General features: G+C 43.9%; 2 protein-coding genes across 2 annotated transcripts; one reads left to right on the plus strand and one right to left on the minus strand.

Annotated features, from left to right (window-relative positions):
- Positions 1 to 24343: 24343 nt before the first annotated feature.
- On the plus strand, positions 24344 to 69124 carry LOC135526527 (palmitoyltransferase ZDHHC9-like). The gene is made up of 9 exons (XM_064954987.1): positions 24344 to 25202; positions 40614 to 40774; positions 56470 to 56628; positions 58041 to 58178; positions 58837 to 58883; positions 59452 to 59556; positions 64117 to 64220; positions 65722 to 65818; positions 66312 to 69124. The coding sequence occupies exons 1-9, from the start codon at positions 25039 to 25041 to the stop codon at positions 66534 to 66536; spliced, it is 1200 nt and encodes a 399-aa protein (XP_064811059.1). The 5' UTR covers positions 24344 to 25038; the 3' UTR covers positions 66537 to 69124.
- An 8660-nt stretch (positions 69125 to 77784) lies between these two features.
- Positions 77785 to 89946, minus strand: LOC135526528 (SAM and SH3 domain-containing protein 3-like). The gene is made up of 8 exons (XM_064954988.1): positions 89741 to 89946; positions 87041 to 87130; positions 85035 to 85169; positions 82784 to 82922; positions 82324 to 82481; positions 79872 to 80090; positions 79446 to 79590; positions 77785 to 78671 (listed from the first exon to the last, which is right to left on the minus strand). The coding sequence occupies exons 1-8, from the start codon at positions 89807 to 89809 to the stop codon at positions 78427 to 78429; spliced, it is 1200 nt and encodes a 399-aa protein (XP_064811060.1). The 5' UTR covers positions 89810 to 89946; the 3' UTR covers positions 77785 to 78426.
- Positions 89947 to 144179: the final 54233 nt, after the last annotated feature.

Consider the following 144179-nt stretch of genomic DNA (forward strand, 5'->3'; position numbering starts at 1 on the left):
AAAGTATTATTCACACATCTAGGGTGGAAGTAGGTGACTTACTGTAATTAGTCGGGTGTCCAGGGTGCCCACAATGGCTCCTTATGGGAGTAGAGGGTGTCCACCATGGCTCCTCTTGGGAGTAGAGGGTGTCTACCATGACTCTGCTGGGAGTAGAGGGTGTGCACCATGGCTCCTCTTGGGAGTACAGGGTGTCCACCATGACTCCTCTGGGAGTAGAGGGTGTCTACCATGACTCCTCTGGGAGTAGAGGGTGTCCACCATGACTCCTCTGGGAGTAGAGGGTGTCTACCATGACTCCGCTGGGAGTAGAGGGTGTCCATGGCTCTCCACCTCACCCTCTTCCATGAGAGGACTTTTGCCTCGAACCAGGAAATCCCCAAAGTTTTGTATTTTTGTATTTTTATTTCACCTATATTTAACCAGGTAAAGCCAGTTGAGAACAAGTTCTCATTTACAACTGCGACCTGGCCAAGATAAAGCAAAGCAGTGAGACATAAATACAACACATGGTTACACATGGAATAAACAAAAGTTCAGTCAATAACACAATAGAAAAAGTCTATATACAGTGTGTGCAAATGAGGTAAGATTAGGGAGGCAAGGCAATAAATAGGCCGTAGTGGCGAAGTAATTACAATTTAGCAATTAAACACTGGAGTGATAGATGTGCAGAAGATGAATGTGCAAGTAGAGATACTGTTGTGCAAAGGAGCAAAAAAATAACAATAACAATATGGGGATGAGGTAGTTGGATGGGCTTTTACAGGTGGGCTATGTACAGGTGCAATGATCTGTATGCTGCTCTGACAGCTGATGCTTGTGAGGGAGATATGAGTCTCCAACTTCAGTGATTTTTGCAAATCCTTCCAGTCATTGGCAGCAGAGAACTGGAAGGAAAGATGGCCAAAAGAGGAATTGACTTTGGGGGTGACCAGTGAAATATACCTGCTGGAGCTCGTGCTAGGAGTGGGTGCTGCTATGGTGACCAGTGAGCTGAGATAAAGTGGGGCTTTACCTAGCAAAGACTTATAGATGACCTGGAGCCAGTGGGTTTACAGTCTAACCAGACACCTAGGTATTTGTAGTTGTCCACACATTCTAAGTCAGAACCGTCCAGAGTAGTGATGCTAGACGGGCGGGCAGGTGCAGACAGCAATCGGTTGAAGAGCATGCATTTAGTTTTACTTGCATTTAAGAGCAGTCAGGCGAGGCAGTCATTTGAGAAACCAATGCTGTTGAGTCTGCCGATAAGCATGTGGTGATTGACAGAGTCGAAAGCCTTGGCCAGGTCGATGAATACGGCTGCACAGTATTGTCTTTTATCGATGATGGTTATGATATCCTTTAGGGCCTTGAGCGTGGTTGAAGTGCACCCATGACCAGCTTGGAAACCAGATTGCATAGCGGAGAAGGTACGGTGTGATTGGAAATGGTCGGTGATCTGTTTGTTAACTTGGCTGTCGAAGACCTTAGTAAGGCAGGGTAGGATGGATATAGGTTGGTAACAGATGGGGTCTAGAGTGTCTCCCCCTTTGAAGAGGGGGATGACCGCGGCAGCTTTCCAATCTTTGGGGATCTCAGACGATACAAAAGAGAGGTTGAACAGGCTAGTGATAATGGTTGCAACAATGGCGGCAGATAATTTTAGAAAGAGAGGTTCCAGATTGTCTAGCCCAACTGATTTGTCGGGTTTCCAGATTTTGCAGCTCTTTCAGAACATCAGCTATCTGGATTTGGGTGAAGGTGAAATGTGGGATGATTGGGCAAGTTGCTGTGGGGGGTGCAGAGCTGTTGACCAGGGTAGGGGTAGCCAGGTGGAAAGCACGGCCAGCCATAGAAAAATGCTTATTGAAATTCTCAATTATCGTGGATTTATCGGTGGTGACCGTGTTTCCTATCCTCAGTGCAGTGGACAGCTGGGAGGAGGTGCTCTTATTCTCCATGGACTTTACAATGTCCCAGAACTTTTTGGAGTTTGTGCTACAGGAAACAAATTTCTGTTTGAAAAAGCTAGCCTTTGCTTTCCTAACTGCCTGTGTATATTGGTTCCTAACTTCCCTGAAAAATGAACCAAGGGCTATATCTGTTCCTGGTTCTACATTTTTTGAATGGGGCATGCTTATTTAAGATTGTGAGGAAAGCACTTTTAAAGAATAACCACGCATCCTCTATTGACGGAATGAGATCAATGTCCTTCCAGGATACCCGGGCCAGATTGATTAGAAAGGCCTGCTCACTGAAGTATTTTAGGGGGCATTTGACAGTGATGAGGGTTGGTCGTTTGACCCATTACGGACGCAGGCAATGAGGTAGTGATTGCTGAGATCCTGGTTGAAGACAGCAGAGGTGTCTTTAGATGGCAGGTTGGTCAGGATGATATCTTTGAGGGTGCCTGTGTTTACGGATTTGGGGTGGTACCTGCTGGGTTCATTGATAATTTGTATTTGATTGAGGGCATCTAGCTTAGATTGTAGGACGGCCAGGGTGTTAAGCATGTCCCAGTTTAGGTCACCTAACAGTACGAGTCCTGGAGATAGATGGGCGGAAATAAATTCACATATGGTATCCAGGGCACAGCTGGGGACTGAAGGTGGTCTTTTACAAGCGGCAACAGTGAGAGACTTGTTTCTGGAAAAGTGGATTTGTAAAAGTAGAAGCTTGAATTGTTTGGGCACAGACCTGGATAGTATGACAGAACTCTGCAGGCTATCTCTGCAGTAAATTGCAACTCCGCCCCCTTTGGCAATTCTATCTTTTCGGAAAATGTTATATATAGGGATGGAAATTTCAGGATTTTTGGTGGCCTTCCTAAGCCAGGATTCAGACACAGCTAGGACATCCGGGGTGGCAGAGTGTGCTAAAGCAGTGAATAAAACAAACTTAGGGAGGAGGCTTCTAATGTTAACATGCATGAAACCAAGGCTTTTACAACAAATGAAAGCGCCTGGGGAATGGGAGTGGAGCTAGGTGCTACAGGGCCTGTATTAACCTCTACATCACCAGAGGAACAGGGGAGGAGTAGGATAAGGGCATGGCTAAAGGCTATAAGAACTGATCGTCTTGTGCATTCGGAACAGAGAGTATAAGGAGCAGCTTTCTGGGCGCGGGAGAATAGATTCAAGGCATAATGTACAAACAAGGGTATGGTAAGATGTGAATACAGTGGAGGTAAACCTAGGTATTGAGTGACGATGAGAGAGGTGTTGTCTCTAGAGACACCATTGAAACCAGGTGAGGTCACCGCATGTGTGGGAGGTGGAACAAAAGGGCTAGCTGAGGCATATTGCGCAGGGCTGGAGGCTCTACAGTGAAATAAGACAATAATCGCTAACCAAAACAGCCGTGGACAAGGCATATTGACAATAGGGAGAGGCATGCGTAGCCGAGTGATCATAGGGTCCAGTGAGTAGCCAGGCGAACTGGAAACACGCCGATTCAGACAGCTAGCGGGCCGGGGCTAACAGGCTAGCAAAAGGGCATTAGCATACGTCGCGGCGGAAGAGTCTGTTGAAGCCCCCTCGGACAGTTTCTTCGGCAGACCAGCCGTGATGGATCGGTAGGGCTCTGTGTAGGCAGTAAAAGGGGTCCAGGCCAATTGGCAAAATACGTATTGTATCCCAAGAAGTAGCTGATGGAACTCTTCAGCTAGCTGGGAGATGGGCCTAGCACGAGGCTAGCTCCAGGCTAACTGGTGCTTGCTTCGGGACAGAGACGTTAGCCAGGAGTAGCCACTCGGATAGCAGCTCGCTAGCTGCGATGATCCAGGTGAAAAGGTTCAGAGCTTGCGGTAGGAATCTGGAGTTGTGGTAGAGAAAAAGCAGTCCGATATGTTCTGGGTTGAATCGCGCTGTGCAAACTGGCAGGAGTTGTCCGGGCTGAGGTTAGCTGATGACTCCTAGCAGTGGCTAACTGACTACTAGCTAGTAGCTAGTTACCTGGCTAGCTTCTGTTGGGGGTTCCGGTTATAAAATATAGAAAATAGCAGATCCATACAACGTTGGGTGAGGCGGGTTGCAGGAGAGTATGTTGAAATTGAAGTTAAAAATAATAAAAATATATACAAAATATATACAAAGAAAAAATATAAATATACATGGGACACCACAAGACAAAGACAAAGACGCCTGACTGCTACGCCATCTTGGAAGTATAAGGAGTGAAAGAAAGTGGAGTCTGGTTGTTTTTTGGTCTTCCCTGCTTTATTTTCCCTTGTGGGTTTTAGTCCAGTGCTTGTCTTGTTTGATGTCTTTCCTGAGTGTGTCCCGTCCATTACGCTGCTGATGGCCTCCCATTGTATTTTCTTCCACAGGACATGATTTAGTTTTGTCACCATGTCCTCAGAATGTAATATGTGGAGTTGTTGATGAAGAGTTTATTGAGTTTATTGATGAGGGGTTGTGTGGATTTCCATGTTTTGCAGATACTGTATAAAGAACTGATTTTACATTTGTGTTGAAGTTGTGAAAGTGGCTAAATATATTCAGGAAATCTTTTAGAACATATTTATGTAAGAAGTGAGATAGGATTTCCCTTAAAAAACACAATTTAGAATGAAACAAGATAACATCATGTAGAAATATGACCTCGTAGAGAATGTCACTGTATGTTAGGACTTTACAAACGTCATTTGTTTTCCGTGTCATACCTCATAAGAATGTTTGGTTCATAGGTCTTTTGAAATTCTCAAATTAGTAGTGATAGTTCTAGACAATGATTAATCTGTGTGTGTGTGTGTGTGTGTGTGTGTGTGTGTGTGTGTGTGTGTGTGTGTGTGTGTGTGTGTGTGTGTGTGTGTGTCATCTTTCAGTATGGCACAGGCCAGGGGCTCTGAACACACGTCCCTTCTCTCTTTGCCTCACAGCCTTGTCAGCGATGTCATGGCTGCCAATCCAAATGCCTCTCTCCTGCATCAGAGCGGTGGGATATTACTCATCAGCGTCGACGTGTGTTGGCAGACAGACAGCTTGCAAGAGACCCGGGTCACAGCAGGAAAAAGGGAGGAGGAGTGGAGAGAGGCGATGGATTGGTGGAGCAGAAGAGAGCTAAATGGAGGGATGGAGTGGTGAAGAGGTGGAGGAGAGGGATGGAGGAGTGGAGAGATGGAGGTTAGAGGGACGAGGAGTGGAGAGGTGGAGTAGAGGGATGTAGAGGTGGAGGGGTGAAGGAAATGGAGAAGGGGTAGAGGAATAGAGGAGTGGAGAGGTGGAGTAGAGGGATGTAGAGGTGGAGGGGTGAAGGAAAGGGAGGAGGGGTAGAGGGATAGAAGAGTGGAGAGGTGGAATAGAGAGGTGGAGGAAAGGGATGGAGGGGTGGAGGGGTGGAGTGGTAGAGGGATGAGGAGTAGGGAGGTGTAGAGAGGTGGAGGAAAGGGATGGAGGGGTGGAGTGGTAGAGGGATGGAGGAGTGGAGAGATAGAGGACAGGGTGGGAAGGGTAGAGGGATTGAGGAGTGGAGAGGTGGAGTAGAGAGGTGGAGGAAAGGGATGGAGGGGTGGAGAGTTGTAGGAGAGGAGTGATGGAGGGGTAGAGAGGCTAATGGACTCCTGACAGGGCAGGATTATTGGAAAGCGGAGGTGGGTGACGACCTTCCACTCGGTGGGAGAGCTATAGCCACGTGACCTCTTCATCTCCAGCCTTTAATTAAGCATGATTTAATTTACAGTACATGTATGTGGTCCATCTTAGCTATATGCATGAATATACCAACTTAAAATAATTACGTAAAGCCTATTCAAAATACACACATTCGGTTCCACAATTAGAGTGAGCTACTCATAAAAGTAAACTTTTTTGACCACCTGTTTAGTAACAATGTTAATTGTATTTCCTAGAATGTCAACCCTTCTAGAGGAATGGTTATGGTTATCAGTTAGTAAAAGCCATGTCCCATACTACTCATTCACTGAGTATAAATATTCTACAACATGTAAAGTGTTGGTCCCATGTTTCATGAGCTGAAGTAAAAATCCCAGAAATGTTCCATTTGCATAAAAAGCTTATTTCTCCCCTTTAGTGAGCATTTCTCCTTTGCCAAGATAATCCATCCACTAGTTGGTCGGGCCAATATAGGTAGTATGTACATTAAAATGTTAAAATGACTATGCATACAGTGCCTTGCGAAAGTATTCGGCCCCCTTGAACTTTGCGACCTTTTGCAGCATTTCAGGCTTCAAACATAAAGATATAAAACTGTATTTTTTTGTGAAGAATCAACAACAATTGGGAGACAATGATGAAGTGGAACGACATTTATTGGATATTTCAAACTTTTTTAACAAATCAAAAACTGAAAAATTGGGCGTGCAACATTATTCAGCCCCTTTACTTTCAGTGCAGCAAACTCTCTCCAGAAGTTCAGTGAGGATCTCTGAATGATCCAATGTTGACCTAAATGACTAATGATGATAAATACAATCCACCTGTGTGTAATCAAGTCGCCGTATAAATGCAGCTGCACTGTGATAGTCTCAGAGGTCCGTTAAAAGTGCAGAGAGCATCATGAAGAACAAGGAACACACCAGGCAGGTCCGAGATACTGTTGTGAAGAAGTGTAAAGCCGGATTTGGATACAAAAAGATTTCCCAAGCTTTAAACATCCCAAGGAGCACTGTGCAAGCGATAATATTGAAATGGAAGGAGTATCAGACCACTGCAAATCTACCAAGACCTGGCCGTCCCTCTAAACTTTCAGCTCATACAAGGAGAAGACTGATCAGAGATGCAGCCAAGAGGCCCATGATCACTCTGGATGAACTGCAGAGATCTACAGCTGAGGTGGGAGACTCTGTCCATAGGACAACAATCAGTCATATATTGCACAAATCTGGCCTTTATGGAAGAGTGGCAAGAAGAAAGCCATTTCTTAAAGATATCTATAAAAAGTGTTGTTTAAAGTTTGCCACAAGCCACCTGGGAGACACACCAAACATGTGGAAGAAGGTGCTCTGGTCAGATGAAACCAAAATTGAACTTTTTGGCAACAATGCAAAATGTTATGTTTGGCGTAAAAGCAACACAGCTCATCACCCTGAACACACCATACCCACTGTCAAACATGGTGGTGGCAGCATCATGGTTTGGGCCTGCTTTTCTTCAGCAGGGACAGGGAAGATGGTTAAAATTGATGGGAAGATGGATGGAGCCAAATACAGGACCATTCTGGAAGAAAACCTGATGGAGTCTGCAAAAGACCTGAGACTGGGACGGAGATTTGTCTTCTAACAAGACAATGATCCAAAACATAAAGCAAAATCTACAATGGAATGGTTCAAAAATAAACATATCCAGGTATTAGAATGGCCAAGTCAAAGTCCAGACCTGAATCCAATCGAGAATCTGTGGAAAGAACTGAAAACTGCTGTTCACAAATGCTCTCCATCCAACCTCACTGAGCTCAAGCTGTTTTGCAAGGAGGAATGGGAAAAAATGTCAGTCTCTCGATGTGCAAAACTGATAGAGACATACCCCAAGCGACTTACAGTAATCGCAGCAAAAGGTGGCGCTACAAACTATTAACTTAAGGGGGCTGAATAATTTTGCACGCCCAATTTTTTAGTTTTTGATTTGTTAAAAAAGTTTGAAATATCCAATAAATGTCGTTCCACTTCATGATTGTGTCCCACTTGTTGTTGATTCTTCACAAACAAATACAGTTTTATATCTTGATGTTTGAAGCCTGAAATGTGGCAAAAGGTCGCAAAGTTCAAGGGGGCCGAATACTTTCTCAAGGCACTGTATAAGATCAACAAAGAGTAGCAGCAGCGTAAAAGAGGGGATGGGGGAGGCACAAAATGCAAATAGTCCGGGTAACCATTTGGTTACCTGTTCAGGATGGCTTGGGGGTAAAAACTGTTGAGAAGCCTTTTGGTCGTAGACTTGGCACTCCGGTACCGCTTGCCATGCGGTAGTAGAGAGAACAGTCCATGACTGGGGTGGCTGGGGTCTTTGACAATTTTTAAGGCCTTTCTCTGACACCGCCTGGTGTAGAGGTCCTGGATGGCAGGCAGCTTAGCCCCATTGATGTACTGGGCCATACGCACTACCTTCTGTAGTGCCTTGCGGTCGGAGGCCGAGCAATTGCCGTACAAGGCAGTGATGCAACCATTCAGGTTGCTCTCGATGTTGCAGCTGTATAAATCCCTTTGAGGATCTCAGGACCCATGCCAAATCTTTTTAGTTTCCTGAGGGGGAATAGGCTTTGTCGTGCCATCTTCATGACTGTCTTGGTGTGTTTGGACCAATCTAGTTTGTTGTTGATGTGGACACCAAGGAATTTGAAGCTCTCAACCTGCTCCACTACAGCCCAGTCGATGAGAATGGGGAAGGGCTCGGTGCTCCTTTTCCTGTAGTCCACAATGATCTCCTTCGTCTTGGTTACGTTGAGGGATAGGTTGTTATTCTGGCACCACCCGGCCAGGTCTCGGACCTCCTCCCTATAGGCTGTCTCGCTGTTGTCGGTGATCAGGCCGACCACTGTTGTGTCGTCAGCAAACTTAATGATGGTGTTGGAGTCGTGCCTGGCCATGCAGTCGTGGGTGAACAGGGAGTACAGGAGGGGACTGAGCACGCACCCCTGTGGAGCTACAGTGTTGAGGATCAGCAAGGCAGGTGTGTTGCTATCTACACTCACCACCTGGGGCCGGCCTGTCAGGAAGTCCAGGATCCAGTTGCAGAGGGAAATGTTTAGTCCCAGGATCGTTAGCTTGGTGATGAGCTTTGAGGGTACTATGGTAGTGAACGCTGAGCTGTACTCAATGAACAGCATTCTCACATAGGTATTCCTTTTGTCCAGGTGGGAAAGGGCAGTGTGGAGTGCAATAGAGATTGCATCATCTGTGGATCTGTTTGGGAGGTATGCAAATTGGAGTGTGTCTAGTGTTTCTGGGATAATGGTGTTGATGTGAGTCATTACCAGCCTTTCAAAGCCCTTCTTTGGACACTGTGTTAACAACCCTCCGGGCAAGCTTCAATGCCATACAACTCTCCTTCCGTGGCCTCCAATTGCTCTTAAATACAAGCAAAACTAAATGCATGCTCTTCAACCGATCGCTACCCGCACCTGCCCGCCTGTCCAACATCACTACGCTGGACGGCTCTGACTTAGAATACGTGGACAACTACAAATACTTAGGTGTCTGGTTAGACTGTAAACTCTCCTTCCAGACCCATATCAAATATCTCCAATCCAAAGTTAAATCTAGAATTGGCTTCCTATTTCGCAACAAAGCATCCTTCACTCATGCTGCCAAACATACCCCTGTAAAACTGACCATCCTACCAATCCTCGACTTTGGCGATGTCATTTACAAAATAGCCTCCAATACCCTACTCAACAAATTGGATGCAGTCTATCACAGTGCAATCCGTTTTGTCACCAAAGCCCCATATACTACTCACCATTGCGACCTGTACGCTCTCGTTGGCTGGCCCTCGCTTCATACTCGTCGCCAAACCCACTGGCTCCATGTCATCTACAAGACCCTGCTAGGTAAAGTCCCCCCGTATCTCAGCTCGCTGGTCACCATAGCATCTCCCACCTGTAGCACACGCTCCAGCAGGTATATCTCTCTAGTCACCCCCAAAACCAATTCTTTCTTTGGCCGCCTCTCCTTCCAGTTCTCTGCTGCCAATGACTGGAATGAACTACAAAAAGCACTGAAACTGGAAACACTTATCTCCCTCACTAGCTTTAAGCACCAACTCTCAGAGCAGCTCAGAGATTACTGCACCTGTACATAGCCCACCTATATTTTAGCCCAAACAACTACCTCTTTTCCTACTGTATTTAATTTATTTATTTATTTTGCTTGTAAGCAGGAATCAGGAGGATAGTTGTGGTCGGATTTACCAAATGGAGGGCGAGGGAGACATTTGTACGCATCTCTGTGTGTGGAGTACAGGTGATCTAGCATTTTTTTCCCTCTGGTTGCACATTTAACATGTTGATAGAGATTTGGTAGGACTGATTTAAGTTTCCCTGCATTAAAGTCTCCAGCCACTAGGAGCGCCGCCTCTGGGTGAGTGGTTTCCTGTTTTCTTATTTCCTTATACAGCTGACTGAGTGCGGTCTTAGTGCCAGCATCTGTCTGTGGTGGTAAATAAACAGCCACGAAAAGTATAGCTGAGAACTCTCTAGGCAAGTAGTGTGGCCTGCAGTTCATCACAATATACTCTACTTCAGGCGAGCAAAATCTAGAGACTTTCTTAGATTTTGTGCACCGTCTTACCGGAGTGTGCTGTTGTATCCTGCCGGTGCAGTGTGTATCCCGTTGATGTCCCGTTGGTAGGATATTCGTGATCGTACCTCGTCTAGTTTATTGTCCAATGATTGCACCTTGGCGAGTAATATTGATGGTAACGGCAGCTTCCTAGTTGTCTTCTGCGGGTCCGGACGAGGCATTCGCCTCTTCGTCCTCTGAGTCGCTTCCTGTTGCAAACAATTGGGATGTCTGCCCTGTGGGGTGTTTGGAGAATATTGTGTAAGTCCTGCTTGTTGTTGTTGTTGTTGAAGAAATCTTCATCTAATCCGAGGTGAGTGATTGCTGTCCTAATATCCAGAAGCTATTTTCTTCCGTAAGATACGGTTGCAAAACATTATGTACAAAATAATTTACAAATATCGCAGATAAAAAACACATAATAGCACAATTGGTTAGGAGACCGTAAAACGGCAGCCATCTCCTCCGGCGCCATTTGGTATGGGCAGGCTTAAGCTACGGAGAACAAACACAACTGCATTTAATCGATGGGAATTTGAATGAACAGATACCGTAACGGGATCCTGAAGCAGACTGTCGGGCTAGTCATCCACCGCTGTCACTTTGTGTTTCAGCACCATGTTGCAAGGATCTGTTGACAATTCCTGGAAGCTGAAAATATGCCTGTTCTTCCATGGCCTGCATACTCACCACACATGTTAACCATTGAGCATGTTTGGGATGCTCTGGATCAACATGTACAACAGCATGTTCCAGTTCCAGCCAATATCTAGCAATTTCGCACACCCCATCTACAGACCACAATCAACCAGCCCGATGCAAAGGAAATGTGTCACGCTGCACGAGTCAAATGGTGGTCACACTAGATACTGACTGGTTTTCTAATCCACTCCACTATCTTTTTTTGTTGAGGTATCTGTGACCAACAGTTGCATATCTGTATTCCCAGTCAAGTGAAATCCATAGATTAGGGCCTAATGAAAGTATTTAAATTGACTGATTTCCTTATGAGAACCATAACTAAGTAAAATCTTTGAAATTGTTGCATGTTGCATTTATATTTTTTGTTCAGTATATATATATATATACTGTCGCTGCAGTTTGTGTTCATCTGTGTCACACCATCTGTTCTTTCCTACCTTTATTGCAGGTCATTGAGGGATACCATTGAATTTGAACTCGATTTTTATCCACCGTGACCTAACTGCAATCTCGGCACAATGACTCAGTCATAATAAACATTCTAAAACATGGTTGTCAAACCTGGCTGTTTGTTGAACGCGGTTATTAGTGTGGACAGGACTAGGCTATACAACTTTGCTGCACTGATCCCACACTTACACAGGCTGCATCGCAAATGGCACCCTATTCCCTATGGCCCATGGTCAACCAAGGTATCATCATGCTGTATGGTTGTGTGCAAGGACACACTGGGTGATTTAAAATGCTTATAGCTGCGATCCAGAAACAGCGAACCATTCATCAGCTACATCAGCATTTCTCATGCTGTTTTTACATTGGGTAATTACACTATCGATCGCCTGATAACATCAAGCAGTACATTATTTCCATAAAACCTCATCAACTATAGATGGTCTTTAAATTAAATTCATTATGAGGTGATGGGAGAGACTATTTAGTGCTGGTAGTCTTTATGATTTTTAACTCGTTGTGCTCTTTTCTTAATGAAAGTTATTTTTCAAAGTTTGTGTTTGAGTTTGTGAGGCACCTTCTTGTGTGTGGAAGCACAGGCTTGCATTCATCAGGTGAGCAGTATCAGGGATGTTTCCATTAGCCACCAAACGGAAGAAAACTGACTGACAAAAATGGAGGGACTACCTGGACTTGTCCAATAAGAAACGTTCTCTTTCGTTTTCCGTTGCAAAATATTTTTGCTACAGTGTTCCCTAATGAACATGACCCAGATGTGCCTCTGCATACCATAAAGAGAGTGCAGAGGGAGTAGACACAAGCCTGTCATCTAAAATTGACAGGACAATCACACACGTTGACAAGACAATTGGAAAAATATGACTGAAGAACTAAAGCAATGGACAGGGTATGAGGCTATTAACTGCATAAGCCACAGAGATGATGCTTGTCTGTTGCTCTCACCTCTTTGCCATAAGGATACAAACGGAGTGTCGAGAGACATCTAGTGGCCAACATGAAGCGTGTTTCCAGAATCCATTGCACTATTGCCAAAGGTGTATTAGGATGAGGAAAGGCTCTTTGCATTGTCAATACATACAATCAAATATGACTTATGTTCTCCTACCACTACTTTGTGATCTTGAGCTGATGACTATCAACAGAGATGTTAAAAAACACTGTCTGAAGATAGTGAGTTCTGCAGACAGGGTTCAAGTTCACTTTTGCATGAATAGACTGTTCTCTCTGCTTCCGCACGGCAAGCGGTAACGGTGCTTCAAGTCTGACACCAACAGGCTCCTGAACAGCTTCTATTCCCAAGCCATAAGACTGCGAAATTGCTAACCGAATGGCTACACAGACAGTGTACCCTTGTATTTAATTTTTGCGCTGTCTATATGCACACTCACAGGACTCTACACAAACACGCACACCGACACTCCATCACACACAAACATTTATACTGACTCTACACACAAGTATACACTCACACTATCATAATTTATGCTGCTGCTACTGTGTTGTATATCCTAGTCACCTTACCCCTATACATATCTACTTCCGTCACTCCAGTGTCCCTGCCCATTTTAAATATGATACTGACCATGTATATAGCTTCTGACTTACCTGTGTTTAAAAAAATATGTTTTTTTGTTGTTCTAACTTGTATTATTGTTAGTACTACATCGATATAATGGCATTGTTGGGTCTGGAGCTGGAAATAAAGGCATTTCACTGTACTTGTGCACGTGACATTAAAACTTGAAACTTGAATTAATGATCGATTACTCATTCATGCATTAATCTTTCCATGGATCAATGATCCAAAGAGCCATGTGCCCATCAAATCAACACAATTATTTTTGTCCACTGTCAGTAAACAGACATGTACAGAAAAAGCATAGCCACGTTTGTTGCAAGATATGTTTCAGAGTGATCTGTTGTTTTCTTTCATTTGGTCATTAGTAGACTCAAGGGAGGACTGTAGCAGTAGACTCCAGGGAGGACTGTAGCAGTAGACTACAGGGAGGACTGTAGCAGTAGACTCCAGGGACAGCTGTAGAGGTAGACTCCAGGGAGGGCTGTAGGAGTAGACTCCAGGGAGGGCTGTATGTAGCATTAGACTCTAGGGACGGCTGTAGCAGTAGACTCCAGTGATGGCTGTAGCAGTAGACTCCAGGGACGGCTGTAGCAGTAGACTCCAGTGACGGCTGTAGCAGTAGACTCCAGGGAGGACTGTAGCAGTAGACTCCAGGGACGGCTGTAGCAGTAGACTCCAGGGAGGGCTGTAGCATTAACCTCCAGGGAGGGCTGTAGCAGTAGACTTCATGGATGGCTGTATTAGTAAACTCCAGGGAGGGCTATAGCATTAAACTCCAGGGAGGGCTGTAGCATTAGACTCCAGGGAGGGCTGTAGCAGTAGACTCCAGGGAGGGTTGTAGCATTAAACTCCAGGGAGGGCTGTAGCATTAGACTCCAGGGAGGGCTTTAGCAGTAGACTCCGGGGAGGGCTGTAACAGTAGACTACAGGGAGGGCTGTAGCATTTAACTCCAGGGAGGGCTGTAGGAGTAGACTCCAGGGACGGCTGTAGCAGTAGACTCCAGGGAGGGCTTTAGCAGTAGACTCCGGGGAGGGCTGTAACAGTAGACTACAGGGAGGGCTGTAGCATTTAACTCCAGGGAGGGCTGTAACAGTAGACTACAGGGAGGGCTGTAGCATTTAACTCCAGGGACGGCTGTAGCAGTAGACTCCAGGGAGGACTGTAGCATTAGACTCCAGGGAGGGCTTTCGCAGTAGACTCCGGGGAGGGCTGTAACAGTAGACTCCAGGGAGAGCTGTAGCATTTAACTCCAGGGAGGGCTGTAGGAGTAGACTCCAGGGACGGCTGTAGCAGTAGACTCCAGGGAGGGCTGTAGCATTAGACTCCAAGGAGGGCTTTAGCAGTAGACTCCGGGGAGGGCTGTAACAGTAGACTCCAGGGAGGGCTGTAGCATTTAACTCCAGGGAGGGCTGTAGGAGTAGACTCCAGGGAGGGCTTTAGCAGTAGACTCCGGGGAGGGCTGTAACAGTAGACTACAGGGAGGGCTGTAGCATTTAACTCCAGGGAGGGCTGTAGGAGTAGACTCCAGGGACGGCTGTAGCAGTAGACTCCAGGGAGGACTGTAGCAGTAGACTTCAGGGAGGGCTGTAGCATTAGACTCCAGGGAGGGCTGTAGCATTAAACTCCAGGGAGGGCTGTAGCATTAAACTCCAGGGAGGCCTGTAGCAGTAGACTTTTCTTATTTTTTTATTTCACCTTTATTTAACCAGGTAGGCCAGTTGAGAACAAGTTCTCATTTACAACTACGACCTCGCCAAGATAAAGCAAAGCAGTGAGACACAAACTACAACAAAGAGGTACACATTGAATAAACAAACGTACAGTCAATAACACAATAGAAAAAGTCTATATACAGTGTGTACAAATGAGGTAAGATTTGGGAGGTAAGGCAATAAATAGGCCGTAGTGGTGAAGTAATGACAATTTAGCAATTAAACACTGGAGTGATAGATGTGCAGAAGATGAATGTGCAAGTAAAGATACTGGGGTGTAAAGGAGCATAAAAATAATAATAACAAAATGGTGATGAGGTAGTTGGATGGGCTATTTACAGGTGGGCTATGTATTGGTGCAATGATCTGTAAGCTGCTTTGACAGCTGGTGCTTAATGCTAGTGAGCTGTGTATTCAATTTCGGTGATTTTTGCAGTTCATTCCAGACATTGGCAGCAGAGAACTGGAAGAAAAGACGGCCAAAGGGGAATTGTCTTTGGGGGTTTTTAATTTTTTCTTTATTTTACTAGGCAAGTCAGTTAAGAACAAATTCTTATTTTCAATGATGGCCTAGGAACAGTGGGTTAACTGCCTGTTCAGGGGCAGAATGACAGATTTGTATTTTGCCAGCTCGGGGATTCAAACTTGCAACCTTTTGATTACTAGTCCAACACTCTAACCACTAGGCTACTCTGCCGCCCCGGTGACCAGTGAGATATACCTGCTGGAGCTGGTGCTACGGGTGGGTGCTGCTATGGTGACCAGTGAGCTGAGATAAGGCGGGGCATTACCAAGCAAAGACTTGTAGATGACATGGAGCCAGTGGGTTTGGCGACAAGTATGAAACGAGGGCCAGCCAATGAGAGCATACAGGTCACAGTGGTAGGTAGTATATGGGGCTTTGGTGACAAAACGGATGGCACTGTGATAGACTGCATCCAATTTGTTGAGTAGAGTGTTGGAGGCTATTTTGTAAATGACATTGCCGAAGTCGAGGATCAGTAGGATGGTCAGTTTTACGAGGGTATGTTTGGCAGCATGAGTGAAGGAGGCTTTGTTGCGAAATAGGAAGTCGATTCTAGATTTAATTTTGCATTGGAGATGCTTAACGTGAGTCTGGAAGGAGAGTTTAGAGTCTAACCAGACACCTAGGTATTTGTAGTTGTCCACATATTCTAAGTCAGAAACGTCCAGAGTAGTGATGCTGGACGGGCGGGCGGGCAGGTGCGCACAGCAATCTTCTGATTAGCTAGGACAAACAGGTGTGAAACAGACAGGTGTGCACACAGGAAGAAAGGAGTGAAGTTGAAGAAGTAATGGCAGTAGGAGTAGAGACACAAGATGATGTTCCTTGTCAGAGGGATCCTGACGTGCTGCAGGTTAAGAAGGTGGACTGTCTAGCATCTATTACTTTGGTTAACTGCACAGAGAAAATAGGCACCGTTGTGAGTGCGGCTGAGCGTTTTTTGTGACTCAGGAACTTTTCTGCAGAAGTCTTACAAGGAATCCTGTCGATGAATGTTCCGTCCTCACAGGCACATGATCCTGTGTAGGGACGTGATTTGAACTGTGACTGAAGGAGTGGGATGTTTGATTTATTTTTGTATTTTGTATTTTCTCCCTTCCCACAATGAAATGTATTATTTTTGTTTCATTTCAAAAACGTTGGTCCGCTTACATGCTAAAAACAGACATTGAGGTTAGCCTACATACCAGTCAGGCAGCCCTCGGACCCACAGAGAGTGAGATTAGGTTCATCAGTAGGCTGGACAGTTAGATTTGTATTGAACTGTGATCAAATTGAACTCGATGTGCAGATTGATACTGTGACACAGAGATCAATCTCATTTTGGTTAGCATGCCTTCACAATTTGTCTTGCTGTTAGCAATACGTCAAAACAATTCTAACCTATCATTAGGTTATTTGAAGCAATTACAAAATTGCCTGAATACTCTCCGATCTACAGTAGTTGCCTATATGACGTAATATGAAGTTAATTAGAATTGATTGTCCTTATGTGTAGTGCGTATTGTCATGTGTACATACAGTTAATTCGGAAAGTATTCAGACCCCTTGACCTTAACCTCATTTTGATACATTAGCCTGAATTCTAAAATGGATTAAGAAAAAATTATCCTCATCTACACACAATACCCCATAATGACAAATCAAAAACAGGTTTTTCAATTTTTTTGCAAAACTATATATTTTTTTACAGAAATGTAACATTTACATATAGTACCAGTCAAAACATTGGACACAGATGATACAAAAGAGAGGATGAATAGGCCAGTAATAGGGGAGGCCCTCTGCAATCTTCCTCTGCTCTTCCGAAATACATTTAATCAAAATAAGACCATTCCGAGTCACTCTGACTCCACTTTTCCAAACGCATACTTCATCATTTTCAACACCTCAAGAGGGTGTCCCACATTTGCATCCTTACTCAACAAACGAATCCCAACAAGAAGCGATTCAGTATCATTCACACACTTATCCTCCACTTCAATTTTAGTGGAGGATACGTCCTCTGCCCTCTCTCTCTCTCCCCTGTCCTCCGTGACCCAGAAACCTGTAGGTGGTCGAGTGGTCGAGGAGAGTATGGCCTTTTCTCAACTGGATTTGCTCAACTCCTGTGTACTCTCCCCTCCGTTATCTCCTAACCAACTTTTTGAAAAAGGTCAAAAGTAATCGATGAGAGAAGATGAGGAGAGGGGAAGTGGATTAAAATGTGCTTGTCTGAAATGAGGCCTTTTTCTCATCTGGGCAAAAGAATGTCCTCCGTCCTCTCTCCTCTGTCCTCCATGACCCGGAAACTGATAAGTGGTAGAGTGGTCGAGGAGTGTGTCAATTCGTTAATAGGCAAATGAAAGACGGTCTTTCCCTCTGCCACACCCCTTTGAATCAGATGTTGTATTGTCAGTTGATAAAAGCACGCACACATTAAAAAACAATATGCTACTTATCCTTTTATCTATAAAATGTCCTGCACAACTAACTTAATTTTTAAAAATAATAATTTTACACACTATTTTGAGGAAGTGTACTTATCATGGCGCCGGAGAAGATGGCTGACGTTTTACGTGCTCCTAACCGAATGTGTTTTTGTTCGGTTTTTTGCGTTGTTTGTAACTTGTTTTTTTAACTTATTCTGTACATAATGTTGCTGCTACCGTCTCTAATGACCGAAAATTGCTTCTGGACAGCAGAACAGCGATTACTCACCACAAACTGGCAGAAGCTATTTTTTCCTTTAACAAATCTTACGAGCCGGACATGAAGGACATACTGCTTTCCCAGGAACAGGCCCAAATCCCCTTCATTTGTGTGAAGAGAAGACGGAGAAAAAGAGGACAGAGGTCGGACTGCATTCTGATAATTCGAAGGCGATCCCCACCCACTGCCTTCCGTTATACTATCTAACATGCAATCATTGGACAATAAAATCAACGACTAACGAGGAAGATTAAACTACCAACTGGACATTAAAAACTGCAATATCTTATGCTTCACAGAGTCGTGGCTGAACGACAACATTATCAACGTACAGCTGACTGGTTATATGCTGCATCGGCAGGATAGAACAGCGGCATCTGATAAGACAAGGTGGGCGGAATATGTATATTTGTAAACAACAGCTGGTGCACGATATCTAAGGAAGTCTCGAGATTTTGCTCCCCTGAGGTAGAATATCTCATGATAAGCTGTAGACCACACTAACTACCTAGAGAGTTTTCATCTGCATTTTTTTGTAGCTGTTTACATACCACCACAGACCGATGCTTGCACTAAGACCGCACTCAATGAGCTGTATTCCACCATAAGCAAACAGGAAAATGTTCATCCAGAGGCGGCACTCCTAGTGGCCGGGGACTTTAATGCAAGGAAACTTAAATCTGTTTTACTACATTTCTATCAGCATGTTAAATGTGCAACCGGAGGGAAAACTCTAGACCACCTTTACTCCACACACAGAGACGCCTACAATGCTCTCCTTCGCCGGAAGCACCAGTGACTCGGTCAATAAAAAAGTGCATCGATGATGTTGTCCCCACAGTGACCGTACATACCTCAACCATAGGCCATGGATTACAGGCAGCACAGGCAACCTGACTGAGCTATAGGTTAGAGCTGCCACTTTCAAGGAGCGGGACTCTAACCTGGAAGCTTATAAGAAATACCGATATGCCCTCCGATGAACCATCAAACAGGCAAAGCGTCAATACAGGACTAAGATCGAATCGTACTACACCAGCTCCGACACTCGTTGGATGTGGCAAGGCTTGCAAACCATTACAGACGACAAAGGGAAGCACAGCCGAGAGCTGCCCAGTGACACAAGCCTACCAGATGAGCTAAAGTACCTCTATGCTCGCTTTGAGGCAAATAACACTGAAACATGCATGAGAGCACCATCTGTTCCAGAAGACTGTGTGATCACGCTCTCCGCAGACTATGTGAGTAAGACCTTTAAATAGGTCAACATTCCCAAGGTCGCAGGGCCAGACGGATTACTAGGACGTGTACTGCAAGCATGCGATGACTAACTGGCTAGTGCCTTCACTGACATTTTCAACCTCTCCCTGTCCGAGTCTGTAACACTATCACATTTTAAGCAGACCACCATAGTCCCTGTGCCCAAGATCACTAAGGTAACCTGCCTAAATGACTACCGACCGTTACCACTCATGTCTGTAACCATGAAGTGCTTTGGAAGGCTGGTCATGGCTCACATCAACACCATTATCCCAGAAACCCTAGACCCACTCCAATTTGCATTCCGCCCAAACAGATCGACAGATGATGCAATCTCTATTGCACTCCACACGGCCCTTTCCCACTTGGACAAAAGGAACACCTACATGAGAATGCTATTCATTGACTACAGCTCAACATTCAACAGCATAGTGCCTTCAAAGCTCATCAATAAGCTAAGGACCCTGGGACTAAACACCTCCCTCTGCAACCGGATACTGGACTTCCTAATGCCCCGCCCCCAGGGGGTAAGGGTAGGCAACAACACATCAACCACACTGATCCTCAACACATGGACCCCTCAGGGGTGCGTGTTCCTTGTTCACTCATGACTGCACGGCCAGGCACGACTCCATCACCATCATTAAGTTTGCCACAACAGTAGTAGAACTGATCACCGACAATGACGAGACAGCCTATAGGGAGGAGGTCAGAGACCTGGTCGTGTGGTGCCAGGACAACAACCTCTCCCTCAAAGTGATCAAGACAAAGGAGATAATTGTGGACTACAGGAAAAGGAGGATCTAGCACACCCCCATTATCATCGACAGGGCTATAGTGGAGCAGGTTGAGAGCTTCAAGTTCCTTGGTGTCCACATCACCAACAAACTAACATGGTCCAAGCACACCAAGACAGTCGTGAAGAGGGCATAACATAACCTATTCCCCCGCAGGATACTAAAAATATTTGACATGGGTCCTCAGATCCTCAAAAGGTTCTACAGCTGCACCATCGAGAGCATCCTGGCTGGTTGCATCACTGCCTGGTACGCCAACTGCTCGGCCTCCGACCGCAAGGCACTGCAGGGGGTTGTGCGTACAGCCCAGTACATCACTGGGGCCAAGCTTCCTGCCATCCAGGACCTCTATTCCAGGAGGTGTCAGAGGAAGGCCCTAAAAATTGTCAAAGACTCCAGCCACCTAAGTCATAGAATGTTCTCTCTGCTACCGCACGGAAAGCGATACCGGGGCCCCAAGTCTAGGTCCAAGAGGCTTCTAAACAGCTTCTACCCCAAAGCCATAAGACTCTTGAACATCTAATCAAATGGCTACCCAGATTATTTGCATTGCCCCCCCCCCCTCTTTGACGCCGCTGCTACTAGCTGTTATTATCTATGCATAGTCACTTTAATAACTCTACCTACATGTGCATATTACCTCAATTACCTCAACTAACCGGTGCCCCCGCACATTAACTCTGTACCGTTACCCGCTGTATATAGTCTCGCTATTGTTATTTTACTGCTGCTCTTTAATTACTTGTTCCTTTTATTTCTTATTCTTAATCAGATTTTTTAAACTGCATTGTTGGTTAGGGGCTTGTAAATTAACATTTCACTGTAAGGTCTACACCAGTTGTATTTGGCGCATGTGACTAATACAATTTGATTAGATTTGATTTGTTGCTATGCCGTTTCAAGAGGCACAAACAGTTATATTGCTGTATTTTGGAGAAGAAGCTTCTCATTTCAATTGAGCTCTTTTTTGCCACAATCACTCTTCTCGCTGCCTCTCTTCGATTGCCTTTGACCCTTTTCAAAAGGAGGCAAGAGTGGATGGAGGAGAGGATGCAGTTGAGCAAAACTTATTGAGAAAATAACTGAGTTGTTTGTTTTCTGAAATGTCATGATTATATCTAACCACTAGGTGGAGGCACCTGACACGGCCACACAATACTCGACGCTTTTAGACAAATTACCACCACTCAGAGTTCAAAACGGGAAACCCACATCCTCAGATCCCAGTCTCACACCCACACACATAGTTAGAGACAGTACAATAGTACATCCAAGGGTGAAAGGTTCTACCTGGAACTTAAAAGGGCTCTCCTACAGGGACAGTCGAAGAACCTGTTGGTTCTAGGTAGTCTAAAGTGTAGCCTTTGATGACATCATTGTTGTTACAAGTCTCTACCCAATTAAGCATTATTACAGCCTGCTGTATCTGGTCTCAGCTATTAACTGATTAGAAACTCAGAAATTATGTAAGTCTATAAATGGTTATCAACCCCTGTTGCTGGGACTCTTTATTGACATGGAGATAACAGATGATCAAACAATGAGACAATTCTTACATTTCCAGTTAAATAAAAGAACACTGGAACATCAAAGATTGGCCGAGGATGTCAGGGACATGAATGCTATCAGTTGTTGACAGTCTTTATGAATTCACGAGCCTTGTTAATGGCTACATCCTGCTCTGCATCTCTTCTGTGTGTAGGCAATAACTTACGTAAGTGTCATTGATGTGGAAAAGTGAGCAAACAAGGGAACAAACATGGGCAATTGAATGTCTGTCTTTAGAACATCTGGTTTCATGATAGAGGTTTATATAACTGGAAGGATATCTTGGCATTCTATGTGATTCTGCATGTTCAATTACAGGTTAAGGGATTCGCCATGAAAATCATGTGCAACGCTATCAATAATCAACATTTATCATTGTTTTTGGTGCGAATTGTTATTCAGTTATCAGAAATACAATTATTTAACATACAAAGAACCTACATGGCATAACCTACAGTATTCCAGAGTATGTTTTATATAAATCAAATTGTTTTGTTTTTCAATTAATATTAATCCCTGATTTGACCTCACTGTTTAGAGAGGGTAAAACATTCTAAAAGCCTACATCCTGACATCCCAAGTGACATTATGATTCAGAAAACAACTGTGAATGATGATATCGAATTAAACAATAAACTCAAGTTTAAAACTACTCATCGATGGTAGCCTCTGACAAGTCATAAATTGTCTGACTGAAATAGACAGAATCCCTGGTGGTAATGATGTAGACAGAATCCCTGGTGGTGGTGATGTAGACAGAATCCCTGGTGGTGGTGATGTAGACAGAATCCCTGGTGGTGGTGATGTAGACAGAATCCCTGGTGGTGATGATGTAGACAGAATCCCTGGTGGTGGTGATGTAGACAGAATCCCTGGTGGTGATGATGTAGACAGAATCCCTGGTGGTGATGATGTAGACAGAATCCCTGGTGGTGGTGATGTAGACAGAATCCCTGGTGGTGATGATGTAGACAGAATCCCTGGTGGTGGTGATGTAGACAGAATCCCTGGTGGTGATGATGTAGACAGAATCCCTGGTGGTGGTGATGTAGACAGAATCCCTGGTGGTGATGATGTAGACAGAATCCCTGGTGGTGGTGATGTAGACAGAATCCCTGGTGGTGGTGATGTAGACAGAATCCCTGGTGGTGGTGATGTAGACAGAATCCCTGGTGGTGGTGATGTAGACAGAATCCCTGGTGGTGGTGATGTAGACAGAATCCCTGGTGGTGGTGATGTAGACAGAATCCCTGGTGGTGATGATGTAGACAGAATCCCTGGTGGTGGTGATGTAGACAGAATCCCTGGTGGTGATGATGTAGACAGAATCCCTGGTGGTGGTGATGTAGACAGAATCCCTGGTGGTGGTGATGTAGACAGAATCCCTGGTGGTGATGATGTAGACAGAATGGTTCCCGCTCTGCTTGTTTACTTCCTCTGGTCCAGCCCTTCCAGAGGATCTGCCAAACCCCCTCCCTTCTCTGACTCCTCTAGTTCCTTTACGACCCTCTCATCCTCACTGGAGTTCCTGCTGATGCTCTTTAAACATGGGTTATGCCCTGCACAGTGGATCTCCTTATGCTCTGATAGAATTAGCTCATTTGCCTAAATTGTGAAAATGGGTACTTTAAACCAATACTGGTCAATACTAATTTCCCCCTATTTGATGACATGTAATGTGATTTTTCCATAGACTAAATTTATTATGAAGGATATAGATTTTCAACCGATGCTTTTCCGTTCAGGAGTAGGCTAACATCTGTGTGCTTTGTTCTCTATGGAGAATGCATATTACAGACACAATTATGTTCTTTGTTGTTTTTTTTATTGACAATGATAATAGAGACTCTAGCCTAGAGTAGAACACAATAGAATAGAACACAGTAAAATAAAACACAGAATATAACACAATAGAATAGAACACAACAGAATGGAACACGGTCAACTAAAACACAATAGAATAGATCACAGTAGAATAGAACACAGTAGAACAGAACACACTCTAAAAGGCCACTCTAAAATGTGCAGTTTTGTCACACAACACAATGTTACAGATGTCTCAAGTTTTGAAGGAGCATGCAATTGGCATGCTGACTGCAGGAATGTCCACCATAGCTGTTGCCAGAGAATGTAATGTTAATTTCTCTATCATAAGTCAACTCCAACATTGTTTTAGAGAATTTGGCAGTATATCCAACTGGCCTTACAACCGCAGACCACGTGTACGGCATAGCGTCAGCGACGGTTTTGCTGATGCCAACGTTGTGAACAGAGTGCCCCATGGTGGCGGTGGGGTTATGGTATGGGCAAGCATAAGCTTGGCAATTTGATTGCACAGAGATACTGTGACGACATCCTGAGGCCCATTGTCTTGCCAATCATCCGCCGCCATCACCTCATGTTTCAGTATTATAATGCACGGCCCCATGTCGCAAGGATCGGTACACATTTCCTGGAAGCTAAAAATGTCCCAGTTCTTCCATGGCCTGCATCCTCTCCAGACATGTCACCCATTGAGCATGTATGGGATGGTCTGGATCGACACGTACAACCTTTTTTTAAGGTATCTGTGACCAACAGATGCATATCTGTATTCCCAGCCATGTGAAATCCATAGATCCATACAGACTAATTTATTTATTTAAATTGACTGATTTCCTTATATGAACTGTAACTCAGTAAAATCTTTGAAATTATTGTATATTTTTGATTGGTAGCGTAATATCCCAATGTTTCAAATAGAGAACTCAATCTCCTTTGTTCCTTGCTTTCTGTACTGCCCCTTTAAAATAAGACATTTTAATCTAGGCGTGTTTCCTGCACCCATTGATTAGAAACGAGACAAACTCGCATCGCGTCTTGCGGGAAATCAAAACCAACACACCTTATTTAGGCAACGATTATTTATGATATAGATCTATTGTTTTTTTTTTTAAATGTGTTATTATGTCTTACTGAATAGACTAATATCAACATAAACCAAGCGATGACTGTCATGTGCGCGCATGTATTATCAGTTTTATGGATGTCACTCGGTCAAGGTCCACGATCCTGATGCGAGTAGCAAGACTGGATTTCTTTCCTTTGGGCCAAAAATATCTCACTCAAACAAATTCCTTTATTAAAGGGGAGAATTTAAGATACTGATTACTGTTCTACTCTAGAATGGAAGCCCTCTGGCACTGGAAGAAGGTGGACGCACTGAAACGAGGAGAACTTTGATTGCCGAAAATATGGATAGATGCATGGATTTGTTCAAATGAATGACACGAACGACATGTGCTTCACAATCATGTCATTTCAGAACAACTAACGTGGAGTGTTCATAGGAATACGCATATTTGTGAGCTGAATCGCCCGTATAAACGGTGAAGGGAAGAAAAACATCTCACGGATATTTCCTGTCACAGGGAAATGTACTTTACCGTATAATTTCCGTTTTGAAAGTCAAGTAAATATTGTAATTTACATACAGTGGCCTATACACATTATATGTCACTATAGCTTACTGAGTTGATCGAAAACTGTCAGTATGTCGGCGGTAATGATGACACGGAAGGTACGAAAATGGGAAAAGCTCCCAGGGAAAAACACTTTCTGCTGTGATGGACGCGTAATGATGGCCCGGCAGAAAGGCGTCTTCTATCTAACCTTATTTCTCATCGTTGGCACCTGCTCCTTGTTCTTCGCATTCGAGTAAGTAGATCTGTTTATCCATTGTTTATTTGGGCGATGATCAAACAATCAAGCAAGCTGTCAAAATAATTCGGCCGTGTTTTCTCAATAAATTCTGAACAAATCAATGTCCCATGACGTTTCCTTAGGTGTGTAAAATGTTTTCTATGATGAGGTACTTTTAGGGCCGCAAGTCCGATGAAACTAATAACATGTAGTAGGCCTAAAAATAGCCTTTATTTACCCTGTACCAAGCTATGCATTAAGTGATGAGGCATTTAAAATATTGAAGAAAAATTCTCCCCACAAAAATCGTTGGCTGAGTGGAATCAGACAGAAACCATTATTGATTAATATCTAGTCTTGCATATTTAATTCCCTTACTGTCCAATGAAAGGGGCCCTTGCTAAACATTAAGCATTGCCTTTCAGAATATAATAATAAAACATCAACCTAGCTTTACAGCCTGGTCTCATAGACGACGTAACATAGTAAGTCTAAATCCGTAACACTCATATTAGTATTATATGTTTAGGAGGGCTACATATGACAGAAGTTGATTATGGTGGATGAAAATCGAGGTAACAAAGGTTGCGTGTTTGAATCTCATCATGGACAACTTTAGCATTTTAGCTAATTACCAATTGTTCAACTACTTGCTACTTTGCAACTACTAGCATATTAGCTAACCCTTCCCCTAACTGTAACCATTTAACCTAACCTGCACCTGTATTGGACTTGGCAGGTGGAGCTAGCTGGCCAGGTGTTTTACAACTGAGGTTTTAGAGTGAAACCGTAGCCCCCCAGAAACAGACTGGCCAAAGAGCAGTTCGGGCAATGCCTTGTCGGTGTGCCTGTCTAAATATTTTTTTTTGTTTGTTGCAGATTTATCATTAATTAATTTTAAAAATTGGGGGCCTCAAGGAAAAGTGTTCCAGTGTCCAGGCTGATGACTAGTTTTGTCCTATAAATACAAAATGTTTACCTCCATGAAATGTAATGCATGATATTCTAACAGCTGGAATCAAGTTTTACCAAGTACTTCTACTGGACAGGGACTGTCACTGCTAGGCTTCTTGGCCTAATGTAATCATCCAGTGGACTGCTGAGGAGCTACAGCAGTGGCTGCAGACTGTAGCTCCCTGGGGCCTCTGGCCTTACAGTAAATGTGCAGCCCTTTCCATCTCTGTGTGCGCTCAATGGGAGTCTGGGTTGTGTTCATTAGGCACCAAATGTAAGAAAACAGCCCTTCTCTGTTTCGGTCCATATCTGGACTCGTCCAATCATTTTGGCATAATGAACAGAACATGTTCTCTGAATCTCCACAGAGGGAACTGTTGTCTCGCCCCGGGGCCAGAGTGGAGACTGATATTGCTGATCCCACTAGTTTAGCGCCTGAGGTTGGACCAGGCCCAACAGTAACTAATGGCCAGATCGCCGTTAGCACACTACGTTCGTATTACAGTTGCCCCATAATTATCTCTCATGGGGAGGCCTGAATATTAACATAGAGATTGAGCTGGGGAACAGGGGCTGTAATTCAAAACTCTCCATTACGGAGCAATTTGAGCCATATCAGATCTAGCCCCTTGACAGGCTAATGACAATTTGCTGAAGAAAGAGGCACAGTGGTTTTCATGCTTTTCAGGAGGCATGTTTGAGAGAGTAGCTCACTACCACTAACCAACATCTAGTCACTCCTCTATCAGAAACTGAAGTGAGATCTGGGATCTTTCACTTCCACTATACTATATCTCAAAAAATATTAAATGACCTAACACAGTGGTTCCCAAACTTTTTATAGTCCCGTACCCCTACAAACATTTAACTTCCAGCTGCATACCCCCTCTAGCACCAGGGTCAGCACACTCTCAAATGTTGTTTTTTGCCATCATTGTTCGCCTGCCACACACACACTATACAATACATTTATTAAACTTAAGAACGAGTGTAAGTTTGTCACAACCCGGCTCGTGGGAAGTGAGAAGGAGCTTTTATACGTAGGACCAGAGCACAAATTTTAATAATCAATCATTTTACTCTTTATTTGACCATCTTACATAAGAAACCTTATTTGTTCATTGACAATTGTGAATAACTCACCACAGGGTAATGAAGGGAGTGCTGGAAAGGATACACATAACTCTGCAATGTTGGGTTGTATTGGAGAGAGTCTCAGTCTTAAATCATTTCCCCCACACAGTCTGTGCCTCTTTAGTTTTCATGATAGTGAGGGCCGAGAATCTACTCTCACATAGGTATGTGGTTGCAAAGGTCATCAGTGTCTTAACAGTGCAATTTGCCAAGGCAGGATGCTGAGCGCAGCCCAATCCAGAAATCTGGCAGTGGCTTCTGATTAAATAAAAATTTCACAGAACCGCTTGTTGCAATTTCGATGAGGCTCTCTTGTTCAGATATCGGTCAGTGGACTGGCATGAAAGGGATAATGAATCCAGTTGTTTGTCATGTTATATCACATTTGACATTGTCTGTAAGCTTGAGTTCATTTGCACACAAAATCATACAATGATGGAAACACCTGTGTGTTGTCCTTGTTGATGCGGACAGAGAAGAGCTCCAACTTCTTAATCATAGCCTCAATTTTGTCCTGCATATTGAATATAATTGCGAAGACTCCATGTAATCCTGGATGCAGATCATTCAGGTGAGAAAAAGCATCACCCAGATAGGCCAGTTGTGTGAGAAACATCATGCAAGCAGTCAGACAAGTGAAAATTATGGCCAGTAAAGAACTTTAAGCTCGTCTCTCAATTAAAAAAAAAAAAACGTGTCAATACTTTGCCCCTTGATAACCAGCACAATTCAGTATGTTGTAAAAGCATTACATGGTCGCTGTCCATATCATTGCAAAATGAAGAAAATACACGAGTTCAGGGGCCTTGCTTTAACAAAGTTAACCATGTTCACTGTAGTGTCCAAAACCTATTTCAAGTTGTCAGGCATTTCCTTGGCAGCAAGAGACTTAGTGGATGCTGCAGTTTACACAAGTGGCATCGGGAGCAACTGTTTGTACGCGCGTTTACCACTCCACTATGTCTCCCTGTCATGGCTTTTGCGCCATCAATACAGATACCAACACATCTTGACCACCAAAGTCCATTTAATGTCACAAAGTTGTCCTGTACTTTAAAAATATCCTCTCATGTTGTCCTGGTTTGCAGAAGAGGATGTCTTCCTTAATTGACCCCCCATAAAAGTAATGGACATATACCAGGAGCTGTGCCAGGCCCGTCACGTCTGTTGACTCATCCAGCTGTAATGCAAATAATTCACTGACTTGTATGCGAAGCAGTGATTGTTTCAAAACATCTTCTGCCATGTCACTGATGTGTCGTGAAACAGTGTTGTTTGGTGAAGACATTGTCTGTATAGTTTTTTGGGCCTTTTCTCCCGCGTTGTCCCAGCCATATCCGCAGCAGCAGGAACAATTAAGTCCTCCACAATAGTATGGGGCTTGCCTGGCCTAGCCACACGGTAGCTCACCATATAAGACACTTCTAGCCCCTTATTAATGGTATCTGTTGCTTTTATACATGTCTTTGCTACTCGAAAGTCATCTTAATTCTCGCTCAAACTCCCTCGGCTTATTTTTCAAATTGGCAATTTTTGGTTTCTAAATTTCTGTGCAAGAGTGAAGGTTTCATCGAGTTGAGAGCTAGTACTTTTGTACATAAATAATTCGTAAAAATTCAAATAACTTCACAGATCTTCATTGTAAAGGGTTTCAACACTGTTTCCCATGCTTGTTCAATGAAGCATAAACAATTAATGAACATACACCTGTGGAACGGTCGTTAAGACACTAACAGCTTACAGACGGAAGGCAGTTAAGGTTACAGTTATGAAAACCTAGGACACTAAAGAGGCATTTCTTCTGACTCTGAAAAACACCAAAAGAAAGATGCCCAGGGTCCCTGCTCATCTGCATAAATGTGCCTTAGGCATGCTGCAAGCAGGCATGAGGACTGCAGATGTGGCCAGGGCAATACATTGCAATGTCTGTACTGTGAGACACCTAAGACAGCGCTAGACCATGGCAGACCATGTGTAACAACACCTGCACAGGATCGGTACATCCGAACATCACACCTGCGGGACAGGTACAGGATGGCAACAACTGCCCGAGTTACACCAGGAACGTACAATCACTGCATCAGTGCTCAGACTGTCCGCAAACCACAAACCAACCGTCGCTGGACCAGACAGGACTGGCAAAAAGTGCACTTCACTGATGAGTCGCGGTTTTGTCTCACCATGGGTGATGGTTGGATTCGTGTTTATTGTCGAAGGAATGAGCATTATACCGAGGCCTGTACTCTGGAGCGGGATCGATTTGGAAGTGGAGGGTCTGTCATGGTCTGGGGTGGTGTCACAGCATCATCGGTCTGAGCTTGTTGTCATTGCAGGCAATATCAACACTGTGCGTAACAAGGAGACCTCCTCCTCCGTCATGTGGTACCCTTCCTGCAGGCTCATCCTGACATGGCCCTCCAGCATGACAATGCCACCAGACATACTGCGCGTTCTGTGAGTGATTCCCTGCAAGACAGGAATGTCAGCGGTCTGCCATGGCCAGCGAAGAGCCCGGCTCTCAGTCCCATTGTGCTCGTCTGGGACCTGTTGGATCGGCGGGTGAGGGCTAGGGCCATTCCCCCCAGAAATGTCTGGGAACTTGCAGGTGCCTTGGTGGAAGAGTGGGCGAACACCCACAGCAAGAATTGGCTAATCTGGTGCAGTCTATGAGGGGATACACTGCAGTACTTATATTTACATATCTAAATTTACACAGTTGACAGTGAGAGGATGTTTCTTTTTTTGCTGAGTTTATAACACACTGTGGCTGAGGAAAGGCTCTACTCCCAATATAAATGAACCCCAAATCAATGTATTTCTCATCATATTTGCCCCTCTTCGATGGTCCCTGTCTGTTCGGAGCTTTCTCAGGTAAGGGGGCAGTAGCTCTTTCGCTGCATCGGATTCACAACTGTGTGTCCATGCTAGCTGGGCTAACAGCAAATGTAGAATTACTGATGCTAGCATTGGATGTGATCGTTGACGCAGAACATCTTGTTTCGTCAACAGGTGCAGGTGTACTGTTGGTAGTAGCAGTACTACCAGCAGAGTTGGTATGTGTTTCTGTTGATGCGGGCAAAATTTTATTTAACCATTTATCAATTTTCGAGCAAATGGAATGAGCAGCAGCTACGGTTTGGCTACATACGGACCGTTAGTGGAATTCCCATACATATGGACCGTAAGTGGAATTCCCATACATACGGACCGTTAGTGGAATTCCCATACATGTGGCCTGTAAGTGGAATTCCCATACATACGGAACGTTAGTGGAATTCCCATACATATGGACCGTTAGTGGAATTCCCATACATATGGACCGTTAGTGGAATTCCCATACATGTGGACCGTTAGTGGAATTCCCATACATACGGACCGTTAGTGGAATTCCCATACATACGGACCGTTAGTGGAATTCCCATACATACGGACCGTTAGTGGAATTCCCATACATACGGACCGTTAGTGGAATTCCGATACATACGGACCGTTAGTGGAATTCCCATACATATGGACCGTTAGTGGAATTCCCATACATACGGACCGTTAGTGGAATTCCCATACATATGGACCGTTAGTGGAATTCCCATACATGTGGACCGTTAGTGGAATTCCCATACATATGGACCGTTAGTGGAATTCCCATACATACGGACCGTTAGTGGAATTCCCATACATACGGACCGTTAGTGGAATTCCCATACATACGGACCGTTAGTGGAATTCCCATACATACGGACCGTTAGTGGAATTCCCATACATACGGACCGTTAGTGGAATTCCCATACATACGGACCGTTAGTGGAATTCCCATACATACGGACCGTTAGTGGAATTCCCATACATACGGACCGTTAGTGGAATTCCCATACATACGGACCGTTAGTGGAATTCCCATACATATGGACCGTTAGTGGAATTCCCATACATACGGACCGTTAGTGGAATTCCCATACATATGGACCGTTAGTGGAATTCCCATACATACGGTGGAATTCCCATACATACGGACCGTTAGTGGAATTCCCATACATACGGACCGTTAGTGGAATTCTTCCCATACATACGGACCGTTAGTGGAATTATTTGACTAGGCTACCTGTATTTGACATTGTTATTTCGCTGAACACTAGATGGTTTAATTTTATTTTTGGCAGTGAAACGTGGCTACACATGTTGGAAAATATAAATGTATTGATTGAAAATGAGGTGAATCACATTTTTTACTTGGCGTACCCGCTGGGGGGGTACGCGCAATGGGAATACCTGTCCTAACGCATAGATGTCTAAATCTTAAAATGCCAGACAAGTCAAAGTCTGCACGTAAAAAGAGAGACATCTATATAGACAGGACTTCTCCAATTCCCATGGATCTGGCCTTATCCCATGAGCTCTTTGGACTTTATGTACAGTACCAGTCAAAAGTTTGGACACCTACTCATTCAAGGGTTTTTCTCTATTTAAAAAATATATATTTTTGACATTGTAGAATAGTGAAGACATAAACTGTGAAATAACACTTACGGAATCATGTAGTAACCAAAAAAGTGTTAAACTATATTTGTTTATATTTGAGATTCTTCAAAGTAGCCACCCTTTGCCTTGATTATGGCTTTGCACACTCTTGACATTCTATACCTTCCGGTTACTAGTCCAACGCTCTAACCATTTGGCTACCCTGCCGCCCCAACTATCATCTCGAAAACAAGACATTTATTCTTTCAATGAAATACGTTCCGTATTTTATCTAACGGGTGGCATCTGTAAGTCAAAATATTTCTGTTACATTGCACAACCTTCAATGTTATGTCATAATTACATAAAATTCTGGCAAATTAGGCAGCCCAAACTGTTGCATATACACTGACTGCGTGCAATGAACGCAAGAGAAGTGACACAATTTCACCAGGTTAATATTGCCTGCTAACCTGGATTTCTTTTGGATAAATATGCAGGTTTAAAAATATATACTTCTGTGTATTGATTTTAAGAAAAGCATTGATGTTTATGGTTAGGTACACATTGGAGCAACGTTACGCACCGCATCGATTATATGCAACGCAGGACACGCTAGATAACTACACATGGTTGATGATATTACTAGTTTAACTAGTGATTATGATTGATTGTTTTTTATAAGATAAGTTTAATGCTAGCTAGCAACTTACCTTGACTTACTGCATTTGTGTAACAGGCAGTCTCTTCGTGGAGTGCAATGAGAGGCAGGTGGTTAGAGCTTTGGACTAGTTAACTGTAAGGTTGCAAGATTGAATCCCCCGAGCTGACAAGGTGAAAATCTGTCGTTCTGCCCCTCAACGAAACAGTTAACCCACCGTTCCTAGGCCGTCATTGAAAATAAGAATGTGTTCTTAACTGACTTGCCTAGTTAAATAAAAGTGTTAAAAAATGTTTTTTTTAAATCGGCGAAATCGGTGTCCAAAAATACCGATTTATGAGAACTTGAAATCAGCCCTAATTAATCAGCCATTCCGATTAATCGGTCGACCTCTACTCTTTACACTGAATATATGTAGTTGTTTTCAGTGGGGAGACAGATCTAACCATGGGTTTGTTCTTTAGGCACCAAACTAAAGAAAACCGTCTGAATCTGAGTGCAACTGAGCGGTCCTATCTGAGCTTGGCCAAGAACAAAGGCTCGTGTTCATTTTCCATTCTCGTTTGCACACTGTTCTGCTTTATGTACCCTAACAAATCACAGCCCAGTTCTGACAGCTCAAGGTCAACAACTTTAGAGGAATCCTACGATTACATTACTCTAGGAGATCCAGCTTAGTTCTCCTCCCACTAATTATATTGATGTTTGTCCGTGAAGATCCAACACACACATCTTCCTTAGGAATCAATTCACTGCATTAGGGCCAGGTTCCTTTCATGTTAGTTTTTGGATTAAAAAGTAGCAACAGGGCATAGATTGGAGGACAGAGAGGCAGTGTCCTCCTGAGCAGGCTGGACCCAGTCCAAGAACAAGCAACCAACTGGGTAAACCTCTACTTATCACCAACCATCAGCAGTCTAGTGAGGGAGGCTCCCCCTGAAGAGTAGCTGCCCTACAAATGAGCAACACCTACACAAAACAGATGAGCCAAATTGGTAGAAACTTGTAGGATGAAGCTATCTCCATGCTTTTGTTCCTTGTTCCAGCATTGATTTGTACAATAGGATTGTGTGGTCTTTGTATGTTTTGCAACAAACAGAGATGAGCATTTCTTATTGGTCCAGGTCCCTAATTTTCTGTATTTTTTTTCTTCTGTTTGATGCTAAATGAACAGGCTCAGGCTTTGATAGTCATTTGGGTCTGAACTGAAGGCCTGGCTGCTGCTGTACAAGTCCTCATGGGGGTGGCTAGTCGAGCAAAGAGGCCCTTGGCTTCTCCCAGTCAGATCCCTCAAATATTGTGTGTGGCTCGGGAGGGGGAGAGATTGCACTGCCAAGTGCTGACCTTAGTGTGACTCTGTCCAGAGGATATCTAGTAACAGACCCGAAGTCCCCCCGGGTATCCATCTTCCCCTCTGTGTGTGTGTGTGTGTGTGTGTGTGTGTGTGTGTGTGTGTGTGTGTGTGTGTGTGTGTGTGTCTAAATCAGCAAATTAAATGAGTGTTTTATGATTGAACAGGTAAAGGTAGTCACTCCCTGGTTGTCTGTTTTCTTCTTAATTTTGGTGTCTAATGAACACAACCCAGTCAGTGCCCTGATTTCATATTCAGAACAACTGTATCTATTTCCAATTATCATAAAGCAGTCTTTCTTCCCTAAAATATTTAAGGTTTTGTTTATAGGGAGAGTGAATTTCAGTGAAATTATCCTGTTCATATCTGTACTTCAAGTCCAGGAGGTGAGCTAGGGAGAGAGACTTTACATGTTTTTCACCTCCATCCAAGTGCTTTGAAATGGAAGACACATGCCACCATTCTCCCAAGAGATGTCTGTTGTCATCTCTATAAAGGACTCAGGTGTGCGGTACTGCCTCATAGCCACTCTGGCAGCATTTTGGGTCTTATGGTTTCGGTCCCTTCTCAATTAGTAGATATTGATTTACTGGGCCCTGGTCAGAAGTAGTGCACTATAGGGGAAAGGGTGCCATTTGGAACACAGCCGTTGTATTGCAGTGGCTTGTTGGGTCCTTATTGATTCTCCACACTACTATGTTCCTTTTTCCTCTCTGTCAGAGGTCACTGGTGTGGTATTTCATGTAATCACATCTTTGTGATCTGATTTATTAATGAATCACTTTGTTCTGCTCCACCGTTACAACTTTTTGTTGCTGATGCAACTTGTTTCTGAACATTATCAGACAGTTTTCAATTCCAACTGGTTTATTTGATTGTCCTTAAGTTGAGTAACCAATTGTAGTGTAATTTTTTTTTAGAGTTCATTATTATATATTGATGTCACTAAACAGCACCCTTACTGTAGGTTGGGATTTCTTTCTTATTGTTCAAAGGGCAATGTCCAGACTGCACTTTTAGTCTTGTGGCCATTCTTGGTCTCAAGCCAATATGTCATAAAGACAACCGGGCACAAGCCTTGGTAAGTTCAGATTTATGTTTAGCACAAACATGACATGTAGAATAAGGAATCACATACTACCTGCAGAACATGCCCCAGTTGTTGCTGAGATGACTGTGGCTTAGAGATCACCAGGGACTCTGGTCAGAATATACAGCGGTGAATATTATGGAACTCTTTCCTGGGTCAGAGAACTGTTTACTGTGTGTGTGTGAGAGAGAAAGCTTACAAAAGAGCGAGGTTACACAGCAGGCCTACTGCAGATCTGCTAGCGCAGCAGTATAGTACATAATTCACTTCTGCTTTCCAACAGACAGCTAGCGCCGGTGTTATGTATTCATAAAGGCTTGGTATGAGATACTCAGTGAAGGCAAATGTCAGGAGTGGCAAAGCTAAGGCATGACATTCCTTGGTTCAACTTTTTTTTTTAAGGCTGCAATGTCTCCACCTTAGAGGCCTCTCCTCATCTCCACTCTTGAAATACATGATCGGCCGGTTTCCCAGACACAGATTAAGCCTAGTCCTGGGCTAAAAAGCAGGAAATTGGGCAGAAAAGTCTCAACTGAGAATTGCTCCCAATTTCATGGACACCTCAACTAAAGTTGAGGGGTACCAAAAAAATATTATTTCTTAGTTCTTGTTACTTAACAAGTCCTGTACCTATCCTCTTATCAGTGTTGAGTGTGAAGTTAAATGGTTTAAAGTCTAGATTAGAGAGCCCTCAATCAAATGTCCCTCCCCCTCCAGTGGTTAAAATTTAACAGTAAAGTGTTTACTCTGCATCTGTTACCTATTATAATTGATACCAGGTAGAGCCAGTGGTTGATATCTTAGCTCTGCTTTCAATGTATTCAAAGAACTGGCTGTTACAAGCCTCATGCGTTAGGAAAGTGTGTGACAGGTTCTATGGCATGCAGGTTGGGCTCAAGGCCCAATTGTAAAGGGATAGTTAAGAGAAATTACATATTTTAGATTTCTTAAAGTAATTTTGTTGCTCAATGACTTGGTTTGATATTTTGAGATGACTTGAGGGCATAAATATAGCCTACTTTGGGGAGCCTTTCTCACCGACGATAACGGGGGAGAAAAAAAACAAACAAGGGAATATATGACAACATTAAAGGCCCAGTGCAGTCAAAAATGAGATTTCCTGTTTTTTATATATATTTCCACACTGAGGTTGGAATAGAATTGCTAAATTGTGAAAATTAAGATAATGCTGATTATTAAGTGTAAGATCTGTTTGAGAAGACTGCCTGTTTTGGAGGGATGTAGTTGTGGCCTGCCTTGTGATATCACCAGGTGGTAAATTAGGTTGTGTCTACAGTTACATGTGACTTTGGCTATCAGAACACAAAGCTTGCAATGAAAAGACTGGTCTAGACCCACAAGTTGCTTTGTGGTCTGATTGTGTTCAGATCTGTCTGACCACTTCAAGAGGTGGTCAGGGATGCATTGTGTGGAGATTTCTCCTCAATCTGGATTCTACCAGAACTCCATTATCAGAATACTAAAGCTGCATGAACTGTCAGGTCCAGAGACATCCTTAGCTAATAGACCAATAAGAGTTCCAAATCCCTCGGCCAATAACAGCTAGTTTTCAGTTTTCACCTCCCCACCCAGACCACTCCCAGACAGTCCGAACAAAATTCTTGCTTGAGAAATGGCTATTTTTGTTTATTTTTCACCACGTTTTCAATTTAAAAAATCACAGTAAGGTGCTTAATTATAACCCAGCAAGGATTTGATGTTGAGACAAAAATGGCTGCATTGATCATATTGAGAGATTTTCAGAAGGCAAATAATACTGAACACAGAATCTGACAATGAGTGTTGAGTCTGAACGTGATTAATTACGCTGTTGATGAAAACTGAAACAGCAAAATGAAAAGAGCCATGCTTAAATTTGACTGGTTTATCGCATTGTTTATATATTTTTTAAATATAGCTCAGTCCATCTGCCTCAGGGCTTAATCTAGTGGAAATGTATATTGATTGGATTTCTGCTCCTTTTCATTTTTCCATTAGTGCTGAAAAGGTAGCCTGTTCCCAGATCTGTTTGTGCCATCTTTCCAACTCTTATGGTCATTGTCAAGCAAAGGAGTTGGACACAGCGCAAACAGATGTGGAACCAGACTATTAAATAGGTACCATGTGGAAACGTATGGCACCTGTATGCAGACTTACCTGTCTAATCTACATAGTGCCTTTTGCCCCACTAAGTTCAAAGTAATAAATCCTGAAGTCAAGTCAATCTCCATAATGTGAAAGGAACAGGTAGACTTTGTCACCCTGTGTTTTGTTGACTCACTCTTGTACACTGCAGCTACACCCCTCCCTCTTACCGAACATTTTCACTATGATGTATGAGTGTTTGAGTCAGCATAAAATGGCACACAAACAAAAAGAGGAAATTAGACATTTTTAAATGGGAACTGAATATGACAGAACCAGCCGCCTAACCAGTCAGTGTCAGGGGCTTCCATCATAAACGAGCCTTGTGCATGTGAACCAGACTGATTTGGGAGAACTTTGTTTTTCAACTAGAACGCATTTTCTTGGATTGATTATGTTTGGGATTTTGTAGGAAGATCCACCATCTTTATACATCAGGATCCACAAACAATCTGGTGTTTTTTGAATAATTTCCGTTTGCATAATCAAACCCATATCCTGTTACACCAGTTACACTGAAATACACTCAAGACTCATCAACCTGTCCAACATGGACATTGGCCTGTACTGTATGACCAGATGTGGTAATACTTTCCCATTTTGTCTTCATAAGGAATTATATGCGTCATGTATAGCTCATAAGGCATAATACATGTGCTTATGAATTATGAAGAGGGTGTTCATAGGACATGTTATCATAATACATCTCTCCACATGGGGAGCAGTACATTATAATGCATCATGCACAGCTTATATGGCATTACAAATGTGATTATTATGAAGAGGGAAGTGTTATATATTAGTACCAGTCAAGATTGGACACACCTACTCATTCACGGGTTTCTCTTTATTTTCACTACTTTCTACATTGTAGATTAATAGTGAAGACATCAAAAATATGAAATAACACATGGAATCATGTAGTAAATAAAAAATTGTTCAATCAAAATATATTTGAGATTATTCAAAGTAGCCACCCTTTGCCTTGACAGCTTTGCACACTCTTGGCATTCTCTCAACCAGCTTCACCTGGAATACTTTTCCAAAAGTCTTGAAGGAGTTCCCACATGCTGAGCACTTGTTGACCGCTTTTCCTTCACTCTGTGGTCCAACTCATCCTAAACCATCTCAATTTGGTTGAGTTCAGGTGACTATGGAGGCCAGGTCATCTGATGCAACACTCCATCATTCTCCTTCTTGATCAAATTGCCCTTACACAGCCTGGAGGGGTGTTGGGTCATTGTCTTGTTGAAAAACAAATGATGGGATGGTGTATCACTGCAGAATGCTGTGGTAGCCATGCTGGTTAAGTGTGCCTTGAGTTTTACATAACTGACAGTGTCACCAAGAAAGCACCATCGCAACACCACCTCCATGCTTCACTGTGGAAACCACACATACGGAGATCATCTTTTCACCTACTCTGCGTCTCACAAAGACATGGCGGTTGGAACCAAAAATCTAATTTGGACTCAGTCCAAGAGGACAGATTTCCACCGGGCTAATGTCCATTGCTTGTGTTTCTTGGCCCAAGCAATTCTCTCTTATTCTTATTGTTGTCCTCTAGTGATGTTTTCTTCGCAGCAATTTGACCATGAAGGCCTGATTCATGCAGTCTCCTCTGAACTGTTGATGTGTCTGTTACTTGAACTCTGAAGCATTTATTTCATCTGCAATTTCTGAGGCTATTATCCTCTACAGCAGAGGTAACTCTGGTAACTCTTCCTTTCCTATGGCGCTCCTCATGAGAGCCAGTTTTTTTTTATCATAGCACATGATGGTTTTTGCGACTGCACTTGAAGAAACTTAAAAAGTGCTTGATATCTTCAGAATTGACTGACATTCATGTCTTGAAGTAATGATGCTGCTGTTTCTCTTTGCTTATTTGAGATGTTCTTGCCATAATATGGAGTTGGTCTTTCACCAAATAGGGGTGGTATACAGAAGATAGGGCTATCTTGTCACAACACAACTGATGTAGAATATAGTAACAATAAAGACAAACCCTTAAATGAGTAGTTGTCAACTGGTACTATAAATATATATTCTTACATTGTGGATGTGTGATCTTTCCACACTGGGAAGAAGGAGAGCAGCTTCTCTATTAATAGCTCAATGCAGTGGCCTGTGGTGCTTGCCAATCTGCCGCAGCACTTTACAGAATGCCTTTGCCAACATGACAGGAAAAGGTTGTTTTTTTTGTGGGGCGTCCTGGCTGCAGAGTGGCGTCCTGAGTCTATTGGCAGTTTTACAGTTTAGGCGTGCCAATTGGACTCGTGTTAATACTGCTCCTCCCCCCTCCGGAGGGTGAGAGCGTTTAAAAGTGTAAACATGGTCTCCGGCTGTTGTTGATTCTTGGGCCATGGCTGCAGTGTGTGTGAAGCCCTAGGGAAGGGTTGCAGACCAAACTGTTTTAACTGCATGCTGCGTCAGTAAACAACTTCTGAACACCGTTCTACAAGGACGTGTAGAGGCTTGTTTCTCAGTGCCGACTGTTTGTGCAGCGCTTTCGTTGACAATTAGGTGCTTCTAATAGTCTCATGTGTAAGACGAGGGCTTCTTCAACCTCTGGTGTAGTTATCTTCTCAGCCGTATTATTGTGCCGGCACAGATCTGCTCCTGGGCCGTGTAAATACATATTTATTAAAATCCGATATTGAGATTGAGTGTGTTTTGATGTGAAATTGAAGACAAGAAATTCAAATGTTCCACTCACATTTCATGAGGATTTGCATCATCATAACTAAACAGAATAATCACATGGTACTGTAAGTAACTACCCTGCTATAGCTTAATGTTTCACGAGTCAATCACTTTATCAAATCAAATGTATTTATATAGCCCTTCTTACATCAGCTGATATCTCAAAGTGCTGTAGAGAAACCCAGCCTAAAACGCCAAACAGCAAGCAATGCGGGTGTAGAAGCACTGTGGCTAGGAAAAACTCCCTAGAAAGGCCAAAATCTAGGAAGAAACCTAGAGAGGAACCAGGCTATGAGTGGTGGCCAGTCCGCTTCTGGCTGTGCCGGGTGGAGATTATAACAGAACATGGCCAAGATGTTCATAAATGTCCAGCATGGTCAAATAATAATAATCACAGTAGTTGTCGAGGGTGCAGCAAGTCAGCACCTCAGGAGTAAATGTCAGTTGGCTTTTCATAGCTGATCATTAAGAGTACCTCTACCGCTCCTGCTGTCTCTAGAGAGTTGAAAACAGCAGGTCTGGGACAGGTAGCACGTCCGGTGAACAGGTCATGGTTCCATAGCCGCAGGCAGAACAGTTGAAACTGGAGCAGCAGCACGGCCAAGTGGACTGGGGACAGCAAGGAGTCATCAGGCCAGGTAGTCAGTCCTGAGGCATGGTCCTAGGGCTCAGGTCCTCCAAGAGAAAGAAAGAGAATTAGAGAGAGCATACTTAAATTCATACAGGACACCGGGTAAGACAGGATAAGTACTACAGATATAACAGACTGACCCTAGCCCCCTGACACACAAACTACTGCAGCATAAATACTGGAGGCTGAGACAGGAGGGGTCAGGAGACATTATCACTCACTATGGAGTATTCAGTCAACATTGAGAGAGTTGTGTGGTGCTGGAATATTATTCATCTATGGTCCTCTTGTCACATCTGCAGGTGCCCATACCTGGCAATCCACCTGTCCCCTGCCATCCCGGTCTTCGCTATCCTCCTCTTCTTTTTCGTCATGGCCATGCTGCTGAGGACCAGCTTTAGTGACCCGGGCGTGTTGCCGCGCGCACTCCCCGAGGAGGCCACCTTCATCGAGATGGAGATCGGTGAGAAAGTTTACCCTACCTGTGTTATCATCCTTCCATTGGCCCTGTATAGAAACAACCCCTAGGCCATATCCCATATATACACTGAACAAAAGTTTAAACGTGAAATGTTGATCCCATGTTTCATGAGCTGAAATAAACGATCCCAGAAGTGTTCCATACACACACACACACACACACACACACACACACACACAGCTTAATTATCAACAACAACAAAAAGTGTGTGGCATATCATGAAGCTAATAAAACAGCATAATAATTGAACAGGTGCACCTTGTGCTGGGGATAATAAAAGGCTATTCTAAATTGTGCAGTTTTGTCACACAACATAATGCTGCTGATGTCTCAAGTTTTGAGAAAGCATGACATTTGCATGCTGACTGCAGGAATGTCCTCCAGAGCTGTTGCCAGATAATTTAATTCCCATTTCTCTACCATAAGCTGCCGCCAACGTAATTTTCAAGAATTTAGCAGTACGTCCAACCGGCCTCACAACCGCAGACCATGTGTAACCACGCCAGCCCAGGAACACCACATCTGGCTTGTTCACCTGCGGGATGGTCTGAGACTAGCCACCGGAATGCTGATGAAACTGTGGGTTTGCACAACCGAAGAATTCCTGCACAAACTGCAAGAAACCGTCTCAGCGAAGCTTATCTTATGTGCTCGTCGTCCTCACCAGGGTCTTGACCTGACCACAGCAAATGCTCACCTTTGATGCCCACTGACACGCTGCTGTGAGTCCCGGTTTCAACTGTACCGTGCAGATGGCAGTATGTCGTCGTGTGGGTGAGCAGTGTCAATGTTGTGAACAGAGTGCACCATGGTGGGGTTATGGTATGGGCAAGCATAAGCTACAATTGCATTTTATCAATGGCAATTTGAATGACAATGATCCTGGGGCCCATTGCCATTATCTGCCACCATCACATCATGTTTCAGCATGATAATGCACATCCCCATCTCGCAAGGATCTGTACAGATTTACTGGAATCTGATTGGTTTTCTGATCAATGTCCCTACCTTTTAAAATAAAATGCATGCATACAGTACCAGTCAAAGTTTGGACACGTACAGATTCAATTCTGTATACATCTGGCCCTTTAGATACTGTGTTAACAAACCATTGTCGTGACGTTGTATTAGTTAATGTGACGACTGTTGCTCATCAAATGATTACATGTTTCTAATTACATGATTAACTGAATCAAGCAATTATTAACCTGGGGCACCATGGGAAAACTAGTTTTTATTGAGTTTCTATTTCCCAAATTAACTCATAGAATATCAGAATATCGATTTTTACAACAGCCGCTAATTAACCAGTTGCCTCTGAACAATCTCGTTCTGAACGTCTTATAGCCCGTGAATCTGCACGGACCCGGGTCCCACTAATGAATTCGTACCACACCAATCTCAATTGAATATTTATTTACTAAAAAGCTAAAATTATGATAAAAGATAACACGTAGACAAAACACATTATAGGCTATTGATTAGAACTTAGTATAACGGGCCAACACACTATGGCGCGTGTTACCCACAATGGGAATTTCAAAAGAGAGAGAAAAAGAAAGTACACAAGAATATACATTTGGGTGAATTTGTCAGCTATGCTATTCTAACCCTAGACTTGCCCAAACTGCCCCTCTTATGGGTCAGAATATAATGATGTAATTACGTGGGGACGATCTCCGGGGATTCTCTCATCCGTAGTTTGGGTAGAAAAGGATTTTCCTCAAACTTTCTGGGTTGGTTGACTTTTTCAGACCCTGTTGCAGCTGGGGTCACGTAGTCCTGTTGTAAATTCTATACTCAGGTTTTATACCCTTGGGTCAGAAGTGGGTGTAGCCGCCTTTTAGGGCAATTCTGGGTGTACCAAGTTAATGAGGCAAGGCCTAGGTTTTTCTCAAATCCAATTTTAGACAACTAACTTCACCTTTCATCTTCCCCAAAACATTCTCTTTGATTTTGATATTTTCCATACAACGTAGAATGTATAAACATCAAACATATACTAGGAAACCCCTTCACATTACAATATTTTTGTAATAACGTCATCTATTAACCTTTAATAACAGAACAAAAATGACATACATTTTCATAGTCCATCTATCGTCATGACCACCATTGTGGCTGACGGAAACCATTGTTCCAAAGTCCCTTTATTTCATGTTTAATGTTCTGTGGCTGGTTCTCCATAGTAACAGGACAAAGGAATTTGTCTGTGGCCTGAGATTTACCAGGGGTGTGAGGGGTCATAAAAACCCCACATCTTCAGACCCCTAGATCTCTCCTCCTCTGTTGGGGTTGAGAGATAATCTGTAGGGTTGTGGTCTCCTGTAACCTGACCTGATCAAGACAGTCATGACACCACCAAACGAGCTTCAATGCCATACAACACTCCCTCCTTGGCCTCCAACTGCTCTTAAATGCTAGTAAAACGAAATGCATGCTCTTCAACCGATCACTACCCGCCCGCCCGACTAGCATCACTACTCTGGGTGGTTCTGACTTATGTGAATAACTATAAATACCAAGCTGTCTGCGTTAGACTGTAAACTCTCCTTCCAGACACACATTAAGCATCTCCAAACCAAATATAAATCTATTTCGCAACAAAGCCTCCTTCACCCATGCTGCCAAACACCCATGTAAAACTGACTATCCTACCAATCCTTGACTTCGGTGATGTCATTTACAAAATAGCCTCCAACACTCTACTCAGCAAACTGGATGCAGTCTATCACAGTGCCATCTGTTTTGTCACCAATGCCCCATTAACTACCCACCGCTGAGACATGTCTGCTCTCGTTACATATTCGTTTCCAAACCCACTGGCTCCAGATCATCTATAAGTCTTTGCTAGGTAAAGCGCCACCTTATCTCAGCTTACTGGTCACCATAGCAACACCCACCCGTAGTACGTGCTCCAGCAGGTATATTTCGCTGGTCATTCCCAAACCCTACCTTGGCCGCCTTTCCTTCCAGTTCTCTGCTGCTAATGACTGAAACGAATTGCAAAAATCACTGAAGTTGGAGACTCATATCTCCCTCACAGAGCAGCTTACCGATCGCTGTAGCTGTACACAGCCCAACTGTAAATAGCTCATCCCCATATTTGTTTTTGTTTTTCTGCTCTTTTGCACACCAGTATTTCTACTTGCATATCCTCATCTGCACATGTGTCACTCCAGTGTAAATTGCTAAATTGTAATTACTTCACCACTATTGGCCTATTTCATTTGCTCACACTGAATACAGATTTTTCTATTGTGTTATGACTGTACATTTGTTTATCCCATCTGTTTTTGTCGCACTGCTTTGCTTTATCTTGTCGCAGTTGTAAACGAGAACCTGTTCTCAACTGGCCTACCTGGTTAAATAAAGGTGAAAAAGGGGTTCCTTTATTTGTACTATTTTCTACATTTTATAATAATAGTGAAGACATCAAAACTATGAAATAACACATGCAATCAAGTATTAAACAAATATTCTATATTTGAGTTTTCAAAGTAGCCACCCTTTGCCTTGATGCCAGCTTTGTACACTCTTGGCTTTCTCTCAACCAGCTTCATGAGTTAGTCACCTGGAAAGAGTTTAAATTAGCAGGTGTGCCTTTTTTAATTTGTGGAATTTCTTTCCTTAATGCATTTGAGCCAATCACTTGTGTTGTGACAAGGTCGGGCTAACGCCATATTATGGCAAGAACAGCTCAAATAAGCAAAGAGAAACAACAGTCCAATACTTCAAGAAAGGTTCAGTCAATCTGGAAAATTTCAAGAACTTTGAAAGTTTCTTCAAGTGCCGTCGCAAAAACCATCAAGCGCTATGATGAAACTGGCTCTGAGGACCGCCACAGGAAAGGAAGACCCAGAGTTACCACTGCTGCAGAGGATAAGTAAGTTAATTAGTTACTAGACTCAGAAATTGCAGATCAAATAAATGCTTCACAGAGTTCAAGTAACTGACGCATCTCAACATCAACTGTAAAGGCCTTCATGGTTGAATTGCTGCGAAGAAACCACTACTAAAGGACACCAATAAGAAGAAGAAACTTGTTTGGGCCAAGAAACACAAGCAATGGACATTAGAGTGGAAATCTTTCCTTTTGGTCTAATGAGTCCTAATTGACAAAGATTTTTTTTTGGTTCCAACCACTGACTTTGTGATGCAAAGTAGGTCAACTTATTATCTCTGCACGTGTGGTTCCCACCATGAAGCATGGAGGAGATGATGGTGTAGGGGTGCTTTGCTTGTGACACTGCTGGTGATTTATTTAGAATTCAAAGCACACTTAAGCAGCCATACCACAGCATTCTGCAGCGATATACCATCTCATCTGGTTTGCGCTTAGTGGGATCATTTTGTTTTTTAACAGGACAATGACCCAAAACACACCTCCAGACTGTGTAAAGACTATTTGACAAATGAGAGTGATTGTGCTGCATCAGATGACCTGGCCTCCACAATGACCAGACCTCAACCCCCATTTGCATAGTTTGGAATGAGTTGGACCACAGAGTGAAGGAAAAGCAGCCAATAAGATCTCAGCATATGTGGGAACTTTTTCAAGCCTGTTGGAATAGCATTCCTCATGATGCTGGTTGAAAGAATGCCAAACCAAGTGTGTGCAAAGGGTGGCTACTTTGAAGAATCTCAAAAATACATTTGGGTTACTACATGATTCCATATGTGTTACTTAATAGTTTTGATGTCTTCACTATTTTTACAATGTTGAAAAAATAAAGAAAAACCTTGAATGAGTTGGTGTCCCAACTTTTGACTAGTACTGTATATCTATGACCAACAGATGCATATCTGTATTCCCAGTCATGTGAAATGCATAGAATAGGGCCTAATGAATTGTTTTCAATTGACTGATTTCCTTATATGAACTAACTCAGTAAAATCTTAGAAATTGGTTGCATTTTTTTGTTCAGTGTATTTGTAGATTTGAACCCAAACTGAATCAATGTAATGTGACATTTTCTGTAACTCTGAAAGAATTTGAGTTTAAGGTAAGCAATATTGTGAGCGTTCCATCTAGCCTATCAGAGGGCAAGGTAGAGCTACTGTCATGCTGCTCAGGCCCATCTAATCCTCTCCGATGTACATGAAGTGCCTAAGGGGTAGGGGCAAGCGAAGTCTCTTCCGGATGTGGGGCCTAGGAGGACTGTGGCCCACCACCCGAGGCGATTTAAGAAGCAAGTGAAGTGTAAAGCATTTTAGAGTCATGAATACTGCAGCAGACGTGTGTGTCAAGCAGCAGTGTGGAGACCAGAGCCCCCTGCCTGTTGGTTAATTCATGTTTGTTATGCTTTATGCCACTAAAGGTTAGCTAAGCATCCATGTTGTTCAGAGCTTATCCCCTAGTCAAACCCCTGCATTGTTACCAACTTTTTCTGCAATTTGAGGTGTACTGTTTCGAGCCTTGATGACGTCTGAATTTATCAGTTTGGCCCTCCATGCCGTTCTCATTACCTAGACAACATTAGTATGCATTCATTATTATGACGGCACAACCAAATAAGAGGGTTTTGCAGATGTGTCCTTCCTATGTGCCCACGTATAAGCTTGCCAGAAGTGGCTCTTAATGAACATGTACATTGCTGCACTTATAATGGCCTTTGTTTTTGATAACCTGACCACTCCCTAGTGGACTATCCACTCTTTTAGCCAGACTCTCTTTCCTGTCCATCTCTTGAGGGAAAAGCCTGTCTGCTCTGCAGTAGCCCTGCCACAGCCCAACCCTTTCTCCCCCTCTCTCTAGCTGTTCAATGTGCAGGGAAGATTCACAGTGCCCTTCATGCATCCCCATATGGTCGAGAGACTTGGGTGGGGGGCTTGTCAGAGTTCCTCTACAGATGAGCGGTCTGGAAATGATTTGCCTATCCTGCAGGTGGTCCACTGAGAGTGCCTTTGCTGGCAGGGCTCCTTTTTTGTCACGGCTCTGACTCAAGCCTTCCAGTCAGAATGCATTGAGATGCTAACATGCTAATGGATATTGCTTGTTGGACTGATTTGCTTCCTTTGTGATGGCTCTGACTCAGGCCTTCCAGTGAGACAACAGTGAACCATGCTAAAGGCTATTGCCTATTAGGATAACATGTGAAATGTTATTGCCTGTTCGGCTAATGGCTATTTAGCTAACATGCTATTGGGCTAACATATTAATGGATGTAAGGATTTTGACGAACAATGGCCGTAATGGCATTACTTAGAACAGCAAGGCCGTTCAGTTTGTGTGACATGACCTTGTTTAGTATTTTGAGTCACAGATTGCGTTTGGTATTCTGCAGCAGGATCCTGCCCTCAACCTATTTTGCTCTCAAACTCGTCTTCCTCATTGTACACTAGTCTCAAAAAATCTGACCCTAGGCAACAGTGACTTGGGTTTGTGTTCAATTATATACTTTTTTGACATAGAGGAAATACGTCACAGCCTACAGTACGTCACTAGTTTATCCACTTGAATAAAATACAAAATAGTATCTAGCAAGTTGGAGATCAGAGGTTTTTAATGAGTGCATTTCGCAAGTGACTCATTTGCATCAACTACCTTAACTAAAACCACTGCAAAGGTTTTGCCTGCAAACTTTGATTTTGAATCGTGACGTTCTAGCATAACTGCCTCGTTTTATTGGTAGAGTCGCCAGAATAGTTTTCATCTTGCCTTTACATCCCCAAAATGTCTTGAATGTGCCGTCATTGGTCAGCGTGGCAATCGGTGGGGTCTGTGATGGTGTGTTAATGGGAGACAGGCAGGTGCAGATGTGTAGGCTCTAGAACCCAGGCTGCCCGGCATATTGATGAAGGCTCAGCTGTGGTGCTCTGTCTCTTAGACCCGTTAGAAGCTGGCTCCTGGAGGACAACTTATCGGATGAGAGCCTATCCTCCTGGACTATATAATGGGCCGACCAGGACTAGCTCTTCACAAAGGACCGCATGTATGGTCTCATTCACCACTGGAGTGCTACCTTAATTAATTAACAAAGCAATGGTTTTAAGTGGAAAGTGGTTTGGTGTATATATAACTTTGTGATTTGTTAAAAAGCCTGGTGTTTCTTTAAACATGTTTTGCAGCATTTGATGAAGCCATTTGACCACCGTCTTGTGTCCTGTACAGTACACTGTGTTGATTTTGTCCTGTACACGGTGTTGATTTGTCCTGTACACTGTGTTGATTTGTACATTTTTCATCAATGGTGGTAGCGAGATCCTTTTAAAAAATTTGTTCTGCTTTCTTGCAGAGCCTCTTGTTCAATCATACAAAGACTTTGGGGGTGGTATGGCCTCTGTGCTTTTAGAGCAAACTGTGTAAATGTTTGATTTGGTTCAAGTTGTGATGTCTCTCCACCTATCCTAGCATTCATTCCCCCTGGCAGTATTCAGTAATGTTATTTGAATAATTAAAATATAAGTGATTTACACTACATGCAGTTTAAGTCGGAAGTTTACATACACCTTAGCAAAGTACATTTAAACAATTTTTCACAATTCCTGACATTTAATCCTAGTAAAAATTCCCTGTCTTAGGTCAGTTAGGATCACCACTTTATTTTAAGAATGTGAAATGTCAGAATAACAGTAGTGGTTTTTCAGCTTTTATTTCTTTCATCACATTCCCAGTTTGTCAGAAGTTTACATACATACACTCAATTAGTATTTGGTAGCATTGCCTTTTAAATGGTTTAACTTGTGTCAAACGTTTCAGATAGCCTTCCACAAGCTTCCCACAATAAGTTATGTGAATGTTTGCCCATTCCTCCTGACAGAGCTGGTGTAACTAAGTCAGGTTTGTAGGCTGTCTTGCTCGCACACGCTTTTTCAGTTCTGCCCATGAATGTTCTATGGGATTGAGGTCAGGGCTTTGTGATGGCCACTCCATTATCTTTGTTGTCCTTAAACCATTTTGCCACAACAACTTTGGAAGTATGCTTGGAGTCATTGCAAACCGTAGTCTGTTTTTTTTATGGCTGTTTTGGAGCAGTGACTTCTTCCTTGCTGAGCGGCCTTTCAGGGTATGTCGATATAGGACTCGTTTTACTGTGGATATAGATACTTTTGTACCGGTTTCCTCCAGCATCTTCAAGGTTGTTGTTGTTCTGTGATTGATTTGCACTTTTCGCACCAAAGTACGTTCATCTCTAGGAGACAGAAGGCTTCTCCTTCCTGAGCGGTATGACGGCTGCGTGGTACCATGGTGTTTAATACTTGCGTACTATTCTTTGTACAGATGAACGTGGTACCTTCAGGCTTTTGGAAATTGCTCCCAAGAATGAACCAGACTTGTGTAGGTCTACAATTATTTGATGATTTATTTTGAATTTTCCATGTCAAGCAAAGAGGCACTGAGTTTGAAGGTAGGCCTTGAAATACATCCACAGGTGCACCTCCAATTGACTCAAATGATGTCAATAAGCCTATTAGCCCATCTATTTGACGAGTTTCAGAAGAAACTGACAGTCTATTCATGTTCTGGGAAATTAAGGCTATTACATGAGAGAAATTGGCAAGAAACTGAATATCTCGTACAACTCTGTATTTCTCCCTTCACAGAACAGTGCAAACTGGCTCTAACCAGAAAAGAAAGAGTGGGAGGCCCCGGTGCACAACTGAGCAAGAGGACAAGTAAATGAGTGTCTCGTTTGAGAAACAGAGGCCTCACAAGTCCTTAACTGGCAGCTTTTTAACCTTTTTTAAAATGATAAACTTGGATTAGCTAACACAACGTGCCATTGGAACATAGGAGTGATGGTTGCTGATAATGGGTCTCTGATAGCTTATGTAGATATTCCATAAAAAATCAACTACAATAGTCATTTACAACATTAATAATGTCTGCACTGTTTTTCTGATTAAGATGATATTGTTTTAATGGACAGAAAGTCAGTTAATAAAATGTCTGCCCTGCTAGAGCTGCCCCGGACAACTACAAGCGCTGTTATTGTGAAGAGGAAACGTCTAGGAACAACAACAGATAAGCTGCATAGTGGTAGGCCAAAAGCTCACAGGATGGGACCACTGAGTGCTGAAGCGCATATAGTGGCTTGCGAAAGTATTTAGATCTCCTTGACATTGGATGGTGTTCTTGCGGTGATGAGAGGTGTTGGGTTTGCACCAGACATTGCGTTTTCCTTGATGGCCAAAAAACTACATTTTTGTCTCATCTGACCAGAGTACCTTCTTTCATATGTTTGGGGAGTCTCCCACATGCCTTTTGACGAACACCAAATGTGTTTGCTTATTTATTTTAAAATTTGAGCAATGGCTTTTTTTCTGGCCACTCTTCTGTAAAACACAGCTCTGTGGAATGTGCGGCTTAGTGGTCCTACGGACAGATACTCCAATATCCACTGTGGAGCTTTGCAGCTCCTTCGGGGTTATCTTTGTTGTGCCTCTGATTAATGCCCACCTTGCCTGGTCTGTGAGTTTTGGTGAGCGGCCCTCTCTTGGCAGGTTTGTTGTGGTGCCATATTCTTTTAAAAAAATTATAAGGGATTTAACGGTGCTCTGTGGAATGTTCAAAGTTTTTGATATATTTTTATAACCCAACCCTGATATGTACTTCCCAACAACGACCGGTTTGAAGAGTGCCTTGGTCTTCATGGTGCTGCTTGCTTAGTGGTGCCCCTTGCTTAGTGGTATTGCAGACTCTGGGGCCTTTCAGAAGAGGTGTACGGTCGTGGCCAAAAGTTTTGAAAGACACATACATTTTTGTTTGTATGATGGCTATTTGCATATACTCCAGAATGTTATAAAGAGTAATCGGATGAATTGTAATTAATTTCAAAGTCCCTATTTGCCATGCAAATTAACTGAATCCCCCAAAAACATTTCCACTGCATTTCAACCCTGCCACAAAAGACCAGCTGACATGTCAGTGATTCTCTCGTTAACAAAAGTGAGTGTTGACAAAGACAAGGCTGGAGATCACTCTGTCATGCTGATTGAGTTTGAATAACAGACTGGAAGCTTCAGAAGGAGGGTGGTGCTTGGCATCATTATTCTTACTCTGTCAACCATGGTTACCTGCAAAGAAACATGTGCCGTCATCATTTCTTTGCAGAAAAAGGGCTTCACAGGCAAGGATATTGGCTTCAGGGCGCCCAAGAAAGTCCAGCAACCCCCAGGACCATCTCCTAAAGTTGATTCAGCTGCAGGATCAGGGCACCAACAGTACAGAGCTTGCTCAGGAATGGCAGCAGGCAGGTGTGGGTGCATCAGCATGCACAGTGAGGCGAAGACTTTTGGAGGATGGCCTGGTGTCAAGAAGGGCAGAAAAGAAGCCACTTCTCTCCAGGAAAAACATTAGGGACAGACTGATATTCTGCAAAAGGTACAGGGATTGGACTGCTGAGGACTGGGGTAAAGTCATTTTCTCTGAATCCCCTTTCCGATTGTTTGGGGCATATCGGAGAAGACGAGGTGCGTGCTACCATCAGTTCTGTGTCATGCCAACAGTAAAGCATCCTGAGACCATTCATGTATGGGGTTGCTTCTCAGCCAAGGGAGTGGACTCACTCACAATTCTTCCTAAGAACACAACCATGAATAAAGAATGGTACCAACACATCCTCCGAGAGCAACTTCTCCCAACCATCCAGGAACAGTTTGGTGATGAACAATGCCTTTTCCAGCATGACGGAGCATCTTGCCATAAGGCAAAAGTGATAACTAAGTGGCTCAGAGAACAAACATCGATATTTTGGGTCCATGGCCAGGAAACTCCCCAAACCCTAATCCCATTAAGAATGTGTGGTCAATCCTCAAGGGGCAGGTGGACAAACAAAAACCCACAAATTCTGACAAACTCCAAGCATTGAGTATGCAACAATGGGCTGCCATCAGTCAGGATGTGGCCCAGAAGTTAATTGACAGCATGCCAAGGCAGATGGTCTTGAAAAAGAAGGGTCAGCACTGCAAATGTTGACTCTCTGCACCAACTTCATGTAATTGTCAATTAAAGCCTTTGACACATGAAATGCTTGTAATTATACTTCAGTATTCCATAGTAACATCTGACAAAAGTATATAAAGACACTGAAGCAGCAAACTTTGTGGAAATTAATGTTTGTGTCATTCCCAAAACTTTTGGCCACGACTGTGTGTATATACTGAGATCATGTGACACTTAGATTGCACACAGGTGGACATTAACTAATTACGTGACTTCTGAAGGTAATTGGTTGCACCAGATCTTATTTAGGGACTTCATAGCAAAGGGGGTGAATACAGATGCACGCACCACTTTTCCATTAATTGTTTTAGAATATTTTGACAAGTTTTTAAAAATCACTTCACCAATGTGGACTGTTTTGTGTATGTCCATTACGTCATATCAAAATAAAAATCCATTTAAATTACAAGTTGTAATGCAACAAAATAGGAAAAACATCAAGGGGGGTGAATACTTTTGCAAGGCATTGTAGCACGTGAAAATCATCTATCATTGGTTTCAACACTCACTACCAAGATCCAAACTGCCTCTGGCAGCAATGTCAGCACCAGAACCGTTTGCCGGGAAACTCATGAAATGGGTTTCCGTGGCCGAGTAGCCACACACAAGCTTAAGATCGCCATGTGCAATTTGCTGGTGTGGTGTAATGCTCGCCGCCATTGGACTCTGGAGCAGTGGAAACGTGTTCTCTGGAATGATGAATCCCACTTCATCATCTTGCAGTCAGACGGACGAATCTGGGTTTGGCGGATGCCAGGATAATGCTACCTGCCCCAATGCGTAGTGCCAACTACAAAGTTTGGAGGAGGAATAATGGTCTGGGGCTGTTTTTTATGGTCCGGGATCGTCCCCTTAAGTTCCAGTGAAGGGTAATCTTAACGCTGACAATGACATTCTAGACAATTCTGTGTTTCCAACTTTGTGGCAACAGTTGGAAGGCCCTTTTTCCTGTTTCATTATGACAATGCCCCCGTGCATAATGCAAGGTCCATACAGAAATGCTTTGTTGATTGGTGTGGAAGAACTTGACTGGCCTGCACAGAGCCCTGACCTCACACACCAAACACCTTATGGATGAATTGGAACGCCGACTGCGAGCCAGGCCTAATCACCCAACATCAGTGCTCGACCTCACTAATGCTCTTGTGGCTGAATGGAAGCAAGGCCCCACAGCAATTTTTTCCAACATCTTGTGGAAAGCCTTCCCAGAAGAGTGGAGGCTGTTATAGCAGCAAAGGGAGGACCAACACAATATTAATGCCAATGATTTTGAAATGAGATGGTCGACGAGCAGGTGTCCACATACTTTTGTACATCTAGTGTTTGTAAAACAGGACTATATACTAGAGGTTGATCGATTTATTTTATTTTTTTTATTTTTATTTTTATTTTATTTTTATTTTTTAAATTGGAATGGCCGATTTTAATTAGGGCCGATTTTCAAGTTTTCATAACAATCGGTAAACAGCATATTTGGACACCGATTATGGTTGATTTACATTGCGCTCCACGAGGAGACTGCATGGCAGGCTGACTACCTTTTTACGCTAGTGCAGCAAGGAGCCAAGGTACGTTGCTAGCTAGCATTAATTTTATCTTGTAAAAAAAGTCAATCTTAACATAATCAGTAGTTAACTATACATGGTTGATATTAATAGTCTAACTTGTCCTGCGTTGCATATAATCGATGCGGTACCTGTTAATTTATCATCGGATCACAGCCTACTTCGCCAAAAGGGTGATGATTTAACAAGCGCATTCGCGAAAAAAGCACTGTCGTTGCACCAATGTACCTAACCATAAACATCAATGCCTTTCTTAATCAATACACATGTATATATTTTTAAACCTGCATATTTAGTTAATATTGCCTGCTAACATGAATTTATTTTAATGATGGAAATTGTCACTTTTATTGCGTTCTGTGCAAGAAGTGTCAGGGTATATGCAGCAGTTTGTGCTGCCTGGCTCGTTGCGAACTGTGTGAAGACCATTTCTTCCTAACAAAGACCGTAATTAATTTGTCGGAATTGTACATTGAAGGTTGTGCAATGTAACAGCAATATTTAGACTTGGATGCCACCCGTTAGATAAAATATGGAATGGTTCCGTATTTCACTGAAAGAATAAACGTTTTGTTTTCGAAATGATAGTTTCCGGATTTGACCATATTAATGACCGAAGGCTCGTATTTCTGTGTGTTTATAATTAAGTCTATGATTTGACAGAGTAGTCTGTCTGAGTGGTGGTAGGCAGCAGCAGGCTCGTAAGCATTCATTCAAACAGCACTTTCCTGCATTTGCCAGCAGCTCTTCGCTGTTTATGACTTCAAACCTATCAACTCTAGAGATTAGGCTGGCAATGCTAAAGTACCTATTAGAACATCCAATAGTCAAAGGTATATGAAATACAGAGAGAGGGAGAGAGAAAGAGAGAAATAGTCCTATAATAACTACAACCTAAAACTTCTTACCTGGGAATATTGAAGACTCATGTTAAAAGGAACCACCAGCTTACATATGTTCTCATGTTCTGAGCAAGGAACTTAAATGTTAGGTTTTTGCATGGCAAATATTGCACTTTTACTTTCTTCTCCAACACTTTGTTTTTGCATTATTTAAACCAAATTGGACATGTTTCATTATTTTTCTGAGACTAAATAGATTTTATTGATGTATTGCATTAAGTTAAAATAAGTGTTCATTCAAAAGTTGAAATTGTCATTATTACAAATATATAAAAATCGGGTGATTTATTTTTAAATCGGTATCAGCTTTTTTTGGTCCTCCAATAATTGGTATCAGTGTTGAAAAAAATCATAATCGGTCGACCTCTACTATATACCCTGACACAGCAAGACACATCGTCCCAGGTCCAGGCTAATAAATAACAATAACATCATGATTTTTTCAATATATTTTTTAAATAAATGTCATTCACTGACATTAAGGTTGAACTATTCTGGTGTGTGTACTTCCAAAGCCCTTCGTCTTTATCAGCCGGTGAGGCTCAACTCACAGCTTTACTGTGTAGATATTCAACACAACAGGAACCTTGATTTCCACCGGCTTTGAATACAATTATTTGAAGTGGAGCTGGCAACAGGCAGTGGAGCTGGCAACAGGCAGTGGAGCTGGCAACAGGCAGTGGAGCTGGCAACAGGCAGTGGAGCTGGCAACAGGCAGTGGAGCTGGCAACAGGCAGTGCAAGATTCTCATTACATACACTCTACTATATATTTGTCTAGTAGAGGCACTGTGGGTCAATTTAAAAGGAAAATGTATCCTTTGGTTTAGTCTGGTATATTTAGTCGACTGAAAATGTGTACTGTACAAAAATATAAACAGAACATGTAAAGTGTTGGTCCATGTTTTATGAGCTGAAATAAAATATCCCAGAAATGTTCTATACGCACAAAAGCTAATTTCGCTCTAATTTTGTGCACAAATCTGTTTACATCCCTGTTCGTGAGCATTTCTCCTTTGCCAGGATAATTAATCCACCTGACCGGTGTGGCATATCAAGAAGCTGATTAAACTGCATGATCATTACACAGGTGCAACTTGTGCTGGGGACAATAAAATGCCACTCTAAAATGTGCAGTATTGTCACACAACACAATGCCACAGATGTCTGTGTGTAATTGGTGTGCTGACTGCAGGAATGTCCACGAGCTTTTGCCAGAGAATTGAATTCTCCTTTCTCTACCATAAGCCGCCTCAAGATGTTTGGCAGTATCCTTAACCAGCCCCACTACCACAGACCACGTGTAACCATGTCAGCCCAGGACCTCCACATCTGGCTTCTTCACCTGCGGGATAGTCTGAGACCAGCCGATGAAACTGGTTTTGCATGACTTAAGAATTTCTGCACAAACTGTCAAACCGTCTCCGTGAAGCTCATCTGCATGCTCGTCATCCTCACCAGGGTCTTGACCTGACTGCAGTTCGGCGTCATAACCGACTTCTTCAGTGGGCAAATATTCCACTTCGATGGCCACTGGTATGCTGGAGAAGTGTGCTCTTCACGGATGAATCCTGGTTTCAACTCTACCTAACCTCCATGTTTCAGCATGATCATAATGCACAGCCCCATGTCTCAAGGATCTGTACACAATTCCTGGAAGCTGAAAATGTTCTAGTTCTTCTATGGCCTGCATTCTCAACAGACGTCACCTATTGAGCACGTTTGGGATGCTCTGGATCAACGTGTACGACAGCGTGTTCCAATATCCAGCAACTTCACATAGCCATTGAAGAGGAGTGGGACAATATTCCACAGGCCACAATCAACAGTCTGATCAACTTGATGCGAAGGAGATGTTGCGCTGCATGAGGAAATGTTGGTCACCAGATACTGACTGGTTTTCAAATCCATGGTGACCAAAATATGCATGTCTGTATTCCAAAATCCATAGGGTCTAATGAATTTATTTCAATTGACTGATTTCCTTTTGAACTGTAACTCAGTAAAATATTTTGAAATTGTTGCATTTATGTTTTTGTTCAGTGTAATTTCCCTGTGGTCTGTGACTCCTAAATGTGACCAACCTTGTTTAAAACATGACTGAATAAAAATGATCATTATTCCTGGTTAAAATACAATTTATACCAAGAGTAGCCTCAACCTGTATTTCATTACACAGTATGATAATGACTAGATTGTTAACTGAGTATAAACCAAAATGGGCACCTTTTGTTGATGTCTCCTTTCCCTCCGTTTTTCACAGAGGCGACCAATGGGAACGTCCCGGCTGGGCAGCGGCCTCCACCTCGGATCCGCAACGTCCAAATCAATGGGCAGATCGTCAAACTGAAGTACTGCTACACCTGCAAGATCTTCCGACCACCTCGTGCCTCACACTGCAGTATATGTGACAACTGCGTGGGTAAGGGAGAGCACTCTTCTCCTGCTCTCTTCAGTTTTTAATTCATTTTGTTATCATAGAATAATTCACTCTGACACTGGGTATTGTGTTGGGGACTAGCTTGTCTTTTATCAGTGGGTGAAGGACACATTCTACAGAAGTTTTTAAATGTTTGCTCAAGACTTGACCTTGCCTACATTGATTTGTCAATGTTGTTAACACCACACACAGGGCAGTTCCATGTAAAACACCTTCCTTCCAGATAATAACCACGCCCACTAGTTTTATTCAAAATGTGATTTGATTCTTTTTTTACAAAAATAATTCAGTGAAATACAACACAGACTTGATTGCATTGAGGAAGAAGTAGTGTATTTTTGTTTCGTCTTGCTCCTGGGCAAAGCTGTAGGTACATCAAACCCTCTCCCTTCCTTGATTGTATAGAGCCCTTAGTGCAGAGTATCCTGTAAGGAGACAGGCTGCTGTGTCATGATGGGGCTGTGTGACCCAGACAGACTGCAGCAGGTGCACTGGCCCCACACAGACGGCCCTGTGTTCTAACCATGACTGTGCATAGAGGCACACACTGATCCTCCACCGTCTTCTCTATCCTCACTCTGTACTTGTGGGCGCGGGCGTGTGTGCCATATATGATTTAGTAGTCTATTATCTACACGAGGCTCATATACCGTACATCAACAGATCATCTGATGGTTCTTCCTCATTGTTATTATGCTCCAATGCAGAAGTCTTCCCACCTGCATGCTGTCATAATTTTCATTTAAATAATGTTGTGAAACTATCCAGGGTGTGCTTGTTATCTGCCACAGGGAGAACCGTTTAAAGCAAGATGTTTTGCCTCGGAAGCTATCTGACCCGGCATTGACTCTGTTAATAATGAGATGGGGGTCACTATATTCAGACCAGAGGGAATTCTAAGGAAACAGTTCCTATTGCTTGTAATAACCGTGCGCTCGTCTTTAAGGGTTAGTGACCTTTTGTAGCAGAGGACATTTGGATAATGGCTGCTTTACCTTTGTTGAACAGGTTGTTGTCAGAATTAGTTGTCAATGTCTACCTAGCTAAACGTGAGGAAGGCAATGTGATGCCAATATGTTGGTCTGCCAAATTCATTACTGGTCTATGTGTGTGTGTGTGTCTCTCTCTTTGTTATAGCCTGCAGTTTACTCTTTGTTAGTCAAATGTCTTTTACTATCTTTGATACATTAAACCAGCAGAACTTTGGGGAAGGGTCTATCCTATGCACTCATTGGCATCTCCAAGTTAAATTGAACTAAGTTCGTTTTTTTGTGTCTATGATGGAGTGGCGTTTGATCCCATGGCCCCAGAACCTCTTCCCATCGGTCTTTAACCTCATTGGTCTTTAACCTCATCCACCTCGATCTTTAACCTCACCCCCCTCTTCTCTACAGATCGCTTTGACCATCACTGCCCCTGGGTGGGCAACTGTGTGGGCAAGAGGAACTACCGTTACTTCTACCTGTTCACCCTGTCCCTGTCTCTGCTCACCATCTACATCTTCACCTTCAATATCATACACGTGGTGATGCGTGAGTATTCTGGAGCTACAGGGAGTGTGTGTGTGTGTGTGTGTGTGTGGGGGGGGGGGGCTTGGCACGCCGGAATGTTACTGTTGTGTCATAGCCAAGACCAGAGCAGCTTTTGATATTATATTCTAAGGTAGGTCCAGGTCAGTTTCAGACCATGGTGTTTACAGATTGGTGGATAGGAAATGCACAGGTTTGCAGGAAGCTGTCACTATTGATAGTTGAGGGAATGTAACCAAACTGGATTTGGCTTGTCAAGTGAGTGATGTGGGCTAAATATGGTGATGAAACCGAGACCTAGTTCAGCTGAGGCTTGACTAAAGCGTGAAGTGACATGCAACGCTAACTGCCTGGATGACACACACTCTCCTTTGTGTTCCTATATGGGCCTTTACAGACAGCAGGAGGCAGGGAAAAGCATAGAGCATTTTAAAGTCAGAATAATTAGCTCCAGGCTTCTGAGCTTAATTCAAGCCTCAGTCAGCGTGCTGTCAATGTTGTCCCTAATTTGTATTAATCATTTCTTTTTTTAATGGTGTAGTGGAGTGAGTGAGAGGGGAATATTTAAGTGCATGTATTAGAGCGTATTAGATGTGTGTGGTGTGTTTGAGAGCTTGAGTGTATCACAGAAACCCTCTTAACTATGTACACGTCTCTACAGGCTCGGTGAACTCCGGGTTTGTGAAGACACTACAGGACACACCTGGGACATATCCTTTCAGTTCCACAAAGTTTGGGGTCACTTAGAAATGTCCTTGTTTTTGAAAGAAAAGCAAAAGAAATTGTCCATTTAAAATAACATCAAATTGATCAGAAATACAGTGTAGACATTGTTAATGTTGTAACTGAAAACGGCCTCAATACCATCTGTTTATTGACCTTTAGGGCCACCGTGGCTTCCCCCTTAGGGCCACCGTGGCTTCCCCCTTAGGGCCACCGTGGCTTCCCCCTTAGGGCCACCGTGGCTTCCCCCTTAGGGCCACCGTGGCTTCCCCCTTAGGGCCACCGTGGCTTCCCCCTTAGGGCCACCGTGGCTTCCCCCTTAGGGCCACCGTGGCTTCCCCCTTAGGGCCACTAAAAGAAATGAAGACACTATTAATAATACAGAATTTAGTTTGAGTCAAATTGAGTTATAAGCTGAATCGTCACTGGGACATGGAATGTCAAAATAAATCATTAGTGATTGCAGTAATGTCATGAAAGACCTATCCTTGACCTGTGGACTTTGAGAGCTTGTAGTGCAGTATCTGTGCTGTTGTTTCCTTAACCTGATCCCACTGTGCTGGAAGTGCTGGTGTGCTTCTTCACCTTGTGGTCAGTGGTGGGACTGACAGGCTTCCATACTTACCTGATCTCCCTCAACCAGACCACCAATGAGGACGTGAGTATCTATATTCTCTACCATTCTCTATATTATGTCTCAATAGTTTAAACTAGCGTCCTCGATCTATCACTGGTGATTTAAAGAATGGAGATATGGAAAGGAAAGACATTTTAGATTGACACAGCTGGTCGTCTTGAAAATATTAGACCTAGGGCAGCAGCACTCGGTCAGGGAATCATGATGGATTATCTTGGTCAATTAGATTTAACAATAATAATTATTCTGTGGAGTGTCCTTTTCAGACAGACAACTCTTCCAACAAATCACAAGTTTGGGTAGACAGGGCTTAAAATTGTGCTCATTAAAAACTCTTACCATAGCCAGTAGGCAGACCTGCCCAGAATGTTGCGATAAAAAACCAAAGTTTGCAGGCAAAACCTTTGCAGTGGTTTTAGTGAAGGTGATTGATACAAACTAGCCACTTGTGAAACTCACTCTCTTGCTAGTTACCATTTTGTGTCCGGGGGATGTTTACACTAGGGCAAAAAGTGGATAAGGCAATGTTGTAAGAAAGCCGGATGTCTCCACTCTGCCCTTTCCTCTCTGCCAAACCACGTTTAAGTACAGGCGGGTATGCTGGAACATTGGTGCATTGCGGGATGCAAGCCGTCTCTCTGGAGACACGACACAGCTGGACACTTGAGTAAAAAGTTTTTACATGACCACAGATCTGGGTTCAGATGAACCCTTCCCCTAGTACTTAACCATAAGGAGCTGCAATAAGATATAACCCTGTGTCAGTTGTTAGGATCTTCTTCACTCCAGGGTACTGTTAATGCTAAAAGGGGAGTGCTAACATGGCGGGGCTTCATGTGACTGGAAAGATACACACCTAGGGTGGGTAGTGTAAACATTAGTTATACCACCTGTCACCTAGGCAACCACACACCCTTTTTGTGCTTTGCAGTCTTAGTTGGCCACTAAAAGGCTGGAATCAATCAAATCCGTCATAGCAATGTTTACTTTATATGACCATTGCGTATGAACGGCAATGCAGGAATGATTGAAGTTTGATACATGGCACTCGTAGAGACTCAAATCCGTGGCTATTACATAAACAAAACCATTAAAAAAATAATAATAATTAAAAAACCTTTTGAATATTGAGGCGTTTGACAAGTTTGTCAGTGTCGCTACTGCCTCCCCTTGCCCTCACTCCCAGCTGACACAGTAGCCTATAATGACAAAGTAAAAACGGGTTATTAGACATTTTTGCTAATTTATATTTAAAAAAAAAAAACTGATCACATTTACATGAGTATTCAGACCCTCTCATCAAGTGTGCTTGGGTATGACACTACAAGCTTGGCACACCTGTATTTGAGTTTCTTCCAATCTTCTCTGCAGAACCTCTCAAGCTCTGTCAGGTTGGATGGGGAATGTTGCTGCAAAACAATTTTCAGGTCTTTCCAGAGATGTTCGATTGGGTTCAAGTCCGGGCTCTGGCTGGGCCATTCAAGGACATTCCGAGACTTTTCCCGAAGCACTCCTGCATTGTCTTGGATGTGTGCTTAGGGTTGTTGTCCTGTTGGAAGGTGAACCTTCGCCCCAGTCTGACGTCCTGAGCACTCTGGAGCAGGTTTTCATCAAGGATCTCTCTGTACTTCGCTTCATTAATCGTTGCCTCGATCCTGCCTCGTCTCCCAGTCCCTGCCGATGAAAAACATCCCCACAGCATGATGCTGCCACCACCATGCTTCACCTTAGGGATGGTGTCAGTTTTCCTCCAGATGTGACGCTTGGCATTCAAGCCAAAGAGCGCAATCTTGGTTTCATCACACCAGAGATTCTTGTTTCTCATGGTCTGAGAGTCTTTAGGTGCCTTTTTGGCAAACTCCAAGCGGGCTGTCGTGCCTTTTACTGAGGAGTGGCTTCTGTCTGGCCACTCTACCATAAAGGCCTGACTGGTGGAGTGTTGCAGAGATGGTTGTCCTTCTGGAAGGTTCTCCCATCTCCACAGAGCAACTCTCAAGCTCTGTCAGAGTGACCATCGGGTTCTTGCTCACCTCCCTGACCAAGGCCCTTCTCCCCCGATTGCTCAGTTTGGCCATGCGGTCAGCTCTTGGAATATTCTTGGTGGTTCCAAACTTCCATTTAAGAATGATGGAGGCCACTGTGTTCTTGGGGACCTTCAAAGTTGCAGACATTTTTTGGTACCCTTCCCCAGATCTGTGCCTCGACACAATCCTGTCTCGGAGCTCTACGGACAATCATGGCTTGGTTTTTGCTTTGACATGCACTGTCAACTGTGGGACCTTTTATATAGACAGGTGTGCCTTTCCAAATCATGTCCAATCAATTGCATTTACAGCAGGTGAACTCCAAGTTAGAAACATCTCAAGGATGATCAATGGAAACAGGGCACACCCGAGCTCAATTTTGGGTCTCATAGCAAAGGGTCTGAATACTTATGTAAATAAGATATTTCAGTTTTTATTTTTAGTACATTTGAAAACATCTGTCTAAAAACCTGTTTTTGCTTTGACATTATGGGCTATTGTGTGTATATTGCTGAGGATTAATACATTTTAGAATATGGCTGTAACAACAAAATGTGGAAAAGTCAAACGGTCTGAATATTTTCCCGAAGGCACTGTATGTCTGTATCCAAGTCTCTCCCAGATGTGCTGGAAAGGGGCAGAGATGGCAGCAGTAGTAGCTGTTGAGAGCTGCAGAGCTCTTTCTCTACTTTAATGTTTGTATTATTCCTCTTCTTTCTCCCCCTGCGCGCTGCCAGCCATATTTTTACTGGTATTGAGCAGTGTGAGCAAAATGAGCCACTGTCACTTTGGTAGCAACACAGCACCGTGGCTGTCAGCCCGCCTTGTCTGTCATCAGGCTAATAATAGACATATCAATACCTGCAGGACCTTGGCCCGCAAGTGTGTCGTAATGTGACAATCATTAATGCGATGACATGCTATTTATCGAATAATTAACTGTAATTATTATGTGATTAATTTAATCATGTAACAATAAACTCATTAGTAACCTGGGGTACCATGAAAGAAGTTTGAGTTACCATTTACTGAATGAAATCAAGAATAGATCAGAATATCTCTATCATAGCAGTCAATCATTTGCTCATATCAATCTTATTCTGAATGTCGCATAATCCATTAAATCTGCACGAACCCTAGTATACATGACTCAGCGATAGACAAATTGGCTTAGTTAGTAAGTAAATAATTAACTAAATAATCACACTTCAATACATAAACACAGCCACGATAGATTATACATTGATTACTAACAATGCGATAAAAAGTCCCTAGTGGACTAACCCGGTATGATCGCTGGTTACACAATGAAAGGGGTGGGGAGAGAAGAAGAGACAAAGGAATTCAACGATCATACAAACAGTTGAATAATACGCGCATCGAACATATGGATATTTAACACCCTAACAACCGCTCATTTGTATTTAGAAATGCAATGTACATATTTTTCACTTGTATGTCTTTGTCGTCTTTCTGAACTCACCCGATCCGTCTGTGACGAATACTTCGACGGTGTCTGTTTGTGAGTCTCTGGTTGTCCACCAGAGATCACCATGTCCTTAGTAGTAGCTTTCTTTGTTCTGGAAGTGTTCGGTAGACTGGATACATCAGACATTCCAATGGTCCTTTGATAGGGAAATGTGCTTCTTTTCTCGTCTTCGGTCGAGTTTCCTTGTCTACGTTACATGCTGAGCTGCAGATGATGCATATCTAGTCTTCTCTGAGTTTGAGGGTCTTACCATTTTCTGGTCTTGATGTTTTTTTTAAAACATTTTGTAAAGTGTGGATCAAACCCTCACGTTCTATGGCCTCAATGGTTGATTATTCAGGGTACAGCTAGAACCACTCTACACATCGGCAGCAACCCGGCATGTTTTGGTCCTTTATAGGCACTCTGGCAAATGGGGTGTATCATCCTTATGACATAATGCCTGTGCTCATGTGGGTGTGGTTACTGACTGGGTAATTTTTTTATATAACAACAATTATCTCATTTCGAAGGCAAAAATCACATTTCATCTTCACAAAAGTTTAGCAATTCTGACATACACATTGTGAAAGCTCTTAAAGTTACAATGTTTTTGTTAAATCGTCTTTAATGACATCACAAATGATACGACATAATCATTGTTTGCATCCCCACCGACAATTTCCCACTTTCTTTATGTTAGGAATAATGTTTCATTATCCACTTTTGGATGTTGAAGTTCTTTTGGCAAGAGTCTATACAACTCAGACATTCCATTATTTGAGAGGCAGAGGGAGAAAGTTAACCATTTACGACTGGTCGTTAAGTCATAAAACCAACCCAACTTCAGGCCTCTCTTGGTAAGAGTGTTTGCATCTGGCTGAAGCAGGGTTGGGCTAGATTCCATTCCAATTCAGTAGATTCCAGAATTGAAATTCCAATTTCCTCATTTAAAAAGAAAGATTTGGACTTCGATTGAAATGGAATTGACCCTAGATGGAATAGATGACACAATAAATGTGTACCTTGCTATATGTGTTTTTACTGTATTTTATTTTTAAATGGGGGACTGTATTTTGTGTTAAACAGATCAAAGGCTCGTGGTCTGGAAAGAACCGGGTGCAGAACCCCTACAGCCACAAGAACATCATCAATAACTGCTGTGAAGTGCTGTGTGGGCCTGCATACCCCAGGTACTGTACTGTAGGACCACTAGTGCAGTGTGGGCCTGCGTACCCCAGGCACTGTATTGTAGGACCACTAGTGCTGTGTGCGCCTGCCTACCCCAGGTACTGTACTGTAGGACCACTAGTGCACTGTGGGCCTGCATACCCCAGGTACTGTAGGACCACTAGTGCAGTGTGGGCCTGCATACCCCAGGTACTGTACTGTAGGACCACTAGTGCAGTGTGGGCCTGCCTACCCCAGGTACTGTACTGTAGGACCACTAGTGCAGTGTGGGCCTGCATACCCCAGGTACTGTACTGTAGGACCACTAGTGCTGTGTGCGCCTGCATACCCCAGGTACTGTACTGTAGGACCACTAGTGCTGTGTGCGCCTGCCTACCCCAGGTACTGTACTGTAGGACCACTAGTGCTGTGTGCGCCTGCCTACCCCAGGTACTGTACTGTAGGACCAGTAGTGCTGTGTGGGCCTGCGTACCCCAGGTACTGTACTGTAGGACCACTAGTGCAGTGTTGGCCCATGTACCCCAGGTACTGTACTGTAGGACCACTAGTGCTGTGTGCGCCTGCCTACCCCAGGTGCTGGGCTGTCGAACCACTAGTGCAGTGTGGGCCTGCGTACCCCAGGTACTGTATTGTAGGACCACTAGTGCTGTGTGCGCCTGCCTACCACTAGTGCTGTGTGGGCCTGCATATGTCAGTTACTGTACTGTTGGACCACTAGTGCTGTGTGGGCCTGCATATGTCAGTTACTGTGCTGCAGGACCACTAGTGCTGTGTGGGCCTGCATATGTCAGTTACTGTGCTGTAGGACCACTAGTGCTGTGTGGGCCTGCATATGTCAGTTACTGTGCTGCAGGACCACTAGTGCAGTGTGGGCCTGCATATGTCAGTTACTGTGCTGCAGGACCACTAGTGCTGTGTGGGCCTGCATATGTCAGTTACTGTGCTGCAGGACCACTAGTGCTGTGTGGGCCTGCATATGTCAGTTACTGTGCTGCAGGACCACTAGTGCTGTGTGGGCCTGCATATGTCAGTTACTGTGCTGCAGGACCACTAGTGCTGTGTGGGCCTGCATATGTCAGTTACTGTGCTGCAGGACCACTAGTGCTGTGTGGGCCTGCATATGTCAGTTACTGTGCTGCAGGACCACTAGTGCTGTGTGGGCCTGCATATAAGATGTCTAGCTGCCTTGTCTCTGCTCAGAGGATGAACTAGTGTGGAAAATACTCTGCTTCTGTGTTCTTCTCATGGTCTCTCTCTTTTTTTTCTCTCTTGTTAACTTGTCTCTGTAATATTCTTCTTCTCCGTAGCCACCCTCTGTCGTCCTCTTCCGACCCTCACCCATCCCTCCCTAGTTTCTCCTTTTATTCCCCTCATACCGTAGCCTCTCTTCATCCTCCTCCCTCCCTCCCTTGTCTCTATCTTGTTCTCTCTCCCCCTCTCCTCTCTGTTTCGGGAGTGAATAGGGTGGTGTTGATGACTGATTTGTTTGTCTTCCCTTGGCAGTGTCTTGGACAGAAGAGGTCTGATGCGGGATGATTTGCCTGTTCCCACATCCGCTGCCGAGCCTGCCACCAACAGCAATCCAGTGCCACAGACCACAGTAAGCACACACACACACACTAACTTACTGTGTCTGGCACTAAAATCGTTCCAGCTTGCCAGACACAAAGCATAGTACAGTGAGCGTGCATAAAATATAGCCTAAGTCAATAGAGCGAGAGGGAAGAGAGAAGGAAAGCAAAGGTGTACAGGGAGAACAATGTACTGTAGAGCAGAAACTGTTTTCCTTTTTTTCTAGAGATAGTATTAAAGTACTCAGCGGCTCATTGTTCTGTAGCCATTTTCTGCCTCTGTACAGATGCCATTTTGCACCTTGCAATGTCTGCAGTTGCCATTCCGTGCCTATGTATAGCTTATCTACTGTTGCACCTCACTATGTCTAGCTATTTTGTGCCTCGCTTTGTGTCTGTATATTTCTACTGGTGCAATGTTTTGCCTTTTCACTTGCCCTGAATTCTAATACAGGCCAGCTAATAGTTCCTGGTCTTCGGTTACTATTAGAATCTTCTTATGGTGCCATGTTCCCTCTGCAGAAAACTACAGCTCCACTCATCCCCAACGAGCACACCCCTGACGACGCCAAGCCCAGCATGGCAGACTCTGCCATCGCTTATGCAGAGAAAAGAAGCCCCTCCCCCAGGGAGGAGAAGCTGCCCAGTCTACCCAAATCCTCGCCGACTCCCACCAAAGTCCCGCCCTTGGCCTCACCTGAAACTGACGCGGAGGCCTCAATTATTGCCAAGGATAAGGCACTCTAGCTGCATGATGTTTTTTTTTTCCTTGCCCCTCCCACAGTCAGTCACAACCTTTCCCTAAAGCGCTCTGTCTGGACCTGTGAGGGAGACACTTTAATCAGCTGCTATATGAGTGAGAAGCATCTGCCTGTAATGAGTGGAGAATAACTGCAAGGCTCTGACTCCCTGCTCATTCCACCAGATATGCAGAGTTGGTGCCCCCACCAAACCTGCATCCCCCCTAAGTTAGTGACTGCAGGACTGCTTGATTGACATTTACACTCCAGAAGGATGGTAGCTCGGCACCTTTCTCCTCCCCCTGAACATTGCATGGAAAACACAGATAATGGGGAAACTAGGAACTGTGAACCCACTGGATGCAGATGACTGTATATCCTGGGGAGTGTTCGGCTGAAGGGGTCCTAAAATACCCAGGCGCCTCTGGATCGTGGCTACTGGTGGACTCTGATTGTTAATGCTACTATTTCTCTGTCTTTTGTTTTATAGCTGTGATGATTTTTTTAATGTGAAGAAGCCAGTTCTAAAATACTTAGCATTGCAAAATATCTGACATACACTTATTGTAAAGCCTCTAACACATTCACACTATTAGTCTGTTCTCAGAACCACACCGATCAGGCCCCTATGCAATCCATGGGAAGCTGGGCAGTTGGCACAACAGCTATTAGGATGATGAGGAAATAAGGACTGACAGCTAGTTTAGGGTGTGTTGAACAGTAAAACATGGCAGGGGGGATTTTCATTTCAATTCAGTCCATTCAGAAAGTATTCCGTTGACCCTCTGAATTGACTTTATTTATAATTACGGCCCCAACTTGTGTGTGTGAGAGAGACAGAAGGCCTGTTTGCTGTTGACACTAGTTACAGTGCCTTATCAAAAAGCTGCGCTGTCACATGCAACTATAACTAAGATGGTCTAGCTACAGAGACCCTAAGACTCCAGTTCATGACTCAGCACTCCAAGTCGTACATGCCAACTGTAAATAACGTCCCTTTTTATACAGTTACAAATGAGACTTAGAGACAGCAGAGAATGACGTAAAGCCATTGTTTAAATGTAAATAATATATGTAGGTGTTGAAAAAACTATTTGGTCTATTGCTGATGAAAAGGGAAGATTGAGAAAAGAGAACCAGGTCGTCTCTGTTTTTGAGTGTATGTGGCCAGTGTTAGATTTTTGCCTGTGAATGAACATCCACCCTGCTTCTTGCAAGTCATGCAACTTTTTAATTTTTCCTCTTAGCTTCCACTGTCAACTTGGTGCCCTTGCTCCTTATCATCCACCTATTGCTGAGGACAGCTTTCATTATCTCCATTTCTCTTCCTCTCTGTGTTTCCCAGGGAAGATATTCAGTACACCAGCCATCTGTGGCGGGCTCATTATCAAACTGTAAAAGTGAGACGGCAGCTGCTTTCTCTCTTCTCTTTCTCATCTGTACATTTCACACCAAACGGAGCAGAGGATTGAGGGTTTATGGGAGGCGGGCAAGGTGTGTGAGAATTTCAGCTGCTTTTCAACTAGGCTAGGATTCACAAATGACGGTCAGTGACAATTGGGGGATATGTTAAACTGCTATTGGTTGACAACGGAGAGAGTTTGTATTACTCATTGTGTTGTATGTAAGGCAGAGTAATTGTGCTGTATACTTATATAGAAACTCTAGTTAACAATGTTGAGTCCTTAAGCCATCTGATAGGCCCAAGATGATCATTTATACATCAATAGAATAATATTTTAGTAATCTGATTTAATTCATATAAAGGATTGCAGTACTACTGTATATGGCCAAGCAGTATGTTTAAACTTCTGTTAATTTGATTTAATTTCACAAATCTTATCCATTCCAGTGCATTTGAATTAGGAATGTAAGTAGGGGAGTTACTAGTTGTTAAAATGTACACTCAATAACATTACAACAGTAACCCAGACTCTATCCTGATTTGAACTATAAGTAAACACAACCATCTAGGCCCTTGCAGTGTTTTTATCACTATTTTAATTGTGCTCAGAAGGTGTAGGGTGAGGTTTCTCTAGATGCAGATCTTGATTCAGAATTTTACTTACTAATGGTTAAGGTTAGGATTGGGGGACGGTAAACTGATCCTAAATCTGTACCAAGGGGAGATTTCACCCCAGAGCTGCCGATAATGTAAGCTGCCTTTTTGAAACAGACAACAAAGGGATGTTTTAATCAAAAAGTGGTAAAGATTATTTTCTGAATTTCTATGTATGTAATTGTGAGAAGGTCTTTCGGTAAATGTATTCTATTGTAATCATTTTTTTCCCAATTTTTTTTTTCATCTTTCGGAGCAGTTCTTAGGCTTTACCCTCAAACCAATCTTCCTATCAATTGAAGTTGAAAGAGTTTTAGTCCCTGAATAGTTTTCGGTTCTGGACAGTTGTAAAGATTCTCTCTGGATAGATAATTCCCTGCTGTATTGCTTCAATGGAGAGTGTGACTACTTGTGATTAACAAATGACAAGTGGAATGTTCATGTTTAAGCTGGTTGAAGGCTAATTGAACGGATCGGACCCTTTTACTATATGCCATCTCTATTGTTATATAGTAACATTACATCAAATGACCTGAGACGTTTGGAATTGTTTATCTCAATGTTGAGTGAACGTTTGGATGTATGATTTGGATTTATGTTACATGTGCACTACGAGGGTCTCCGATCAGAAGGCTCTGATCTAGATATGACAGTACATGATGCATACAGTACAGATACAATACCACTGATGGAATTATATTTATGTTCACTTTGTTTAGTAATAGCACTGTGATTATTTATATTTCATGATATTTCCCTCACTTTTTACATAATTGATTGGCTTATCTGGTAATTAAATTATATTGTCTTATTAATAATGTTGTCTCTGAATAATTGCATGGAAAGGATTTTTGTCTGCTTGAAACAATCTGTCAAATAATTTGCATACAGGGAGGGGCCAGGAAATCTGTTCAAAATCCAGACTCAGTGGAAGGGACACATTTAAATACCATGTTTAGAAGCAGAAATCGTAGAATAGCTAGTAATTGTGTCATCTTGATCAGATCATGAAAACCACGTTAATGCAAAGTGTAAATGGGGCTATAAATTGACATTTTTTTGAGAAAGAGAATCTGCAACATTAGAACATGTGACCTTCTGATCCCTATCTCAGTGACTACTTTTTACACGTGTATTTGTGCATATCAACGCTCTTTTTCAGGACCCTGTCTTTCAAAGATACTTTGTAAGAATCCAAATAACTTCAGATCTTCATTGTAAAGGGTTTAAACACTGTTTTCCATGCTTGTTCAATGAACCATAAACAATAAATTAACATGCACTTGTGGAACGGTCGTTATGACACTAACAGCTGACAGACGGTAGGCAATTAAGGTCACAGTTATGAAAATTTAGGACACTAAATAGGCCTTTCTACTGACTCTGAAAAACACCAAAACAAAGATGCCCAGGGTCCCTGCTCATCTGCGTAAACGTGCCTTAGGCATGCTGCAAGGAGGCATGAGGACTGCAGATGTGGCCAGGGAAAAAAATTGCAATGTCTGTACTGTGAGGCGCCTAAGACAGCGTTACAGGGAGACGGGACGGACTGATGGTACTCGCAGTGGCAGACCACGTGTAACAACACCTACACAGGATTGGTACATCCGAACATCACACCTGTGGGACAGGTACAGGATGGCAACAACTGGGTTTAAAATGGCGCTGGAAGAAATGGCAGCAGTTTTACGGGCACACAACCAATTGTGCTATTATGTGGGTTTTTTGTACATAATGTTTATGCAACCGTATCTTAAGGCAAAAAAAGAGCTTCTGTATATCAGGACAGCAATCACTCACCTCTGATTTTTTTCTTCAAGCAGGACGCATAGGACATTACTCGAACACCCGACAAGGCCAACATCCCAGATATTTGCAAGAGGAAGAGACGCAGGTACAGAGGACACAGAGCGGGGTGCCTCGTAAACATCCACAGAAGGCGAGTGGGAAAGCAGCTGTTACCGTCAATATTACTCGCCAACATGCAATCATTGAACAATATATTAGACTAAGTACGATCACAAATATCCTACCAACGGGACATCAAAAACTGTAATATCTTGTGTTTCACGGAATCGTGGCTGAATGATGACATGGATATTCAGCTTGCGGGATATAAGATAGAACAGCACAATCCGGTAAGACGAGGGGATGGCGGTTTGAGCATATTTGTAAACAGCTGTTGCACAAAATCTAAGGAAGTCTCTAGATTTTGCTCGCCTGAAGTAGAGTATCTTGTGATAAAATGCAGAACACACTTTTGCCTAGAGTTTTCAGCTATACTTTCGTGACTCTTTATTTACCACCACAGACAGATGCTGGCACTAAGACTGCAGTCAGTTGGCTGTATCAGAAAAAAGGAAACCGCTCACCCAGAGGCGGTGCGCCTAGTGGCCAGAGACTTTAATGCAGGGAAACTTAAATCTGTTCTACCTAACTTCTATCAAGATGTTAAATGTGTAACCAGAGGGGAGAAAATTCTAGATCACCTGTACTCCACACACACAGATGCGTACAAAGCTCTCCCTCGCCCTCCATTTGGTAAATCCGACCACAATTCTATCATCCTGATTCCTGCTTATAAGCAAAAATTAAAGCAGGAAGCATCAGTGACTTGGTCTATAAAAAAGTGGTCAAATGAAGCAGATGCTAAACTACAGGACTGTTTTGCTATCACAGACTGGAACATGTTCCGGGATTCCCCTGATGACATTGAGGAGTACATCACATCAGTCACTGGCTTTATCAATAAGTGCATCGAGGACGTCGTCCCCACAGTGACTGCACGTACATACCCCAACCAGAAGCCATGGATTACAGGCAACAGTCGCACTGAGCTAAAGGGTAAATCTGCCGCTTTCAAGGTACGGGACTTTAACCCGGAAGCTTATAAGAAATCTTGCTATGCCCTCCGATGAACCATCAAACAGGCAAAGCGTCAATACAGGGCTAAGATTGATTCGTACAACACTGGCTCTGACGCTCTTCTTATGTGCCAGGGCTTGCAAACTATTATAGACTACAAAGGGAAGCACAGCCGTGAGCTGCCCAGTGACACAAGCCTACCAGACAAGCTAAATCACTTCTATGCTTGCTTCGAGGGAAGCAACACTGAGGCATGCATGAGCACATCAGATGTTCCAGACGACTGTGTGATCATGCTCTCCGATGTGAGTAAAACCTTTAAACAGGTCAGCATTCACAAGGCTGCGGGGCCAGACGGATTACCAGGACGTGTGCTCCGGGCATGTGCTGACCAACTGGCAGGTGTCTTCACTGACATTTTCAACATGTCCCTAATTGAGTCTGTCATACCAACATGTATCAAGCAGACCACCATAGTCCCTGTGCCCAAGAACACAAAGACAACCTGCCTACAGACCTGTAGCACTCCGTAGCCATGAAGTGCTTTGAAAGGCTGGTAATGGCTGACATCAACAACATTATCCTAGAAACCCTAGACCCACTCCAATTTGCATACCGCCCAAACAGATCCACAGATGATGCAATCTCTATTGCACTCCACACTGCCCTTTCCCACCTGGACGAAAGGAACACGGCAGGGTAGCCTAGTGGTTAGAGCATTGGACTAGTAACCGAAAGGTTGCAAGTTCAAATCCCCGAGCTGACAAGGTACAAATTCTGTCGTTCTGCCCCTGAACAGGCAGTTTACCCACGGTTCCTAGGCTGTCATTGAAAATAAGAATTTGTTCTTAACTGACTTGCATAGGAAAATAAAGGTAAAATAAAAATACCTATGTGAGGATGCTATTCATTGACTACTGCTCAGTGTTCAACACCATAGTACCCTCAAAGCTCATTACTAAGCTAAGGATCCTGGGACTAAACACCTCCCTCTGCAACTGGATCCTGGACTTCATGACGGGCCATGTGGTGAGGGTAGGTAGCAACACATCTGCCACGCTGATCCTCAACACTAGAGCCCATCAGGGGTGCATCCTCAGTCCCCTTCTGTACTCCCTTTTCACCCACGACTGCATGGCCAGGCACGACTCCAACACCATCAATAAGTTTGCAAATGTCACAACAGTGGTAGGCCTGATCACTGACAACAAAGAGACAGCCTATAGGGAGGAGGCCAGAGACCTGGCCAGGTAACAACCTATCCCTCAATGTAACCAATACTATGGAGATGATTGTGGACTACAGGAAAAGGAGGACCGAGCACGCCCCCATTCTCATCGACAGGGCTGTAGTGGAGCAGGTTGAGAGCTTCAAGTTCCTTGGTGTCCACATCAACAACAAACTAGAATGGTCACAAACACACCAAGACAGTCGTGGAGAGGGCACGACAAAGCCTATCCCCCCTCGGAAACTAAAAAGATTTGGCATGGATCTTCAAAAGGTTCTACAACTGCAACATCGAGAGCACTGGTTGCATCATGGCCTCTGACCGCAAAGCCCTATAAAGTGGTCTCCACTGACGAGTCGTGGTTTTGTCTCACCAGAGGTGATGGTCGGAGTCATGTTGCAAGTTCGAAGGAAGGAATGAGCGCTACACCGAGGCCTGTACTCTGGAGCAGGATCGATTTGGAGGTGGAGGGTCCGTCTGGGGCGGTGTGTCACAGCATCATCAGACTGAGCTTGTTGTCATTGCAGGAAATCTCAACGTTGTGCATTACAGGGAAGACATCCTCCTCCCTCATGTGGTACCCTTCTGCAGGGTCATCCTGACATGACCCTCCAGCATGACAATGCCACCAGCCATACTGCTCGATCTGTGACTGATTTCCGGCAAGACAGGAATGTCAGTGTTCTGCCATGGCCAGTGAAGAGCCTGGATTTCAATCCCATTGTGCACGTCTGGGATCTGTTGGATCGGAGGGTGAGGGCTAGGGCCATTCCCCAAGAAATGTCCAGGAACTTGCAGGTGCCTTGGTGGAAGAGTGGGGTAACATCTCACAGCAAGAACTGGCACATCTGGTGCAGTCTATGTGGAGGAGATGGACTGCAGTTCTTAACGCATACCATATACTGACTGTTACTTTTGATTTTGACCCCCCCTTTTGTTCAGGGACACATTATTCAATTTCTGTTCGTCACATGCCTGTGGAACTTGTTCAGTTTGTCTCAGTTGTTGAATCTTAGGTTCATACAAATATGTGTTAAGTTACACATGTTAAGTTTGCTGAAAATAAAACGCAGTTGACAGTGAGTACGTGTCTTTTTTTGCTGGGTATATATGTACAGTACCAGTCAAATGTTTGGACACCTTCTCAAGGGTTATTCTTTTCTACATTTTAGAATAATACTAAAGACATCAACTATGAAATAACACATGGAATCATGTAGTAACCAAAAAAAGTGTTAAATAAATCAAAATATATTTGAGATTCTTCAAATAGCCACCGTTTGTCCTGACAGCTTTGCGCACACTTGGCATTCTCTCAACCAGCTTCATGAGGTAGTCACCTGGAATGTATTTAAAATAACAGGTGTGCCTTAAGTTAATGTGTGGAATTTCTTTCCAACTTAATGCATTTGAGCCAATCAGTTGTGACAAGGTAGAGTTGGTTTGCAGAAGATAGGATAGGCGTCCCGTCAACGGGACAGCTGTAAATCATGCTGCGCCTTGTGTCATGATCACAGATTTTAGAGAAACGACAAATGTTACATATAGGTGTCTTATATCGTCTGGAAGCTTAAATTCTTGTTAATTTAACTGCATTGTCCAATTTACAGTAGCTATTACTGCAGAAAAATGCCATGCTATTGTTTGAGGAGAGCTCCTAACAACAAAACACTTTTCACCGCGATAGGTTTGATAAAATCACATCTGAAGGTGAAATGTGTACTTACATTATGAAATCTTCCTCTGATTTATCATCCAAAGGGTCCCAGAGATAACATGAAGTGTCGTTTTGTTAGATAAAATCATTTTTTCATATCCTAAAAAGGTCCATATAGGCTTGCACGGTCGACTTTGTATTTCCACTCGTTCAATTTGCAAAGAAAGGAATCTGTGAAAGTCTAACCCTAAATGTTTCAACCAGCCAAATCACGTTCGTATGTATTCCTCAGAGATCCTAGAATGTAACCAGACTTCTATATCATTAGGGGTGTAGTATATCCAACATATTTGGTCAGAGACCTACACCTTCAAGGCACGCCGACTTGTTTGGCCACCAATTGTGGCCAAACAAAGCTAGCTAGATATCCAATGAGGAATGAGGCAGCCCTGTATATGTTGTAAAATGTAGCTACTAACCTTGTACGACATAATGCATTTTCCTTTTGGACAAAACTTTTAGGGCTACTAATACTGGAAAAGCTAAATCAAAGTCTAGGTATAAAGATTTGACGATATTCTTGCATAAAAATGTAATATGAATGCAAATGTACCTTTCACGATTTGCCCATATGTACCTGGGTGACTTCACACTAAATGTCATGTATTTTGCTCATAATTCAAGTTATCCGTCTGAAACGTTGCACATACACTGCTGCCATCTTGTAGACAACATCGGAATTACAACCAGAGTGATGGCTGGAACTGGAACTTTCTCTTGCATTTCAAAGATGGTAGAAAAAAAGGGTTTGTGTTATATTCTCTTGCATCCAATTCACATTTCCACAACCTTCAAAGTGTTTCCTTTCAAATGGTACCAATAATATGAATATCCTTGCTTCAGGGCCTGAGCTACAGGCAGTTAGATTTGGGTATGTCATTTAGGCAAAAAAAAGGAAAAAAAAGGGGGCTATCCTTAAGAAGTTTTAACAAAACAGCAATGACCACTTCAATAGAATGTCACTGCAACAACTGTTGATAGATGTAGCTGGTAATTCACTCTGGCCATCTTCTCCAATTTCAGAGCACTCTCCTCTGTCTGCCAGAGTGCAGATTAGCTGACGAATTTACAAACACTCAACACATGTTGAATATGGCCAGTGTCAGTAAATGTTGGCAAAAAAAAGTGTCAATTGTTGCCAGCAGTACAGTTGCAGTCACCATCGATCTGCATAACATCAAAAACAGCCTAACCAGCTCTGCTAGGGCAAATAAAATGGTCAGTGAGCTGTTCTCTCATTTGTGTCTGGAAGTAGCTAGCAAGCTAGCTAAAGTTATCCAGTTAGCTTGGGTGCTTGATTGTTGTTAGGACAGAAGGCTCGGCTCCAACCTTAAAGAGATGGGTGGGGCTAAAGCTTAAGAGGTTGTGAATGATGCTTAATGGGTGGAGACAAAGAAGAGCTCTCCAGTAGGTACCAAAACATTCAAAGGCTATTTTCTCAAAAGTGAGGTTACAAGCTTATCAAAATTAGCAGATTTACATTTTACATTTAAGTCATTTAGCAGACGCTCTTATCCAGAGCGACTTACAAATTGGTGAATTCACCAATTGTTCCTCAAATGCAGTGTATGATATACATTTTGTAGCCCTGCGTCTCTACTTTTATCCAATGTAAAAAACACTTTCAATTTTTGCTACCTAAGACCAGATCAAGGCGGTCGGTCACAGATAGTCATATTTGGTAAAAGACCAAGTCTATCTTCTGTATACCAACCATACCTTGCCACAACACAACTGATTGGCTCAAACACATTAAGACATGTAACTAGGTAAACGATTAACCTTAATCCCAACTCCTGACGTTACCACCCTGCATGAATCTGAAGGTGGCTAACCCACCAGGTTCAATGTTAGCTAGCTAACATTAAGCTATAACTAGCAAAGCAAATGGCTCTGAGATATGAATAATAAGATTCGACCTGGTGACATATGCTGTGTTTAGACAGGCAGACTGATTCTGATATTTTACCACTAATTGGTATTTTGACCAATCAGATCATCTCTGAAAAAGATTTGTGATTGGTCAAAAATATAAAATTTAGTGCAAAAAAAAATGGTCTGGCTGTCAACGCAGCCCTTGTGTGTCACAAATGGCGTTTAACACCCTCAACCCTACCTCCAACCTTCTTCCCTGACCCCCCCACACAACCTCACTTACCCTCCAACCTTCCTCCCTGACCCTCCACACTACATCCCCCCCCAACCTTCCTCCCTGACCCTCCACACTACCTCCAACCTACATCCATGACCCTCTAACCAATCTTCCTCCACACTACTTCCATCCTACCTCCCTCCCTCCCCACTTTCTCCAACCTACATCCATGACCCTCTAACCAACCTTCCTCCACACTACCTCCAGCGTCAGGGTAGCCTAGTGGTTAGAGTTTTGGACTAGTAACCGGAAGGTTGCAAGTTCAAACCCCCGAGCTGACAAGGTACAAATCTGTCGTTCTGCCCCTGAACAGGCAGTTAACCCACTGTTCCTAGGCCGTCATTGAAAATAAGATTTTGTTCTTAACTGACTTGCCTGGTTAAATATAAAAAATAAAAAAACACCTCCAATCTACATCCATCACCCTCTTCCTCCCTGACCCTACATCGCTCCTTCCTCCCTGACCCTCCCTACTACATCGCTCCTTCCTCCCTGACCCTCCACACTACATCGCTCCTTCCTCCCTGACCCTCCACATTACCTCCAACCTTCCTCCCTGACCCTCCACACTACATCGCTCCTTCCTCCCTGACCCTCCACACTACATCGCTCCTTCCTCCCTGACCCTCCACACTACCTCCCAGTGAGCCTAGTCTTTACTGGACTCAACCCATTGACCTGACACTAAGCTCTGCCCACTATGCTTTTACCCAACCAGGAAATTCTCCGGACGACTTTCGAAGGTTGTCAAGAAGATCTGCTCACAATCAATTATTTGAATCAACTTCACTGGTCTAAAAATTTGAGCACAGTCAGAACGTGGATAAAATCAGGACACATGTTAGCACCAGGTATAAACGGCGCTATTAACAGTGCTCTCTGTGTGCAGTGGTAGGGTTCTATCCTATAGTGTCTCTTGTGTAATGCCCAGGTTAATTGACTATAAACTGTTTAATTTCAAATTGAATACAGAAAAGTCTACATAACAACTATGACAGACAATACAGATGTTAACACAAAATACAGAGGTAAAAAACTGATTTTTAACTAGGCAAGTCAATTAAGAACAAATTCTTATTTACAATGATGACCTACGCTGGGCCAGTTGTGCGCCGCCCTATGGGACTCCCAATCATGGCTGGATTCGAACTAGGGTGTCTGTAGTGTCTTAGACCACTGCGCCACTCAGTAGCCCTTTAGCTTTGGTGGTGTCAAATGTGTAAAAGTCCACATATTCATGGTTTTATTTCAGTTTATTTCCCAAATAACGGATGAAAAAACATGAATGCAAAAAAACATTACACATCAACACAATTAAAATGTTAAAAATTAACAGAGAACTTGACAGAATAAAGGATGTTTTTTTACGTTACAGAAAAATGGGAATATGAAATACGTGACCATATCAGGTCAGAAACACATTGAAGAATATTACAATTTGTATGTCCTCACTAAGGTCTTTAATATCCATGTCAGAACTAATAGGAGCCTGGAAAGATTACACGAAGGCTCAGAGTTTACACAAAATCCACTCAGGCCTGCTCAAATGACATGGTATCAGTGAAAAGGATGACACTTGCGCAATCAATTCATATTTACAGCTTGACCACACCAAGCTTTCAAAAGTCTTGTATTCTTCCAAAACACTTCCAATAGTTACTGGTGAAGTTCCGGCTGCTGCATTGTGACCTTTGTTTTAAAAGTGTGCAGGCCACAAATGAAGACACTCCCTCTCAATATATATGGCTTAATCCTGACTATCACTCTATCCTGATAGTTTGAATCAATCAACCAATTGTCGATGGCTTTTGATAAAATGTCCATCAGTACAGTCAACCAACCAAGGCTCATCAATTCCAGAGCCTCTCTTCCGTTTTCAGGTGACCACCACGTCCACTGTAAGCTCCTGCAGTTGCTCCTCAACAGAACTCAGCTGCCCCTCTTCAACCTGGTGCTGCTCTGGCTCCTGGTTAGACTTCTGCTCTGTACCTGGCTCTCCCTCTGGTTCATGGCGCCCGTTCTCCAGGTTTTCTGTGCTCTCGAAGCAGCCCGAGTCCCTGGGTACATCACCCTTCTCCTCAACGCCACTTACCTCCTCCTCTGGCTCAGACTCATCATCCGCTGAGAGGGACAAAGACAAGACAACCATCACCTCAAGTGTTGGTACAAATGCCATTATTTCAGTATGTGCCTCTAACGTTTTGACTTGACTTTTAAATTGCCTTTAAAAGTCAAGTGCAGAGCGGTCAGTGCAGTGTGGTTCGTTTGAATAGCGTATGTAATTAGAACAGGGAAGCATGTCGGAGCTGCTAGCCCCTCAGGCTAAGGGCCAACCAAGTGGTTATGTTCCAAGCAGAGGAAACAGCTAGAGAAAGGTGTTTAAATGAGGGCTAATGATCTGGCTGGAGGAAAGAGAGCTTCCATATCAAAAGTGTTTCTGAGGGCCAAATGGGGTTTCCTACAGGCCATTGAGCACAACGAGAAAATGTGAGCGGAATGTTGTACCATTACTGTACAGTGAGCCTCATAATATTAAGCTAATTAGCGAACAGTTTTCCCGGGAAAGGAGAGAAAGCTGGTGATAGCACTGTACAGAGAAAAGAGTACACTTCTAGGCCTTGCTGAAAATGTCCTGCATTACATTACATCTTGAAGTACCACATAAGAGGCTATGAGGGAGGCTCCCAAGTAGAAGGTAAATTGACTGTATATACAAATAAATATATACAATTTGCTGATTGATTTCAAGTACATTATTGCATCGAGTAGCTGCAGTAAATAATGGTATCTGTGTGTGGTGGGCCTCCTGTAGGTGTGTTTATGTGTGATCATAATGTGATCATGGGTCTCCTATAGTGCGAGTACGTTGTTATATGGAATGGATAGTGGACCTACATTCACGCAGCAGCTCAGTAGCAGTCAGGATCTTTGTACGTTGTTCAGCATCTGTGATGTTGAGCTCATTGAGGTGGGACTCCTTCAGTCCACTAAAGTCCTCCAGGCTCTGGAAGCCATGCATAGACAGCAAAGAGCCCAGCTCCTGAACAACAGGGATAAGCATCATATTAGCGTTAGCATTACACAAAATCCAAAAAGAAAGGTTAATTGACAGGGAATTATGAGTGCTTCGAATGAATTGCAATTATATGAGATGCGTGGTCAGGTATTTATCCAATTTCACTAAGGTCTTTATACAGCTCTCAGTGTTTAAACTCTTCCCAAATCATCTGATCCAAGTTAGTAATGATTGCTCTTCGATTGCGTTCTCTAAGCCACCTGTCTATTTGAATCTCTGAGATGAAGAGGATATGATTGTCTTACGATGAGACCGATCCTCTCCAGAACTTCCTCCAGGGTCTGGGGCTTGTCTTTGGCCATGGAGAGGCGGTTCTTGCCGGAGCACCTCTTCCTCATGGGCGGTGTGGTCTCGTCCGGTAGGATGTTGACGTAGATGAACTTAAAGGTGCCCACCTTGTTGTTGAGCTTCCCCGTCCATGTGCCCACCGGGTCTTTCTCAATTATCTGGATGATGTCACCTTTCTGCAGGAGAAACAGTGAATGATGACTACCTCCATCCAAACACGATCTGCAGTTACATAAACAGTGAATGATGACTACCTCCATCCAAACATGATCTGCAGTTACATAAACAGTGAATGATGACTACCTCCATCCAAACATGATCTGCATTGCAGTTACATAAACAGTGAATGATGACTACCTCCATCCAAACACGATCTGCAGTTACATAAACAGTGAATGATGACTACCTCCATCCAAACATGATCTGCAGTTACATAAACAGTGAATGATGACTACCTCCATCCAAACATGATCTGCATTGCAGTTACATAAACAGTGAATGATGACTACCTCCATCCAAACACGATCTGCAGTTACATAAACAGTGAATGATGACTACCTCCATCCAAACATGATCTGCATTGCAGTTGCATAAACAGTGAATGATGACTACCTCCATCCAAACACGATCTGCAGTTACATAAACAGTGAATGATGACTACCTCCATCCAAACATGATCTGGCACGACTCCAACACCATCATTAAGTTTGCAGGCGACACAACAGTGGTAGGCCTGATCACCGACAACGACGAGACAGCCTATAGGGAGGAGGTCAGAGACCTGGCTGGGTGGTGCCAGAATAACAACCTATCCCTCAACATAACCAAGACTAAGGAGATGATTGTGGACTACAGGAAAAGGAGGACCGAGCACGCCCCCATTCTCATCGACAGGGCTGTAGTGGAGCAGGTTGAGAGCTTCAAGTTCCTTGGTGTCCACATCAACAACAAACTAGAATGTTCCAGACACACCAAGACAGTCGTGAAGAGGGCACAACAAAGCCTATTCCCCCTCAGGAAACTAAAAAGATTTGGCATGGATCCTCAAAAGGTTCTACAGCTGCAACATCGAGAGCATCACTGACCGCAAAGCCCTACAGAGGGTAGTGCGTATGGGGCTCAGTACATCACAGGGGCTAAGCTGCCTGCCATCCAGGACCTCATCACCAGGTGGTGTCAGAAGAAGGCCCTAAAAATGATCAAATACCCCAACCACCCCAGTCATAGACTGTTTTCTCTACTACTGCATGGCTAGCAGTACCGGAGTGCCAAGTCTAGGACAAAAAGGCTTCTCAACAGTTTTTACCCCCAAGCCATAAGACTTCTGAACAGGTAATCAAATGGCTACCCGGACTATTTGCATTATGTGCCTCCCAACCACTCTTTTTATGCTGCTGCTACTCTCTGTTTTTCATATACAGTATGCACAGTCACTTTAACTATACATTCATGTACATCCAACCTCAATTGGGCCGACCAACCAGTGCTCCCGCACATTGGCTAACCAGGCTATCTGTATAGTGTCCCACCCACCAACACCCTCTTTTATGCTACTGCTACTCTGTTCATCATATATGCATAGTCACTTTAACCATATCTACATGTACATACTACCTCAATCAGCCCGACGAACCAGTGTCTGTATGTAGCCTCACTACTTTTATAGCCTGTATTTTTACTGTTGTTTTATTTCTTTACCTACCTATTGTTCACCTAATAACTTTTTTGCACTATTGGTTAGAGCCTGTAAGTAAGCATTTCACTGTAAGGTCTACACCTGTTGTATTCGGCACACGTGACAAATAAACTTTGATTTGATTTGAGTTACATGCTATAAGATCACATACATTTGTGGTATATGTCACTCTATACTTCACTGAGCTACTCTAATACTACTGTAATTGTACCCTACAAAGGGCAATGTCATTGGGATATTTTTTAGCCCAAAGGAAAGAGTGCCTCCTACTGACCCTCCAACACCACTTGCAGCTGCATCTGGTCTCCCATCTAGGGACTGACCAGGACCAACCCTGCTTAGCTTCAGAAGCAAGCCAGCAGTGGTATGCAGGGTGATATGCTGCTGGCAATACTACAGTAATTGTACACTTCATTGAGCTACTATAATACTACTGTAATTGTATTCTACACTGAGATTCTGCAATACTACTGTAATTATGTGATATGTCTAATCTGATCAGCGCTCTGTAAGATTGGTTCCTACAGAGAGTCAGCCATAGATAATGATTAAGGAACCATTATTTTATTTCACAATCAGTCAACAAGTTCCCTAGGGAGGGTCTTACTTGGTAGTCTGCCTGAACCAGTATAAATGCTGAGTGTACCTTCAGTCTGGTTAAACTAGTATAAATGCTGAGGCATACTTAAATCTGGTTAAACCAGTCTACTTACTTGGAGCTTGAGGGACTCAATGTCGTAGGGGCTGGGGATGAAGTCTGTGTGGACGCGGGCGCGACCACAGAAGGGGCCTGTGTAGGGAGGACTGGACTCCTCCAGCCTCATGCTGTCTCTCTGGCTGTAGCCACTGTCTAGGCTCTGGCGGTCCCCACCTGCAGCACACATAGACAGACAATCGCAGGCATTGTCAGCTTGTCTAACAGCCTTATAGTCCCATGAAGGGTTTCCCTGAAAATAAGAAGCTGAACTATACTCAAAACTTTTAGCCATACCATTCCAATATTCCCAAGCTTATGGCTGTGCCATGATTGGTAATGGGAGCGCCCAGCAACCCTGGACATGTCTATGATTAAAATTCAAAATTCATCTACTATGGGCTTCTGATTTGGTAGTGAGGGTTAGCTTTATGTACATGACTTGTTAGACAAGTTCAATAAAATATATTTTTGTTTACACCCAGAGAGCTGGCGAGAGAGGGGGCTGTAGATGGTGTCCTCTGAGCCTGTGGAGCACACGGAGGTCCTATTGCCTGCTGTCAAGTCTGGCATCCAGTCTGTGGTGGGGGACGGGGAGCCCTCCTCACCACTTTCCCCCTGTACATAGAGGATATTGATTAGTGTGCAACAACAGACAGTGCATTCAGGTCAACATTTGCCCTAACCACAGACATACTGTATATTCATTATACAATATACATATATATACACACACACACACACACACACACACACACATACATACATACATACATACATACATACATACATACATACATACATACATACACATATAGCCATAGAATTAGGCTGTAGTACATATACAGACAGCTTGACAACTGAGGGCCTTACATCAGAACAGTCTCCAAAGTAGACTGTGCTGTAGTGTGGCCTCATATGGTAGAACATCTTGAAGCTGTGAAAGTCTGAACCTTTTTGGGTGCTGTTTGAATGTGACCACGAGGGGGAGACATTGTCAACCCTTTGAAAATGTTCAGGAAAAGAGGTACTGATACATATACAGTGCGAATTCAGAAGTTTACATAGAGTTTAGCCAAGTACATTTAAACTCAGTTTCACAATTCCTGACATTTAATCCTAGTAAAAATGTCCTGTCTTAGGTCAGTTAGGATCACCACTTTATTTTAAGAATGTTAAATGTCAGATTAACAGTAGAGAATGGTTTTTCAGCAACTTTTTGCACCAAAGTATGTTCATCTCTAGGAGACAGAACGAGTCTCCTTCCTGAGCGGAATGATGGCTGTGTGGTCCCGTGGGGTTTATACTTGAGTACTATTGTTTGTACAGATGAACGTGGTACCTTCAGGCATTTAGAAATTGTTCCCAAGGATGCACCAGTCTTGTGGAGGTCTACAAAAAAAAATTCTGAGGTCTTGGCTGATTTCTTTTGATTTTCCCATGATGTCAAGCAAAGAGGCACGGAGTTTGAACGTAGGCATTGAATACATCCACAGATACACCTCCAATTGACTCAAATGATGTCAATTAGCCTATCAGAAGCTTCTAAAGCCATGACATCATTTTCTGGAATTTTCCAAGCTGTTTAAAGGCACAATCAACTTAGTGTATGTAAACTTCTGACCCACTGGAATTGTGATACAGTGAATTAGAAGTGAAATAATCTGTCTGTAAAAAAATTGTTGGAAAAATGACTTGTGTCATCCACAAAGTACATGTCCTAACCGACTTCCCAAAACTATAGTTTGTTAACAAGACATTTGTGGAGTGGTTGAAAAATGAGTTTTAATGACTCCAAACTAAGTGTATGTAAACTTCCGACTTCAACTGTGTGTGTGTGTGTGTGTGTATATATGTATGTGTGTATATATGTATGTGTGTATATATGTATGTGTGTATATATGTATGTGTATATATATATATATGTGTATATATATATATATATGTGTATATATATATATATATATATATATGTGTATATATATATATATGTGTATATATATATATATGTGTATATATATATATATGTGTATATATATATATATATGTGTATATATATATATATATGTGTATATATATATATATGTGTATATATATATATATGTATGTATACACACATACATACATACACACACACACACACACACAGTAAAACCCCAAACAGCATTGTTTGGGGTTTTCGGCTGGGTTTCTGTATAGCTCTTTGTGACATCGGCTGATGTTAAAAGGGCTTTATAAATCAATTTGATTGAAATTGGATTGATATGTAGATATATCCATGATCACTCAAATTAAGTGTCTGTCATTTTCAGGGTTAAACTGAATATCTATGCCTAAATTTGTGTTTTTTTATTTCACACATTTAAAACTATATTTGAATATAAGTTAATTGTGCAATCATACATTATGTTCATATTTACAATATAATTGTCATTTTTGTAGACAACAGGTCAGTTATGATGATATTTTTGTTAAGAAGACCTACCCACGATGTTAGGGTTGTGACTAGATTACTTTTCATAACAGGTGACCATTTTAGCTCACCCTAACCCTAACCCTTTTCCTAACCTAATCCTTGTAAAATACCACTTTAATTCTCCTAACCTGTTATGAAAAAGTTACTTCCGGTCATCGCTGTACTCCACCTACCTGATGTTAGCTTTGGAATATTCTTTGCTAAGACCAAACCAGATGTACTACATTACCCATAATACATCACCCTACACTTACCCCCTCTGCCAGAGCCTTCTGTACCCTCTTGGAGGTTTTACGGGTCATGGTGCGTGAGATGACGTTACGCCACGACTTCTTCCCCTGCTTACTGCCACTCTTCACTGCCTCCTCCTCAGACACATCCTCCGGCACCTAGAGGGTTACTTTTGGTTACCATTTCAACATCTACTTAAGTAAATTTTTGTAAGGTGGGGGTGATATGCACTGCTGTTATCTGTGTAGGATCACAAGAATTGTGAATTCTCAGACACAAATTAAGTGCACAGGGTCACCTAACTGTTTTTATTCACTAAAATTAAAGTTATCACAGTAACTTGGGTGGGGATGTGCTCTAGTGGTTCACACGCACGCATGCTGCGATTCACTCACTCACACACACACACACACACACACACACACACACACACAGATTGCAATGTGTGACGTGAATCGGTGATTGGGACACTGTCGGTGAAAGTGCTTCCAGTAAAGCTTGGCTGTGATGAAAGCTTGTGTGTGTCACTGGCAGCAGGCCAGAACATTTTGACCTGAAGGCACTGTCTTGGTGAGAGAACAGAACAGAGCAGAGTAGAACGGAGCAGAGTAGAACAGAGCAGAGTAGAACAGAGCAGAGTAGAACAGAGCAGAGTAGAACAGAGCAGAGTAGAACAGAGCAGAGTAGAACAGAGCAGAGTAGAACAGAGCAGAGTAGAACAGAGCAGAGTAGAACAGAGCAGAGTAGAACAGAGCAGAACAGAGCAGAGTAGAACAGAGTAGAGCAGAGCATAACAGAACAGAGGAGAGCGAAACAGAGTAGAACAGAGCAGAGCAGAGTAGAACAGAGCAAAACATAACAGAGCATGGTACAGTCAGCACCACAGAGAGTTATACTAATTCCTCCTCACAGGGCTACAATCAGACAGTACGGCTGTGTAGTTAACATGGAAGCCTTCAGCCCCAACTTCAGCATAACAGACCACATGTGCTGTAAAAAAATACTACAGATTTCTCACATACATAGAGCAAATAGAGACATACTCTCCCACGCTGGCATGCATTTGTACACACACACGAGCACATAAACACATACCGTACACACACTATACATGCTTGTGCACAGAAAGACAGGACTGGAACAAAATAATCCCTAAACAAAATCATAGGAGCAGCACGTGGGTCAATTGCTCATAATTAAACCATGTCCCTCACAGTTAATGGAACAGATAGGTTCTGGAGCTGTAGTGAATGGATCCCACTGTGAAGAACCAGACTGTCTCAAAGACAGCAGCCATAAATTCCCTGCTTGACTTCACAGAGAACATCCTGCTTGTTTATTTCAGTCCCGTCTCTCGACGTTTACACACAATTCTAAGCTTCATCCTCTGAACTTCCTCTCCTTGTCGAAAACTCCTTCTTAACTGCTGTCTCGGTCTTCTAACTTCCAGTCATACGGTTTGTAAAACTACAGTAGCAAAGTGACAGTGCTGTCTATTTCAGTTTGATGTTATTGTCATCAATGTGAAAGTGAGGAAGTACAGAACTTGGATATTGGTTGTTTGACAGGTCTTTGTTTTGGGCAATTTTGGGAAGCATAAACTGCAGACTTCCTTCATGGTTAATGATTCAAATACTTTCGTGAGTTTGCCCTTTGTGTTCATTAAATAGTGTGCAGTGAATGTGGGTATGGATGAAAGCAGTATGTCCCTCGTCGAGGAACAACCACTTTTAGAATTTCAGTAAACAGAGAGACTGAAACAAACTATGTATTTCCATAATCAATGGTTGGTATTAAACTGTTACATGATGGAACTGTGATTACGTTTGGCTGCTAAAGGAAGACAACAGAGGCTTTTGTTTGTAACAGAGGTAGTTTGGTGAACCATGCTCGTGTAATGAATAACCTTGTCTGAGCCCTGAAGAATTGCATTAGCTTCCCAAGGTAATGCCTATGCTTTAGCTCCGCGCGCTGACACAGCGTAGTGGAGACCCGAATTCAAAACCAGTCAGTCACACTGTAAACTTACTGTGTAGTCCAAATTGAACTCCTTGTCCAGCACTACAGGGGACTTGGGCTTCATGAAGTCCTTGAAGCTGCTGGACCTCTGCAGGGTGAGCTGTGGAGACAGAGAGAAATACACAGAGGACTCATGTAGAGGAGAGCCAGAGAAATACACAGAGGACTCATGTAGAGGAGAGCCAGAGAAATACACAGAGGACTCATGTAGAGGAGAGCCAGAGAAATACACAGAGGACTCATGTAGAGGTGAGCAGAAAAATACACAGAGGACTCATGTAGAGGAGACCAGAAAAATACACAGAGGACTCATGTAGAGGAGAGCCAGAGAAATACACAGAGGACTCATGTAGAGGAGAGCCAGAGAAATACACAGAGGACTCATGTAGAGGAGACCCAGAGAAATACACAGAGGACTCATGTAGAGGACCCCAGAGAAACACATTTGAGTCATAACAAAAGACCCTCTCAACATACAGGTCACGTCTTAAAGTCTTAAGCCTATAACATTTAATCAAAGATATTTAGGCACCCAGAGAGTTATTCTAGTAAACTTCACAGAGACAGTTGGGATAAGAGGCAATGAGCCAGGAGAAGATGGAACATCGGCATGATGTCTAAAATACAGAGCCAAAATGTCACTGTGACCTGGGTTACTGTCACCGCTCTCTGGGGATTTAGGCCTTGTTGCCGTTTAGGCCTGTGTTACAGTTTAGGCTTCTTTGGAGGTTTAGGCCTGGGTGACTGCTTAGGCCTACTGTCAACCACTTACAGTAGTGACAATATTTTAAATATTTTACATTTTTGCAGCAACAACACAAACTCTGTATCATCAGGTTTATTAAATGAGAACTTAACAAAAACCTTTCCTCTTATATTATGTAGAGCCTAGATCCAGCTAAATATATCTGACCATTAGTCCTCAAAACATTTGAAACAGTTGTGTGCAGAGAGAGAGAGAGAGAGAGAGACAGACAAAAGTCTAGTCTATTGTTTGTGTCCTGAGATAGCACCTATCACACTGATGTTTCACTGTACCTGGTATCATGTCCTTATCTGTAGAGATTCACAGAATACATCTCTACATCAGACAGCCTTAGTCATAATGCTAGCTCAGCTGGTCGTCATGTGATATGTAGTTATATATTACGGGATATGTAGAATGACCCACTGCTTACGCAGATATAAAGAGCCTAGACACAGATCGATAACATTATGGAATACTGTTCCCAAATGATCAAACAACCCTTATATGGCAAAGATAAAAGCTGAGGTCAGGTATATTGTGTTGAGGCCTAGTCTGTGTTGGAGCCTAGTCTGTGTTGGAGCCTAGTCTGCTTTTATTTGCTCTATGCCTCTAATCTCTACAATGCATTTCAACAAACCTCTTCTTTTGCCTTTACATCTCTGATTCTACACTTCAGTTATGAATTTTAAATATTCCCAACTGTATACTCCAACTTGGAGTAATTACACATATGATTTGGTCTCAATTTGATACTGTACTTGTTGCTGTCTAACATTTTTCATTGTTGCAGTTCCCTATAGAGATATGCAGCCATTACTTTCCACATGAGGCCATGGCCTATCTTCACCTCTCCTTCTTGCCCCTAGTTAAAACCCACAGGAAGTGGGTACATGTTGGCCAACTGTTGGCAGCTAATCGCTGTAGATGTCTAGACAGCCTTGGTGGCTGTGAGAAGACTACATACTAATCAAACCACTGAACCAAAGGAGGGGGAACAACCACTCAGAGAAGAGAGTTTTAAGTTTAAAATGATAGGCATTAGTATAATCTAATATCCATTAGGTGATCTTGCTGAGGAGCAAATCATTTGCCTTCTCAGGCCTCAAAACACACTGAAGCCCATGTTTCAGGTACATTGACTCTACAGTGTCTCTGCCCCTGAGTCTATACAGTTGACCTTTCTCATCCAGGACTGATTATAATCGCAAACTATCACATGTGGTGGTGAGGAGGAGCAATGGCATTAAGGTAATGAGGTGTGTTATAATGAAACCTGGATAGGAGCGTGGAACACGGGTTGCAGATGGAAAACAAGGGCACTGGTTAAGCGTAGGAGGTTAGCTGTTACCCAACCAAGCCAGTAGAGCTTTAGAGCATGAAGCCACGAAACTCTGACTCAAACTGAACTTAGCGTTTATGTCCAAGGCCAACAGCAATGAATCATACAGCAATATTAGAGAGGAACTAACGTATTGTGCCATGAGAAGCATTATTTCATGTTTTTAACCCTGACAACCAAGGCTTCAATCTATTTCAGTTCTACGTTTTAGAATGTTTTTTCAGGTCACCACAAAGGTTTCTTCCTCTATGCCTGTGTAGAACATCCTGTCAGTCTTTGCAGCCCATATAGGCAATAGGCTAAGAGGTGTATGTCAATGTTGGGGTTAGTCCAGTATAATGTGATGAACCAGAGAAAGTAGCACTCTTCTAAATTACTCTCCACACCGTGTTCATTCATCAGCAAGATGGACACTTTGCGTTGTTCTATCTTGTTCTATCACATATTTTCACACAATGTACTTATTTCACTTGTTCACTTCTCATTTGGACAAATAAATAGGCCAATGCATTTTCAATAGACATCTGAGTCCAAAGCCCTTTTTGCAGTGTGCACACAGCCCTTCTCCTCTTGTCATTGCACATCGTATCATCATCACTCACAGACAACCCAAACCTCCTCACCTTCTTCTTCTGCACCTTCTCCAGCACCTGCTCCTTCTCTGAGGCGTTGGAAGGTTTTCGCCGTAACATTGTTCCTCTATGGTTCCTCCTGCAATTATTTGTGGTCAAAAGTGGAGAGACGGGTACCAATGCAGACTTCAGCGGCTCCTATCACTCTGTTGTCCCTGCTAGAGGACAAAAAAGTAGAGACAAAAAGAGTGACTTCCTGTTTGACAGAGTGGAGCCAGAGACTGAGAGGAAGTCACATGACCACACAGGAAATGGAGAAGCAGACTTCTGTAGGCACTTTGGTTTGAGTTTGCCAGAGAAACTCAACTTTGCTTGTATTTTTATTTTCTTTCTTTTTCTTTTCTGAATAACTTTCTGTCCTAGGATTTTTGGTTCTACACCGCTGGTGAAAGAGATGATTCATCTCTAGGTTCACAAAGAGTAATGGTTGATCTAATCTAATTTCTCTAACACAGTGGATAATTAATATAAAACAGAGATTACAATTATTTCCAAAAACATTTTCTTGTAAAGATGCATGTCCCGTTGTGACAAAAATGCAGAACTAGTGATTGCCTTCCTCTCATGCTGGTCTATATTTGCCTATTACAAAACGAGAAAAAAATCCCATTTATCAGAGTGGGAGAAATGAATCATCTTCGCATGTTCTGCCAGTCACATTCTGTTAAAAGTCTCTAAAGAACACATCCCTGGGTCACTCCTCTATTCAGTTCGCAGCAGAAGGTCACTGGAACGGACTGCAAAAAACATTCAAACTGGACAGTTTTATCTCCATCAATACATTCGGAATAAATCACGGACACTCATATCACACGTGTATATACTGTAATTTATACCATCTAATGCACCTTGCCTCTGCCGCTCGGCCATCGCTCATCCATATATTTATATGTACATATTCTCATTCGGTAGTTGTTGGGCAATTGTTAGATTACTTGTTAGATATGTGTGTATTAGGTAGTTGTTGAGAATTGTTAGATTACTTGTCAGATATTACTGCACTGTTGGAACTAGAAGCACAAGCATTTTGCTACACTCCCATTAACATCTGCTAACCTTGTGTATGTGACCAATAAAATGGTATTTTATTTTATTTGATCATCAATTAAATTGTGAGTTTTAATACTTGGTTCCAAATAATTTGCAGTCAATGATTGCCTGAAGTCTGGAACCAATAGACATCACCAGATGCTGAGATTCTTCCCTGGTGATGCTCTGCCAGGCCATTACTGCAGCGGTCTTCAGTTCCTGCTTGTTCTTGAGGCGTTTTGCCTTCAGCAAGTTAAATGCACCCTCAATTGTATTCACGTCAGGTGATTGACTTGGCCATTGCAGAACATTCCACTTCTTTACCTTAAACAAGTATTGGGTTGCTTTCACAGTATGCATCCGGTCACTGTCCATCTGCACTGTGAAGGGCCGTCCAATGACTTTTGAAGCATTTGGCTGAATCTGAGCAGATAATATAGCCCTAAACACTTCAGAATTTATCCTGCTGCTTTGTCAGCAGTCACAGCATCAATGAATACCAGTTCCATTGGCAGCCATACATGCCCACAACATAACACTACCTCCACCATGCTTCACAGATGAGGTGATATGCTTTAGATCATGAGCAGTTCCTTCCCTTCTCCATACTCTTCTCTTCCCATCATTCTGGTACAAGTTGATCTTTGTCTCATCTGTCCATAGGATGTTGTTGCAGAACTGTAGACTTTTTTAGATGTTTTTTTGGCAAAGTATAATCTGTTCTTCCTGTTTTTGAGGCTTACATCTTGTGGTAAACCCTCTGTATTTACTCTGGGGAAGTCTTCTCTTGATTGTTGACTTTGACACAGATACACCTAAACTCACCTCTTTCAGGACCCTGTCTTTCAAAGATAATTTGTAAAAATCCAAATAACTTCACAGATCTTCATTGTGAAGGGTTTCAACACTGTTTCCCATGCTTGTTCAATGAACCATAAACAATTAATGAACATGCACCTGTGGAACGGTCATTAAGACACTAACAGCTTACAGACGGTAGGCAATTAAGGTCACAGTTATGAAAACTTAGGACACTAAATAGGCCTTTCTACTGACTCTGAAAAACACCAAAGGAAAGATGCCCAGGGTCCCTGCTCATCTGCGTAAACGTGCCTTAGGCATGCTGCGAGGAGGCATGAGGACTGCAGATGTGGCCAGGGCAATAAATTGCAATGTCTGTACTGTGAGACGTCTAAGACAGCACTACAGGGAGACAAGACGGGCAGCTGATCTCGCAGTGGCAGACCACGTGTAACAACACCTGCACAGGATCGGTACATCCGAACATCACTCCTGTGGGACAGGTACAACAACTGCCCCAGTTACACCAGGAACACACAATCCCTCCATCAATGCTCAGACTGTCCACAATAGGCTGAGAGAGGCTGGACTGAGGGCTTGTAGGCCTGTTGTAAGGCAGGTCCTCACCAGACATCACCGGCAACAACGTTGCCTATGGGCACAAACCCACCATCGATGGACCCGACAGGACTGGCAAAAAAATGCTCTTCACTGACGAGTTGCTTTTTTGTCTCACCAGGGGTGATGGTCGGATTTGCGTGTATCGTCGAAGGAATGAGCGTTACATAGAGGCCTGTACTCTTGTGTGGGATCCATTTGGAGGTGGAGCGTCCGTCATGGTCTGAGGCGATGTGTCACAGCATCATCGGGCTGAGCTTGTTGTCATTGCAGGCAACCTCAACGCTGTGCGTTACAGGGAAGACATCCTCCTCCCTCATGTGGTACCCTTCCTGCAGGCTCATCCTGACATTACCCTCCAGCATGACAATGCCACCAGCCATACTGCTCGTTCTGTGCGTGATTTCCTGCAAGACAGGAATGTCAGTGGTCTACCATGGTCAGCGGAGAGCCCGGATCTCAATCCCATTGTGCACGTCTGGTACCTGTTGGATCGGAGGGTGAGGGCTAGGGCCATTCCCACCAGAAATGTCCGGGAACTTGCAGGTGCCTTGGTGGAAGAGTGGGGTAACATCTCACAGCAAGAACTGGCTAATCTGGTGCAGCCCATGAGTAGAAGCACTGCAATACTTAATGCAGCTGGTGGCCACACCAGATACTGACTGTTACTTTTGATTTTGATCTCACCCCTTTGTTCAGGGACACATTATTCCATTTCTGTTAGTCACATGTCTGTGGAACTTGTTCAGTTTATGTCACAGTTGTTTAATTTTGTTATGTTCTTACAAATATTTACACATGTTAAGTTTGCTGAAAATAAACGCAGTTGACAGTGAGAGGACGTTTCTTTTATTGCTGAGTTTACTTGGACTTCATATTGAGGGTTAACAGCAACAGATTACAAATGAAAATGCCACACTTGAAATCAACTCTAGACCTTTTATCTGCTTACTTGTAAATTAATTTATTAAGTGATAATGCCGAGAAGCCGGTGTCTGTTGGATATATTGGGGTGTTGTTAAACCGTGTCAACATATCTATCAGACACCGACTTCGAGGACATTATCACTTTTATACAACAGGTTACCAACATAATCAAATAATGATCAACATATTTTCATATTTTTTTTTATTTTGGTTAATTTATTGGTACTATGTCATCATTACACAAGATATAGCCCCGACACAAATCTAGGGATGCTAGAGACGTTCTTTTTGTTCCGTATCCATGGATGCGACCCAGTCGTTCATTCTACATGTTCCATTGACATACTCACTGGCAATGTTCTTATCCCTTGCTTGCTAGCTTTCCAACTATGGCTAATTTACAGTCACATTCCAAAAGCCAGAATAACAGCAAAGTAGCTTCATCTACATAAACTGGTTTCTAGGTAAGATGTATTTGGATACATCCAACAACATACAATGTGCTCTCGTCAGGACACTGTTCAGACAAAACAAACACAATCAATGACGTTCATTTCAGCTGATTTTTATACATGAAACCACACATTTTCTTCGTTATCTACCACAGCTGACTTAAGTGATAATGCCCGAGAAGCCAGTGTTTGTTAGATATATTGGCACGGGTGTGTCCAGATGATTTTGTGTGGCCTCGTTATATGCGAGAGTGGCGTATCTGAGAGAGAATGCGTTGTTCGAATATTGTTTTCCAGTAGCCTAATTACGAGTGCAACTTCGAAATAACACAAACAGGCTGTGAACAATATACCTTAGGCCGTTCTCATCTGTTTTTATGAGGAATGAGTTGGGCTTTAGTTGTCTGTTCCACTCTTTTCCTCTTCGACCCAGATGTTACTGGAGGTAGAACCACACTTTCTGGACCAGAACCCCCTTGGTTTACCGGGATTCAGAGCCTAGTTTTGGAGCTGGGCCATGTCCTTATCGGGGATGGGAAGGTGGCTGTTAGTGATACTTTTTCCTTGCCGCCTTAGCTGTTTGATGTTGCCCAGAAATACATGATTTGAGGTGGTAAATTCAGTGTTCTTCATATGGCACCAGCTGCGACCGATGGGTGGGTCATATAGCAACCGGTTGAGCCCACTACGGAGTGCCAGGTAGCTTGTGCAGTATGTCTCCCCCTTCCCATTTGGCACATTTCCATAAAAATGTCAAGAAGGATGATAAACGTCCTTAGTGACAGTTATGAAGTTGACATGTTTTTATTCTCTGCTAGCCAGCCCAGTTTGTATTCTTAACTGGATTGTTTTCTTTCTTCGTGTTTTTGCTTCTTTAGGCCTTTCAACGCAGTATCATCCCAATCTGCATGCCTGGGTATTATTGCTCTCTCCTTTCCCCACTCATCCATAGTCATGCCGCCGAAAAGATCAAAAGAAATGTTCCACTCATCCATTTTAGTTTTCACCCTAACATACAGTACTGTCCAGGAGTAACACCCTACCCTAACATACAGTACTGTCCAGGAGTAAAACCCTACCCTAACATACAGTACTGTCCAGGAGTAACACCCTACCCTAACATACAGTACTGTCCAGGAGTAACACCCTACCCTAACATACAGTACTGTCCAGGAGTAACACCCTACCCTAACATACAGTACTGTCCAGGAGTAACACCCTACCCTAACATACAGTACTGTCCAGGAGTAACACCCTACCCTAACATACAGTACTGTCCAGGAGTAACACCCTACCCTAACATACAGTACTGTCCAGGAGTAACACCCTACCCTAACATACAGTACTGTCCAGGAGTAACACCCTACCCTAACATACAGTACTGTCCAGGAGTAACACCCTACCCTAACATACAGTACTGTCCAGGAGTAACACCCTACCCTAACATACAGTACTGTCCAGGAGTAACACCCTACCCTAACATACAGTACTGTCCAGGAGTAACACCCTACCCTAACATACAGTACTGTCCAGGAGTAACACCCTACCCTAACATACAATACTGTCCAGGAGTAAAATCCTACCCTAACATACAGTACTGTCCAGGAGTAACACCCTACCTTAACATACAGTACTGTCCAGGAGTAAAACCCTACCCTACAGTCCTGAAAACAGTACTGTCCAGGAGTAATACCCTACCCTAACATACAGTACTGTCCAGGAGTAACACCCTACCCTAACATACAGTACTGTCCAGGAGTAACACCCTACCCTAACATACAGTACTGTCCAGGAGTAACACCCTACCCTAACATACAGTACTGTCCAGAGTAAAACCCTACCCTAACATACAGTACTGTCCAGGAGTAACACCCTACCCTAACATACAGTACTGTCCAGGAGTAACACCCTACCCTAACATACAGTACTGTCCAGGAGTAAAACCCTACCCTAACATACAGTACTGTCCAGGAGTAAAACCCTACCCTAACATACAGTACTGTCCAGGAGTAACACCCTACCCTAACATACAGTACTGTCCAGGAGTAACACCCTACCCTAACATACAGTACTGTCCAGGAGTAAAACCCTACCCTAACATACAGTACTGTCCAGGAGTAACACCCTACCCTAACATACAGTACTGTCCAGGAGTAACACCCTACCCTAACATACAGTACTGTCCAGGAGTAACACCCTACCCTAACATACAGTACTGTCCAGGAGTAACACCCTACCCTAACATACAGTACTGTCCAGGAGTAACACCCTACCCTAACATACAGTACTGTCCAGGAGTAACACCCTACCCTAACATACAGTACTGTCCAGGAGTAACACCCTACCCTAACATACAGTACTGTCCAGGAGTAACACCCTACCCTAACATACAGTACTGTCCAGGAGTAACACCCTACCCTAACATGCAGTACTGTTTAGGAGTTAAACCCCATTCTGTCTTGAAAGCTGCCACCCATTTTAACTCCTATCTACCACCATCATTAGAGTGTTGAAAGTGATATCCACTTGTTGGACAACACTGTTACAATGACTACATCTACCGTACTTAATTGGACAGTTTTGTCATCCCAATCTCTGGCCAGAAGATGAGTAGTGTTGATATAGAGGTGCTGGTTGAGGTTGTGTTGATATATATATATATTTTTGTTTGTTGTCATGTTATCAGACATTCTAATCCAGAGCAACTTAGAGTAGTGAGTGCAGACATGTTTAAGTACTGGTCCCACGTGGGAATCAAACCCTGGCGTTGAATGCACCATGCTCTACCAACTGAGCCACACAGGAGAGGTGATGGTTAGGAGTTCAAGCACTGAGTCAGCTTTACAAAAACACCCACAGTATTTCTGTCAAAGCAGACCTGAACCCTGGATGTGAAAGCCTTCACGAGATGACACATTTAGAAACTGAAGCCGCTGGGCTGGTGCAAATCCCTGCAACAGCAGAATCACGCAGCCTGCTCGACCAGAAACACATCCATTTTGATCCTTGATGAGGTATACAATGTGACTGCTCTGTAAGGAGCGAGGTCTGTCAAATCATGGCCATCCATTTAAGTTGCAGGATCAGTTGTCCTTAACCACGGATACAGGGTTAGGTATTTATCCCATAATGGTTAAGGTTAGGATTGAAGGACAGGGTAATATGGTCCTAAATCAATGTTCAAGGACATCTTCCTTGAACCAATAACAACCCAATAAACAACCGATGGAGGATAAAGAAAATGTGTATACATTTGCGTGTGTACCTTGCATGTTGGACAAAACCACCATTAGGATGCCTACCAAGTGGAATTAGACAAAACAGGAAGTCGACGTGTGTTACATGTAGCCTGTTAATTTGGGGGGTTGGTAATGTATGCTGTTATTTTGGAGGGTTGGTGATGTAGCCTGTTATTTTGGAGGGTTGGTAAACCACATGACAAGAGAATGCCCCCGTTTCGTTCTCTTCATTCGAATGGAAGGTTGCCAAAATGTTTGTGTGTTTGTACAAAAGTTTGAGGAACAAAAGGATAAATAAACAATATTCAGCATAATATATACTGGTTTAATAGAAAGAACAAACAGTAGCTATTCAAGAGGATGCACAGTATAACTATACTCTTCATTTTGGGACATTGGCACTATGTGACAGTACATTCACTATAACTATATTCAGGCCCTTTGCTCACACAGATACAATTAGCTCATATTTTCAACATCAATTAGTCATTGCATTGTTCCTCTTTCTCCAGTGGCCTCTAGCAACAGACCCAACCACTTGAAACACACAGAGTGTTAATGGGACAGTGTCATCTAACAACAACAATGGAAGCCCCTGAACAACAGAGCAAAGCCATCTTTCTCTTCGTGTGAAAACATTTTTTATTTTTTTTGCACATCAAAGAAAAGCATGCAACAGGGCGTCTCAGAAAAACCCACAATCACAATTTCCTGCAGCTCTGACAGATCTGTTGTCATGCAATGGCCCCCGTCTTGCTGGCAGTAGTCCTTCACATGGCACAGCTCGACGAACCTCTCGAGCTTGGGGGTTACTCATATCAGACAGTGACAGTGGCTGCTTTTAGAGACACCGATTAACACTCAATGTGTGATGATGAACCCCATTATCTGTCCCTTACAAAGTGCTAACAGGCACAGATTACACTACAACATTCCCCTTGTCATCATGGCCATCTTGTGCTATATTGAGTTTGTTTGGTTCAACTTTTTCTTCAGGGACAAAGTATGTTTGATATGCAATCAAAGCAAACACAGAGAGTAAGTAGTGGACAACATGCTGTTTAACAAATGGTAATCATAAGTATTAAAATTGTTCTTAATTAATAAACTACAAATCCATTTACACTGACTACAGGCAAGGAGACCTGCCATGGAAGCAGCCATCTCCACCTGCTTCCATGGCAGGGTCTTGTCCCCTGCCATTACCTCCCAGGTCCAGGATGTCCTCCACTCCTCTTTCTCCCAGGTCCAAGATGTCCACTGCTTTTTAGCACGCTGCTTGGTCCTTTCTTGGTGGGTTGTTTTGTCATGGTCGTCATAATGAGGAGACCAAGGCGCAGCGTGGTAAGCGAACATAACGCTTTAATAAAAGAGAGAATACTGAACAGAACTAAACAAAACTAACCATGAAGCAATATGGCCAGTGCAGAACAGGCAACTAAACATAGAATAACAACCCACAAAAGACCAAGGAATATGGCTACTTAAATATGATCCCCAATCAGAGACAACGATAAACAGCTGTCTCTAATTGGGAACATATTCAGTCCACTACATTTACCTAGACAATCCCAAAACCTCATAGATATACAAAAAACACACATACCACCCTCGTCACACCCTGACCTAACCAAAATAATAAAGAAAACAAGGATAACTAAGGTCAGGGCGTGACAGTACCTGTACACAGTCAATCTGTAAATAGCACACCCGACCCGAATAGCATACCTCATCCCCATATTATTACTTTGCGTCTTGCTCTTTTGCGCCCCAGTGTCTCTACTTGCATATCATCATCTGCACATCTATCACTCCAGTATTAATGCTAAATTGTCATTATTTTTGCCTCTAGGGCCTATTTATTTGCCTCCTCCCTACCCTTCTACATTTGCACACACTGTACATAGATTGTTAAAATTTTATTTCCTTTTGTGTTATTGACTGTACGTTTGTTTATATGTAACTCTGTGTTGTTGCTTTGTCACAGTTTAAAAAATAAAAATAAAATAATAATAATAATAATACTACATTCCACGTCACATGTAACATACACAGAAGCAGTATTTCTGTAGGTCATATGTTTTTTACAGTAGACATATGGTTTTTACAGTAGACATATGGTTTTTACAGTAGACATGGTTTTTACAGTAGACGCATTACAAAGGGAAGCACGGCTGAACATGCAGTAAACATTAGTAGATTACAGATTCGATTACAGGTACAAAATGAAATTGCTAGCTTTGTTTTCTCTGAAACAAATGGAAAGTAATATCACTGCTGATGAAGTTAAAACATGGTTTCTCAGGAAAACTTGAAAGCTGCCTGTAAACTCTGAGGGGGATTTTCTGAGGAAATAATCTCAACCTGTAAATCTGAAATACTTATGTGTATTTACCCCATGCTCTCATAGCTACTAGCTAGATGTCGCAGACAACTAAACCCTTCAATGTTTATTAACCTTCAGTCATTAGAGCTACATGCTATAATACAGTCCTAATAATGACCCAATGTGCATCACAGAGATTCTATCAAATTACACACACACACAGTAATTCCACTGACCCAGTTTCCATGGACTCCTTTCTGACATTTTGCAATTGGGATTCTACACCATAAATGTACTGTAATAAAGGAAATTAATTTAAATGAAATATGTACATCTGTAATGGGCATCATGTCAGTGTTATTGCAGATGTTCATTAAGCTGACACGAGCTGTGATGACAGGTGCAGATGTTTTATCATGATTGATGATGATGTCTCGATGATATCTGCTGTCATTAGAGTAAGAAGACATCATGACAGAGGGTACAAGTGAAGTGTCACCACACCATGTGCTTCTTACCAGTTGCGGCTCATGAGGGAGGTGTCAATCCCCTCCCTGTCATACGAGACTAATGACACGGTGTCAAAGGTGAGGTAATTATGGCCATATTGCAGGAGACAAATACAAAGGGCAGAAAGTCAAATCAAATGTATTTATATAGCCCTTCGTACATCACCTGATATCTCAAAGTGCTGTACAGAAACCCAGCCTAAAACCCCAAACAGCAAGCAATGCAGGTGTAGAAGCACGGTGGCTAGGAAAAACTCCCTAGAAAGGCCAAAACCTAGGAAGAAACCTAGAGAGGAACCAGGCTATGTGGGGTGGCCAGTCCTCTTCTGGCTGTGCCGGGTGGAGATTATAACAGAACATGGCCAAGATGTTCAAATGTTCATAAATGACCAGCATGGTCGAATAATAATAAGGCAGAACAGTTGAATCTGGAGCAGCAGCACGGTCAGGTGGCCTGGCGACAGCAAGGAGTCATCATGTCAGGTAGTCCTGGGGCATGGTCCTAGGGTTCAGGTCCTCCGAGAGAGAGAAAGAAAGAGAGAAGGAGAGAATTAGAGAACGCACACTTAGATTCACACAGGACAACGAATAGGACAGAAGTTCTCCAGATATAACAAACTGACCCTAGCCCCCCGACACATAAACTACTGCAGCATAAATACTGGAGGCTGAGACAGGAGGGGTCAGGAGACACTGTGGCCCCATCCGAGGACACCCCCAGACAGGGCCAAACAGGAAGGATATAACCCCACCCACTTTACCAAAGCACAGCCCCCACACCACTAGAGGGATATCTTCAACCACCAACTTACCATCCTGAGACAAGGCTGAGTATAGGCCACAAAGATCTCCGCCATGGCACAACCCAAGGGGGGGGGCGCAAACCCAGACAGGATGACCACATCAGTGAATCAACCCACTCAGGTGACGCACCCCTTCCAGGGACGGCATGAGAGAGCCCCGATAAGCCAGTGACTCAGCCGCTGTAATAGGGTTAGAAGCAGAGAATCCCAGTGGAAAGAGGGGAACCGGCCAGGCAGAGACAGCAAGGGCGGTTCGTTGCTCCAGAGCCTTTCCGTTCACCTTCCCACTCCTGGGCCAGACTACACTCAAACATATGACCCACTGAAGAGATGAGTCTTCAGTAAAGACTTAAAGGTTGAGACCGAGTTTGCGTCTCTGACATGGGTAGGCAGACCGTTCCATAAAAATGGAGCTCTATAGGAGAAAGCCCTGCCTCCAGCTGTTTGCTTAGAAATTCTAGGGACAATTAGGAGGCCTGCGTCTTGTGACCGTAGCGTACGTGTAGGTATGTACGGCAGGACTAAATCAGAGAGATAGGTAGGAGCAAGCCCATTTAATGCTTTGTAGGTTAGCAGTAAAACCTTGAAATCAGCCCTTGCTTTGACAGGAAGCCAGTGTAGAGAGGCTAGCACTGGATTAATATGATCAAATTTTTGGTTCTAGTCAGGATTCTAGCAGCCGTATTTAGCACTAACTGAAGTTTATTTAGTGCTTTATCCGGGTAGCCGGAAAGTAGAGAATTGCAGTAGTCTAACCTAGATGTGACAAAAGCATGGATTAATTTTTCAGCATAATTTTTGTACAGAAAGTTTCTGATTTTTGCACTGTTACGTAGATGGAAAAAAGCCGTCCATGAAATGGTCTTGATATGTTTTTCAAAAGAGAGATCAGGGTCCAGAGTAACGCCGAGGTCCTTCACAGTTTTATTTGAGACGACTTTACAACCATTAAGATTAATTGTCATATTCAACAGAAGATCTCTTTGTTTCTTGGGACCTAGAACAAGCATCTCTGTTTTGTCCGAGTTTAAAAGTAGAAAGTTTGCAGCCATCCACTTCCTTATGTCTGAAACACATGCTTCTAGCAAGGGAAATTTTGGGGCTTCACCATGTTTCATTGAAATGTACAGCTGTGTGTCATCCGTATAGCAGTGAAAGTTAACATTATCTTTCCGAATGACATCACCAAGAGGTAAAATATATAGTGAAAACAATAGTGGTCCTAAAACGGAACCTTGAGGAACACCGAAATTTACAGTTGATTTGTCAGAGGACAAACCATTCACAGAGACAAACTAATATCTTTCCGACAGATAAGATCTAAACTGTCAGGATTTGGCCAGGGTTGTTCCGGGTTTTGGTCACTAGATGCCCCCATTGTGCTTTTTGACCTTATGTTTTTTCCCTTGTTCCCCATTATTATTTGCACCTGTGCCTCGTTTCCCCCTGATTGTATTTAAACCCTTAGTTTCCCTCAGTTCTGTGCTCTGTGTTTGTATGTTAGCACCCAGCCCTAGTGTTCTGTGTATTCTTGTCGATTCCGGTGGATGCTCTTGTGGAATTCTGTTTTTGAGTATCTCTTAAGGCTTTTTTGTGCTATTCCTACCACCTTTTGGATTTACCATTTTTGTATTGAAGGACTTCTCCTTTTTACTTTATTAAATACACCGTCTTAAGTACTGCTGTGTCTGCCTCATCTTCTAGGTTCTGCTGACTATTCGTGGCTCAGTTGGTTAAGTGACTGTTTCTCACTCCGGAGACCCAGGTTCGTAACCGGGTCCTGACAGAAACACAGAGCCATAAATGAACCCAGAGGCAGCCAGTTCCCAGGACCTTTTTGCCATGCTGTCCCACCACCAGGAGACTGTCCAACGCCACGAAGCCGCCCTGGTTCAGCAAGAGGCCTTAATGGCTAGACATTCTCATCTTCTGTCGGAGATGCTGACTTCCATTAAGCAAATATCTGATCGTCTTACCCCGGCAACAGTTCCCGTCCCAGTACCTCAGATTCACGTACCCATGGCAGTTAACCCCCTGGCTGAACCTCGTCTTCCACCTCCCCAACGGTTCTCAGGTGATCCAAGTGCTTGTAAAGGGTTTCTCACCCAATGTTCTCTCTCCTTTGAGCTACAACCCTCGTCGTTTCCCACCGACCGGTCTAAGATCGCTTATATCATCACCCTGCTGTCGGAAAAAGCCCTGGCCTGGGCTACTGCTGTGTGGGATGCCCATAGTTCCTGCTGTGCCAGCTACTCTGCCTTTGCTGAGGAATTCAAACGAGTGTTTCAAGGCCCAAGCAATGATTCTGACTCAGCCAAACAGCTCCTGACTCTCCACCAAGGTTGGCGCAGCGTGACGGACTATGCCATCCAGTTCCGCACGGTGGCAGCAGCAAGTGGCTGGAACAACGAGGCGCTCACGGTGTGCTTTCTGAAAGGCCTTTCCGACACTATCCAAGATGAACTGGCCACTCGGGAACCACCGGACAATCTCGAGTCCCTGATCAAGTTGGCCTCACGCATTGACCAGCGTCTGAGAGAGAGAGAACTCAACCGTAGACCTCTAGCCCCTATCAGTCCCAGCTCCGAGTCCCCACCTTTATCCTCGCTGGCTCCATCGGAACCCATGCAGATTGGACGCATCTCCCAGGCTGAGAGAGACCGCCGGATGAGGGAGCGACGCTGTCTATATTGCGGCAAACCGGGCCATTTCCGTTCCACGTGTCCCGGGCTCCAGGGAAACGCTCTGTCCCGTACAGACCGGGGGAACTGTAACGGGAAACATAACCTCCTCCCATCCGTCCAACTCCCGTCTGCTCATTCCAGTCACCCTCTCCTGGGACAACCACAAGCTTCACCTTCAAGCCTTGGTAGACTCTGGAGCCGCAGGTAACTTCATGGATGGTGTCTGGGCGAAGGAGAATGGCGTTCCCTCTGAACCTCTAAGTGAACCCATGAGGGTCACTACATTGGATGGAAGCCCTTTGGGATCTGGACTTGTCACTCATGTCACTACCTCCTTGCGACTTTCAGTTTCACAACACCAGGAATTGATGAACTTCCATTTGATCTCCTGTTCCGAGTTCCCTCTCGTCCTTGGATACCCCTGGCTTCACAGCCATAACCCTCACATCGACTGGTCTGTGGGCACTATCAAGCAGTGGGGTCCTACGTGCCAAGCTACTTGTATTTTCCAGAATTCCCGAGTTCTACTCCCGAGTCTTTAGAATCCATCGACCTGACCCGAGTTCCCGAGTGTTACCATGACCTCAAACTGGTGTTTAGCAAACAGAGGGCCACCATGCTACCACCCCATAGACCTTACGATTGCCCCATCGACCTGTTTCCGGGCACTTGCCCCCCAGGGGTCGGATCTTTTCCCTATCTCCACCCGAACGAGCTGCTATGGATACCTACATCAAGGACGCTCTGGAAGCAGGCCTCATGCGTCCATCCACCTCCCCGGTGGGAGCAGGGTTTTTCTTTGTGGCCAAGAAAGACGGTGGATTACGTCCTTGCATCGACTACCGGGGACTCAATGCCATAACCGTCCGTAACCGTTACCCGCTACCCCTTATGGCCACAGCCTTCGAGCTGCTCCAGGAAGCAGTTGTTTTCACTAAGCTTGACCTGCGGAACGCATACCATCTTGTGCGGATCAGACCTGGTGACGAGTGGAAGACCGCTTTCAACACGCCTACTGGTCACTATGAATACTTGGTGATGCCCTTCGGCCTGACCAACGCCCCAGCGGTGTTCCAAGCGCTCATAAACGATGTGCTTAGGGATATGCTTAACATATTTGTGTTCGTTTACTTGGATGACATCCTCATCTTTTCGAGCTCCCTTCAAGAACACACTAAGCATGTCAGACAAGTACTCAAACGCCTCCTGGACAGCCATCTGTACGTTAAGCCGGAAAAATGTGAATTCCATTCATCCCGAGTACAATTCCTGGGATTTGTAGTGGAACCCGGTCGAGTCCAAATGGACCCCAGGAAGGTAGGGGCGGTAGCGGATTGGCCCACCCCAAATCCGTTAAGGAAGTTCAGCGTTTCCTGGGCTTCACAAACTTTTACCGCAAGTTCATCAAGAACTTCAGCTTGGTGGCAGCCCCTCTCTCAGCTTTAACCAAGGGTGGCAATGCAAGGTTTTTGTGGGGAAGAGAAGCTGAGACGGCCTTCCAAGGACTCAAGCAGCGCGTTCTCTCTGCTCCCATCCTGATACTACCGACTACGGATGAACCATTTGTGGTGGAGGTAGACGCATCAGAGGTTGGTGTTGGAGCTGTCCTGTCTCAGAGGGGTGAAGACAAGAAGCTTCATCCGTGCGCTTTCTTCTCACACCGGCTTACCCCGACTGAGAGGAACTACGATGTGGGGGATCGTGAACTCCTAGCGGTTAAGATGGCATTGAAGGAATGGAGACACTGGCTCGAGGGGGCTTCTCACCCGTTTCAAGTGCTTACGGACCACAAAAATCTGGAGTATATCCAGCAGGCGAAGCGGTTGAACTCTAGACAAGCTAGATGGTCTCTTTTCTTCAATCGATTCCAGTTTATCCTCACCTATCGGCCCGGGTCGAAGAATCTCAAACCGGATGCCCTGTCCCGAGTCTACGCTCCTGCCATTCGAGATGACACGGACATGCCTGTCCTTCCTGCTGCTAAGATTGTGGCTCCGATCTCGTGGCAAGTTGAGGATACCGTGAGACGTGCTCAAGCTAGCGAACCGGACCCGAAAGGAGGTCCTGCCAATCGGTTGTTTGTCCCCAAGGCAGTGAGGACTCAGGTCCTTCTGTGGGGGCACTCCTCTCGCCTCACCTGTCATCCGGGCGTAGGTCGCACCTTGGAGTTCATCCAGCGTAAGTTCTGGTGGCCTACCATAAGAGAAGACGTTGCCACTTTTGTCAATGCCTGTCCCGTGTGCTGCCAGGGCAAATCTTCTCACCTCCACCCTCAAGGACTCCTTCACCCTTTACCTGTTCCCCACAGACCCTGGTCCCATATCTCATTGGACTTTATTACTGGACTTCCTCCATCCCATGGCAATACTACTATCCTAGTCATAATCGACAGGTTTTCAAAGGCGGCCAGGTTCGTCCCTCTGACTAAGTTACCTTCTGCCAAGGAAACGGCTGAGTTGGTAATTAATCATGTGTTCCGAGTCTTCGGCATTCCTCAAGATATGGTTTCTGACAGAGGTCCCCAGTTCGCCTCAAGGTTTTGGAAGGCCTTCTGCCAACTCATGGGGGCTTCTGCCAGTCTATCTTCAGGGTACCATCCGGAGTCCAACGGCCAAACAGAGAGGATGAATCAGGAGCTGGAAACCACCCTCCGATGTATGACTCGTGACAACCCGTCCACATGGTCATCCTTTATTGTTTGGGCCGAATACGCGCACAACACCTTGCGCTCCTCCTCCACTGGTATGTCCCCCGCACGAGTGTCAGTTTGGCTATGCTCCTCCATTGTTCCCGGACCAGGAGGCAGAAGTCAGAGTGCCTTCAGCCTTGAAGTTCGTCAGACGCTGTCGGCTTATGTGGAGGAAGACCCGTCTTAATCTTATGCGTTCCTCACAGAGGTACCAACAACAAGCCAACAGACGTCGCCGTCCCGGGCCTACCCTGCGCCCCGGCCAGAGAGTCTGGCTCTCCACAAGAGACTTACCTCTACGGGTGGAGTCTCGCAAGCTGTCCCAAAAATACATCGGTCCCTTCAAGGTTGCCAGGAGAGTTAACCCAGTTTCTCATTGCCTACACTTACCCAGATCCCTTAAGATTAATCCCACATTTCACATTTCATTGTTAAAACCTGTTGTTTTTTCTCCCCTTGTCCCGGCAGACAGACCTCCCCCTCCGCCTCGTGTCATTGGAGGCCAGCCGGCTTATACCGTCCATCGGATACTGGATTCCCGCCGGGTGCAGCGGTCCTGGCAGTATCTGGTGGACTGGGAAGGCTACGGTCCCGAGGAGCGCTCCTGGGTTCCTGCCAAAGACATCCTGGACCCTGACCTCATTCGTCAGTTCAGGGCCCTCCACCCTGAGAGAGCTGGTAGGAACGTCAGGAGCCGTTCCTAGGGGGGGGGATTCTGTCAGGATTTGGCCAGGGTTGTTCCGGGTTTTGGTCACTAGATGCCCCCATTGTGCTTTTTGACCTTATGTTTTTTCCCTTGTTCCCCATTATTATTTGCACCTGTGCCTCGTTTTCCCTGATTGTATTTAAACCCTTAGTTTCCCTCAGTTCTGTGCTCTGTGTTTGTATGTTAGCACCCAGCCCTAGTGTTCTGTGTATTCTTGTCGATTCCGGTGGATGCTCTTGTGGAATTCTGTTTTTGAGTATCTCTTAAGGCTTTTTTGTGCTATTCCTACCACCTTTTGGATTTACCATTTTTGTATTGAAGGACTTCTCCTTTTTACTTTATTAAATACACCGTCTTAAGTACTGCTGTGTCTGCCTCATCTTCTAGGTTCTGCTGACTATTCGTGGCTCAGTTGGTTAAGTGACTGTTTCTCACTCCGGAGACCCAGGTTCGTAACCGGGTCCTGACATAAACCAGGCCAGAACTTGTCCGTGTAGACCAATTTGGGTTTCCAATCTCTCCAAAAGAATGTGGTGATCGATGGTATCAAAAGCAGCACTAAGGTCTAGGAGCACGAGGACAGATAGTTGTAATAGGGTCCAGTATGCAGCTTGAAGGTTTAGAGGCCATGATTATTTCCATAATTGTGTCAAGAGATATAGTACTAAAACACTTGAGTGTCTCTCTTGATCCTAGGTCCTGGCGGAGTTGTGCAGACTCAGGACATCTGCGCTTTGAAGGAATACGCAGATATAAAGAGGAGTCCGTAATTTGCTTTCTAATAATCATAATCTTTTCCTCAAAGAAGTTCATGAATTTATCACTGCTCAAGTGAAAGTCATCCTCTCATGGGGAATGTTGCTTTTTAGTTAGCTTTGCGACAGTATCAAAAAGGAATTTCGGATTGTTCTTATTTTCCTCAATTAAGTTAGAAAAATAGGATGATCGAGCAGCAGTAAGAGCTCTTCGGTACTGCACGGTACTGTCTTTCCAAGCTAGTCGGAAGACTTCCAGTCAATGATTGTCTGTCTTTGGCTGTGTTTCTCGCTGACCACATTGCAGACACATGCCATATCTCATAACATCTGGGCTCTTTACATCTGACAATTGACATCATATTATGTATAGGAAGCATACAGTATTTTCACAGCTTTAATACATTCCCAACATAGTTAAAAATGTATCAGTATTTAGCCACACTTGTCTGATGTTTCCACATGTTCAATATAGAAGCTTTCGTTTACCTACCTTAGCGTGCGCTGGTACGATGACAACAACATCTTCAATACGGGTCCCAAAGTAATTTTCCTTGTAATATCCTGGTTCTGGACGAGATACAATCTACTCATGAAATAAAGATCTCCATTCTCTTCCTTTTCATGCAAGTCAAAATGGCAGCTCACAAATCTAAATAAACCTTATGGCATCAAGATGTTTATTACAGATAAGGAATCAGGCTTTTACAACCATAAGAAACATGACATTGACATTGGTTTGCTCTTTTCTGACCAAATCAGGAACACTCTTATTAAAATGGTGGCATCTAGAACCTAAAATGATTATTTGACTGTCCCCATAGGATAACCCTTTGAAGAACCCTTTTTGGTTCCAGGTAGAACACTTTTGGGTTCCATGTAAAACTTTTTCCAGACAGGGTATTACATGGAACCAAAAATAGTTCTACCTGGAAACAAAAAGGGTTCTACCTGGAACCAAAAAGGGTTCTCATATGGGGACAGCCGAAGAACCCTTTCGGAACCCTTTTTTCTAAGAGTGTACTAAAGATGGTAGACCAAAAAGAAACAATGATAAATGTATGTAAAGCCATCATACGCACATTTCCACGCTGTGGCAAGCCCTGTGGCCGTGGTTCAGGTCCACTTCCCACAATGGCCGGCGCCCCAGCAACTCCATGTTTACAGCCATTGATAAACAAAAGTGTTAACGTGCCCTGAGGGGTATACTATAGGGTTCTATCCTTCCTGTTTGGCCCTGTCCGGGGATGTCCTCGGATGGGGCCACAGTGTCTCCTGACCCCTCCTGTCTCAGCCTCCAGTATTTATGCTGCAGTAGTTTGTGTGTCGGGGGGCTAGGGTCAGTTTGTTATATCTGGAGTACTTCTCCTGTCCTATTCGGTGTCCTGTGTGAATTTAAGTGTGCTTTCTCTAATTCTCTCTTTATTTCTCTCTCTCAGAGGACCTGAGCCCTAGGACCATGCCTCAGGACTACCTGACATGATGACTCCTTGCTGTCCCCAGTCCACCTGGCCGTGCTGCTGCTCCAGTTTCAACTGTTCTGCCTTATTATTATTGGACCATGCTGGTCATTTATGATCATTTGAACATCTTGGCCATGTTCTGTTATAATCTCCACCCGGCACAGCCAGAAGAGGACTGGCCACCCCACATAGCCTGGTTCCTCTCTAGATTTCTTCCTAGGTTTTGGCCTATCAAGGGAGTTTTTCCTAGCCACAGTGCTTCTACACCTGCATTGCTTCCTGTTTGGGGTTTTAGGCTGGGTTTCTGGACAGCACTTTGAGATATCAGCTGATGTACGAAGGGCTATATAAATAAATTTGATTTGATTTGAAATTTGATTTGATATGCTACAAAGCAGGATCAATGAGCAGCTAATTTTCACACTTTGATACGCAACCAGAAATAACTGTTGATTTTCTAGTTTATTAAGAAAGCTAAAAGTATATATGTGTTTTTAGTTGTTGAGATAATTAGACCAAGTCCATTTCAAACTTATCTTTCTAAAAACTAAAGATATTTCAGAATATTCAGCCTTCAGAATTACTTCTTGTTTGCATAATTTAAAACAGGGATGGGCAACTTTGATGGGGGTGGGGGCCACAAAAAATCTTAACTCATCAGGAGGGGCTGCAGTTGCTCACGGGTATGCGTACCCACAGCCATACACTCCCCCCCTCATTGCGAGTAAAACATTTAGGTGGCACCCCACTTGAGAGTGGAGATTGTTTTTTCAATACAAAGTTAATTTTGTGCAATTATACACATTTTTCCATGGAGTGTAGAGAACTTTATGCAGTTTTATAGCAAGTTTGCTGCAATTCTACACATTTTCGATAGGGTAGAGAGAAATGTTCGCAGTTTTTAATAGGATATCTGAGTGAGACTGACAAACAAAATCAACAGGGCCCCCCCGGCCAGTAATTCAACTATAACAAGTTTAGATAGCTGGTCTCTAAACTAATTTAGCAATCTGATTGACTATCAGTGACTGACATAACAAGAGAAAATCTGCTGGTGCACAACTACATTTTGAAAATGCATCTTGTGTATTGTACTATTACAACTCTCAACAGTATTGAATTGATCCGAGGACCGCCAGTTGCCGATCCCTGCTTTAAAAAATGTATTTTTCCTTCCTTTCTTGAAGTAATCACTGATTTAACACAACTGGATAGGTGACTGTGAAACTACATGTTTCCTCATATACCTTTCAATACAGTCATAACAGATCAAGAGCCTCAAAGAAGGAAAAATGCATTTTCAAAGTGTTCATTGAACAGGTCCTCAGACAGACCCAAAGTGCTTTATGTAAAATAAATCACCTTGCTGGGGGACAAGTAGACAAAATACCGCCCTCTTGTGGTTGTATTGAATGTCACTCTAATTCTTTTACATATCCACCAGTAGTAACCCCTGACAGTGTGACGAGAATGAGCAGCTGTTTCTGAGCACTTGTACATTGCATTGCATTCACCTTCTGTCCCTGAGGGGAAGATTGTCCGAGAGATGCCAATATTTCCCATGAGCACACAACTAACGGCCTCCTTTGATGTGAGAGATATAGACAGGTGTTGATTAGAGACTTGGTTTGAAATTATAATTATAGACATATTAAATACCTGTAGGCTCCTTGAAAGGTATATGTACTGTATATAAAGCTGCTGAGACCCGTAGGGTCACCTTAACACATAGCTGTACCATCTGCATGTCAGTGGGGGTCCTTCAGTCAACAGTTTGTGTGATGTCAGTGGTCTCATCTCTATGGGTCACAAGAACACGATATCAAAGAACACAAGTCATGGATCATTTGAATCAACATGGATAATAACTGAAGACTAATGTTTTCTTTCTAGGTCTATAGACTATACTACTACCTCAGCTGTTCTCTACTCACAGATACTGGCCACCAGGGCTATGGTTTATACTACACCCTCAGCTGTTCTCTACTCATAAATACTGGCCACCAGAGTCCACCATCTCATCAAGTCAGCTTTCTACTGGTTGCATTAGAAGGGCTATAATACAACATTTGTGACAAAACAATAGAGTTAGTGGGACTGTGAGGCAGATACTAAGTAACATTAGGAGACAAGGTGGAAAAGATAGTTCCAGATACCTGTGGTGGGCCAGAGCAGCATTGGGCCCACTGGCAGATATGGTTTCAAAGCTTGGTCCCCTCCTGTCCTTCTGCTTGCTGTCAATTGTCAAAGGGGTTCAAGTTCTTTTACTGCATTTCTATACAATTTTAAACTCTAAAATTATATTTTAAAACAGCAAAAACAAGCAAAAATGACCCCAGCCTAATTTACCTCAGTCGATCTACAAACACATAGCCAATTAGCTATACAGTTAGCCACTACACATTAACCTAGCACCGGGATTAAACACTATTAGTAAAGAGCCCAGTTGCTCTTGGGCCTGCGTGTAATGGGCAGTAATATATTTTTATTTTATTTAACTAGGCAAATCAGTTAAGAACAAGTTCTTATTTCCAACAACTGCCTACACCGGCCAAATCCGGAGGACGCTGGGCCAATTGTGCGCTGCCCTATGGGAATGTCACGTTCCGGGGTTCTACGTCACCGGCCTCTAGGCGTCACTGAACTGTTTTCATTACGCACACCTGGTTCCCATTCCCCTCTGATTAGTAATTGAATATATGTGCCCTTTGTTCACCATTGTCTGGTCGGTTATTGTTCCCATGTCACGTTGGTCTTGTGAGTACCTGTGCTTTGTTGTTTCGGCTTTCGTGCAGCGTGTATTATGTACTCACTATTATGGGTCTCGTCCCATGTAGTATTGTGCAATTGTTATTACGAGTCTCATCCCGTGCATTATTTACGGGTCTCGTCCTGTGTATTGTTTACGGATCTTGTCCCGTGTATTTATTAGAGGTTTAACCTCGCTCTTTTGTTTGGGTAACATCCATGTGTTTTTTAATATGTGTTTCGTTTTGGGATTCGTTCCCGTGCCTTTCATGGCATGTGGTATTTTTCGGTGGAGTATTAAAACCCCTTATTACGTATTCCTGCTCCTGTCTCCAATAATTAGACAACGTGGCAGAATAACCAACCAGACAATGGAGACAGAGGGAATGGCCGTCCAACACTGCTGCAACTGGCCCGTCCGAACCCGCCGCAACTTCGGCAGGTGCAACTGGCCCGTCCGACGCCACCGCAACTTCGGCAGGTGCAACTGGCCCGTCCGACCCCGCCGCAACTTCGGCAGGTGCAACTGGCCCGTCCGACGCCACCGCAACTTCGGCAGGTGCAACTGGCCCGTCCGACCCCGCCGCAACTTTGGCAGGTGCAACTGGCCCGTCCAACGCCACCGCAACTTCGGCAGCTGCAACTGGCCCTGACCAACCTGCACCACATCCCTGTGGCAGTCCTTGAGGCCGGTGTGATCCCACAAAACACCAGTCTCAATGTCAACAGTGGAGAGGCGACCCCTGGGATGCTGGCCTTCTAAGCAGTTCCTCTGTCCAGTGTCTGTTACACGCATTAACAAGCATGACATGACATTATTTCGAGCATATAATGTAAATCCTAAAGTTAATTTACAGGACAAAGCATGAACAAAGATATGATTATTCCATGGACTGGATACAGGATAACAGCGATATGCTTATTCCAATTATAACTTCTGAAACTTTTAACCCAAAGCCAACCACCACTGACCAATCAAACAAAACAAAGTTTACAGTGTAACCTGACCACCAAGGCCCAATCTTACACAGGGTGTCACAGCACCTAAGTGCTTGTGTGGGGGATGGAACCACTGTAAACGAGAGGACAATAACAATTCTTTGAAATGAATTATACAGATACAAGAAACCACAGAGATCATACATACATATATATAGCTAGCATATAACTGGCATCAGATATCCTCAGTGAACAAGTTTCCGATATTATAATACTATAGTACCTCACTTCTGGTATCTATCACATTCAATAGTCAGTCCTCTGAATACTATAACAGATGTCAAAGAGCACAAATTAGGTACGAGCCTACATGTGTGCCCACATTGATAACTTTATGGGCTGCCTTAGGGAAAGAGAAGAGGAAGGGGTCAAAGCCGATGTTGTCAGTGACCGTAATCTCTCGAATCAGCCAGTCAGTTGTACTGCTGACGAATGTTGTGGAACAAAAGCAACAATAGGACTGATCAGTCATTTATTCCCCACATTTCTTAATGATTTTAGAACGTCAAGTATGACTCTTTAATTAATGAAGGGATTAGCGTGAAATCTATCAGTTTTATGCAGATTAACAACTTTTACAACTTTAAAATAGCTTCACTGATGAACGTTGCTTGCTCTTTGGGGTTTTAGGCTATAAAGCACTTTGTGACAACATCTGATGTTAAAAGGGCTTTATAAAATACATTTGGTTGATGCCTATCACTATGACCTTTTTGTGTGTGTGTTTTCAGTGGAATTCCTTTTTCCATTCATAGTTTTGTTCAGCTAGAGATAGGGATTTGAAATGAGAGGAGGTAGACAGGAGAGCAACACAGTCTGCAGGTCTAGTCAACACAGGCTGCAGGTCTAGTCAACACAGTCTGTTGTTCTAGTCTAGTCAACAGTCTGCAGTTCTAGTCAACACAGTCTGCAATTCTAGTCAAGTCCACACAGTCCACAATTCTAGTCAGGTCAACACAGTCTGCAATTCTAGTCAAAACAACAGTCTGCAATTCTAGTCAACACAGTCTGTGGTTCTAGTCTAGTCAACAGTCTGCAGTTCTAGTCAACACAATCTGCGGTGCACGTCTAGTCAACACAGTCTGCAATTCTAGTCGAGTCAACACAGTCTGCAATTCTAGTCAACACTGTCTGCAATTCTAGTCAACACTGTCTGCAGTTCTAGTCAACACTGTCTGCAGTTCTAGTCTAGTCAACACATTCTGCAGTTCTAGTCTAGTCAACACAGTCTGTGGTTCTAGTCAACACAGTCAGCGGTTATAGTCCAGTCAACAGTCTGCAATTCTAGTCGAGTCAACACAGTCTGCAATTCTAGTCGAGTCAACACAGTCTGCAATTCTTGTCGAGTCAACACAGTCTGCAATTCTAGTCGAGTCAACACAGTCTGCAATTCTAGTCGAGTCAACACAGTCTGGAATTCTAGTCGAGTCAACACAGTCTGCAATTCTAGTCGAGTCAACACAGTCTGCAATTCTAGTCGAGTCAACACAGTCTGCAATTCTAGTCGAGTCAACACAGTCTGCAATTCTTGTCGAGTCAACACAGTCTGCATTTCTAGTCCAGTCAACAAAGTCTGCTGTTCTAGTCTAGTCAACACAGTCTGCTGTTATAGTCTAGTCAACACAGTCTGTTAATTAATTAATCAAATCTAACCTTAACACCAACTGTTTTTAACCTACATCAGAAACTTAATTCTACTTATCAGGATTTTTCGTTAATCTTCATGAAAAAACAGTCTATACATTGAAACAAGAAAACATCTACATTTCCTAAACATCAAATATGGTCTCCTCGCGAGTGAAAGGATCCGGATTCTTCTATTACGTCCAAGCCATGTATTTTGTATTCCACTGGTCAGAGCTTAGGATTGGTCCATTTATCTCCATCTGAAGTGTCATTGATTTCTCCAGAGTCCTGGAAATAATAACTTTCATACACGCAATCAACCACGTCTGTACAAAACTAACACAGTCACACAGGTGAAAGTAGCCCATACCACAGTAATCATCATTTTTCCATCTTCCAAACACACTGTCAACTAAATTATTCAGAGAAGTATCCACCCCTGAGTTAATTTCCAACTTGTGAACTAGGGTGTGTAAATCAGACAAGGCCTTGGTCACTGATCCATCCCAGCTGTATATCCCGGAGTCAAATTACCTTCACTCCCACCCTCTTCAGCCAGCAAACATCCAAGACTATTCTATTCTGTCAAGTCATTCATTACATCTCTAATATAATTGGTGAAGCGCTGTGGATTTTCAATAGATATAATTGATCACATCCACATTCCCATTGAGGGTGGACCACCAAAAAATACTTGACTCTAATCCTACCAGGATCTAATTTATAGCTTTTATCTCATCTGCCACCCTTGGAACCACAATGTTATTAATACAAACCCTATCATCAAAAGACCCAGTCGGAGTACTTCTTTTCTCCCGTTTAGTCAACACCATGTCATGGTGTTGAATGAGTGTAAAAGACATTCTCAAATGTACCAGTACACATACCTCTGTTCAATTAGCCAGTAATTCTCGGCCATCATGTCATTCTCCCACACAATCAACAGATGTGAGCCCTGGGCCTCCTTATCTTACTGAAATCCCCAGATCTCATTCAGCCAGCCTGCCAAATCACTCTTTGGTCGCATCAGAAGGAACATTATCTGTCCTATTACTGATTTTGCCCCACATATTTCTCAGGAGTACTATACTGAATCAAATAATAAACAGTCTCCCGTTGCCTCTGTGAAAGGAGGAAGCTCAGATTTCAGAGGAACATGTGGATATAAATAGTGCAAATCCATAAAACTTATTATCTGTCTTTCCTGCTTCCATGAATAGCTTTACCATACAGGCTGTTCCCTTAGGTGAATAATTCCATTTCTGAACTATCCACACCGGCTCTTGGCTCTGGACAACTCCACAGTCAGTATCTGCTTAGTCAGGGACTCTGCTTGTATTCTGCTGACTATAGAGCAATCAGCTGCTCTAACTTTTTCTACCTGGAATGCACTAGGTTATCAACTGAAACCCTTACTTTCACTATGTTACGTTCCCCAGTTTATGTGTTGTAGTTTGTATGTTTGCATGTGTTTATTTCAGGAAATGGCTTCCTGAAATCCCTCAAGCAGCTGATTGGTTGACTCCATGGCTAATTGGAGAGCTGACCCCGCCCCCTCGTCAAGACGCAGCTGTCTCCAATTACCTATACCAGAAGCTATATAAAAGCCAGTGCTCTGTGCAGGAGGAGAGAATTTTTGCTGGAAGTAGATTTGCTAGAGAGATTTTGCTAGAGGTAGATTTGCTAGAGATAGATTTGCTAGAGAGATTTTGCTAGAGGTAGATTTGCCAGAGGTAGATTTGCCAGAGGTAGATTTGCCAGAGGTAGATTTGCCAGAGGTAGATTTGCCAGAGGTAGATTTGCCAGAGGTAGATTTGCCAGAGGTAGATTTGCTAGAGAGATTTTGCTAGAGAGATTTTGCTGGGAGGTCATTGCAGATATTTTGCTAGAGATTTGCTAGAGATTTTGCTGGGCTGAGAGTTGGTATGTTTTGTGAGTTTGTTGCTCAGAGAGCTTATTTGATGTCCTTAGTTTGTTTGTGAAATTGTTTAATATTCTGTTTCATTTGTTCCCAGGGGGAAGGGGAAGGCACCTAGGGAGTGCTTAGGCAAGAGGCCCGCGGGCATACATATACCCGTAGCATATTCGCTGTCTAGGCACACTAGGTAAGACCTGGGCGGACCACCCCCTTCTATTTTGGTTAGGGCACCAGGTGGTGCTAAATTAGGTAAGTAGTGGGTAGGCAGGTAAGATAGGAGAAGGGGGGGCTTTGAGATTTACTTTCTTTGCTTTGGTTCCATCCAGCCCCTTTTCCCCATATTACCGTGTGAAGGAATAAAGTCCTGGTAAACGGTACCACATTCTGCCTGTTGTCATTCTTTCTTGCACCTACAGTCCATACCTTTTTCACTTCACGGAGAGTTTAGTTGTAGCAGGGTGTTGCGTTCCCTCTTCATAGAGGCGTGCGTAACACACTACACTCAATCTCCTTCCATGCTGGGTATGTAGATTTATGTAGCCTTCTCACATGATGTGAGCTAATAACATGTTTCCATGAACTACACAGACTTGCATAGATGTCTTCCATAGCTACTCTTAGTCCTGAACTGCCAAGGAGTGAGAGACACCACTTGGTCTACATAGAACTCCACTGAGACATCCCTCCCTATCCTACTCTCACTTCCTGTTTATCCAGATTAAGTGATCTCTTATGCTTGGTTAATACTAATTTCTCCTTGTTTAAACATGTCAATATTACCCTCTGGCCTTCTTGGGGTCATCGGTGCAGCAATAAGATCTCCAACCATACAGCATAGGATGGACAGCTCACCTATAAAGCCCCACCTTTTTCCAGAAAACACATCATTAGCAAGAGTCAGACACATTTTCACTTCTATGAACAAGAACAGTGAGGAAAGGACAGGTAAGGTAAGGTATTTTTCATTCGAGAGATGACCCTCAGAATTCTGTTAATTCCAGTTCTCCTCTCAAACTCTGTTATTACACAGTCTGCAGTTCTAGTCTAGTCAACACACTCTGCCGTTTTAGTCTAGTCAACATAGTCTGCAATTCTAGTCTAGTCAACATAGTCTGCAATTCTAGTCGAGTCAACAGTCTGCAATTCTAGTCTAGTCAACACAGTCTGCGGTTCTAATCAAGTCAATACACTGCCGGTCTAATCAACACACTCTGCCGTTCTAGTCTAGTCAACACACTCTGCTGTTCTAGTCTAGTCAACACACTCTGCCGTTCTAGTCTAGTCAACAGTCTGTGGTTCAAGTCTAGTCATCACACTCTGCTGTTCAAGTCAACACACTGCCTTTCTAGTCTAGTCAAAACACTGCCGTTCTAGTCTAATCAACACAGTCTGCAGTTCTAGTCTAGTCTGCACAGTCTGCAGGTCTTGTCAACACAGTCTGCGGTTCTAGTCTACACAGTCTGCAGGTCTTGTCAACACAGTCTGCAGTTCTTGTCTTGTCAGAGTCTGCAGTTCTAGTCTAGTCAACACAATCCAGTCTCATCTCTTCTCACCATCTCTCTCCAGCTCACAGTTGTAGTCCATTTAGCGTTCAGCCTTGACCCAGTAGTGACTGTCTGTCCAGAGGACTGTTGTTCTGGGTCACCACTGCTGTGCCTGCTAGGGAGGGTTACATTACTGGCTGAGGCAGAGTTAAGTGTATTTTTTAATGCATAGGCTACTTACAGGACAGGTACATAACAGAGGGACTTACAAAACTTCCAATGATTACAAAATGTATCAACTCATTCACAGCATTTTCATAACAGCATCATAATAGTTTTACTCTTTTAACACTGGTGTTGACCTCTGTGTTTATCGTAAGCTGCCAGACACAGACTAATCTGGATGTCTGGCACATTCAAATATAAAATAAAATAGCCTCTTATTCTCAGGGGAGAGATTCTAACTGTACTCAGAATGATCCATTATTCTGCCTGAGCTCTAGTACAGAAATGGCTTTGATCATCTGTTCATGTCAGTCATTAGTCCAGGAATAGATCTCGCCATCAATCTGTCTATGGAAGCTCCTTGATTCAAATCTCATCTGTCACTCATCAATGGCCCTTTTATGGTGGGGAGGGGTTAATAGTTGTGAGAAGGAGAAGCAGTGAGGATGGAGTAGTGGAAGAGGGGAGTGGAGGACAGGGGTTGGTGGGTGGGTGGTAGGAGAGGACAGGGGAGTAGAGGAGGAGGTAGAGGATGAAGAGGAGTAACGGGGGGGAGGAGGAGGTAGTGGGGAGGAGGAGGAATAAGGGAGAGAGGAGGAGGTAGGGGAGAGGAGGAGGTTGAGGGGAGGAGGAGGTTGAGGGGAGGAGGAGGAGGTTTGGGAGAGGAGGAGGATGAGGTAGGGAGGAGGTGGAGGAGGGGGGTAGGGGAGAAGAAAGATGAGAGATGATGTGGAACTGAGTAATAAGGAGGTGAGATGAATGGGAAGGACTGATACTGAGCCACAGGAGGAGAGGAAGGGAGTGTGGTATTTTAGGATGGAGGGGAGGGGAAGTAACGGAGGAGGGGAGAAAGGGAGAACAGAGGAAAGAGAGACACCCACCTGCAGAGCCTGTGAAGCCGGTCATAAAGGCCATCTGTGCGTCACATGTACTCACTCTGTAGGAGATACACACTGTCAGCACCCCACACACACACTTAGTCACCACGCGTGCACACATGCGCAAACACGCACACATGCGCAAACACGCACACACACACACAAACACGCATCTGTCCCATGGATTATGTAGGCAGAGATATTAAGGGAACTCATAGCCTCCCTCAGGCCCTGCAGCCATATGGTAGTATTGACGGTGCGGGGCAGGTACTGAAACAAACAATAGAGTGTAATGCTTGTCGTCTGGGGAAGGAGAGGAGGACCAAGGTGCAGTGTGGTAAGTGTTCATATTATTTAATGAAATATGCAACACTAGACAAAACAACAAACACTACAAACAAACAGTCCTGAAAGGTGAAACAAAAAATCTAAACAGGAAACAACCACCCACAAAACACAATGGAAAACAGGCTACCAAAATATGGTTCTCAATCAGGGACAACGATTGACAGCTGCCACTGATTGAAAACCATACCAGGCCAAACACAGAAATAGAACATCATAGACAAACTAACATAGACAACCCACCCAACTCACGCCCTGACCATACTAAAACAAAATACCAAAACAAAGGAACTAAGGTCAGAACATGACATAGAGAGAGTCAGAGGGCTGAATTCCAACCTGAAAATTGATGTGTGAATCGCATATTGTCATGAAGGTATGATTAACATCAAAGTCACAATGTGGGATTTCTCAAAACAGGATTGGACCCAAATAGAGAGTTTCCTGGAACCTAAAGTTCCTCTATTTGTCCTGACTGAATGAATGAAGTAAAACAATAGTGCAACAGAGCAATATTTAGTGTAGATTCCAGGGTCTGTATTCATAAAGAGTTTTAGAATAGGAGTGCTGATCTAGGATCAGTTTAGACTTTTAGATTCTAATTGATTAAATTATATTGACAGGGAGGACCTGATTCTAAATCAGAACTCCTACTGAGTGTCAGATTTTACGAGGAGTGGTGGGTTGGAGTCAGGCTCAGAGAGCAGAGGGTTTGGTAAATCGTAATTTATTCTCCGGGACAAGACTGTCAGGCCAAAATACAGGGCGCATAAAACAGACCAGCCCAAACACAGGACCAAACAGTCCGGAGAAAACAAACACGAAAATCACATCCACAACCAACAGAGTAACAATCTAGCACAAACCTAGGCGGACCTAACAGGCTTAAATAGACATAAATCAAGAAACGAAACAGGAACAGGTGCAACTAATAAGACAAAACTAAACAAAAAGGAAAAGGGGATCGGTGGCAGCTAGTAGACCGGTGACGATGACCTCCGAGCACCACCCGAACAGTCAGGGGAGCCACCTTCGGCGGAAGTCGTGACAACTGAGTCTCTTTATAAAAACAGACACAGACTAATTATGCCAATCAGTGAACCTTGGAGTTGTAAAAGCAAAGGTTAAAAATGTTTTATTTAACATTTATTTAACTAGGCAAGTCAGTTAAGAACAAATTTACAATGACGGTCTACCCCGGCCAAACCCTAACAATGCTGGGCCAATTGTGCGCCGCCGTATGGGACTCCCAGTCACGGCCAGTTGTGATACAGCCTGGAATCGAATCAGGGTCTGTAGTGATGCCTCTAGCATTGAGATGCAGGGCCTTAGACCGCTGCACCACTCGGGAGCCCAGTACATACAGTGTGTCTGACCTGATTACACATTCACTATACTGTATACACTGAACAACAGTATAAATGCAACATGTAACATTTTCCAAAGGCATAAATATGTTTACATCTCCTTTGCCAAGATAATTAATCCACCTAACAAGTGTGGCATATCAAGAAGCTGATTAAACAGCATGCTCGTTACACATGTGCACCTTGTGCTGGGGACAATAAAAGGACACTCTAAAATGTGCAGTTTTGTCAGACAGCACAAAGCCACAGATGTCTCAAGTTTTGAGGGAGATTGCAATTGGCATGCTGACTGCAGGAATGTCCACCAGAGCTGTTGCCTGAGAATGAAATGTTAATTACTCTATCATAAGCAGCCTCCAATGTAATTTTTGTGAATTTGGCAGCACGTCCAACTGGCCTCACAACCACAGGCCATGTGTGACCACACCAGCCCAGGAACCTCTACATCCGGCTTCACCTGTGGGATCGACTGAGACACAACCAAAGAATTTTGCACAAACTGTCAGAAACCGTCTCAGGGAAGCTCATTTGCGTGCTCGCTGTCCTCACCAGGGTCTTGACCTGACTGTAATTTGGCGTTGTAACTGATTTCAGTGGGAAAATGCTCTCCTTTGATGGCTACTGACACACTGGAGAATTGTGCTCTTCACAGATGAATCCCTGTTTCAACTGTACCGGGTTAGTCAGTCTCTCGTGGTCTGGACAGACGGTAAAAATGTGGAATATCTCCGTACAGCCAAGCGCCTTAACTCCAGGCAGGCCCTGGTGGGCTTTATTGTTCACCAGATTCAACTTCACCATTTCCTACCGCCCAGGGTACAAAAATGTGAAGCCGGACACCCTCTCCTGCATATACAGTTCCTCTGCCACACCCTCGATCTCTGAAACCATTCCCCCTACCTCATGCCTGGCTACTTAAGTGGATTGGGGTATTGAAACCTTGGTTTGGCAAGGTCCAATGTTCCCAGCCTGAACCTGAAGGGTTATTTGTTCCTAACTTAGTCCAGTCCCGGGTCCTGTTTGGCCACAGGACTCTTTGGGGTGCTGATTGAGTGGTGTGTGTGTGTCCGTCTGTGTGCAATACGTGTGCAGAAACATAAACTCAAGACCACTCAGGTAATTCCTCAACTTCAGGTCTCAATGGAAAATATAGGCTAATAGTAAAAATTTGATGAGAGGAGAGGCCTCACCTGAACAGAAGCATTCAGGAGACTCCCCAGCTCCTTGTCCAATTACTGCTTAGCAACAGTGACACCTCCATCTTGTACACTAAATCCTGTAAAAGCTCCTACCCTGGTAGACACCTGGTAAAGTTTTCAGATGACAGCACTGGGCAGTCTACTCCAGGATGAGGATGTGGAGCACGGGCCAGTCTACTCCAGGATGAGAAGGTGGAGCACGGGCCAGTCTACTCCAGGATGAGGAGGTGGAGCACGGGCCAGTCTACTCCAGGATGAGAAGGTGGAGCACGGGCCAGTCTACTCCAGGATGAGAAGGTGGAGCACGGGCCAGTCTACTCCAGGATGAGGAGGTAGAGCACGGGCCAGTCTACTCTAGGATGAGGAGGTGGAGCACGGGCCAGTCTACTCCAGGATGAGGAGGTGGCGCACAGGCCAGTCTACTCCAGGATGAGAAGGTGGAGCACGGGCCAGTCTACTCCAGGATGAGGAAGTAGAGCACGGGCCAGTCTACTCCAGGATGAGGAGGTGGAGCACGGGTCTGTCTACTCCAGGATGAGGAGGTGGAGCACGGGCCAGTCTACTCCAGGATGAGGAGGTGGAGCATGGGACAGTCTACTCCAGGATGAGGAGGTGGTGCATGGGACAGTCTACTCCAGGATGAGAAGGTGGAGCACGGGCCAGTCTACTCCAAGATGAGAAGGAGCTAGTCTACTCCAGGATGAGAAGGAGCTAGTCTACTCCAGGATGAGAAGGGGCCAGTCTACTCTAGGATGAGGAGGGGCCAGTCTACTCTAGGATGAGGAGGGGCCAGTCTACTCCAGGATGATGAGGGGCCAGTCTACTCCAGGATGATGAGGGGCCAGTCTACTCCAGGATGAGGAGGTGGAGCACGGGCCAGTCTACTCCAGGATGAGGAGGTGGAGCACGGGCCAGTCTACTCCAGGATGAGAAGGAGCTAGTCTACTCCAGGATGAGAAGGGGCCAGTCTACTCTAGGATGAGGAGGGGCCAGTCTACTCCAGGATGAGGAGGGGCCAGTCTACTCTTGTAACGGCTTTCGTCTGGTGGAAGAGAAGCGGAACAAAATGCTGCGTGGTGTTTATTCATGTTCTTTAATAAATGAACTCGACATGAAATAACTAAACAAAACAATAAATGTGTGAAAACCTATACAGCCTATCTGGTGACAATAAACACAGAGACATCACCCACGAAATACTCAAAGAATATGGCAGCCTAAATATGGTTCCCAATCAGAGACAACAATAAACACCTGCCTCTGATTGAGAACCACTCCAGACAGCCATAGACTATGTTAGATACCCCCACTAAACCACACACCCAATACCTAACAAAACCCCAAGACAAAACACACCACAATAAACCCATGTCACACCCTGGCCTGACCAAATTAATAAAGACAAACACAATATATTTCGACCAGGGCGTGACAACTCTAGGATGAGGAGGGGCCAGTCTACTCCAGGATGAGGAGGGGCCAGTCTACTCCAGAATGAGGAGGGTCCAGTCTACTCCAGGATGAGGAGGGGCCAGTCTACTCCAGGATGAGAAGGGGCCAGTCTACTCCAGAATGAGAAGGGGCCAGTCTACTCCAGGATGAGGAGGGGCCAGTCTACTCCAGGATGAGGAAGGGCCAGTCTACTCTAGGATGAGGAGGTGGAGCACGGGCCAGTCTACACCAGGATGAGGAGGTGGAGCACGGGCCAGTCTACTCCAGGATGAGGAGGTGGTGCATGGGACAGTCTACTCCAGGATGAGGAGGTGGTGCATGGGACAGTCTACTCCAGGATGAGAAGGTGGAGCACGGGCCAGTCTACTCCAGGAGGAGGAGGGGCCAGTCTACTCCAGGATGAGGAGGGGCCAGTCTACTCCAGGATGAGGAGGGGCCAGTCTTGTTGGACTATTTGACGTGGTGTGACATCTCTCACTTAATGCTCAATACAACAAAGACCAAAGAGAAGTACATAGATTTTTAGGAAAGAATTGACTCCTTCCCCACCGACTGTTAAGGGACAAGACATAGATGTAGTGGAGGAGCATCAATACCTTGGCGGTGGACTAGAACCCAAGCTACAATGGAGAAAGTGCACTGAGAAGATGAATAAGAAAGGACAGCAAAGGCTCTACTTTTTAAGGAAACTATTTTAATGTTGATTGTGTTCTATTGTCACTGTTTCATTCTTCAGTATCTTAACATATTGTATCATTTGCTGGTACAGAAATGCTAATGTATCTCAGAAATATGTTAAGAAGTGGTCAAGCAGACAGGTCTGCAGGTAATTTATGACTTTATAGCCTTCACAAAATCCCACAAGGTACAGACCCAGAGATCCCCTTTACCAGGAGTTTGAGCTACTCTCCTTGGGGCGATGTTACAGGGCACAAAAGACATAGGGCCAAACGATCCTTTGTCCCAGCAGCAGTAAGGCTCTTGAATGTTTAAAACCAGACCAGAGGGCTGGCCTACATCTAACATTGTAGTTGACAGTGTGTTCTGTTGTGTATATAGTGGAGAGATGATCATTGATCGCTCGTGAATTTTCTACAGTTTGTATTGTCTGTATATGACCTTGTCTATCTTCCATTATGCATTTATATTTTTGTTCAGACAAGAAAGATCTGCTGCTGAGTTTATCAGGTGTGTATTCATTAGTACACACCATAGCAAACAGTAACAAAACATTTTGCAACATAAACAAGAGTTTGTTATTGTACACATTCAGGTATTCCTGTTTTCGGCCTATTTTCTTCCCTTTGGTGCCTAATGACATTAACCCTGGAGAACCACACGTCCACATTGAATGACTAGGCCTACACTGGGCGAGGTTGTTAATGGAGCTGTTAAGTTAAAGATTAACTTGTGATGAACTTGGGAAGCTCAGCTGTACTTCAGCCTTTGTTCAAAATAGCCTCTATGGGAGCCAGGGGGCAGAGTTATGATATGCAGATGTTAATGTTTGGTCAGTGGTCGCCATCTGTTGTGTACTGGGAAAGATGCTTACAGGTCAATAAAAACAAACAGAGCACAGATGTTTTACCGTTGCTCAACTGCTGAACACAGGAATACATAACCTGGCCACAATAGCATCATGTGATGAGCACTAAATGGGATTTTTTCCTTTATTTTACTAGGCAAGTCAGTTAAGAACAAATTCTTATTTTCAATGACAGCCTAGGAACAGTGGGTTAACTTCCTGTTCAGGGGCAGAACGACAGATTGTGTGCCTTGTCAGCTCAGGGATTTGAACTTGCAACCTTTTGGTTACTAGTCCAATACTCTAACCACTAGGCTACACTGCCATTGTTGATATATATTAATTTATCTAATGATATAATTGAGAGACAAGTGATCCATCAAGCTACCAGAAGGGGTATTTGCTCCATGCGTGTTTCATGCAGAGAGCATCTAAAGCACTTAAAGTGTTTTCTTGTTACTTCATCACGGTAAGATAAACATAACTTTATAGCCCATTTAATGCTATGTTGCCATACTTTTCTCTAATCGGTGGCTTGGTTGCCTTCATCTGCAATGGATAACAGTGAAGAGCCTATATACAGCCTTTTTCATGTGTGTTATAACGTGTTGTGTAATGTGTGTTATAGTGTGTGTTGTAATGTTATAATGTGTGTTGGAATGTTGTGTTACAATGTGTGTTGTAATGTGTTATAATGTTTGTTGTAATGTTATAATGTGTGCTGTAATATTATAATGTGTGTTGTAATGTTATAATGTGTGTTGTAATATGTTATAATGTGTGCTGTAATGTTATAATGTGGGTTGTAGTGTGTTATAATGTGTGTTGAAATATGTTATAATGTGTGCTGTAATGTTATAATGTGGGTTGTAGTGTGTTATAATGTGTGTTGTAATGTTAGAATGTGTGTTATAGTGTGTTATAATGTGTGTTGTCATGTCTGTTGTAATGTTGTGTGTTGTCGTGTGTTATAATGTGTGTTTTAATGTTATAATGTCTGTTGTAATGTTGTGTGTTGTAATGTTATAATGTGTGTTCTAGTGTATTATAATATTGGTTGTAGTGTTATAATGTGTGTTATAATGTGTGTTGTAATGTTATAATGTGTGTTGTAATGGTATGTGTGTTGTAATGTTATGTGTGTTTTAATGTGTGTTGTAATGTTATAATGTGTGTTGTAATGTTATAATGTGTGATGTAATGTTATAATGTGTGTTGTAATGTTATAATGTGTGTTGTAATGTTATGTGTGTTGTAATGTGTGTTGTAGTGTGTTATGTGTGTTGTAATGTTATAATGTGTGTTGTAATGTTATAATGTGTGTTGTAATGTTATAATGTGTGTTGTAATGTTATAATGTGTGTTCTAGTGTATTATAATATTGGTTGTAGTGTTATAATGTGTGTTATGTGTGTTGTAATGTTATAATGTGTGTTGTAATGGTATGTGTGTTGTAATGTTATGTGTGTTTTAATGTGTGTTGTAATGTTATAATGTGTGTTGTAATGTTATAATGTGTGTTGTAATGTTATAATGTGTGTTCTAGTGTATTATAATATTGGTTGTAATGTTGTAATGTGTGTTATAATGTGTCTTGTAATGTTATAATGTGTGTTGTAATGGTATGTGTGTTGTAATGTTATGTGTGTTTTAATGTGTGTTGTATTGTTATAATGTGTGTTGTAGTGTGTTATGTGTGTTGTAATGTTATAATGTGTGTTGTAATGTTATAATGTGTGTTGTAATGTGTGTTCTAATGTTATAATGTGTGTTGTAATGTTATAATGTGTGTTGTAGTGTGTTATAATGTGTGTTGAGGTGTGTTATAATGTGTGTTGTAATGTTAGAATGTGTGTTGTAGTGTGTTATAATGTGTGTTGTAATGTTATAAAATGTGTTGTAGTGTGTCTCTTAATCTTAGTGTCTCTTAGTCTCTTAATCTATTAAGAAGGAATATGGAGCCTTGTGTTTCTATCTGAACAGAGCAGACTGCATTGTGTGTGTGTGTGTGTGTGTGTGTGTGCTTGTGTGTGTGCTTCACACTCAGGAAAACAGAAACACACTCGGGGTCACCATCATGACCTTTAGTTTTCCAGCCTCCCCATTTACCAACTGTCGTGATAATAGAAGCCAAAAAGGTAGGACCATAGAGTAAACAGAGAACTATCAGGGAATATTAACAGGGAAACAGACCCGACTGACTAATGGAGTCAACCCCTCTCCCTGACTCTCTTCCAGAGTTATTACCTGCAGTGATAACCAGCCATAAACAACTGAATGGAATGTTTATGGCAGTATTTGTGATATGCTTATAGCCATTCCATTACCTGACCAGAGGGAGGCACATTTGCACCATACTTGTTTCACACAGAGAGCAATACAGTGAGCATAATGCATCTTGTCCTTCTTACTTTATTTCATTTTTATAAAAGATTTTGTATTTTATGCTAATGTTGATAGGGCAGTGGGGTTTAAGCTATCACTACTGTCACAATATTAATTCCTTGAAAATTTGAAATGGCAATGAGGGCAATTTCAAAATGCATTTCAAAAAGGTCAACCTGTCAGCTCTTCCTCAGTTGCTTTACCCACATAAAATATGGGAGGATCTCAATTGATTTTCCTTGATTCCTCGCATCCTCTCTCCTCACCTCCTTCTCAAAACCCATTAGATGAGAAGGTTCATCCCCTCTGACCATCTCATCCAATAGGTTTTGAGAAGGAGGTGAGAAGAAGGGATGTGAGGAATCATGGAAATGAGATTGAGATTATCCCTAGGAAACAGGTTGAAATGACCTGCCTCTACCTATCAAACCAGTAGGGGGCACTAATTACCAACAGAACCTAGAGACAACACTCCCACTAGTCGTGTTTAAAGTGTACCCTGGTCTGATAGATGCATTGACCACAGTCTAATACAGTATGTGTGGGGTATGTTCAGTATAAAGGTCTATAGTCAGCATTCAGTGGCTGTCTCTCACTGTTATTCGTTCAAATGAGGCTGGTGGCAGCTCTCAAAGTTATGGACTGATATTAATAAATGGTAGCCCTGGCAACGCTTCCATGTTCAGTGGGTGAGTCGGAGTAGCTAGCTAGTACAGACACAGAGGAGGGTAGGGGGCTGAGGTGGGTTGGAGTAGCTAGCTAGTGCAGACACAGAGGAGGGTAGGGGCTGAAGTAGCTAGCTAGTGCAGACACAGGGGAAGGGAGGGGGCGGAGGTTGGTTGGAGTAGCTAGCTAGTGCAGACACAGAGGAGGGTAGGGGGCTGAAGTAGCTAGCTAGTGCAGACACAGGGGAAGGGAGGGGGCTGAGGTTGGTTGGAGTAGCTAGTTAGTGCAGACACAGGTGAGAGTAGGGGGCTGAGAGGCCACAGACACCTACTGTACTGTTAGACCCAGCATGGATGCTTTCTAGCAAACCAGCCCAACCCATAGGAAACTGGCAAATGTCTTTGGACGAGACACATTAAACAAAACAGAGCAATACATCAGAAATCTCCAAGAATGCTGGTACCATATCTATAATTGTAGCTTTCAACACTAGCTAAAACAAGTAAATAGGTTTACAGTCTACCTTGCAGATATTCCAAACGCAGGAGGCATGAGGGTTGTTAGGTGATGCAGCAAGGCTGAGGGTTGTTAGGGGATGCAGCAAGGCTGAGGGATGTTAGGGGATGCAGGAAGGCTGAGGGATGTTAGGGATGCAGGAAGGCTGAGGGATGTTAGGTATGCAGGAAGGCTGAGGGATGTTAGGGATGCAGGAAGGCTGAGGGATGTTAGGTATGCAGGAAGGCTGAGGGTTGTTAGGTGATGCAGAAAGGTTGAGGGATGTTAGGGGATGCAGCAAGGCTGAGGGATGTTAGGGGATGCAGGAAGGCTGAGGGATGTTAGGGATGCAGGAAGGCTGAGGGATGTTAGGGGATGCAGCAAGGCTGAGGGTTGTTAGGTGATGCAGAAAGGTTGAGGGATGTTAGGGATGCAGGAAGGCTGAGGATTGTTAGGGGATGCAGGAAGGCTGAGGGTTGTTAGGGGATGCAGAAAGGTTGAGGGATGTTAGGGGATGCAGGAAGGCTGAGGGTTGTTAGGGGATGCAGGAAGGCTGAGGGATGTTAGGGATGCAGGAAGGCTGAGGATTGTTAGGGGATGCAGAAAGGTTGAGGGATGTTAGGGGATGCAGGAAGGCTGAGGGTTGTTAGGGGATGCAGCAAGGCTGAGGGATGTTAGGGGATGCAGGAAGGCTGAGGGATGTTAGGGATGCAGGAAGGCTGAGGGATGTTAGGGATGCAGGAAGGCTGAGGATTGTTAGGGGATGCAGGAAGGCTGAGGGTTGTTAGGTGATGCAGAAAGGTTGAGGGATGTTAGGGATGCAGGAAGGCTGAGGGTTGTTAGGGGATGCAGGAAGGCTGAGGGATGTTAGGGATGCAGGAAGGCTGAGGATTGTTAGGGGATACAGTAAGGCTGAGGGTTGTTATGGGATGCAGTAAGGCTGAGGGATGTTAGGAGATGCAGGAAGGCTGAGGGATGTTAGGGATGCAGGAAGGCTGAGGGTTGTTAGGGGATGCAGTAAGGCTGAGGGTTGTTATGGGATGCAGTAAGGCTGAGGGATGTTAGGAGATGCAGGAAGGCTGAGGGTTGTTAGGGGATACAGTAAGGCTGAGGGTTGTTATGGGATGCAGTAAGGCTGAGGGATGTTAGGGGATGCAGGAAGGCTGAGGGTTGTCAGGGGATGCAGTAAGGCTGAGGGTTGTCAGGGGATGCAGTAAGGCTAAGGGTTTTGAGGGATGCAGGAAGGATGAGGGTTGTTAGGGAATGCAGTAAGGCTGAGGGTTTTGAGGGATGCAGTAAGGCTGGGGGATGTTAAGGGATGCAGGAAGGCTGAGGGATGTTAGGGGATGCAGGAAGTCTGAGGGATGTTAGGGGATGCAGGAAGGCTGAGGATTGTGGGGGATGCAGGAAGTCTGAGGGTTGTTAGGGGATACAGTAAGACTGAGGGATGTTAGGGGATGCAGTAAGGCTGAGGGATGTTAGGGGATGCAGGAAGGCTGAGGGTTGTGAGGGGATGCAGGAAGGCTGAGGGTTGTGGGGGATGCAGGAAGGCTGAGGGTTGTCAGGGGATGCAGTAAGGCTGAGGGATGTTAAGGGATGCAGGAAGGCTGAGGGATGTTAGGGGATGCAGGAAGTCTGAGGGATGTTAGGGGATGCAGGAAGGCTGAGGATTGTGGGAGATGCAGGAAGTCTGAGGGTTGTTAGGGGATACAGTAAGACTGAGGGATGTTAGGGGATGCAGTAAGGCTGAGGGATGTTAGGGGATGCAGGAAGGCTGAGGGTTGTGAGGGGATGCAGGAAGGCTGAGGGTTGTGGGGGATGCAGGAAGGCTGAGGGTTGTCAGGGGATGCAGTAAGGCTGAGGGATGTTAGGGGATGCAGGAAGGCTGAGGGTTGTCAGGGGATGCAGGAAGGCTGAGGGTTGTCAGGGGATGCAGTATGGCTGAGGGTTGTGGGGGATGCAGGAAGGCTGAGGGTTGTTAAGGGATGCCTGAAGGATGAGGGGACAAATGGGGTTGTTTAGCCCTGGACCTCAGTCTCTCTCCACAATCCTTCACCCTGGGTGTCCTAACCCAGGGTTTCCCAAACTTGGTCCTGGGCCCCGCCCCCCAGGTGCATGTTTTTTTCATTCTCCCTAGCACTACACAACTGATTCAAATAACCAATTCATCATGAGGCTTTGATTATTTGAGTACCTCAAGTATCTCCAACAGCACACATTTTTGTTGTAGCTCTGGACAAACACACCTGACTCAACTCATTGAGGGCTTGATGATTAGTTGACAAGTTGAATCAGGTGTGTTTGTCTGGGGCTATAACAAAAATGTGTGCTGTTGGAGGTAGTTGAGGACTGGAGTTGGGAAATCCTGTCCTAACCAATACACAATGAGATGTTGGGATGTTGGGATATAATTGTTGTTTTGGTCCAAATTCCTTTATCTCTGTGGGATTGATATTTTAAATGTGACCATATTTTTTGTGAAGCAACAGAGACTGTTTGTGTTCTGTCAACGGAATAGAAATCAGAGACAGAGCCACAGACAGTAGATGCCAGAGAGCGCCCCTCACTCTCTTTCCGACCTACAGGACTCATCCATTGTAAACATCTGAAATATGGTATTATTTAACATGGATAGAGGGAAAGAGAGAGGGATGAGTGTCAGTATGAGAGAACTATCTAGGTCATGTAGGGGAGATGCATTGTGCTGTGAGGTGTTGCTTTGTCTGTTTTTTTTAAACCAGGTGTGCTGTTTATTTGAGCAATATGAGATGGGAGTGCATGCAATAATGGCTCTACATAATACTGTACGCGTTCTTGAATTTGTTCTGGGACTCCAGAGTGGTGCAGCGGTCTGCACTGCATTACAGTGCTTGAGGCGTCACTACAGACCCAGGTTTGATCCTGGGCTGTGTCGCAGCCGACCGTGACCGTCAGACCCATGAGGCAGGGATGTCCTTGTCCCATCGTGCTCTAGTGACTCCTGTGGTGGGCCGGGCGCATGCATGCTGACACGGTGCCAGTTTACGGTGTTTCCTTGGACACATTGGTGCGGCTGGCTTCTGGGTTAAGCGAGCAGTGCGGCATGGCAGGGTCGTGTTTCGGGGGACACATGACTCTCGACCTTCGGCTCTCCCGAGTTCATATAGGAGTTGCAGCGATGGGACAGGACTGTAACTACCAATTGGAAAAAACTGGAGACTATGAAAAGACGGCTGGTGGCATGTCTGGTGGGGTAAGTGTGTGTGTCAGAGCTGTGTGTAAGTTGATTATGCAAACTATTTGGAATTTTCAACACATGAATGTTTCTTATAAAAAGAAGAAGTGACGCAGTCAGTCTCTCCTCAACTCTTAGCCAAGAGAGACTGGTATGAATGGTATTTATATCAGCCCTCTAATTGCGAAGAGCAAGCCATGTCGCTCTGTTCTGGCCCAGCTGCAGCTTAACTAGGTCTTGCAGCACTCGACCACACAACTGGACAATAATCAAGATAAGATAAAACTAGAGCCTGCAGGCTTTATGGGGTGTGGTGTCAAAAAAGCAGAACATCTCTTTATTACGGACAGGCATTTCCCCATCTTTACAATCATTGAATCTATATGTTTTGACCATGACAGTTTACAATCTAAGGTAACACCAAGGAATTTAGTCTCCTCAACTTGTTCAAAACCCACACCATTCATTACCAGATTTGGTTGAGGTCTGGAATTTAGGGAATGATTTTTACCAAATACAATGCTCTTAGTTTTAGAGATGTTCAGGACCAGTTAATTACTGGCCACCCATTCAAAAACAGACTGCAACTATTTGTTAAGGGTTTCAGTGACTTCGTTATCTTTGGTTGCCAATGCGTATATGGTTAAATCATCAGCATACAGCATACATGGAGAGAGAGAGAGAGAGAGAGAGAGACAGAGGGGGAGAGACAGACAGACACACAGACAGAAACAACAAAACAGAGACAGAAGTAATACAACTCCTCTTATGAGCTGCTGTATCAAAGATCTGGTAGCTTTGTGACCTCAGTCATGTATACAGAGTACAGTAGTAAACAGCTACTAGCCACTGTGGGGTCACTCACGTCCACAACCCTTTGTTTAAAATGCCACTTCAAGGTCCTCGGGAAGCACATTACAAATCAAACTGTTTCCCTTTGATTACATCTAGCCTATATGAATGTACAGATGTTGGATCTTAATTTGATCACCCTGTTGCAGAAGAACTTTACTGAAATGGAAAACTTTTTGTGTATTTGAGGTTTAAAAAGGCTTCTGAAGTTTGTAATTTCCACTTTGAAATTTCAGACCTGATTTTCCCTTACAAAATATGTATCAAACTCTACAAAATGTCACATTAATTCACATTTCCTGTTGCTGCAGGAATATTTTCCTGATGTAGCAAATTGGTGCAAATTAAGATCTGTAGCTGAATCTTGGCATTGCTTCTTTGACAAAGTTTTTCTCCCCTCAAAATGTCGACAGCCGTCCCAAAAAGTCTTAAGTGCTCAAGATAAACGACGGAAATCAACACACTTAACATTTTGGTCAGCATTGCAGAACAATTCAGATGTGATTGCATTTTGCCGCATTGGAAAAATACAACCTCTTACAACTTCTCTTTATGTGCACCATAGAGTGTCCAAAAGTTTCAAACATCTTGAAGGCATTACAGATTTCAGCACTGGCTTCGTTAAATAACCCTTCTCTTTCTCTGGTACACAAAACATAATTGGGCGCTTCAGCTGAGTAGGAGCAATATCTCCTCCTTTCATTCTGTTGACAAAGTGCTCTTCAATGTAGCCAGGAGCCAGGAGCACAACTGAAAGCAGATTGTGCAGACAGATAGGTGATGCGAGGGATAAAGTGTGCTGTATATCTGGTGAGATAAACTAACACACTGAGGCTGAGATCCACAGATAGAGACAGAGTAACACCTTGGCATGGTATCACTGGTGTTGTGCTACATTGCGTTGATTACACCATTTGAAATTAAAGCATTTTGACCTTGTAGATTGGGTTGGAGTGCTTTGGTGGTCAATCTTGAGATATGTTTAGGCAGTACTTTTCCTATGAACATACTAAGGCCACACCAGACACTACTGGGCTGGACACAGGAGAGGACTGAAAGACTCCCATGACTGGAATGTAAGAAGGATGACACTGGTGTCTGGTCAAGGGTGGATACAGAGGAGGCATGGGTGATGTTGTCTGCCACTCTGTGTGCTGGATGACCAGGCAAGCTTTGAGGCAGCTCGAAGCTCTGCTGTGTTGTGTGTGTGCGCATCTTAGGTCATGGGGATGATATAGTGAAGAATAGCAGGATTAGGAGGAGGTCGGGAGGGGTCAGGCAGGACTTCCCCCTCAGTTCTTTTGCGCCACACACACTGAGGCATTTTCTTTTTTTTACAAAATCAGCGGGTGGTCCCTGAGGTGCCGACCCCTCGCTACGCATATACACATATAGAAGACACACACAGACATGCACACACGTACACACACACACACCTCATGCAACTGAGCTACGTTCCAATCAGCAGAATTAATGAAGAAGTATCATGTTTTACCGTCGAGGGGTGTGTGAGTCTCAGGGGGAACAAATGGGTGGAGACTGTTATTTCTCACGTCTGTCTTCAATAATGTAATGGACCCCGGGTTACGAGATAGCATAGTGAAGGCAATTTGCAGAACTTTGTGTCACAGCTGAATTATTTTGGCTGACAAGCCCATCACATGTAATCAGTAATACAATGTAAAGATTCTAATGCTACATCCTCATAAATATTTAGTCTATTCAAATACAAGGAAACATGGTGTTGAGATTCATCAGGGGTTATTTGCTGCAGGTGGTGTGTGTGTGTGTGTGTGTGTGTGTGTGTGTGTGTGTGTGTGTGTGTGTGTGTGTGTGTGTGTGTGTGTGTGTGTGTGTGTGTGTGTGTGTGTGTGTGTGTGTGTGTGTGTGTGTGTGTCAGTGGAGGCTCCTCAGATGAGGAAGGGGAGGACCATCCTCAGTGGCTTTCAGATTTTCTTTTATAATGAGACATTAAAAGGTTATCATTTTTAGGTAAAACTATACTAAATATATTCACATCGCCAAATAATCGATTTAAACACTATGTTTTGCAATGAAGGTCTACAGTAGCCTCAACAGGACAGTGTTGAGGCACCATGGTGCAGCCCGGAGGACACCCCCTTCCATAGACTTACACAGTAAACATGACTACTTCCGGAGGACGTCCTCCAACCTATCCGAGCTCTTGCAGAATGAACTGACATGTTCTCCACCCAATCAAAGGATCAGAGAATGAATCTAGTACTGAAAGCATACGATACAGCTAGCTAGCACAGCAGTACATAAATGTGGTGAGTATTTGACTCAAAGAGAGAGAAAGACAATAGTTGAACAGTTTTTAACATATTCATTTCTTCAAAAAAACAAAGGAGAAGCAAGAGAGAGAAAGAGAAATAGTGAGAGCTATCTATATACTGTCTACGTATATATATTTTTGTAACTTTCACATTCACTTACTTAGCTAGCAAATGCAGCTAGCTAGTTTAGCCTACTCAAACACCCAGCTCAAAAATAAAGGGATGCTATGTTACCAAGCTGGCTATGGCTATAAACTCTTCCAAGTCAAGGTTAGCTTTTGGTTTTATTAATTTATTGCCACCCACAGGGGCCTGCCTGTGTAACTGCTAAACTGCTTGCTGTACACTGTACTGCATGATTGTCGCGGGTTTACTAACACGTTAGTTCTAATAGACTATGACGTGACAACAATGTGAACTGTGTGTAGCAGTTAGTGGTTATGATATGAAGATTTGGCTAGGAAAGGATTTTTCGCCTGGTCACAGACTGCTGATGTGTTGTGCACTGAAGTCACAAGCAAAGGGAAAATGTGAGAGGAGGAAAGCGTGTAGATGCGAGAAGTAATTATCTAAAGATCAAAGCGATCATGCTGTTTGTATGTGGCTGCTATGAAAATAAACTGTGTTTGCGTGAAATCAGGGGTATGTATTAATTTCTGTATTCATTCCTCCAATTCTATTGAAAAACTTTTCTTTAACGAAAGAAAATGTAACGAAACATGGATAAACATACCTGAATTTGTCCAGTAGAAACTCTTGTTTGCAACTGTTAGAATAATGATTACATCCTAGTTCAGCTAGATGCAGGAAAGAGTGTGCAAGGCGGTATTAAATGTGTCAATGTCGGTCACTTTGATTACTCAAATTTGTCTCGATCTGTGCACCCACATTGTAAATGTTCAGTCACGTAGCAACCTCATGATGGGTCGAGGGACATTTTGAGTATCATATAGTAGCCTAAACCTATCGATGTTACATTGAACTGGGTGAACGGAATATGAATGACAGTCATCCAATATGCTGTAATAGAAATAAGGCCATGTGTGTGTGTCCAGGAGCATTTGTGTGTATGATAACAAGGAATCTGTAAGAGGTGTTTGCTATTAAGTATGCATGGCTAAAAGTGTTGCATTTGGTGATAAGCACACACACATCCAACGTCATCAGAAGCCTAAATTAACCTAAATGATCCAAAAAGGAGCCTAGAATAACCTAAGAAGACGATGATAACCCTTTATGGAGGTTAACACAGTGTTATGGGGAAGAAGATAACCCTTTATGGAGGTTAACACAGTGTTATGGGGAAGAAGATAACCCTTTATGGAGGTTAACACAGTGTTATGGGGAAGAAGATAACCCTTTATGGAGGTTAACACAGTGTTATGGGGAAGAAGATAACCCTTTATGGAGGTTAACACAGTGTTATGGGGAAGAAGATAACCCTTTATGGAGGTTAACACAGTGTTATGGGGAAGAAGATAACCCTTTATGGAGGTTAACACAGTGTTATGGGGAAGAAGATAACCCTTTATGGAGGTTAACACAGTGTTATGGGGAAGAAGATAACCCTTTATGGAGGTTAACACAGTGTTATGGGGAAGAAGATAACCCTTTATGGAGGTTAACACAGTGTTATGGGGAAGAAGATAACCCTTTATGGAGGTTAACACAGTGTTATGGGGAAGAAGATAACCCTTTATGGAGGTTAACACAGTGTTATGGGGAAGAAGATAACCCTTTATGGAGGTTAACACAGTGTTATGGGGAAGAAGATAACCCTTTATGGAGGTTAACACAGTGTTATGGGGAAGAAGACTGATAATAAACACCAAAGATAATTATTCACCTCTGAAGGAATTATGTGAACTATTACAAGCAGGGAATTCATGTACTTTGGAATTACACAATATGACAAATAAGAATAGTGGGTTAGATTTAGGGTTATTTCATCCTTCTACATTCAGTCTAGTTAATGTAGAAGGGGTTAGGCAAGACTTATTGGCAGCAACCAGTATAGCAGAGGAGAAAAAAACTCTCCTGTAGTTTTCCTTTACTTGATACAGAGCCACCTGTCAGCTGACGTTATTCTGTCCAACAAGCTCTCTCTCTCTCTCTTTCTCTCTCTCTCTCGTTAAGGACAAGAGCTGCGACTCACTGTAGCCGAGGTTCAGGATTTACAGCTGGAGCTGCTGAGGTGCTGCTGGCATGTTGTTCACAGAGCTTTTGGGAGATAACACTGTCGACTTGGTGTGGGGTGACAGGGTCTCACTCCACTAGCCCAGTGCTATGGACGCTCCCCAGGGAGCCTGGTCCTGCCTCCCCCACTCTCCCAGAGTGGCACATTCCAAACCGTTGAGGGAATAACCAACAATTGTAATGGGGAATTTGAGAGACAACAAGGGCTCATTTTCCAAATGTATTTATGGTTTCGATAAACATTTGGAGACTAAATATAGTTTGCATGTTGTCAACATGGGCTCCCGAGTGGCGTAGCGGTTTAAGGCACTGCAGCTCAATGCTTGAGGCGTCACTACAGACACCCTGGTTCAAATCCAGGCTGTATCACGACCAGGCGTGAATGGGAGTCCCATAGGGAAGTGCAGAATTGGCCCAGCGTTGTCCGGGTTTGTCTGGTGTAGGCCGTCATTGTAAATAAGAATTTGTTCATAACTGACTTTCCTAGTTAAATAAAAGTACAATTAAAAGTCAAGCTCAAGTAATCTGTGTTACTTGATCTTGGGTCTGGATGAAAGGACAGCTGGGGTGTCTGTCAGCAGACAGGGACAGCGCAGTGTGCATGTAGCCTAGATACTGAGCCAATTTTTACCTTGTTTTAGAGAACATCTCTGTGCAACATTTCTACCCTGAGCTCTCCATTACAGAGTGATAAAACATGTGAACGCAAAGGCCGACCAATAAGTGACCTCGATACTGGGCCTGAGTGCACCTCATCTGAGCAATTTCACAGCAAAGGCTCACGGAGGTCATCGAGTCAACGGGAGGATTCTGTGCCCTCCCTTGACTGATACTGGAGTGCTGTAGTGCATAGCAGTCTAAGAGTGACAATGCCAACAACAAAAACATTCAATCAGCCATTTTGGCAAAGCCAGCCTTATTGTTTATTACCACTGTAATTCCAATGCTCCACCCTTCATCCAGAAGATTATATTATCTGTAATTCCAATGCATCACCATTCATCCAGAAGATTATATTATCTGTAATTCCAATGCACCACCCTTCATCCAGAAGATTATATAATCTGTAATTCCAATGCTCCACCATTCATCCAGAAGATTATATTATCTGTAATTCCAATGCACCACCATTCATCCAGAATATTATATTATCTGTAATTCCAATGCTCCACCATTCATCCAGAAGATTATATTATCTGTAATTCCAATGCACCACCATTCATCCAGAATATTAAATTATCTGTAATTCCAATGCACCACCGTTCATCCAGAAGATTATATTATCTGTAATTCCAATGCACCACCATTCATCCAGAATATTATATTATCTGTAATTCCAATGCTCCACCATTCATCCAGAAGATTATATTATCTGTAATTCCAATGCACCACCATTCATCCAGAATATTATATTATCTGTAATTCCAATGCTCCACCATTCATCCAGAAGATTATATTATCTGTAATTCCAATGCACCACCGTTCATCCATAACATTACATTTGTCAAGATGTGTATGAAGGCGAAGTCAGGTGCAGGAGAGCAGAGTATGATAAATAAAGCGCACTTTATTATAGTTCCAAACCGGGAGCACAACAAAACAAATGCGCTCAAAAAACGGAACAATAAAGTAAAGCACTAAACGAACATCACTGGACATGAACACAATTATACACAAAACATGTGTAACGATCGTCTTTGGGAGAAAGAGAGGAGGACCAAAATGCAGCGTGATGATTATCCATTTTTAATGGATAAAAAACAATGAACCGACAAAAAAGAACGAAGACGAAACAGTCCCGTAATGTGAATACCAACACAGGAACAATCACCCACACCCCACAATACAAAACAGGCTACCTAAATATGGTTCCCAATCAGAGATGACTAACGTCTAACACCTGCCTCTGATTGAGAAACATATCAGGCCAAACACATAGAAACAGACAAACTAGACATACAACATAGAATGCCCACTCATATCACACCCTGACCAAACAAAACATAGAACAAACAACGCAAACTATGGTCAGAGTGTGACAACATGATGGGAAACAGAGGGTTAAATAGAAGTAGATTGATTGGGGAAATGAAAAACAGGTGTGTATGAAAACAAGACAAATGGATATATGAAAAATGGAGCGGCGATGGCCAGAAAGCCGGTGACGTCGATCGCCGAACACCGCCCGAACAAGGAGAGGAGCCGACTTCGGTGGAAGTCGTGACAGTACCCCCTCTTGACGTGCTGCTCCTGTGGCGCGCCTCGACACCGGCCTTGAGGACGACCCATAGAACGATTCGCAGGGCAATCCTTCTGGCAACGGTGAAACTCCCGCAGTTGTTCAGGATACAAAATATCTGCAACCGGAACCCAGCACCTCTCCTCCGGTCTGTACCCCTCCCACTCCATGAGGTACTGAAGGCCCCCCACCAGATGCTTCAAATCCAGGATGGAACGAACGATGTACACCCGGGGATGTCCAAAGGGGGCAGAGGGACCTCCCGCACCTCAGATTCCTGGAGCAGACCAGCCACCACCAGCCTGAGGAGAGACAGATGGAACGAGGGGTTAATACGATAATAAGAGGGAAATTGTCATTCACCCTCCTCAGGACTTTAAATGGCCCCACAAACTGCGGACCCAGCTTCCGGCATGGCAGGCAGAGGGGCAGGTTACGGGTCGAGAGCCAGAGCCGGTCCCCCGGTGCAAACACAGGGGTCTCACTGCGGTGATCGCTGGAGATGGACACGAGCGGCCGCCCATGTCTCCTCCGCGCGCCCTAAATCAGTCATCCACCGCAGGAGTGTCGGTCTGACCCTGATGCCAGAACCGGCTGGTACCCCAATACACACTGAAAGGGGGAGAGGTTAGTGGAGGAGTGGCGAATCGAGTTCTGTGCCATCTCGGCCCAGGGCACGAACGCTGCCCACTACCCCAGCCGGTCCTGGCAATAGGACCGCAGAAACCTGCCCACATCCTGGTTGACTCTCTCTAACTGCCAGTTATTCTTGGGGTGAAACCCAGAGGTAAGGCTGAGCAAGACCCCCAGATGTTCCATGAACGCCCTCCAAACTCTCGACGTGAACTGGGGACCCCGATCCGACACTATATCCTCATGCACCCCGTAGTGCAGGAAGACATGTGTAAACAGGGCCTCCGCAGTTTGTAGGGCCGTAGGGAGACCAGGCAGAGGGAGGAGATGACAGGACTTAGAAAAACGATCTACAACGACCAGGATCTTGATATTTCCCTGTAAGAGAAGAAGATCTGTTAAGAAATCCACTGACAGATGTGACCAAGGTCGTTGTGGAACGGGTACGGGATGTAACTTACCTCTGGGCAGGTGTCTCGGGGGCCTTACACTGGACACACACCGAGCAGGAGGAAACATAAACCCTCACGTCCTTTGCCAAAGTGGCCACCAGTACTTCCCAGTCAGACAGCGCAACGTCCGACCGATCCCCGGATGACTAGAGGAGGGAGACGTGTGGGCCCAAGAGATCAACTGGTCACGGACAGCAGACTGAACTTACTTACGCCCAACAGGACACTGGAGGGGAGCGGGCTCCGTACGCAGCTCCTGCTCAATGTCCGTATCCAGATCCCACATGACCGGTGCTACCAGATAGGAGGCTGGGAGTGTGGGAGTCTGATCCATGGGCCGCTCCTCTGTGTCATACAGTCTGGACAGTGTGTCTGCCTTCTTACTTTGGGAACCTGGTCTGTAGGATAAGGTAAACACAAAACGAGTAAAAAACATGGCCCACCTTGCCTGACGAGGGTTCAGTCTCCTCGCTGCCCGGATGTACTCCAGGTTGCGGTGGTCAGTCCAGTTGAGGAAAGTGTGTTAAGCCCCCACAAGCCAATGTCTCCACGCGTTCAACGCTTTACCCACAGCCAACAACTCCTGGTCCCCCACATCATAGTTACGCTCCGCAGGACTGAGCTTCTTCGAGAAGAAAGCATATTGGCGGAATTTGTGGCGTGCCCGAGCACTGTGAGAGCACAGCTTCTATCCCAGCCTCCACTATGAATTCCAAAGAGGGATCCGGGAGACAGCACTGGAGCCGGAGTAAACAGAGCTCTTAGCTGCGCAAAGGCCGTGTCCGCCTCAGCCGACCATTGCAACCTTACAGGATCCCCCTTCAGCAATGAGGTAATGGGTGCAGCAACCTGGCCAAAACCCCAGATAAATCTCTGGTAGTAATTGGCAAACCCTAAAAATCACTGCACCTCAACCGGATGAAATGCGGTCACTCTCCATCTCCAACCCTGATGTGGAAATGCAATACCCTAGGAAGGAAGGCCTGCTGAAAGAACAGGCATTTCTCAGCCTTGACATACAGGTCATGCTCCAACAGTCGTCCAAGTACCTTGCGCACTAAAGACACATGCTCTGCGCGTGTAGTGGAGTAAATCAGAATGTCATCGATATACACCACTACACCCTGCCCGTGCAGGTCCCTGAAAATCTCATCTACAAAGGATTGGAAAACTGATGGAGCATTCTTCAACCCGTACGGAATGACAAGGTACTCATAATGCCCTGTGGTGGTACTGAACACTGTCTTCCACACAACTCCCTCCCGGATATGCACCAGGTTATACGCACTCCTGAGATCCAGTTTCGTGAAGAAGTGCGCCCCATACATTAACTCAATCGCCGTAGCGATAAGAGGTAGTGGGTAACTGTACCCCACTGTGATTTGATTGAGACCTCGATAGTCAATGCACGGACGTAAACCTCCATTCTTCTTCACAAAAAAGAAACTCGAGGAGGTAGGTGAAGTAGAGGGCCGAATGTACCCCTGACGCAGGGATTCAGAGACATATGTATCCATAGCCACCATCTCTCCTTGCGACAGGGGATACACGTGACTCCTGGGAAGCGCAGCGTCTGCCAGGAGATTTATCGCACAATCCCCCCGTCGATGAGGTGGTAATTGAGTCGCCTTCTTTTTACAGAAGACGAGAGCCAAATCGGCATATTCTGAGGAGATGTGCACGGTGGAGACCTGATCTGGACTTTCCACCGTAGTAGCACCATCGGAAACCCCTACACACCTCCCTGAGCACTCTCGCAACCACCCCGTGAGAGCCCTCTGTTGCCAGGAAATAGTGGGGTTATGCAGAGCCAACCAGGGAAGGCCTAGTACCACAGGAAATGCAGGTGAGTCAATGAGAAAGAGACTGATTCTCTCCTCATGATTCCCCTGCATAACCATGACCAAAGAGATGGTGGCCTCCCTGATTAGCCCGGACCCTAATGGTTGACTATCTAGAGTGTGTACCTGGAAGGGTCTAACAATAGGAAAAATGGGGATCCCAAACCTAATGGCTAATGCTCTGTCAATAAATTTCCCAGCTGCGCCTGAATTGATGAGCGCCTTATGCTGGGAATGTGGGGAAAACTCAGGGAAACAAACAGGCACAAACAGTTGATCAACAGAGGACTCTGGATGAGTGTGGTGCAAACTCACCTGGGGTGATGCCAGAGTGCCCTGCCTGTTGCCTCGACTCCCAGAGGAACCAACACGGCACCGACCGGCAGTGTGTCCTCTGCGACCACAGATGGCGCACGTGATGGCTCCTCCCGTCTCCCTATGCCCTGCACCTCGTAACTCCATGGGCACCGGAGCAGGAGTGCTGGATGATGGAACCAACAGAGCCCCCTCTGAACGTCCGCGGGTGACCAGCAGGTTATCCAACCGGATGGACAAATCAACCAGTTGGTCAAAAGTAATGGTGGCATCCCTGCAGGCCAGCTCACGTCGGACGTCCTCTCGTAGGTTGCATCTATAGTGGCTCTGTCGTTCCAACCTGCTCCAGCGGCCAAGGTTCGGGATTCAAGGGCGAAGTCCTGGGCACTCCTCGTCCCCTGCCTCAAATGAAAGAGCCTCTCTCCCGCCGCTCTGCCCTCAGGTGGATGGTCGAAGACGGCCCTGAAGTGACTGGTGAAATCGTGTCTCCTTCTCTACAAACGGCGTTTTCCCACTCCAGCACTCTTCCTGTGAGGCAAGAGACGAGAGCGGCCACTCTCTCCCATCCAGAGGGAGATGAGTGCACAATGGCCAGGTAGAGGTCCAGTTGTAGAAAGAATCCCTGGCACTATGCTGCCGTTCCATCATACTCCCAGGGAATAGTCTGGACAACGTGATCCATCATGGCACCAAGATGATGTAGCATGGAGGAATGTTCCTGGACGCGCTCCTCGACTCCTCTAACCGGGGTACCTGATCCTGCTGACTCCATTCAATGGGTGTGTAATTCTAATTCTGTCAAGATGTGTATGAAGGCGAAGTCAGGTGCAGGAGAGCAGAGTATGATAAATAAAGTCCAAACAACAACAACAAAACAAACACGCTCAAAAAACGAAACAATAAAGTAAACGCGCTTAATGAACATCACTAGACATGAAAACAATTACACACAAAACATGATGGGAAACAGAGGGTTAAATACAAGTAGATTGATTGGGGAAATGAAAAACAGGTGTGTATGAAAACAAGACAAGACAAATGGATATATGAAAAATGGAGCGGCGATGGCCAGAAAGCCGGTGACGTCGATCGCCGAACACCGCCCGAACAAGGAGAGGAGACTTTGGCGGAAGTCGTGACAACATTGTACTGTATGTAATTCCAATGCTTGCCATTCATCCATTATATGACATTATCTGTAATTCCAATGTTAAGCCGTTCACTCATAATATTAATTTATTTTTGATATCCAAATTAAGCATGAAATGTATGTAACTCAGTAGTTTGAATAACATTTCAGCATTTCGTTTTAGAGAGGAGGGCAAGACAGTTGAGAGGAGGAGAGGAATTCATATGTTCGGAAATCCTTGGAAGTGGCTTTGTTTGATTTTGTGATGCCGGACTCTTGGGTGGAAAATTATTGTCTTTATTCAGTTTGGATACAGTCAAAGTGAGGGAGGCGATCAGTGCTCCAGAAATAGCCATAGCCAAACCAGGGCGGTTTCAAAACAATGTGCCTGCACACATAGGACTCCATCAGATATCCTGGGGCCGATATTCTAAACCCTTTAATGACGTCCGGACAGCCAGAAAAGAGCAGTGAGGTCAGATGAGAGCCTTGGAGAGCAAAAGGAAAACATCCAAACAAGTGAGTGGGTAAACAGGAAAATACAGGGAGGAGGGGACAGACAGAGGGGAGGAGGAGGAGGAGGAGGAGGAGGAGAAGGAGGAGGAGGGGCAGAGGGGGAAGAAGAGCAGAGCGGGAGGAGGAGGGGGAGGAGGATGAGGGGTAAGAGGAGCAGAGGGGTGGAGGAGGGGGAGGGGGCAGAGGGGAGGAGGAGGGGGAGGGGGCAGAGGGGGAAGAAGGGCAGAGGGGAGGAGGAGGGGGAGGAGGATAATGGGGAAGAGGAGCAGAGGGGAGGAGGAGGAGGGGGAGGAGGATAAGGGGTAAGCGGAGCAGAGGGGAGGGGAGGAGGAGGAGGAGGGGGAGGGGGCAGAGGGGGAAGAAGAGCAGAGGGGAGGAGGAGGGGGAGGCGGATAGTGGGGAAGAGGAGCAGAGGGGAGGAGGAGGGGGAGGA

The sequence above is a fragment of the Oncorhynchus masou genome, chromosome 32 (assembly GCF_036934945.1).
Source record: "Oncorhynchus masou masou isolate Uvic2021 chromosome 32, UVic_Omas_1.1, whole genome shotgun sequence".
NCBI lineage: Eukaryota > Metazoa > Chordata > Actinopteri > Salmoniformes > Salmonidae > Oncorhynchus > Oncorhynchus masou.

Excerpts from the sequence above, each read along its gene's own strand:
- LOC135526527 (XM_064954987.1), top strand. The coding sequence starts at position 25,039 with ATGTCGGCGGTAATGATGACACGGAAGGTACGAAAATGGGAAAAGCTC. Across the intron at positions 59,557-64,116 it reads ACCAGACCACCAATGAGGAC|ATCAAAGGCTCGTGGTCTGG; the intron begins GTGAGTATCTAT and ends TGTGTTAAACAG. Across the intron at positions 65,819-66,311 it reads ATCCAGTGCCACAGACCACA|AAAACTACAGCTCCACTCAT; the intron begins GTAAGCACACAC and ends TTCCCTCTGCAG.
- LOC135526528 (XM_064954988.1), bottom strand. The coding sequence starts at position 89,809 with ATGTTACGGCGAAAACCTTCCAACGCCTCAGAGAAGGAGCAGGTGCTG. Across the intron at positions 85,170-87,040 it reads AGTTCAATTTGGACTACACA|GTGCCGGAGGATGTGTCTGA; the intron begins GTAAGTTTACAG and ends GTAACCCTCTAG. Across the intron at positions 78,672-79,445 it reads TACTGAGCTGCTGCGTGAAT|CGGATGATGAGTCTGAGCCA; the intron begins GTAGGTCCACTA and ends TGTCCCTCTCAG.